Source organism: Saimiri boliviensis, chromosome 17 (genome assembly GCF_048565385.1).
Source record: "Saimiri boliviensis isolate mSaiBol1 chromosome 17, mSaiBol1.pri, whole genome shotgun sequence".
NCBI lineage: Eukaryota > Metazoa > Chordata > Mammalia > Primates > Cebidae > Saimiri > Saimiri boliviensis.
The window spans coordinates 64829783-64967718 of NC_133465.1; the positions used below are offsets into that span (position 1 = coordinate 64829783).

At 49.5% G+C, this 137936-nt stretch overlaps 6 protein-coding genes, 1 long non-coding RNA gene and 1 pseudogene across 18 annotated transcripts in view; 3 read left to right on the forward strand and 5 right to left on the reverse strand.

Moving 5' to 3' along the window:
• The window catches only part of SUMO2 (small ubiquitin like modifier 2), a 15667-nt gene extending 6632 nt beyond the window's left edge, over window positions 1-9035 (reverse strand). Inside the window, exons 1-3 of one of the 2 annotated variants that reach the window (XM_039476581.2) lie at window positions 8857-9034; window positions 7133-7264; window positions 615-686 (exon numbers count right to left, since the gene is read on the reverse strand). In XM_039476581.2, the coding sequence (XP_039332515.1) occupies window positions 615-686; window positions 7133-7264; window positions 8857-8877 (225 nt within the window). In that variant the 5' untranslated portion in view covers window positions 8878-9034. Of the gene's footprint in view, window positions 1-614; window positions 687-7132; window positions 7265-8856 lie in introns of both variants that reach the window. The other variant, XM_074388963.1, reaches the window with a different exon arrangement.
• LOC141581902 (uncharacterized) lies at window positions 1859-7126 on the reverse strand. The gene is made up of 2 exons (XR_012514717.1): window positions 6386-7126; window positions 1859-4927 (listed from the first exon to the last, which is right to left on the reverse strand). It is a non-coding gene; the product is annotated as an uncharacterized LOC141581902 (long non-coding RNA).
• Window positions 9036-21119: 12084 nt separating the features above from the next.
• NUP85 (nucleoporin 85) lies at window positions 21120-64956 on the forward strand. Of its 2 annotated transcripts, XM_039476675.2 has the most exons (19): window positions 21120-21236; window positions 29511-29604; window positions 36067-36229; window positions 38920-38990; window positions 41294-41337; window positions 44350-44419; window positions 46686-46807; window positions 56378-56512; window positions 56619-56741; window positions 56976-57107; window positions 57333-57439; window positions 60655-60738; window positions 60867-60932; window positions 61130-61281; window positions 62121-62238; window positions 62328-62428; window positions 63870-64021; window positions 64314-64415; window positions 64777-64956. In XM_039476675.2, exons 1-19 carry the CDS (start codon window positions 21204-21206, stop codon window positions 64876-64878), a joined length of 1971 nt encoding a protein of 656 aa, XP_039332609.1. In that variant the 5' UTR covers window positions 21120-21203; the 3' UTR covers window positions 64879-64956. The 2 variants fall into 2 exon arrangements, with proteins under 2 accessions (XP_039332609.1, XP_039332611.1); XM_039476677.2 differs by lacking the exon at window positions 29511-29604.
• Window positions 64957-65564: 608 nt separating this feature from the next.
• On the reverse strand, window positions 65565-85526 carry GGA3 (golgi associated, gamma adaptin ear containing, ARF binding protein 3). 3 transcript variants are annotated; one of them, XM_003931738.4, is made up of 17 exons: window positions 85417-85526; window positions 75303-75387; window positions 75109-75184; window positions 73252-73350; window positions 72376-72499; window positions 71993-72096; window positions 71763-71843; window positions 71310-71447; window positions 70605-70686; window positions 70393-70509; window positions 69810-70055; window positions 69366-69436; window positions 68826-69133; window positions 68409-68605; window positions 67951-68120; window positions 67565-67675; window positions 65565-67322 (listed from the first exon to the last, which is right to left on the reverse strand). In XM_003931738.4, exons 1-17 carry the CDS (start codon window positions 85454-85456, stop codon window positions 67212-67214), a joined length of 2160 nt encoding a protein of 719 aa, XP_003931787.2. In that variant the 5' UTR covers window positions 85457-85526; the 3' UTR covers window positions 65565-67211. The 3 variants fall into 3 exon arrangements, with proteins under 3 accessions (XP_003931787.2, XP_010340737.2, XP_010340738.2); XM_010342435.3 differs by having other exon boundaries at window positions 67231-67675; XM_010342436.3 differs by lacking the exons at window positions 75109-75184; window positions 75303-75387; window positions 85417-85526 and adding an exon at window positions 73848-74987 and having other exon boundaries at window positions 67231-67675.
• A 94-nt stretch (window positions 85527-85620) lies between these two features.
• On the forward strand, window positions 85621-90617 carry MRPS7 (mitochondrial ribosomal protein S7). Its single transcript, XM_003931742.4, has 5 exons — window positions 85621-85855; window positions 86394-86585; window positions 86701-86764; window positions 87268-87435; window positions 89946-90617. The coding sequence occupies exons 1-5, from the start codon at window positions 85773-85775 to the stop codon at window positions 90165-90167; spliced, it is 729 nt and encodes a 242-aa protein (XP_003931791.1). The 5' UTR covers window positions 85621-85772; the 3' UTR covers window positions 90168-90617.
• On the reverse strand, window positions 90463-97223 carry MIF4GD (MIF4G domain containing). 6 transcript variants are annotated; one of them, XM_074388968.1, is made up of 6 exons: window positions 97081-97223; window positions 95007-95138; window positions 92274-92383; window positions 91962-92117; window positions 91755-91847; window positions 90463-91191 (listed from the first exon to the last, which is right to left on the reverse strand). In XM_074388968.1, exons 2-6 carry the CDS (start codon window positions 95086-95088, stop codon window positions 90964-90966), a joined length of 669 nt encoding a protein of 222 aa, XP_074245069.1. In that variant the 5' UTR covers window positions 95089-95138; window positions 97081-97223; the 3' UTR covers window positions 90463-90963. The 6 variants fall into 6 exon arrangements, with proteins under 6 accessions (XP_074245069.1, XP_039332614.1, XP_039332612.1 ...); XM_039476680.2 differs by lacking the exon at window positions 97081-97223 and adding an exon at window positions 96292-96312; XM_039476678.2 differs by lacking the exon at window positions 97081-97223 and adding an exon at window positions 96007-96104.
• On the forward strand, window positions 97222-98042 carry LOC141581760 (uncharacterized; annotated as a pseudogene).
• A 69-nt stretch (window positions 98043-98111) lies between these two features.
• Window positions 98112-114878, reverse strand: SLC25A19 (solute carrier family 25 member 19). Of its 3 annotated transcripts, XM_003931737.4 has the most exons (8): window positions 114550-114876; window positions 113545-113619; window positions 112096-112265; window positions 111767-111922; window positions 107566-107736; window positions 102964-103147; window positions 102159-102289; window positions 98112-98761 (listed from the first exon to the last, which is right to left on the reverse strand). In XM_003931737.4, the coding sequence occupies exons 3-8, from the start codon at window positions 112225-112227 to the stop codon at window positions 98573-98575; spliced, it is 963 nt and encodes a 320-aa protein (XP_003931786.2). In that variant the 5' UTR covers window positions 112228-112265; window positions 113545-113619; window positions 114550-114876; the 3' UTR covers window positions 98112-98572. The 3 variants fall into 3 exon arrangements, with proteins under 3 accessions (XP_003931786.2, XP_074245066.1, XP_074245065.1); XM_074388965.1 differs by lacking the exon at window positions 107566-107736 and having other exon boundaries at window positions 114550-114878; XM_074388964.1 differs by lacking the exon at window positions 114550-114876 and having other exon boundaries at window positions 113545-114542.
• Window positions 114879-137936: the final 23058 nt, after the last annotated feature.

Sequence of the window (137936 nt, forward strand, 5' to 3'; positions counted from 1 at the left end):
GCACAAACCAATGGTGGGTTGGGCACATTGACACCTGCCTATAATCCCATCACTTTGGGAGGCTAAGGCGGCAATGAACTATAATGAGACCACTGCACTTCAACCTGGGCAAAAGAGAGAGACCCTGTCACTAAAAACATAATTAAATGAAAATTAAAAATAAATAAAACCCACTGGCATTTCCCGAGCCTACTGCTTTGAACTCTACAAGAATTATATTACAATGTTCAAATGTTCAAATTCATAAACAAAGCTGTTCAAAAAATTGCAAACAGTAGGCCAGGTGCAGTGGCTCACGCCTGTAATCCCAGCACTTTGGGAAGCCGAGGTGGCAGCTCACAAGGTCAAGAGTTTGAGACCAGCCTAGCCAACACAGTGAAACCCAGACTACTAAAAATACAAAAAATTAGCCAGGTGTGGTGGCGGGCGCCTGTAATCCCAGCTGTTCGGGAGGCTGAGGCAGGAGAATCGCCTGAACCCAGGAGGTAGAGGCTGCAGTGAGCCCAGATTGCGCCACTGCATTCCATCCCGGGCAACAGTGAGAGACTCTGTCTCAAAAGAAAGAAGAAAAAAATTACAAACACTAGTTTTTCTAATTAGGAGAGAATTTTTACCTGTGCAGGTGTGTCTGTTTCATTGATTGGTTGCCCGTCAAATCGGAATCTGATCTGCCTCATTGACAATCCCTGAACAAGAGAATTTAAAAGCAATCAACAGCATTAAAAGAAACAATTATACTTAGATACAACTACATGCATATTTAGCCATGAATATATTAAAAGAGATACCTAAATAAATAAGCAACACATGGTAACATATGCTGTAGGTAAAAAGATTTGGGGTGATTCTCATGTTCTTATTGAGATGGGAGTTTTGCTCTGCTGTCAAGGCTGAAGTACAGTGGCATGATCTCTGCTCACTGCAACCTTCACCTTAAGTTTCAAGTGATTCTCCTGCCTTAGCCTCCCAAGTAGGTAGGATTAGAGGCCCCTGCCACCACCACCAGCAAATTATTGTAGTTTTAGAAGAGACTGGGTTTCACCATGGTTAGGCTGGTCTCTGACTCCTGACCTCAGGTGATCAGTCCACCTCGGCCTCCCAAAGTGCTAGTATTACAGGCGTGAGCCACCACACCCAGCCTTTCATTTTCCTTTAACTCTCAGATATAGTATGTTTAAATTTTTGAAAATCAGTAAATCATTTTTTTTTGAAGACAGAGCTTTGCTCTGTTGCCCAGGCTGGAGTGCAATGGCCCAATCTTGGCTCACTGCAACCTCCACCTCCTGGGTTCAAGCAATTCTGCCTCCACCTCTCGGGTAGCTAGGATTATAAGCACCTGCCACTACGCCTGGCTAATTTTAGTATTTTTTTTTAGTAGAGACAGTTTTGCCACCTGACCTCAGGTGATCCACCCACCTTGGCCTCCCAGAGTTTTTTTTTTTTTTTTTTTTTTTTTTTTGGAGACGGAGTTTCGCTCTTGTTACCCAGGCTGGAGTGCAATGGCACGATCTCGGCTCACCGCAACCTCCGCCTCCTGGGTTCAAGCAATTCTCCTGTCTCAGCCTCCTGAATAGCTGGGATTACAGGCACACACCACCATGCCCAGCTAATTTTTTGTATTTTTAGTAGAGACGGGGTTTCACCTTGTTGACCAGGATGGTCTCGATCTCTCAACCTCGTGATCCACCCGCCTCGGCCTCCCAAAGTGCTGGGATTACAGGCTTGAGCCACCGCGCCCGGCTTGTTTTTTTTTTTTTTAAGAGAGTTTCACTCTGTCATCCAGGCCGGAGTATAGTGATGAGATCTCAGCTCACTGCAACCTCCACCTGTAATCCCAGCTACTTGGGAAACTGAGGCAGGAGAATTGCTTGAACCTGAGAGACAGAGGTTGCAGTATGAGCCGAGATTGCACCATTGCACTCCAGCCTGGGCAACAGGGCAAGACTCTATCTCAAAAAAAAAAAAAAAAAAAGGGCCGGGCACGGTGGCTCAAGCCTGTAATCCCACCAATTCGGGAGGCTGAGGCGGGTGGATCAAGAGGTTGAGAGATAGAGACCATCCTGGTCAACATGGTGAAACCCCGTCTCTACTAAAAATACTAAAAATTAGCTGGGCATGGTGGCGTCTGCCTGTAATCCCAGCTACTCAGGAGACTGAGGCAGGAGAATTGCCTGAACCCAGGAGGCGGAGGTTGCATTGAGCCAAGATCACGCCATTGCACTCCAGCCTGGGCAACAAGAGCGAAACTCCATCTCAAAAAAAAAAAAAAAGGAAGAAGAAGAAAATCTCTCCAGGCCAAGTGAGGTTACTCATGCCTGTAATCCCAGCACTTTGAGAAGCTGAGAGGCAGACAGATCACCTGAGGTCAGGAGTTCGAGACTAGCTAACCTGATCAACATGGTGAAACCCTGTCTCCACTAAAAATACAAAATTAGCCAGGTTTGGTGGCATATGCCTGTATTCCCAGCTACTTGTGAGGCTGAGGCAGGAAAATCACTTGAACCTGGTAAGCAGAGGTTGCAGTAAACTGAGATTAAGACCAAAAAAAAAAAAAAAAAGGCCAGGTGCTATAGCTCACACCAGTAATCCCAGTACTTTCAGATCCCAGGCAGGCAGATCACCTGAGGACAGGAGTTTAAGGCCAGTCTGGCCAACATGGTGAAACCCCATCTCTACTAAAGATACAAAAATTAGTTGGGCGTGGTGGTGGGCATCTGTAATTCAAGCTACTTAGAGGCAGGAGAACTGCTTGAACCGAGGAGGCAGAGGTTGCAGTGGACTGAAGTCATGCCACTGCACTCCAGCCTGGGTAACAGACAGCACTAGACCCCCTCTCAAAAAAAAAAAAGGCCGGGTGCGGTGGTAATCCTAGCACTTTGGGAGGCCGAGGCAGGTGGATCACCAGGTCAAGAGATCGAGACCATCCTAGTCAACATGGTGAAACCCTGTCTCTACCAAAAATACAAAACATTAGCTGGGCGTGGTGGCACATGCCTGTAATCCCAGCTACTCAGGAGGAGGAGGTTGCTGTAAGCCAAGATCGCGCCATTGCACTCCAGCCTGGGTAACAAGAGTAAACTCCATCTCAAAAAAAAAAAAAAAAAAAAAAAAAATTCACATGGTAGCACAAGCCTATAGTTCCAACCATCTGAGAGCCTGAGGAGAGCAGACTGCTAGAGCCTGGGAGGCAGAGGCTGCAGTGAGCCATGATCAGAATCCTGCCACTGTACTCCAGAGTAAGGGCAACAGGGCAAAACCCTGTCTTAAAAGAAAAAGAGCGCCGGGCGCGGTGGCTCACAAGGTCAAGAGATCGAGATCATCCTGGTCAACATAGTGAAACTCCGTCTCTACTAAAAATACAAAAAATTAGCTGGGCATGGTGGCGCGTGCCTGTAATCCCAGCTACTCAGGAGGCTGAGGCAGGAGAATTGCCTGAGCCCAGGAGGCGGAGGTTGTGGTGAGCCGAGATCGCGCCATTGCACTCCAGCCTGGGTAACACGAGCGAAACTCTGTCTCAAAAAAAAAGAAAAAGAAAAAAGGGCAAAATTTTGTAATTGCAGAGAAGTTAAATAAGACATTCATAAGAATACTGTTCAAGATGTCTGTAATCCCAGCTACTCAGGAGTCTGAGGCAGGAGAATCGCTTGAACCTGGAAGGCAGAGGTTGCAGTGAGCCAAGATGGAGCCATTGGACTCCAGCCTGGGTGACAGGGCGACTGTCTCAAAAAAAAAAAAAAAAAAAAAAAAGGGGAGAATCCTGTTCAAAACCACCAAACTGAGGCTGAAGCATGATTCTGCTTGTGGTTTTGAGACAGGGTCTTACTCTGTTGCCTATATTGGAGTGCAGTGATGTGATCACAGCTCACTGCAGCCTACACCTCCCAGGCTCAAGCAATCCTCCCAATTCTGCCTCTGAAATAGCCTGGACAACAGGCATGTACCACCACACCCAGATAATGTTTTTTTAAGAGATCAGGTCTTACTATGTTGTCCAGACAAGACTTCCAGCCCTGGCCCCCCAAAATGCTGGATTACGGAATCCAGACTATGATTTTCTATTTTCTATGCAGATTTGCTACATAAGTTCTCCAAAATGATTACCTTTTAAAATTTCCCTGTATTCTGAAGGGGCACTAGTGTTCAAATATAGTAGATGTCAGTATATAAATTATTTAGCACAATCAGTAAGTTCATGTAGGGTAATTTCAGCAAAAACTTTTTTTTTTTTTTTTTTTTTGAGACGGAGTTTCGCTCTTGTTACCCAGGCTGGAGTGCAATGGCGCGATCTCGGCTCACCGCAACCTCCGCCTCCTGGGTTCAGGCAATTCTCCTGCCTCAGCCTCCTGAGTAGCTGGGATTACAGGCACGTGCCACCATGCCCAGCTAATTTTTTGTATTTTTAGTAGAGACAGGGTTTCACTATGTTGACCAGGATGGTCTCGATCTCTCAACCTCGTGATCCACCCGCCTCAGCCTCCCAAAGTGCTAGGATTATAGGCTTGAGCCACCGCGCCCGGCTGAAAACTTTTAACTAAGAATATATTAAAGGTAAGATGTTGTATTGCTAGGCGTGGTGGCTCATGCCTGGTCATGAGTTTGAGACCAGACAGGAGAATCACTTCAACCTGGGAGTCAGAGGTTGCAATGAGCCAAGATCACACCACCTCACTCCAGCCTGGATGACAGCTAGACTCTATGTCAAAAAAAAAAAAACAAAAAAATGCTATCTTTATAAGGAGCTATAAGAAAGTTTACATATAATGATAAAGAATTAGGAGCACAGTATTTTTTTTTCTTTTTTACTTTTTACTTCCACTATCAGAGGAATTTTTCTTTTTGAGACGGAATCTTGGTCTGTTGCCCAGACTAGAGTGGAGTGGCATCTCGGCTCATTGTAAACTGTGCCTCCTGGGTTGAAGCGATTCTCCTGCCTCAGCCTCCTGAGTAGCTGGGATTACAGGTGCCCACCACCAGGCCCAGCTCTTTTTTCTATTTTTAGTAGAGACAGGGTTTCACCATCTTGGCAAGGCTGGTCTCAAACTCCTGACCTTGTGATCCTCCCAACTTGGCCTCCCAAAGGTATTCTCTTATTACATTGTAAATATACGAGGCATAAAAACACTTTAAACATTCTAATGGAAGTTTCTTTTTTTTCCTCCCTGCTTTGAAATGGTTCCGCTTTGTCACCCAGGCTAGAGTGCAGTGGCATGATCTTGGCTCACTGTAGCCTGCACCTCCCAGGTTCAAGCAATTCTCAGCTTCCGCATCTGCCGTAGCTGGGATTATGGACATGTACCACCACAACTGGATACTTTTTTTGTATTTTTAGTAGAGATGGGATTTTGCCACAGTGTCCAGGCTGGTCTTAACTGATTCAACCGCCTCAGCCTCCCAAAGTGCTGGGATTACAGGCATGAGCCACTGTAGCCAGCCTAAATGAAGTTTTTAATTTCACTAATCTTTTAAGTATCAACTCAAACTACATTTCCCAATTTACATAGTTAAAGTTTAAGCCTTATTCTGTTTAAAACAATCTCAAGGGGCCAGGCCTGGTGCCCCATGGCGTAATCTCAGCACTTTGAGAGGCCAAGGTGAGCAGATCACTTGAGGTCAGGAGTTCAAGACCATCCTGACAAACACGGCAAAACCCTGTCTCTATTAAAAACACAAAATTAGCCGGGCGCGGTGGCTCAAGCCTGTAATCCCAGCACTTTGGGAGGCCAAGGCGGATGGATCACAAGGTCAAAAGATCGAGACCATCCTGGTCAACATGGTGAAATCCCGTCTCTACTAAAATTAAAAAAAAAAAAATCAGCTGGGCATGGTAGCGTGTGCCTGTAATCCCAGCTACTCAGGAGGCTGAGGCAGGAGAACTGCCTGAACCCAGGAGGTGGAGGTTGCGGTGAGCCGAGATCACGCCATTGCACTCCAGCCTGGGTAACAAGAGTGAAACTCCGTCTCAAAAAAAAAAAAAAACCACAAAATTAGCCCCGCGTGCACGCCTGTAATCCCAGCTACTCAGGAGGCTGAAGAGCGAGAATCACTTGAACTCAGGAGGCAGAGGCTGCAGCGAGCCAAGATCGCACCAAAGCACTCCAGCCTGGGGGACAGAGCAAGACTCCTGTCTAAAAAAAAAAATTTTTTTTTAAATTACACAACAGATAAATTCTAGCTTAAAAAAATGACTTCGGGGCTGGGCGCGGTGGCTCAAGCCTGTAATTCCAGCACCTTGGGAGGCTGAGGCAGGTGGATGAGGTCACGAGTTTGAGACCAGTCTGGCCAACATGGTGAAAATCAGTTTCTACTAAAAATACAAAAAAAATGAGCTGGGCATAATGGCGGGCACCTGTAATCCCAGCTTGGGAGGCTGAGGCAGGAGAATCACCTGAACCCAGGAGGCGAAGGTTGCAGTGAGCTGAGATTGTGCCATTGTACTCCAGCCTGGGCAACAAGAATCAAACTCCATCTCAAAAACATAAGATAAGGTAATAGACTGGATGCGGTAGCTCACGCCTGTAATCTCAGCACTTTGGGAGGCCGAGGCGGGTGGATCACAAGATCGAGAGATCGAGACTGTCCTGGTCAACATGGTGAAAGCCCGTCTCTACTAAAAATACAAAAAATCAGTTGGGCATGGTGGCACGTGCCTGTAATCCCAGCTACTCAGGAGGCTGAGGCAGGAGAATCGCCTGAACCCAGAAGGAGGTTGCAGTGAGCCGAGATCATGCCATTGCACTCCAGCCTGGGTAACAAGAGCGAAACTCCACCTCGAGAAAAAAAAAAAAAAAAAAAAAAAAAAGATAATAAAAGCCTGATAAGTAATTTTACCAAGTTCATTCCTATTTTCTTATAAATACATTTCCTTGGTAAAAAACCAAGTATTGTAAATATAATTTGATGCATTTCTGGCACTGGACCGGAGCCACATATAATACTAACCAAATCATCCTAAGGGTTTTCATGAGTAATTGATATACCAAGTGTGCAAGAAAACTGATATGCCAAGTACAAGTGCATATTCATCCCATCAGAAAATCATTGTAGTAGTATGCTAATCTAGTTTTTGTTTCCATGAAAGTAAGATTTTTAAAAATAGTTTTATTCAGTGGAAATACACATATGAATTCCTCACCTGTCGTTCACAATAGGCTTTCATTAGTTTACTAAGTGGTGTATGCCTCTTAATCTTAAACTGCACCACAGAACCATCCTGCCCCGCCACTTTCAAATTAATATGATCGTTGTTCTCAGTCTTGACTCCTTCCTGTTGAAAGAAAAATAAAAGTATAATTTGGGAAATGTGATCAACAAGCCTCTTTTATAAAGCAGCAGCAGCCCTAGTTGCTCCAAAAATCAACAGGTTTCTCATACCGTATGCTAAAACAGCATACAGCTGTTTTCAGCTGCTGAAATCAATGTGAAAGAGGAAAAATCCTACAGCAAAAGTATCAGATAGCTGTCACAGATACAGAAAAGCCTACATGCAATATTATCAGTAGCAACAACATACGTTTAAAGTTGGGTCCTATTCAGGGTATTGCAACGTTTTCTTAAAGCTAAATTTTCTAAAAAGACATACTTTATATCACTCCCAAAATATGTATCTCCTCCCCAAAAAAGTCAAAAATAAGAGTCCTTTCTCTTTTCTAAGCACTTTGTACAACTGCAAGAAACAAAACAATAAATCTAGAGCCTGCGACTTAAAACTCATTACCGTTCAAGTTACCAAACTCAGTTTAATAACCTAAATCCACACACAAACAAACAACCGAAGAAGAGCCTCATTTCCCCCGGACCACGGTGAACATTCTCCTCTATTAGCAGCTTCATTTTTATTTTCGGTTAAGAGCACTTATTCTTCCCTCCCCTTTGTTGTCATGGGGCAAACACACAGTTTTATTCTAAGTGTTTCTTGCAGATTTCGACCAAACATGAAGTTGTCCAAAATCAAGTGTAGAAGGAATTCTGTAGCCCTAAATCGCTCCAGAAAATAAAGGCGCTGGAGGCCGGGGGTGTCACCAACTAAAAACAGCAAGTCCCGCGTGCCCCGATGATGGGTCTCCTCCGTCCTCCCCGGAAGTCTCCGGGTGCCTCAAAAGCCGCGTTCAAAAGTTAAGCCCCACAAAGTCTCTCTGCTCGTACCTGTGCCTCCAACTTCATGAAGCCACATGGTCTTCGCGGATTAGGGGTTCGCTGGCACCGAGGGAAAAGCCGCTCCCCCTCCCCCCTCGGGCCCCTGATGCCGTTAAAGTGGGAAATACTCCACGGGAATCCCCCAATCCCCAGGTCCAGGACGGCGGCCAGCGGGCATCCAGGATCCTGCCCATCAGCAGCCCATTGATTCGCCCAGAACTCCCGCCCCGCCGCCGCCGCCGCCGCCGCACCACCGGGCAGGGGTCCCCAGATGCCCGCGGCCCCCACCTCTAAGAGGTGAAGCCCCGAGCCCAGAGGACTCTCCGCCGCCTCGGAGACTGCAACACCCGACGCGAGGTCCGCGGAGGGTGGAGACCCCGCGCGACCTAACGCCCCTCCTAACGCGCGCCAGCTAGCCAGGCCGAGAAGCCCGGCTCCGAGCTGGCGGGCCCGCGGGCGTCCGCGATCTGCCCGCCCAACTCGCGCCCCGCGCGCACTCGGAGGCCGCCGGGGGCGGGGGAGGGCGGTGGGGCCTCCTCCAGCGCGGGAGGGAGGAAGAGAGGGAGGGAGGAAAATGGCGCGGAGCGCCGGGGCCTGAGCCGCGGCCGGCCCCGTGGGGGGTCCGGGAAGGCACTGGGAACCAGCGGCGGGCTCCTGCTGGACCCCGGCCCGCGCCGTAACCCCGACCGCGCGTCGAGAAGAAGAGGCCGGCGCCGAGCTCACCTTGGGCTTTTCGTCGGCCATGGCGAGCGCCGGAGTCTCCTCAGCTGCCGCTTCACAAAAGAGGTACCAGGTCCGCACCGAACGAGCACACAAGCAGCACCAGGAGCGGCAGAAGAAGGAGGCGGCAGCGGTGGACGAGGGAGAGGGTGCGCGCACGTCCTGCGCTCCCTCCCCCCACCCTACGTGCGCGAGCACGAGCCGCCGGGGCCTCCTATTGGCTGCCGCCTCGCGGGAGCGCGCAACGCTTACATAACCACCCCCACCCCCCGCCCCGCGCCGCCGCGTCCTGGGCCAGGCGCCCGCCCGGCCGGCGGGAAGAGACGCGGACACGCGCACCCGGGCCGCCGCGGGGGCGCGCCTCGCTCTGGGCGGGGCTGTATTGTCCTCCTTCGTGGTGGAGCATAATCAAAATGGCTTCCAGCTGGTCCTCGGTGGGAACGAGTAGGCTCTAGGCCTTAGACGTGAGCCATAGGCCCGGGAAGGCAGAGTGACTAGAGGAGGAAGGGGGATCCTAAATCCAAGCCCCAGCATGCGGTTTTGGAAAAATCTCTCTCCTTCAGTGGACCAGCAGCCCTCCCATGGTTAGAGGAACATCGTACTTCCTCTCAGTCAGCCTCAACCTGCTTCCAACCCGATTCTTGCCTCGAGTACAGTGTCTTACTTTTTTTATTTTTATTTTTATTTTTATTTTTTTTTTTTGAGACGGAGTTTCGCTCTTGCTACCCAGGCTGGAGTGCAATGGCGCGATCTCGGCTCACCGCAACCTCCGCCTCCTGGGTTCAGGCAATTCTCCTGCCTCAGCCTCCTTAGTAGCTGGGATTACAGGCACGCGCCACCATGCCCAGCTAATTTTTGTATTTTTAGTAGAGACGGGGTTTCACCATGTTGACCAGGATGGTCTCGAGCTCTTGACCTCGTGATCCACCCGCCTCGGCCTCCCAAAGTGCTGGGATTACAGGCTTGAGCCACCGCGCCCGGCCACTTTTTTTATTTTTTATTTCGTTTGACAGAGTCTCGCTCTGTCGCCCACGCTGGAGTGTAGTGGCCTGATCTCAGCTCACTGCAACCTCCACCTCCTGAGTTCAAGTGATTCTCCTGCCTCAGCCTCCCCAAGTAGCTGGGACTACATGGGTGCGCCACCACGCCCGGCTAATTTTTTGTACTTTTAGTAGAGATAGGGTTTCATCGTGTTAGCCAGGATGGTTTCGATCTCCTTTACCTTATGATCTGCCCGCCTCAGTCTCCCAAAGTGCTGGGATTACAGGTGTGAGCCACCGCGCCCGGCCTGCGGTGTCTTCTTCTCTCCTGCTGGTAACCCTAGACTTTTTGACTAGCTGGGAGAAAATATGCACGTGTTCATTGAACGAACTCCTTACTCATGGCCTGTCTTCCAAGAGGAAACAATCCATAAGCAAGAACTAGCCAACGATTGAGCTTCCAGCCAATTCATCTTTTCCTTCGTTCATGCAGCTAAAACTTAAGACATGCGTCCCTCCTGTCTGAAGAACAATCGCTATGCGTGTGCACTGGTTTCTGCCTTGTTCCTTCCCGTGGGCTTTATAATTTCCTTTTGTCCCTGAATTTTCTTCCTCTCCTCTGTTAGCATAGAAAAAAAAAAAAAAAAAGCTTTCAATTCTATTAAGTCACCATCCTATCTCTCTCCATTCTTGGCCAAACAGCTTGAAAAAATGTCCCTGCCAGCTGTCTCCAACCCTCCCCTCCCACTCACTCCTCAACCCACTGCAATCTGGTGCTGTCCCCAAAGTTGCACTAAAACTACTCTCCACAAGGTCACCGCAGACTTCTTTGCTGAATCCAGTATGTTTCCCAGTTTGTCACTCCTTCTCTTGAACTTTGCAGGAGGTTAAGTTTTCCTCTCACTAGCCTGTCTCCTTTGTTCTTTCTGTAATTTTTTTTTCTTTTTCTTCTTTTTTTTTTTTTTTTTTTTTTGACAGAGTTTTGCTCTTGTTACCCAGGCTGGAGTCCAATGGCGCGATCTCGGCTCACCGCAACCTCCGCCTCCCGGGTTCAGGCAATTCTTCTGCCTCAGCCTCCTGAGTAGCTGGGATTACAGGCACGTGCCACCATGCCCAGCTAATTTTTTTTTGTATTTTTAGTAGAGACGGGGTTTCAGCATGTTGACCAGGATGGTCTTGATTTTTTTTTTTTTTTTTTTTTGAGACGGAGTTTCACTCTTGTTACCCGGGCTGGAGTGCAATGGCACGATTTCGGCTCACCACAACCTCCGCCTCCTGGGTTCAGGCAATTCTCCTGCCTCAGCCTCCTGAGTAGCTGGGATTACAGGCGTGCGCCACCACGCCGAGCTAATGTTTTGTATTTTTAGTAGAGACGGGGTTTCACCATGATGACCAGGATGGTCTCGATCTCTTGACCTCGTGATCCACCCACCTCGGCCTCCCAAAGTGCTGGGATTACAGGCTTGAGCCACCGCGCCCGGCAATTTTTTTTTTCTTACTCAATCCTTCCCTTGACTATTCCTTCGGGTTTTCTTCAAGATCCTTTTACCACTCTATTCCTTTTCTGAGGATAATTTCACCCACTTTTGTTACTGTCTATTTGCTATTGATCCTCCAATCTATTCTTTCTAGTCCCTATCTTTCTTCTGAGTTTTCAGTTGATTTCTGAACATCTCCACTTGGATGTCTCAGAGGCACATCAAACTCAGCAGCTCTCAACTAAAACTCCTCACTTTACCTTTCTCAGGGGTCCTTCTTCCTGAAACTACCGCTCTTTTTTTTTTTTTTTTTTTTTGAGACAGAGTCTTGCTCTGTAGCCCAGGCTGGAGTGCAGTGGTGCGATCTCGGCTCACTGCAACCTCCGCCTCCCAGGTACTGATTCAAGCAATTCTCCTGCCTCAGCCTCCCGATGAGCTGGGATTACAGGTGCGTGCCACCATGCCCAGCTAATTTTTGTGTTTTTAGTAGAGACAGGGTTTCACCATGTTGGCCAGGCTGGTTTTGAACACCTGACCTTGTGATCCACCTGCCTCAGCCTCCCAAAGTGCTGGGATTACAGGCATGAGCCACTGTACCTGGCCTTTTTTATTTATTTATTTATTTTTTTCTGAAACAGAGCCTTGCTCTGTTGCCCAGGTTGGAGTGCAGTGGTGCGATCTTGGCTCACAACAACCTCCGCCTTCTGAGTTCAAGTGATTCTTCTGCCTCAGCCTCCTGAGTCGCTGGGACTGTAGGGGTGCACCACCATCCCTGGCTAATTTTTGTATTTTTAGTAGAGACAGGATTTCACCATATTAGCCAAGCCGGTCTCGAACTCCTGACCTCATGATCCCTTCCCCTCCAGCCCCCCTACCCCCACCTCAGCTTCCCAAAGTGCTTGGGATTACAGAGGCATGAGCCGCTGTACCTGGCCAACCTACCACTCTTAGACTGAGTGACACACCACTATAGCAGCTGCCCCAAGGTAGAAAGGCCGGGGACATTCCACTTCCTCTTCTCCTTCACACACTCCCCATCCAATCAGTCGCCAAGTCTTGTGTATTTCACCTTCTAAATGCCTACCACATCTACTTTTTTTGGCCTCTGGATGGAGCTGGATTTGTTGGACTTCTATAGGTCCTCTTTGGGAGGAAGAGGCTTAAGTCCTTAGATGTGTGATAGGGCAAAGTAGGAAGACTAACTCTATCTAGTTCAGATGAACACTCTCTGAAGATACTGCAATATCAGCCAGGCACAGTGGCTCACGCCTGTAATCTCAGCACTTTGAGAGGCTGAGGCAGGCAGATATCTGAGGTCAGGAGTTTTAGACCAGCCGGTCCAATATGGTGAAACCCTGTGGTAGCGCATGCCTGTAATCCTATCACTTTGGGAGGCTGAGGTGGGTGGATTACCTGAGGTCAGGAGTTCGAGACCAGCCTGACTAACATGGTAAAATGCCATCTCTACTTAAAATACAAAAATTAGCTGGGCGTGGTGGCGGGTGCTTGTAGTCTCAGCTACTTAGGAGGCTGAGGCAAGAGAACCCACGAAGTAACCGTTGCAGTGAGCCAAGATCACACCACTCACTGTACTCCAGCCTAGGCAACAGAGCAAGATTCTATCTCGAAAACAAAAACAAAAAAACACAATGATACTGCAATATGAAAATACCCTCCTAACCCATCTGGCTTTTGTATGTGTGTGGGTTTTTTTGTTTTTGTGTTTTTTGGTTTTTTTTTTTGTTGTTTGTTTGTTTTTTTTTTTTTTTTGAGATGGAGTTTCGCTCTTGTTACCCAGGCTGGAGTGCAATGGCGCCATCTCGGCTCACCGCAACCTCCGCCTCCTGGGTTCAGGCAATTCTCCTGCCTCAGCCTCCCGAGTAGCTGGGATTACAGGCACGTGCCACCATGCCCAGCTAATTTTTTGTATCTTTACTAGAGACGGGGTTTCACCATGTTGACCAGGATGGTCTCGATCTCTTGACCTCGTGATCCACCCGCCTCGGCCTCCCAAAGTGCTGGGATTATAGGCTTGAGCCACCGTGCCCGGCTTTTTTTTTTTTTTTGAGACGGAGTTTCACTCTTGTTACCCAGGCTGGAGTGCAATGGCGCGATCTCGGCTCACCGCAACCTCCGCCTCCTGGGTTCAGGCAATTCTCCTGCCTCAGCCTCCTGAGTACCTGGGATTATAGGCACGCGCCACCATGCCCAGCTGATTTTTTGTATCTTTAGTAGAGATGGGGTTTCACCATGTTGACCAGGATGGTCTCGATCTCTCGACCTCGTGATCCGCCCGCCTCAGCCTCCCAAAGTGCTGGGATTACAGGCTTGAGCCACCACGCCCGGCCTGGTGATTCTTAAACACACTAAAGTTTGAGGCTGAGCATGGTAGCTCATGCCTGTAGTCCCAGCACTTTGGGAGGCCAAGGCTAGTGGATCACTTGAGCTCAAGAGTTCAAGAGCAGCCTGGGTGACATGGTGAAACCCCATGTCTATTAAAACCCCATGTCTTAACCAGGCGTGGTGGCACGTTGAGGCAGAATTGCTTGAACCCAGGAGACACAGTTGCAGTGAGCTGAGATTGCGCCATTGCATTCCAGCGTAAGTGACAGAATAAGACTCTGTCTCAAAAAAAAAGTAATAAATAATAAAAGTTTGAGAAACACAAGCCATTGTAAAATAAATATAAACCAAAAGAGTCGGGCACTGTGGCTTATGCTTGGAATTCCAGCACTTTGGAAGGCTGAGGCAGGTGGATCACTTGAAGCCAGGACTTTGAGATCAGCCTGGCCAACATAGTAAAATCCCATGTCTACTAAAAATATTAAAATTAGGCAGGCATGGTGGCAGACACCTTTAATCCCGCTACTCGGGAGGCTGAGGCAGGAGAATCACTTGAACCCAGGCGGCAGAGGTTGCAGTGAGACAAGATCCAGCCACCGAACTCCAGCCTAGGCAACAGAGCGAGACTCCATCTCTAAACAAATAAATAAATAAATAAATATAAATAAATAACATAAAAGTAAAAATACAAAAATTAGCCAGGTGTGGCGGCAGCCTACCTGTAGTCCTAGCTACTCAGGAGGCTAAGGCAAGAGAATCCCTTGAACCTGAGAGGCAGAGGTTGCAGTGAGCCAAGATTGTGCCACTGCACTCCAGCCTGGACAACAAAGCAAGACAGTGTCTCAAAAGAAAATAAAATATAATTTTAAAAAATAAGCCAAAAGAAGTTCCTGGTCAGGTTCGGCCTCATACCTGTAATCCCAGCACTTTAGGAGGCCAAGGCAGATGGATCACAAGGTCAAGGGATCAAAACCATCCTGGCCAATGTGGTGAAACACTTCTCTACTAAAAATACCAAAATTAGCTGAGTGTGGTGGCACATGCCTATATTTCCAGCTACTCAGGAGGCTGAGGTGGAAGAGTTGCTCAGACCCAAGAGGTGAAGATTGTAGTGAGCCAAGATCATGCCACTGCATTCCAGCCTGAGTGACAAAGTGAGATTCTGTCTCAAAAAAACAAAAGTTCCTGACACTCCATGGTTCCTCACTAATCATCTGCTTCACAGGATAAGACCTATATGCCCGGTGGCTCAAGCCTGTAATCCCAGCACTTTGGGAGGCCGAGGCGGGTGGATCATGAGGTCGAGAGATCGAGACCATCCTGGTCAACATGGTGAAAGCCCGTCTCTACTAAAAATACAAAAAACTAGCTGGGCATGGTGGCACGTGCCTGTAATCCCAGCTACTCAGGAGGCTGAGGCAGGAGAATTGCCTGAACCGAGGAGGCGGAGGTTGTGGTGAGCCGAGATCGCGCCATTGCACTCCAGCCTGGGTAACAAGAGCGAAACTCCGTCTCAAAAAAAAAAAAAAAAAAAAAAAAGACCTATATGCCCTTTGAGAACTAATCTAAACTAACCACTCTAGCCTTGTTTCTCATCTTGAAGCCTCTGCTTTAGTCATATTCAATTACTTGGGGTTCCTGAATGCTCTCTCTCAACTTTAAGCTTTTGTACATTGTAGGCATTCGAGGATTCACTGAATGAATGAATTGAAACTATCAGCTGGACGCAGTAGCTGATGTCTGTCATTCCAACACTTTGGGAGGCCAAGGTGGGAGAACTGATTGAACCCAGGAGATCATGGCTGTAATAAGCTAGGATCCTGCCCCTGTACTCCAGCCTGGGTGACAGAGCAAGACCCTATCTCAAAAAAAAGATTAAAAAACTATTACTAGGACAGGTGCAATGGCTCATGCCTGTAATCCCAACACTTTTTTTTTTTTCCTGGGTGGCTGGCATCCAAGTCCCAACACTTTGGAGGGCTGAGGAGGGTGGAATACCTGAGGTCAGGAATTTGAGACCAGCCTGGTCAACATGGTGAAACCTCATCTCTACTAAAAATACAAAAATTGGGCCGGGCGCGGTGGCTCAAGCCTGTAATCCCAGCACTTTAGGAGGCTGAGGTGGGTGGATCACAAGGTCAAGATATTAAGACCATCCTGGTCAACATGGTGAAACCCCGTCTCTACTAAAAATACAAAAAATTAGCTGGGCATGGTGGGGCGTGCCTGTAATCCCAGCTACTCAGGAGGCTGAGGCAGGAGAATTGCTTGAACCTGGGAAGCAGAGGTTGCAGTGAGCCCGTATCATGCCATTGCACTCCAGCCTAGGCAACAAGAGTAAAACTCCACCATCTAAAAAAAAGGCCAGGCGCAGTGGCTCACACCTCTAATCCCAGCACTTTGAGAGGCCAGGGCGGGTGGATCACTTGAGGTCAGGAGTTCAAGACCAGCTTGGCCAATACGGTGAAACCCCATCTGTACTAAAAACACAAAAATTATCTGGGTATGGTAATGCATGCCTGTAATCCCAGCTACTCAGGAGGCTGAGGCAGGAGGATTGCTTGAACCTGGGAGGTGGAGGTTGCAGTGAGTCCGTATCACGCCATTGCATTACAGCCTAGGCAACAAGAGTAGAACTCCACCATTAAAAAAAAAAAAAAAATAGGGGCCGGGCGCGGTGGCTCAAGCCTGTAATCCCAGCACTTTGGGAGGCCGAGGCGGGCGGATCACGAGGTCAAGAGATCGAGACCATCCTGGTCAACATGGTGAAACCCCGTCTCTACTAAAAATACAAAAAATTAGCTGGGCATGGTGGCGCGTGCCTGTAATCCCAGCTACTCAGGAGGCTGAGGCAGGAGAATTGCCTGAACCCAGGAGGCGGAGGTTGCGGTGAGCCGAGATCGCGCCATTGCACTCCAGCCTGGGTAACAAGAGCGAAACTCCGTCTCAAAAAAAAAAAAAAAAAAAAAAATAGGACTGGGCATGGTGGCTCACACCTGTAATCTCAGCACGTAGGGAGCCCGACACAGGTGGATCATAAGGTCAGGAGTTCGAGACCAGCCTGACCAACGAATTAGTAGCTGTAATCCCAGTTACTCATGAGGCTGAAGAAGGAGAATTGCTTGAACTGAGGAGGCAGACGTTGCAGTGAACTCAGATTGTGCCATTGCACTCCAGCCTGGGTGACAGAGCAAGACTTTGTCTCAGAAAAAAGTAAATGAGAGAAAAAAAAATTTCTTTTGAGACAGAATCTTGATCTGTCGCCGAGGCTGGAGTGCAATGGTGCAATCTTGGCTCACTGCAACCTCCACCTCTTGGGTTCAAGTGATTCTCTCAACTCAGCCTCCTGAGTAGCTGGGATTACAGGAGTATGCCACCATGACCAGCTAATTTTTTTTTCTTGAGATGGCATCTTGCACTGTTGCCTGGGCTGGAGTGCAAAGGCGTGATCTCGGTCACTGGAACCTCCCCTCCCAGGTTCAAATCATTCTCCTACCACAGCCTTCCAGGTAGCTGGGATTACAGGTGCCTGCCACCACGCCTGACTAATTTTTTGTATTTTTAGTAGAAACAGGGTTTCACTGTGTTAGCCAGGCTGGTCTTGAACGCCTTACCTTGTGATCCACCTGCCTCAGCCTCCCAAAGTGCTGGGATTACAGATGTGAGCCACCGTGCCCAGCTTTTTTTTTTTTTTTTAGAGAGACGGGGTTTCACCATGTTGGCCAGGCTGGTCTCAAACTCCTGACTTAGGTGATCTGCCCGCCTCGGCCTCCCAAAATGCTAGGATTACAAGTGTGAGCCACCGTGCCCAGCATTTTTTTTTTTTTTTTTTTTTTTTTTTGAGATGGAGTTTCGCTCCTGTTACCCAGGCTGGAGTGCAATGGCGCAATCTTGGCTCACTGCAACCTCCGCCTCCTGGGTTCAGGCAATTCTCCTGCCTCAGCCTCCTGAGTAGCTGGAATTACAGGCACGCGCCACCATGCCCAGCTAATGTTTTGTATTTTTAGTGGAGACAGAGTTTCTCCATGTTGGTTAGGCTAGTCTTCAACTCCTGTCCTCGGGTGATCTGCCTGCCTCTGCCTCCTAAAGTGCTGGGATTACAGTCATGAGCCACTGCGCCCGGCGATAATTTTTTTCTTTTTTTTTTTTTTGAGATGGCATTTCACTCTTGTTACCCAGGCTGGAGTGCAATGGCGTGATCTCGGCTCACCATAACCTCCGCCTCCTGGGCTCAGGTGATTCTCCTGCCTCAGAGGCGATTCTCCTGCCTCAGCCTCCTGAGTAGCTGGGATTACAGGCACCTGCCACCATGCCCAGCTAATTTTTTGTATTTTTAGTAGAGACGGGGTTTCACCATGTTGACCAGGATGGTCTCGATCTCTTGACCTCGTGATCCACCCACCTCAGCCTCCCAAAGTGCTGGGATTACAGGCTTGAGCCACCGCACCCGGCCGCGTATTTTGAATTATTTGAAATAAATGTTCAAAAGAGGACTTCATGGGTCAAAGTACATATTTGTGTGACTGCTGATAATAGATATCTACTTTGTTTTCCAAAATAATTATGTGTCTTGAAATGATTGTGTATTTATTTCTTTGCAGACTAAGGAGCATTAGTTTTATTAGGATGCATTAAAATGTATACACTTAAGACTTTACCAGCCTGGGTGTGGTGGCTCATACCTGTAATGCCAGCACTTTGGGAGGCTGAGGTGGGTGGATCACCTGAAGTCAGGAGTTCAAGTCCAGCCTGACCAATGTGGTGAAACCCTGTCTCTACTAAAAAATAAAAAAGTAGCCAGGTGTACCGGTGTGTGCCTGTAGTCCCAGCTACTTGGGAGGCTGAGGCAGTAGAATCACTTGAACTCAGGAGGCGGAGGTTGCAGTGAACCAACATCGCCTCACTGTACTCCAGCCTGGGCAGCAGAGTGAGAATGTCTCAAGGAAAAAAAAAAAAGGCCTGGAACCATGGCTCATGCCTGTAATCCCAGCACTTTGGGAGGCCAAGGTGTGCTGACCACAAGGTCAGGAGTTTGAGACCAGCCTGGCCAATATGGTAAAACCCCGGTCGCTACTAAAAAGTCAAAAATTGGCCGGGCGCGGTGGCTCAAGCCTGTAATCCCAGCACTTTGGGAGGCCGAGGCGGGTAGATCACGAGGTCGAGAGATCGAGACCATCCTGGTCAACATGGTGAAACCCCGTCTCTACTAAAAATACAAAAAACTAGCTGGGCATGGTGGTGCGTGCCTGTAATCCCAGCTACTCGGGAGGCTGAGGCAGGAGAATTGCTTGAGCCCAGGAGGCGGAGGTTGCGGTGAGCCGAGATGGCGCCATTGCACTCCAGCCTGGGTAACAAGAGCGAAACTCCGTCTCAAAAAAAAAAAAAAAAAAAAAAAAAAAAAAAAAATTAGCTGGGCATGGTGGCACGTGCCTGTAATCCCAGCTACTCAGGAGGCTGAGGCAGGAGAATTGCCTGAACCCAGGAGGCGGAGGTTGCGGTGAGCCGAGATCGCGCCATTGCACTCCAGCCTGGGTAATGAGTGAAACTCCGCCTCAAAAAAAAAAATAAATAAATAAATAAAATGATTTCTGGTTTGATTCTTGTGCAACAGATATGCTTTGTTTTAGATGATTTTTAATTCTAGAAATACTTTGCTCTTTATCTCTTAATAAGTTTCTATTATACCTCACGTTGGAGTATCGCCTGCATAATTGAAGACTTTTCCAGAGTTAAATACAATTTGAGAGTTAAATCAACCACTCTAGAGAGAGGAGGAGGAAAAGAGGGGAAGAAGCCACTGGTGGAGGAGCAGAAAGAGAAAAATAATTTGTAAGGGAATTGTTTTTCCAATGGTGTTCCATTAGGATTATCTGAAAAAGGACACATAAACGATTTCATCAAAACCTTATTCTTAGGCCGGGCGCGGTGGCTCATGCCTGTAATCCCAGCACTTTGGGAGGCCGAGGCGGGTGGATCACGAGGTCAAGAGATCGAGACCATCCTGGTCAACATGGTGAAACCCCGTCTCTACTAAAAAAAAATACAAAAAATTAGCTGGGCATGGTGGCGCGTGCCTGTAATCCCAGCTACTGAGGAGGCTGAGGCAGGAGAATTGCCTGAACCCAGAAGACGGAGGTTGCGGTGAGCCAAGATCGCGCCATTGCACTCCAGCCTGGGTAACAAGAGCGAAACTCCATCTCAAAAAACAACAACAACAACAAAAAAAACCTTTTTCTTATAAATCTATAGAGAGTTTGAGGAAGGAAAAGGTCCGTATATAGTATATGTAGTCAATATATAGAACAAGCATAGCTCTGTTAGCTGTAGTTTTCCTTTTTCACCATTCTATTAATAAGCCTATTTGAATGATTGGGTAAAATGATTGGTATACATCAGTCTTAGACCAAAAAGAATATTGCCAATACATTTTCCTCAATGCTACCTAGCTCTTGGTCAGACAATCTTAAGTACTTTTATTATCTTGAAATGGCATTTTGTCAGCCTTAAAAGAAAAATAATCAAGGAAGTTTAGAACTAAGATTTGTTTTTTTTGAGACGGAGTCTCACTGTTTTGTCCAGGCTGGAGTGCAGTGTCGAGATCTTGGCTCACTGCAACCTCCACCTCCCGAGTTCAAGCGATTCTCAGCCTCCCTAGTAGCTGGGATTACAGGCATCCGCCACCATGCCCGGCTAATTTGTATTTTTAGTAGAGACAGGGTTTCTTGATGTTGGTCAGGCTGGTCTCGAAGTCCCAGACCTCACGTAATCCGCCCGCCTAGACCTCCCAAACTGTTGGGAGTACAGGCGTGAGCCACTGTGCCCGGCCTGTATTCTAAGTAGAGAAGAGGTTTCCTCATGTTGGCCAGGCTGGTCTCGAACCCCTGACCTCCAGTGATCCGTCCACCTCGGCCTGCCAAAGTGCTGAGATTAGAGGAGTGAGCCACCGCAACCGACCTTCAGTGGTATCGATTTTGTCCGGGTGCTTCTTGTGTGTGTTCTAGTGTGGGAGTGGCGGCGATTGCTTTCCAGCACAAATCCGTTTGACTGCCGGGGTTTGAACAAGCAGCTTAGACGACACTAAAGTGGAGACCAGGATGGGGCGAGGACTCCCAGAGTTGGTAGAGGTTGCACGCTCACCGGGGGTCAAGCACCGCACGAGTTCCCACAAGTGCCGCAGCCCCAGCTCACGCACGCGCAGTCGCACCAGGGTCCTCCCGCCCCTCCCGCCGTCTCCGGGGGCCTTCTTTCCGCCCGGCGCGGGGCTGTCCGCGGTGCCGCCTGATCCTGTGCGCTGGTACCGTGAATGCAGTCTGCCCTTGGCACTCTTTTCCCTGAAGTGTTGTCGAGGCCAGGAAGGAAGGATGCACTCAGAGGACCGCAGACAGGTGGCCGTGGCTGAGAGGAGAGGCCCCCGCAGCACTGAGGGTTTGGGCTTGCAGGCGCTGCAGGAGGCGCCCTGCGGGGTCCTGTCTCAGCCATCTCTGAGCGGGAGGCCTGAGCGGGAAGCATTGGCGGTCGGGCGACTTCCAGGAAGCTAGAGTGTAGCGCTATGGAGGAGCTTGATGGCGAGCCAACAGTCACTGTAAGGGCGCCCCGAAAAGGCTTGTTCGTCCTTGCGGCTTCAGAACTGCGTCTGCTTCGTTAGTTCAGGCTTGTTTGCTTCCCTCCTGGCCGTGAGGCGCTCGTCCCCTATCCTCGACTCAGATGCCACTGTCCGAAGGTTGCAGAGTTAACGAGGTGCCCGCCCTCGAGTTGCAGTGGTCGCAGGGTTTCTGCCACCAGTCACAAGCCCTGGCCCCGAAGGTCCCACTCCATCCCTTTCCCTCCTTTGTCTTCGTGGCCTTTCTACTTCCCTCGCTTTTCCTCTTGGGCATTAGAGTGGGTTCAGCCCAAGCAGAATTGATGTTTTTTTACTAGCTATGTTCAGCTTTGCATGTTGAGCTTCGGCACATTGAGTTTCTGCCTGTGTGGTCTAAGGTTTATTGAACGTATTTATTCTCTGGGGGGACTTAAAACGGGCGCTTTGAATGAAGATACACCCAAACAGACTTTGTGTGAGCAACATGGCTGTTTATTCACCTGGGTGCGGGCTTGTTGAATCTGAAAAGAAAGTCAGCGAAGGGCAGTGAGATAGGAGTTGGTTTTATAGGTTTGGGGTGGGCAGTGGAAAGTTAGAGTGACTTGCAGCAACGGATGGGGAGGTGGTGTCCTGCACCCTAGGGTTAAGGTAGGGGGACATAAGCGGAGTTATTCAGGAGGTATGGGTTTGGGGAGGAGGGCGCCAGTGAGGTGTGGCTGTAGCCCAGGAATAGTTAAGGAGGCAGACAATTTTGCTAGGATATCTTGACCTAACAGGGGAACTGGGCAAGTGGGAATGATTAGGAAAGGGTTGCTGGCCTAATTGACACCAGACTTGGGGAGTTTTGAGAGGCCTGGAGACCTTACCGTCAATTCCCACAACAGTTATGGAGGCCAAGGAGACAGGTCCTTGAAAAGAAGGCAGTGTGGAGTGGGTGGCTCTGGGTTGATTAAGAAGGGGATGGACTTACCCACCACCAGTTACTCAAAGCGCGGTGTTTGTGATGGTCCAGGGAGCCTCTGAGATGTTCAGGCAGCAGTCTTCAGCCACCAAGCCAAAGAGATCAGGGAAAGAGTCAGCCTGAGCGCTACCGGGTTGGGCTCCTGGAGCCTTAAAGACAGCAGTTTGAGTCCGGCAGTCCCACCTCCATTGGGGTCCCACACAGACGGGACATGGTTTAGGAAGAATCCCAGTTGGGAGGCCGAGGCGGGTGGATCACGAGGTCAGGAGACCCAGACCATCCTGGCCAACATGGTGAAACTCTGTCTCTACTTATTATTTTTTTTTTTTTTTGAGACGGAGTTTCACTCTTGTTACCCAGGCTGGAGTGCAATGGTGCGATCTCGGCTCACCGCAACCTCCGCCTCCTGGGTTCAGGCAATTCTCCTGCCTCAGCCTCCTGAGTAGCTGGGATTAGAGGCACGCGCCACCATGCCCAGCTAATTTCTTGTATTTTTAGTAGAGACGGGGTTTCACCATGTTGACCAGGATGGTCTCGATCTCTTGACCTCGTGATCCACCCACCTCGGCCTCCCAAAGTGCTGGGATTACAGGCTTGAGCCACCACGCCCGGCCCGTCTCTACTTATATCCAAAAATTAGCTGGGCATGGTGGCTCGTGCCTGTAGTCCCAGCTGCTTGGGAGGCTGAGGCAGGAGAATTGCTTGAACCCAGGAGGTGGAAGTTGCAGTGAGCCGAGATCCCGCCACTGCACTCCAGACTGGCGACAGAGCAAGACTATCTCAAAAAAAAAAAAAAAAAAAAAAAAAAAAATTCCTGGGCTGCTTGGCTCAGTGGCCAGGTTCTCCGCATTTGAAGCAAGGCTTTGGGGAAGGAGGTCCTGAAGAGAAGTCTGGACGCTGTGGGTTTGGCGGTCTGAAACTTCTGTGAGCCAAGGAAGTGGCTGCAGTCTGTCTTACAGTGGAGGCAAGCATTTGTAATTCCGAAATACGCTGCCGCTGGGTAGCTTTTTCCTTATTATTGAACACCTTAAAGGTGAGGTTGATTAATTCCTGTTGTGGGGTTTGAGGGCCAGATTCTAATTTCTGTGGCTTTTTGTAATGTCAGGGACTCATTGGGTGATAAAATGCACATCAAGCATTCTTCAGGGGTGAGAGTAGAAGTAAGGATGATATTTAAGTTACTCCAGGTGAGATTATAGGCCTGGGTTAAGTATTGAAGGACCTGATGTAAAAGAGCCTAACCATTGGCTGATTTGGGAAAGGTCGGATAAAGAGGAAGGAATGTGCACCCTAACTATGCCTTTGGCTCCAGCCACCTCTCAAAGAGGGAATTGTCAGGCAGGGGTGGAGGAGGTAGCCACAGGACTAAACTGCAAGCTGGAGCACTTATGAGGTGGGGAGGTGACAGGAGGGGCATAAGGAAATGGGTTGTGGGCAGAAGAAGAGGAGAAAGGCTCTGGGGGTTGGGCTTAGGTCCTGGATAAGGGCCTGGTTCCGACAGGCAGGGAGGACAAAGGTTGGATGGGTCGATGGACAAGGAGGATTCTAGGTTGCTGGCAGAGGCAGGAGGGGCAGATGGAAGGGAGAGAAGGAAAATTTGGGATGGGTTGCATTGAGAACAGAGATTAGGGAGAGATTGGTGTGTAAAAAAGAATGCCTGGACGTAGGGAATTTGCCCATTTTACTCCAAAAGTTGTCTAGATCCTGTAGGATAGGGAAATTGTAGGTACCATTTTTTGGCCATTTAGAGCCATTGTCCAATTTATATTGTGGTCAAGCAGTATTGCAGAAGAAAATAAGATGCTGAGGTTTTAGGTCAGGTGATAGCTAGAGAAGTTTGAGGTTTTTTAGCACGTAGGCTAAGGGAGAGGAGGGAGGAATGGAGGGTAGGAGGTTGCCCATAGTTGAAGAAGAGCGGCGGAAAAAATATAAAAAAAGCAACAACAAAAAAAGACAAGAGCGGTGGAGACAAGGAAAGTGAATGCGTGACCAGCAGGTGTCCCAGACTAAATCTTGGTCTTAACCTGGGGTGAATCAGTCAAAGGGGGTGTCACCCATGTTGATCCATCACCTGTGAGTGTGAGGAGTGACCAGAGCAGATGTCTCTGCAATGATCAGTCACTGATAGAAGACTGTCTTCCCAGTTCCGTGACCTACGTAGGATTTTTTTCTGGTCATGAACGTCACAGAAAGTCCTGTCTTTCTTGTCTCCACTGAAAGGGAGAGAAAAATGAAACAGGAGACGAAGCTTGACAGGTAGCGAGAAGGGCTAAAGAGAAAAGTTGAGGCAAACCACTTACCTGAGCCGAGGATGGTGAGTAGATCTGTGGGCTGGTCTGATGAACCTAGGTCATAGATAGGTCTCTCCATGGAGGGAGCACAAGAACAGGACAGGGGTTTGGTCTCCTGTAGGAGTTCCCCCAGCCCAGGTTTCTGGCACGAAATGTTAAAACGTGCACTCTGAATGAAGAGACTGCTACCCCCCCCCCCCACAGCCCCCTAGACTTAGTGTGTGAGCAACATGGCTGTTTATTCACCTGGGTGTGGGCAGGCTGAGTCCGAAAAGAGAGTCAGTGAAAGGCCATGGGAAAGGAGTAGGTTTTATAGGTTTGGGGTCAGCAATGGAAAGTTACAGAAGTTATAGTTTAGGGCAGGGTTTTTGCAAGCTGAGATGGGGGTCATAGGTTTTCAAGCTGGGAGGAGTTTGTAGGGTACGGAGTCCAGGTTGACCTAGACCAGGTTGACCAAGGTTGGTTACAAAGTCCAATGGCCTTTTCAGTTGGGGCGGGAATAAAGAACAATAGAGAATGTCTCAAAGTGGTTGATCATTTCTTCCTCTTTTCATGGTCTTCCAGTTATTTCTGATTTTCTAGGAACTCATCTGGAGTCACAGAGGTTAACATGGCATTCATGGGGCCGTCAGTCAGCCTAAAAGAACTTACAGAGACTATTCCTATTTTATTGCTGTGCATTCAATTCCGTTTGAACTTTGAAGAGAGTATGTCAAATGTGGATAATCTGTGATGTGTATACAGAAATTCATGGGCTTTATGTAGGAGATACCTACTGTTTCTGCTGCTTGGAATGTTCTTCTCTTCCCTCTTTTTCTCGTTAACTGAAAAGTGACTGAGGCAAGTCTCAATCAGTAAAGGTTTATTTAGCTAAGGTTGAGAATCCAACCAGGAAAAGACACAGGTCACAGGAGAATGTGTGACTTGTGGGTTTTTTTTTTTTTTTTTTTTTTTTTTTTTTTGTGACTTGTGTTTTTACCAAAGATAGTTTTGGGAACATCATTAGTTAAAGAGGAAGGAGCTGCTGGGCGTGGTGGCTCACGCCTGTAATTCTTTGAGAGGCCTAGATGGGTGGATCACAAGGTCAGGAGTTCAAGACCAGCCTGGCCAACATGGTGAAACCCCATCTCTCTCTTTTTTTTTTTCTTTTTTTTATTTTGAGACGGAATTTCATTCTTGTTACCCAGGCTGGAGTGCAATGGTGCGATCTCGGCTCACCGCAACCTCCGCCTCCTGGGTTCAGGCAATTCTCCTGCCTCAGCCTCCTGAGTAGCTGGGATTACAGGCACGCGCCACCACGCCCAGCTAATTTTTTGTATTTTTAGTAGAGACGGGGTTTCACCATGTTGACCAGTATGGTCTCCATCTCTTGACCTCGTGATCTACCCGCCTCGGCCTCCCAAAGTGCTGGGATTACAGGCTTGAGCAACCGCGCCTGGCTATTTTTTTAAATTTATTTATTTTTCCTTCCTTTCTTTCTTTCTTTCTTTCTTTTTCTTTTTCTTTCTTTCTTTCTTTCTTTTTATTTTTTTAAAGATGGGGTTTCACCATGATGGCCAGGCTGGTCTTGAACTGCTGGCCTCAGGTGATCCACCCACCTCGGCCTCCCAAAGTGCTAGGAATACAGGTGTGAGCCACCGTGCCCGCTCAAAACTTTTATTTATTTATTTATATTTTTCTTTCCTTTCTTTATTTTTAAATTTTTTTTGGTTTATTTATTTATTTATATTTTTAAAAAGCCTGCAGCACCAGCATTCCCAGGTGGTCTCTCATTCGAGTACTAACCAGGCCCTACCCTGCTGACCCTGTCTTAAAAAAAAGAGTTGATTAAGCCAGATCCTTTTCTGTGTATACACATTTGGCTTAGCATTTCCTCACTTTTCTGGCTTCACTTTTCTTCAGAAAAGTGAAGAAATGCTAAGCCAAATGTGCGTTCTAGAACCCAGCACAGAAAAATGGTCCTATAAGCATTACTTTGTTGGCAAATGACATCGGTAGGCCTTCTTTGTTTTTTTGTTTTTTGTTTTTTTGAGACAGAGTTTCGCTCTTGTTACCCAGGCTGGAGTGCAATGGCATGATCTCGGCTCACCGCAACCTCCGCCTCCCGGGTTCAGGCAATTCTCCTGTCTCAGCCGCCTGAGTAGGTGGGATTACAGGCACACACCACCATGCCCAGCTAACTTTTTGTATTTTTAGTAGAGACGGGGTTTCACCTTGTTGACCAGGATGGTCTCGATCTCTTGACCTCGTGATCCACCCGCCTCGGCCTCCCAAAGTGCCGGGATTACAGGCTTGAGCCACTGCACCCGGCCCGGTAGGCCTTCTTAAGAACTGAATACAGTTGGCCGGGCACAGTGGCTCACACCTGTAATCCTGGCACTTTAGGAGGCCGAGGTGGGCGTATCACGAGGTCAGGAGATGGAGACCATCCTGGCTAACATGGTGAAACCCTGTCTGTACTAAAGATATAAAAATTAGCTGGGCACAGTGGCGTGTGCCCATAGTCCTAGCTACTTGGGTGGCTGAGGCAGGAGAATTTGCTTGAACCCGGGAGGTGGAGGTTGCAGTGAGTCCAGATTGCACCATTGCACTCCAGCCTGGGCAACAGAGTGAGACTCCGTCTCAAAGAAAAAACAAAACAAAACAAAACAAAACTGAATGCACTTAAGCACTTGTCTTGAGACCACACTAGTGCCATGGAAATTTATTATCTGCCAAAATATTAATAGATTGCCAGCTGTGTACTGGAGTCTCCTGCCCTTGTGAGCGTTCATCTGTTGACAGGGCAGATGATACCCATGTGCTAGAGTCATGCTGTTGTTGTGGTCCAGAGAAGAGTTGATGATGGTGGGTTGGATTATATTGGTAGAACAGGATTTACTAGATTAGTTGGGGGTGGTGAAGAAAAGGAAGAGTGAAGGATTGCTGCTAACCGTTGGGGAAGGCTTTGTCTCAGTACCAGTGTGGGCTGAAGTTTGAGGATGAGGATGGGCATCAAGAGTTTTGTTTTGGCTGTTGATGTTATAGATATAACTCTGTAGGTTGGGTAGCCTACAGCAGTGAGCATTAGGCTGTTGGATGTGTGAAGCTGGGGTTCAAAGGATTGAGAGTTAGAGAGAAAAATTTATCACCATTATATAGATGGCACAGAAGCTGTAGGATTCAAGGCCCCTGCCTTTTTTCAGTGATTAATGGTTCAGTTATTATTTTTTATATTTTGACTTATTTTTCTGAACCACAGATCACTAAATTATAAGGATTAGGGTGTATATTGCCTGTTCATCAGTACTTGAGAGACGACAGGCTGGGTTGAGGAGCCTAGCAAAGCTCACTTGCTTATTCAGAGATTGTTAGTGGTCCAACAGTCTGGGCTGATCGCAACCACACACAACTGTGCACATAGATCAGTATATTCACTTATGAATGAATCAGTGAATAAGTGAATGACGGGGTTTTGCTCTGTTTACCAGGCTGGAATGCAGTGGCACCATCATGGTTTACTGCAGCCTTGACCTGGGAGGCTCATGCCATCCTCCTGTCTCAGCCACTGAAGTAGCTGGGACCACAGGTATGCCTGGCTAATTTTTGTATTTTTTTGTAGAGGTGGGTTCTCCCTATGTTGCCCAGGCAGGTCTGGGATATTACAGATATGAGACACAGATCAGTACTTTTTTTTTTTTTTCTTTTTTTTTTTTTTTGAGATGGAGTTTCGCTCTTGTTACCCAGGCTGGAGTGCAATGGCGCGATCTCGGCTCACCGCAACCTTCGCTTCCTGGATTCAAGCAATTCTCCTGCCTCAGCCTCCTGAGTAGCTGGGATTACAGGCACACGCTACCATGCCCAGCTAATTTTTTTTTTGTATTTTTAGTAGAGACGGGGTTTCACCATGTTGACCAGGATGGTCTCGATCTCTCGACCTCGTGATCCACCCACCTCAGCCTCCCAAAGTGCTGGGATTACAGGCTTGAGCCACCGCGCCCGGCCCCCCAGATCACTACTTAATAACTTTCATGACTACTTATTTCCAGGATTACATCAAGTCCTTACATAAAGTTATGGATAGTTCAGGCCGGGCGCGGTGGCTTAGGCCTGTAATCCCAGCACTTTGGAAGGCCGAGGCGGGTGGATCACAAGGTCAAGAGATCTGAGACCATCCTGGTCAATATGGTGAAACCCTGTCTCTACTAAAAATAGAAAATATTAGCTGGGCATGGTGGCACGTGCCCGTAATCCCAGCTACTCAGGAGGCTGAGGCAGGAGAATTGCCTGAACCCAGGAGACAGAGGTTGCTGTGAGCCGAGATCGCGCCATTGCACTCCAGCCTGGGTAACAAGAGCGAAACTCCGTCTCAAAAAAAGAAAAAAAAGTTGACCCAGCGTGGTGGCTCAAGCCTGTAATCCCAGCACTTTGGGAGGCCGAGGCAGGTGGATCACGAGGTCGAGAGATTGAGACCATCCTGGTCAACATGATGAAACCCCGTCTCTACTAAAAATACAAAAAACTAGCTGGGCGTGGTGGCGTGTGCCTGTAGTCTCAGCTACTTAGGAGGCTGAGGCAGGAGAATTGCCTGAGCCCAGGAGGCGGAGGTTGCGGTGAGCCGAGATCGCGCCATTGCACTCCAGCCTGGGTAACAAGAGCGAAACTCCATCTCAAAAAAAAAAAAAAAAAAAGTTATGGATAGTTCTTGGAAACGGTGACTTTAAGTCAAATGATGTATAAAAAATGAATTTTTCTTTTCTTTTTTTTTTTTTTTGGGCAATATGGTGAAACTCCATCTCTACTACAAGTACAAAAAAATAGCCAGGTGTGGTGACACATGCCTATAGTTTTGGGAACTTTGGAGGTTGAGGCAGGAAAATCCCTTGAACTCAGGAAGTAGAGACTGTAGCAGGCAAGCCGAGGTTGTGCCGCCGTACTCCAGGCTGGGAGACACAGTGAGACGTTGTCTCAAAAAAAAAAGAATAGAATGACTTCAGTCAGAAGAACGTTGTTCATTTTAGATTTCTTTGTCTTATTTTTTAATAGTTGATTCCAGGTGTGAATTCCAAGAAGCACCAAATGTGTTTTGACTGGGGCCCAGGGGAAATGCTGGTGTGTGAAACCTCCTTCAACAAAAAAGGTAGGGTTTTTTTTTTTTCTTCCAAATTATCCGTCTTGAGACATTAGGTGGTTTTTCTGTTTATTACCCCAGATTTGACTAGTTGTGGACTGAAATGGTTGAATTTATTTTGTGCTGTTTTTTCTTTCCTTTGACACAACAGGGTTTTGTTGTGTCACCCAGGCTGGAGTACAGTGCGATCATGGCTCACTGCAGCCTCTACCTCTTGGGCTCAAGCGATCTCCTGCCTCGGTTGTCTTAGTAGCTGGGACTACAGGTCACCATGCCACCACATCTGGCTAATTTTTTTTTCTTTGTAGAGACGGGAGTCTCGTTTTGTTGTCTAGGCTTGTCTCACACACCTGGCCTCAAGCAATCCTGCTGCATTTCAGCATTTTTATTTTTGACATGTTAGCTATTTTAGATTTTCATTAATTTTTGAAATCTTGAAGATGTTGAATCCTGGAAAAAATTAACAATAGTCTTCATGAAAAATTTTCTTCACATTTAAAATGTCAAGCTTTTTATCCCTTTTTCCTTGTCCAAAGTGACCAAATTCCTGTCAGTAGCTCCCTTTTTTTTTTTTTTTTTTTTGAGATGGAGTTTCGCTCTTGTTACCCAGGCTGGAGTGCAATGGCGCGATCTCGGCTCACCGCAACCTCCGCCTCCTGGGCTCAGGCAATTCTCCTGCCTCAGCCTCCTAAGTAGCTGGGATTACAGGCCCGCGCCACTACGTCCAGCTAGTTTTTTTGTATTTTTAGTAGAGACAGGGTTTCACATGTTGGCCAGGATGGTCTCGATCTCTTCACCTTGTGATCCACCCGCCTCGGCCTCCCAAAGTGCTGGGATTACAGGCTTGAGCCACCGCGCCCGGCCTAGTAGCTCCCTTATTGTGAAACCTAGCAGATGTTTGGGCGTCACTTTTGTGTCCACAGCATGGATTTAACGGAATAATAATTCTGTAGGCTGAGCTGAACTGTAGCATCCAAGGTACAGATAGAGCTGGAGACTGACATGGCTTGTCCGTGGCTTGTTTTCCTAAGTTCTATCAGCTATTGGATATGAATCTTTTTCTTTTCCTGATTCAGCCTCTCTCCAGTCAAAAGATAAAACAGGCTGGAGTGCAGTGATGTGATCATGGCTCACTGCAGGCTAGACTGGGTGAGCTCAAGAGATCTTCCCATTTCGGCCTACCTACTAGCTGGGAGTATAGGCAAGTACTACCATACCTGTCTAATTCTTTTTTTTTTTTTTTTTTTTTTTTGTTAGAGATGGGGTTTCACTGTGTGTTGTCCAGGCTGGCCTCAAATTCCTGGGTTCAAACGATCTTCCTACTTCAACCTCCCGAAGTGCTGGGATTACAGGCGTGAGTCACTGAGCCTGGTCCAGTTTATATAATGTTTTGTTTGTTTGAGATGGAGTCTTGCTCTGTAACCAGGCTGGAGTGCAGTGACATAATCTTGGCTCACTGCAGACTCCGCCTCCTGGGTTCAAGTGATTTTTCCGCCTCAGCCTCCCGAGTAGCTGGGACCACAGGTGTGCGCCACCAAGCCCGGCCAATTTTTTTGTATTTTTAATAGACGGGTTTCACTGTGTTGGCCAGGATGGTCTCCATCTCTTGACCTTGTGATCTGCCCGCCTCGGCCCCCCAAAGTAGTGCAGTTTATATAATTTTTAAGTGATGCAGTTTTCTTTTTTTTTTTTTTTGAGATGGAGTTGCACTCTTGTTACCCAGGCTGGAGTGCAATGGCGCAATCTCAGCTCACCGCAATCTCCGCCTCCTGGGTTCAGGCAATTCTCCTGCTTCAGCCTCCTGAGTAGCTGGGATTACAGACATGCGCCAGCATACCCAGCTAATTTTTTCTATTTTTTTAGTAGAGATGGGGTTTCACCATGTTGATGAGGATGGTCTCGATCTCTTGACCTCGTGATCCACCCGCCTCAGCCTCCCAGAGTGCTGGGATTATAGGCTTCAGCCACCGCGCCCGGCCTGTTTTCTTGATTTTATAGTTGATTTTATGTCTCTTCTGTTGCTAAATTATTCTGTGATATGTGGATATTAAAGAGCCCAAGCTTCGCAGAGAAATAGAATCTGCCAAAGGGGTGTTGCTCAGAAGAGCATATTCTGTGAATATGTTCAAATGGCCTCTTTCCATCTTGAATGAGAAAGTCAATCAGCATTTCTAGTTTGACCTACATTGTTGGAAGCACAAGGAAAGTTTTCTTCTGTTTTTCTTTTTTTAAAAAAAGATGTGAGGTTGGCCGGGCGCAGTGGCTCACGCCTGTAATCCCAGTACTTTGGGAGGCTGAGGTGGGTGGATCACCTGAGGTTGGGAGTTCAAGACCAGCCTGACCAACATGGAGAAACCCCATCTCTACTAAAAATACAAAATTAGCCTTGGTAGCACATGCCTGTAATCTTAGTTACTCCAAAGGCTGAGGCAGGAGAATTGCTTGAACCCGGGTGGCAGAGTTTGCTGTGAACAGAGATTGCCCATTGCACTCCAGCCTGGGCAACAAGAGCAAATCTTGATCTAAAAAAAAAGAAGAAATTCCCATGAGTTGGTGGTTTATAATTTGTCTTAGTAGAGCCTTTCATTGTGTTTGCAAAATAATTTAGTCAACTTTTTTCATATATATATACAATTTATTTTTATAAGTTTTTTTGAGATGGGCTCTCACTTTGTCACCCAGGCCTGAGTGCAGTGGTAGGATCATGACTCATTGTAGCCTCAAACTCCTGAGGCTCAAATGATCCTCCTTCCTCAGTCTCCCAAGTAGCAATGTCTACAGGCATGGGCCACCATGCCTGCTAAGTCAGTTTTTTTTTTCTTTAATATTTAGGGACAGTGGCCGGGCACGGTGGCTCACACCTGTAATCCCAGCACTTCGGAGGGCAAGGCAGGCAGATCATAAGGTCAAGAGATCGAGACCATCCTGGCCAATATGGTGAAACCCCATCTCTACTAAAAATACAAAAATTAGTTGGGTGTGGTGGTGCATGCCTGTAGTCCCAGCTACTCAAGAGGCTCAGGCAGGAGAATAGCTTGAACCTGGGAGGTAGACATTGCAATGAGTGAGATCCCGCCACTGCACTCCAGTCTGGCGACACAGCGAGACTCCATCTCAAAAAAAAAAAAAAAAAAAAAAAAAAAAAAATGCCGGGCGCAGTGGCTCAAGCCTATAATCCCAGCACTTTGGGAGGCCGAGGCGGGTGGATCACGAGGTCAAGAGATCGAGACCATCCTGGTCAACATGGTGAAACCCCGTCTCTACTAAAAATACAAAAAATTAGCTGGGTATGGTGGTGCGTGCCTGTAATCCCAGCTACTGAGGAGGCTGAGGCAGGAGAATTGCCTGAACCCAGGAGGCGGAGGTTGCGGTGAGCCGAGATCGCGCCATTGCACAAGAGCGAAACTCTGTCTCAAAAAAAAAAAAAAAAAAATTTATGGACAGGATATTGCCATGTTGGCCAAGGTAGTCTTGAACAATCTTGGCCTCAAGCGATCTTACCCTGCCATGGCCTTGCAAAGTGTTGGGATTACAGGTATGAGCCATGGCACCTGGCCGGCTTAGTCAATTTTATTTATTTATTTATGTATTTATTTATTTATTTGAGACGGAGTTTCGCTCTTGTTACCCAGGCTGGAGTGTGATGGCACGATCTCGGCTCACTGCAACCTCTGCCTCCTGGGTTCAGGCAATTCTCCTGCCTCAGCCTTCTGAGTAGCTGGGATTACAGGCACGCACCACTATGCCCAGCTAATTTTTTGTATTTTTAGTAGAGACGGGGTTTCACCATGTTGACCAGGAGATCTCTTGACCTCGTGATCCAACCGCCTCAGCCTCCCAAAGTGCTGGGATTACAGGCTTGAGCCACCGTGCCCGGCTTATTTATTTACTTATTTATTTATTTGATGAGATGGAGTTTCGCTCTTGTTACCCAGGCTGGAGTGCAATGGCGCGATCTCGGCTCACCGCAACCTTCGCTTCCTGGATTCAAGCAATTCTCCTGCCTCAGCCTCCTGAGTAGCTGGGATTACAGGCATGTGCCACCATGCCCAGCTAATTTTTTGTATTTTTAGTAGAGACGGGGTTTCACCATGTTGACCAGGATGGTCTCGATCTCTTGACCTTGTGATCCGCCTGCCTCAGCCTCCCAAAGTGCTGGGATTACAGGCTTGAGCCACAGCGCCCGGCCTATTTATTTATTTTTTGAGATGGAGTCTTGCTCTGTTGCCCAGGCTGAAGTGCAGTGGTGTGACTTGTCTCACTGCAAACTCCACCTCTTGGGTTCAAGTGATTCTCATGCATTAGCCTCCAAGTAGCTGGGACTATAGGCATTTGCCACCATGCCTGGCTAATTTTTTTATTTTTATTTTTATTTATTTATTTTTTTTTGAGACGGAGTTTCACCCTTGTTACCCAGGCTGGAGTGCAATGGCACGATCTCGGCTCACCGCAACCTCCGCCTCCTGGGGTCAGGCAATTCTCCTGCCTCAGCCTCCTGAGTAGCTGGGATTACAGGCACGCGCCACCATGCCCAGCTAATGTTTTGCACTTTAAGTAGAGACGGGGTTTCACTATGTTGACCAGGATGGTCTCGATCTCTCGACCTCGTGATCCACCCGCCTCGGCCTCCCAAAGTGCTGGGATTACAGGCTTGAGCCACCGCGCCCGGCGCTAATTTTTTTATTTTTAATAGAGACAGGGTTTCACCATGTAGGCCAGGCTGGTCTCGAACTCCTGATCTCAGGTGATCCACTGGCCTCAGACTCCCACCACTCCCATCCCTTAGTCAATTTTTGACTTTTTGCTTTGGAGTAATGATACTATAAAAGTAATATGAAAAACATGCATGCTTGAATATGCCTGAAAAAAAGAAAAAAGAAAAAAAAACAATTCAGGCATGGTGGCTCACACTTGTAATTCCAGCACTTTGGGAGGCCAAGGCAGGCGGATCATGAGGTCAGGAGATCGGGACCATCCTGGCTAATATGGTGAAACCCTAAGTTACTAAAAAGACAAAAAATTAGTCTGGCATGGTAGTGCGTGCCTGTAATCCCAGCTACTCAGGAGGGTGAGGCAGGAGAATTGCTTGAACCCATGAAGCAGAGGTTGCAATGAGCCAAGATTGCACCACTGCAGTTCAGCGTAGGCGGCAGAGAGAGACTCCATTTTAAAAAATAAAATAAATAAGTAAATAAATAAATAACAATATTTGCTTTGCGGCCAGGCGAGGTGGCTTACATCTGTAATCGCAGCACTTTGGGAGGCTGAGGCAGCCGGATCACCTGAGGTCAGGAGTTTGAGACCAGCCTGGCCAACATGGTGAAACTCCATCTTTACTAAAAATACAAAAATTCCAGTACTTCGCTAGGCTGAGGTAGATGGATCACGAGGTCAGGAGTTCAAGACCAGCCTGGCCAACATAGTGAAATCCTGTCTCTACCAAAAATACAAAAATTAGCCAGGTATGGTGTCATGCACCTGTAGTTTCCAGCTATTTGGGAGGCTGAGACAGGAGTATCACTTCAACACAGGAGGTGGAGGTTATAGTGAGCCAGACAGCACCATTGCACTCCAGCCTGGGCGACAGAGGGAGACTTCATCTCAAAAAGAGAAAAAAAATAACAAAATTATCTAGATGTGGTAGCATATGCCTGGTAGTCTCAGTTACTCAGGAGGCTGAGGCAGGAGAGTCACTTGAACCCAGGAGGTGGAGGTGGCAGTGAGCCGAGATTGTGGCACTGCACTCCAGTCTGGGTGACAGAGTGAGACTCAATCTCCAAAAAAAAAAAAAAAAAGTTTTGGCTAGCTTTGGTGGCTTCACGCCTGTAATCTCAGCACTTTGGGAGACCAAGGAGGGCGGATCACCTGAGGTCAGAAGTTTGAGTCCAGCCTGGCCAAAATCCTATCCCTACTAAAAATACAGAAATTAGTCGGGCGTGGTGGCGAGCATTTGTAATCCCAGCTACTCCAGAGGCTGAGGCTGGAGAATTACTTGAACCCAGTTGGTGAAGGGTGCAGTCAGTGGAGATTTTGCCATTGCACTCCAGCCTGGGCAGTAAGAGTGAAGCTTCCTTCAAAAAAAAAAAAAAGATTTTTTTTTTTTTTTTTAGGTGGAGTTTCGCTCTTGTTACCCAGGCTGGAGTGCGATGGCGCAATCTCGGCTCACCGCAACCTCCGCCTCCTGGGTTCAGGCAATTCTCCTGCCTCAGCCTCCTGAGTAGCTGGGATTACAGGCACGCACCACCATGCCCAGCTAATTTTTATATTTTTAGTAGAGACGGGGTTTCACCATGTTGACCAGGATGGTCTCAATCTGTCGACCTCGTGATCCACCCGCCTCAGCCTCCCAAAGTGCTGGGATTACAGGCTTTAGCCACCGCGCCCGGCCAAAGATGTTTTTTTTTTAGAGTCGATTTACTCTTGGGGATGATCATAATAAATGTTAAATTTTTTGTTTCTGTTTTGTTTCAGAAAAATCAGAGATGGTGCCAAGTTGCCCCTTTATCTATATCATCCGGAAGGATATAGATGTTTACTCTCAAGTATTGAGAAAACTCTTCAATGAATCTCATGGAATCTTTGTGGGCCTCCAGAGAATTGAAGAAGAATTGACTGGAAAATCCAGAAAATCTCAGTAAGTTGGTTGCTGTTTGGTGTTGAAGCCCAGGCTACCTTGTGAAAAGCCAAATAAAGTACATTGTTGTCTTTTTGTGTGTTTTATGAGTTGCCTTAAGAGACTCCTAATTGTAGTGTGAGGCCATAGTACTGGACAGTGTACATCAGCAGTGATGGGAAGTCTTAGCGGAAATGTACAAATGCTGTTGATTGGCTGGCTTGACAAGCTTTTATATTCCTGTTTTACTTACTCTCTAAAGAAGAAAATTTAGGCCACTGAAGCATGTGAGAGTCATTCAATGAGGTCCCATTGTCGGGAGATTTGAAAATTAACATAAACATAATAGTTTTGTCTCTAAAAAATTACAGTTGAGACGTTATTTGACAATAGACCAGAAAACTCTTGTACTATTTATAGATTAGGATTTTCTTGAATTGTCATTCAAAACCTCATCATTTTTAGCGTGGTACTTGTTTTTTTTTTTTTTTTTTTTTTTTTTTGAGACAGAGTTTCGCTCTTGTTATCCAGGCTGGAGTGCAATGGCGCGATCTCGGCTCACCGCAATCTCCGCCTCCTGGGTTCAGGCAATTCTCCTGCCTCAGCCTCCTGAGTAGCTGGGATTACAGGCACGCGCCACCATGCCCAGCTAATTTTTTTAGATTTTTAGTAGAGACGGGGTTTCACCGTGTTGACCAGGATGGTCTCGATCTCTCGACCTAGTGATCCACCCGCCTCCGCCTCCCAAAGTGCTCGGATTACAGGCTTGAGCCACCGCGCCCAGCTGAGTGGTACTTGTTAATTGTAAACTTTTGGGACCCACTTCAGATTATTAAAATCAAAATCTCTAGTCAGATCTTAAAATCTCCAGCACACTGGAGCTTGAGAACTCCTGTGTTAGATTTTTATCAGTGTCCCTTCACGTGGCTGGCACATGGCAGTGTTGGTATATTACTTCCTTGATAAGCTTTTCACAAATGAATCATTCTGGACAGTACCCAGGTCAGGTCAGCTTCTGTGTGAGTGTGTGTGAGAGTGATTATTGTTTTGTTTTGTTTTTTTATTGAACAGATGTTCAACATTCAAAACATACTGTTTTTCTTTGTTTTGTTTTGTTTTTGTTTTTTGAGACAGAGTCTCACTCTGTTACCTAGGCTGGAGTGCAGTGGTACAGTCTCGGCTCACTGCAGCCTCTGCCTCCCAGGTTCAAGTCATTCTACCTCAGCCTGCCGAGTAGCTGGGATTACAGGTGTGTGCCACCACATCTGGCTAATTTTTGCATTTTTAATAGGGATGGGATTTCATCATGTTGGCCAGGCTGGTCTGGTCTTGAACTCCTGACCTCAAGTGATGTGTGCCTGCCTCAGCCTCCCAAAGTGCTGGGATTATAGGTGTGAGCCACTGCACCTGGCCTGATTATTGGTTTTAAGGGACTCTGGTGGAAAATACTGGTGAGTCTGAGAAATCTATTGTCACTTCTAGAAAAAAAATGTCCAAAAGTCCTGTAATGCCTTGAAGGCAGGAGATCCTGTCTTGTTTTTTTTCGTTTTTTTTTTTTTGAGACGGAGTCTCGCTCTGTCACCCAGGTGTAGTGCAATGGCACTATCTCAGCTCACTGCAACCACCACTTCCCAGGTTCAGGTGATTCACCTGCCTCAACTCTCCTGAATAGCTGGGATTACAGGTGCCCTCCACCATACCCAGCTAACTTTTTTTTTTTGAGACAAAGTCTCACTCTGTTTCCCAGGCTAGAGTGCTGTGGCATGATCTCGGCTCACTGAAACCTCTGCCTCCTGGGTTCAAGCAATTCTTCTGTCTCCGCCTCCGGAGTAGCTGGGATTACAGACACATGCCACCACACCCAGCTAATTGGGTTTCACCATGTTGGCCAGGATGGTCTCTATCTCTTGACTTTTTGATCCACCCGCCTCAGCCTTCCGAAGTGCTGGAATTACAGGCATGAGCTACTGCTCCTCGCCAATTTCTGTATTTTTTTTTTTTTTGAGACGGAGTTTCGCTCTTGTTACCCAGGCTGGAGTGCAATGGCACGATCTCGGCTCACCACAACTTCTGCTTCCTGGGTTCAAGCAATTCTCCTGCCTCAGCCTCCTAAGTAGCTGGGATTACAGGCACGCGCCACCATGCCCAGCTAATGATTGTATTTTTAGTAGAGACGGGGTTTCACCATGTTGACCAGAATGGTCTCGATCTCTTGACCTCGTGATCCACCCGCCTCGGCCTCCCAAAGTGCTGGGATTACAGGCTTGAGCCACTGCGCCCGGCCCAATTTTTATATTTTTAGTAGAGACGGAGTTTCAGCAGGTTGGTCAGGCTGGTCTGGAACTCCTAACCTCAGGTGATCCACCTTGCTCCACCTCCCAAAGTTCTGGGATTACAGGCATGAGCCAGTAGACCCAGCCAGTAAATATCTTTATGCATCTTTTTTATTTTTTTGAGACAAGATGTAACCAGTCGATTTCATCTGCAATAGTTAATGTCCGTATGGATTTGTGGATGTTAACTTTAGTCCAGGGGTTGTTTCGTGGTGTTTTATTTTGTTGCTTCAGTTGTTCCAGCTTCGGAAAGGGGCTCCTACACAATGGCTCCCTTCTTTCTTTCAGCAAATTCCTACATTTATTTGAGTGTTTCCTTCCTTTGTGGCACCACAAGATGTTCCGGGCTCATCTTGTGTGTCATTTCATTTTTTGTAGGTTGGTTCGAGTGAGTAAAAACTACCGATCAGTCATAAGAGCGTGTATGGAGGAAATGCACCAGGTTGCAAGTAAGGATTTTGTGTGTGTATGTGTGTGTGCATGTATGTGTATGTGTGTGCAAATGTATATGTGTGTGTGCGGCAGTATTTTAAGTAAATATAAGTAGTGTGAGGTAACGTTGGATTGATCTTCCAGTCCACAATTTACATTTCTGTCTTTCACAATCCTTACTCTTTTGGTAATAATGTTTTGTTTTGTTTTGCTTTGACACAGTTTCACTCTTTTTGTCCAGGCTGGAGTGCAGTGGCATTTCAGCTCACCGCAATCTCTGCCTCCCTGGTTCAAGCGATTCTTCTGCCTCAGCCTCCCGAGTAACTGGGATTACAGGCATGCGCCCCCACACTCAGCTAATTTTGTATTTTTAGTAGAGATGTGATTCCTCCATATTGTTCAGACTGGTCTCAAACTCCTGACCTCAGGTGATCCACCTGCTTTGGCCTCCCCAAAGTGCTGGGATAATAGGCATGAGCCACCACACCCAGCCTTGTTTTTTTCTTTCTTTTCAGATGGAGTCTCACTCTGTCTCCCAGGCTGGAGTGCAGAGGCGCGATCTAGGCTCACTGCCACCTCCACCTTCTGGGTTCAAGCGATTAGCCTCCCAAGTAGCCTTGACCTTCCAAGTAGCTTGGGACTACAGGCACGTGCCACCATGCCCAGCTAATTTTTTGTATTTTTAGTAGAGACTGGGTTTCACCATGTTAGCCAGAATGGTCTTGATCTCCTGACTTTGTGATCTGCCTGGCTTGACCTCCCAAAGTGCTGGGATTACAGTGAGTCACTGCGTTCGGCCTGGTAATCATTTTGAAATTTTTTTTTTTTTTTTTTTGTCTTGAGTCTTGAGTGTCATTGTCGTCCTGGCTAGAGTACTGAGGGGTGATCTCAGCTCACTGCAACCTCCACCTCGCAGGTTCAAATGATTCTCCAGCCTCCTGAATAGCTGGGATTACAGGTGCATACCACCAAACCCAGCTAAGTTTTGTATTTTTAGTAGAGATGGGGTTTCACCATTTTGGCCAGGTGGTCTTGAACTCCTGGCCTCAAGTGATCCGCCTGCCTTGGCCTCCCAGAGTGCTGGGATTACAGGCATGAGCCACAGTGCCTGGACTTTATTTTTTTTTTTGAGACAAGATTGCCCTGGCTGGAGTGCAAAGACACAATTATGGCTCACTGCAGCCGTGGCCACCTGTCCTCATGTGATCTTCCCACCTAAGCCTCCCAAGTAGTTGGGACTACAGGTGTGCACCACCATGCCCGGCTAATTAAAGAAAAATGTTTTCCCTCTTTTCCTCAGAGATTTTGTTCTGATAATTTTTTTTTTTTTTTTTTTTTGAGACGGAGGTTTGCTCTTGTTACCCAGGCTGGAGTGCAATGGCGTGATCTCGGCTCACCGCAACCTCTGCCTCCTGGGTTCAGGCAATTCTCCTGCCTCAGCCTCCTGAGTAGCTGGGATTACAGGCACACGCCACCATGCCCAGCTAATTTTTAGTATTTTTAGTAGAGACGGGGTTTCACTATGTTGACCAGGATGGTCTCGATCTCTTGACCTCGTGATCCACCCGCCTCGGCCTCACAAAGTGCTGGGATTACAGGCTTGAGCCACCGTGCCCGGCCTGTTCTGATAATTTTTAATTTTTTTTGTAGAGACGTGGTTTACTTAATTTTGCCCAGGCTAGTCTTGAACTCCTGGGCTCAAGCAGTCCTTTCACATGAGCCTCCCAAATGTTGGGATTATAGCTGTGATCCACTGTACTTGGCATGTGAGAGACCTTTATGTTGTCTATGTTACAGTTGAAAGTGCCAGTTGTGCCAGGTGTGGTAGCTCACACCTGTAATCCCAGCATTTTGGGAGGCTGAGGTGGGCAGATCACAAGGTCAGGAGTTTGAGACCAGCCTGACAAACATGGTGAAACCCCGTCTCTACTAAATATAGAAAAATTAGCTGGGCATGTTGGTGTGTTCCTGTAATCACAGCTGCTCAGGAGGCTGAGGCAGGAGAATCCCTTGAACCTGGAAGGTGGAGGTTGCAGTGAGGCAAGACAGGATCACTGCACGCCAGCCTGAGACAGAGGGAGACTCCTTCTTAAAAAAAAATGAAGGAAGTGCCACTTGTAACTTGAGGGCCTTTGGTTTGAGAATTGAAAGGATATGAAGCATCAACAAAAAAAAATGCATGATTAGAAGAAATTATAATTTCTTTTAATTTTTATCATTAAAAGAAACAAAGGTTCAAGCCCTAGATCCTGGAATATTCAGCTGTGACAATAAGCCTGTGCATTCCATTGCTCACTTAAAATGTTTTGTGTTTTGTTAGTTGCTGCTAAAGATCCAGCCAGTGGCCGCCAGTACAGCAGCCAGGTAAGGGGAGTCACTACTGTTGTTTTAGCACCACTGTTTCCTGTGTCTTGGGCACTCACCTGGGGTGGCTTTACAGTTCCTGTTATGGTAGAAGTCTCTTCAGGTAGACGAGCAGCTCCTTTGGGTGACAGTGATCGTCTTGTCCTCTTCAAGGTCTAGCCCACAAGGAAATGCTTGTTAAATACTTGAGTGAATTTTTGGTTCCTTTTTTTTTTCTTTTTTTTTTTTTTGAGACAGAGAGTCTCGCTCTGTCACCCAAGCTGGAGTGCAGTGGCACGAACTCTGCTGACTGCAGCCTCCGCCTCCTAAGTTCAAGCAATTCTCCTGCCTCAACCACCCAAGTAGCTGGGATTACAGGTGTGCGCCACCAAGCCCAGCTAATTTTTGTATTTTTAGTGGAGATGGAGTTTCACCGTTGGCCAGGTTGGTCTTGAACTCCTGACCTCAGATGATCCACCCGCCTTGACCTCCCATAGTGCTGGGATTACAGACATGAGCCACCATGCCAGCCCTGAACGTTCAGTTCTTAGGGAACCTATATGTCCTGACCACATTGTGTTGAGGGGTCGTCACCCGAAATGCAGAGCTAATGTTGTGATATTACTGTTCGGTCTCATAAACACTACTGACTTCTTGAACTCAACTTTTTTTTTTTTTTTTTGAGACAGAGTTTCACTCTTGTTACCCAGGCTGGAGTGCAATGGCGCGATCTCGGCTCACCGCAACCTCCACCTCCTGGGTTCAGGCAATTCTCCTGCTTCAGCCTCCTGAGTAGCTGCGATTACAGGCACGCGCCACCATGCCCAGCTAATTTTTTGTATTTTTAGTAGAGACAGGGTTTCACCATGTTGACCAGGATGGTCTCTATCTCTTGTCCTAGTGATCCACCCGCCTTGGCCTCCCAAAGTGCTGGGATTACAGGCTTGAGCCACCGCACCCGGCAACATTTTTTTTTTTTTAAAGACAGTGTTTTTCTGTGTTGTCAAAGCTGGTCTTGAACTCCTGGACTCAAGTGATCCTCCTGCCTTTGTCTCCCAAAGTGTGGGGATTATAGGTGTGGGCTGCCACACCTGGCCAAACTCAACATTTTTACTGACTTGCAAGTTTCTCTACTTTAGTTGGAAGATGACTACAGTATCTTTTTCCTTAGTAGATGCTTTATGTTAAATACTTTAAAAAGTCAGTAGTGACTAGGCAGTAATTTACTGTCTCTGAAGTATTTTCCCCTTATGAACAAGTCATCATGGTGTCTCTGGACTGAAGGATGGTGGGGAAGGGAAGCCTGCATATTCTAAGGGCAAGGTCCAAGTCTGATTTATTTTGGGGTCTTGTATTGGGCTTTCCCATTAATAGATTATTTCCTAAACTTCAGTACTTGGAATACTAACTTCACAATTCTTGCTCTGCTACATGTTTCGTGTCATCCTCTGAATATTTTTCTAAATCTTGTCTCTTCCTTTTACTCAAATGAAGCCCCTTCCTAAACCATCAATTCATCAAGATTGGCTGGGCGCAGTGGCTCACGCCTGTAATCCCAGCACTTTGGGTGACCAAGGTGGGCAGATCACTTGAAGTAAGGAGTTCGAGACCAGCCTGGCCAATGTGGTGAAACTCTCCTTTTTTTTTTTTTTTTTTTTTTTTTTTTTTTGAGACGGAGTTTCGCTCTTGTTACCCAGGCTGGAGTGCAATGGCGCGATCTCAGCACACCGCAACCTCCGCCTCCTGGGTTCAGGCAATTCTCCTGCCTCAGCCTCCTGAGTAGCTGGGATTACAGGCACGCACCACCATGCCCAGCTAATTTTTTTGTATTTTTAGTAGAGACGGGGTTTCACCATGTTGACCAGGATGGTCTCGATCTCTTGACCTCGTGATCCACCCACCTCGGCCTCCCAAAGTGCTGGGATTACAGGCTTGAGCCACCGCGCCCAGCCTGAAACTCTCCTAAAAATACAAAATTTAGCCAGGTGTGTTGGCGTGTGCCTGTAATCCCAGCTACTTGGGAGACTGAGCCAGGAGAACTGCTTGAATCCTGGAGGCAGAGGTGGTAGTGAGTCATCACACCATGCACTCCAGCCTAGGTGACAGAGCGAGACTCAGTCTTTAAAAAAAAAAAAAAAGAAAGAAAAAAGCTGGGCGGGGTGGCTTACCCTTATAATCCCAGCACTTTGGGAGGCTGAGGAGGATGGATCACCTGAGGTCAGGAGTTCAAGACCAGCCTGGCCAACATGGTGAAACCCCATCTCTACTGAAAATACATACAAAAAATTAGCCAAGTATTGTGGTGGATACCTGTAATCCCAGTTATTCAGGAGGCTGTGGCAGGAGAATCGCTAGAACCCAGGAGGCGAAGGTTGCAGTGAGCCGAGATTGCACCATTGCATTCTTGCCTGGGCAACAAGAGCGAAACTCTGTCTCCCAGCAAAAAAAAAAAAAAAAAAAAAATCATTGGTGACATGTGAGTTATATTTTTTTTCTCTTTTTAAATTTTGAGACAGGATCTCACTCTTGCCCAGGCTGGAATGCAGTGGCATGATTACGGCTCACTGCAGACTTAACTTCCTGGACTGAAGTTATCTCCCACCTCAGCCTCCTGAGGAGTTGAGATTACAGAGATATGCCGCTACACTTGGCCAATGTTTGTATTTTTTGTTGTGACAAGATCTTGCCCTGTTGCTCAGGCTGGTCTTGAACTCTTAGACTTTAGTATTCCACCTTCCTTGGCCACCCAAAGTGCTGGGATTACAGGCCTGAGCCACTGTACCTGGCCAAGTTATTTTTGTAATGCATAGTAAAATACAATCACAGCCACTAAAACAAAATGTTAGTTTCCATCCCACCACCTAACATCCTTGCACTGGCTTCCCTGTGGGAAATCCTCCTGGAGGATTTCAGTAACTGTAGGGTGAAGGAATAACTGTCAGCAGAGTCAAGGCCTGCTTCATCCCTTGGCTCTGAGAGCAAAGCTCAGGAATGATTTCAGGTGAAACCTGTCTCCATTTCTTCCGTACTTAGGTCTCCATTTTGTCAGCAATGGAGCTCATCTGGAACCTATGTGAGATTCTTTTTATTGAAGTGGCCCCAGGTAAGCATAAAATAATCTTGCCATAACATCAAAGGTGTCCCCTGCCATCTTCTGCTCTTTCCTCACCTTTCCTGTGCATGGTGATGAGTGTTTTATTCCTGAGAATGTTTTTTCCAGTGCTTTTCATCATTATGACCACCTGAAATCGTCAGAAAACTCCCAAAGAAACCCGACATTTTGTCCAAGCAGTATGCAGAGTGCCTCCTAGAAACCTAAAACACTAGGCAGATTACCCCTGACAAGTACTGAGAAATACTAAACTAGTGTGTGAAAGGAGTGGTCAGTGCATCATGGACTGGCCAAGCTTAAGAAAGTTTTATGGGCCGGGCGCGGTGGCTCAAGCCTGTAATCCCAGCACTTTGGGAGGCCGAGGTGGGTGGATCACGAGGTCAAGAGATCGAGACCATCCTGGTCAACATGGTGAAACCCCATCTCTACTAAAAATACAAAAAATCAGCTGGGCATGGTGGTGTGTGCCTGTAATCCCAGGTACTCAGGAGGCTGAGGCAGGAGAATTGCCTGAACCCAGGAGGCGGAGGTTGCGGTGAGCCGAGATCGCACCATTGCACTCCAGCCTGGGTAACAAGAGCGAAACTCTGTCTCAAAAAAAAAAAAAAAAAAAAAAAAGAAAGTTTTATGGATGTGGGATGGGATTAGGTTGTGGGGTGCAAAGTTATGTTGGGAATTCCGTCACTAATAATTGGGATAGGGTAACTCTGTATGTTAACTCTTGACAATGGGAATTTTTCTGTTGATCTTTTTTTTTTTTTTCTTTTGAGATGGAGTCTTGTTCTGTTGCCCTTGCTGGAGTGCAGTGGCTTGATCTCAGCTCACTGCAACCTCTGCCTCCTGGGTTTAAGCCATTTTGCTGGCTCAGCCTCCCAAGTAGCCAGGATTACAGGCACACCCCACCACACCCGGCTAATTTTTTTTGTACTTTTAGTAGAGATGGGGTTTCACCATGTTGGTCAGGCTGGTCTTGAACTCCTGACTTCAGACGATCTGCCTACCTTGGCCTCCCAAAGGACTGGGATTACAGGCGTGAGCCACCGAGCCCCGCCTTCTGTTGATCTTGAATTTAATTTTGGTCAGTATAGTGTTGTGGCCTGAATGAGGTTTCTGTGAATCTGCTGCAGCTTTTTTTGCATTTCTTTTAAGGATTTAATTTTGCTCTTTTCCATAAATGAGTAGTAATCCCAGTGCAGCCCTAGTATTTTACTCATACTCTTGCTAAAGAACTGAGGAACTTAAGGCTGGGCACGGTGGCTCACGCCTCTAATCCCAGCACTTTGGGAGGCTGAGGCGGGTGGATCACGAGATCGGGAGATCAACACTGACCTTGTAGAGAGGAAATTTTGCCATGTTGCCCAGGCTGTTGAACTCTTGAGCAGTCTGCCCACCTTGGCCTTCAAAAATGCTGGGATTATAGGCATGACTCACCATGCCTGGTTTGGCCAATTTTTAAGTTTTTTTGTAGAGATGGGGTCTCCCTGTGTTGCCCAGGCTAGTCTAAAACTCCTGGGCTCAAGCCATCTGCCTGCCTCAGCCTCCCAAAGTGTTGGGATTATAGACAAGAGCCACCTTGCCCGGCCATATGTTTTTTGTTTGTTTTGTGTTTTGAGACAGAGTCTCACTTGTCTCCCAGGCTGGAGTGCAGTGGTGCAATCTCTGCTCACTGCAACCTCTGCCTCACTGGTTCAAGCAATTCTGCTTCAGCCTCCTGAGTAACTTTAATTATAGGCATGCAGCATGACACTCGGCTAATTTTTATATTTTTAGTAGAGACGGTTTCACCATGTTGGCCAGGCTGATCTCGAACTCCTCAGCTCAAATGATCCACCCGCCTTAGCCTCCCAAGTGCTAGCATTACAGGTGTGTGCCCCCAGGCCCCCGGCCATATGTTTTTATCATCATTGTATACCTAGCTGTTTGCTAGTCAGTATTAGTTCCTAAACAGCCTTTACTTGTGTAGCCATTGAGTATTTGGGAAGAATCTGGAGTGTGGGGTGGTGAGGTCTGCATTCCATGTTCACCCCTTTCTGGGGTCAAAGTTTGAGCTGCCTGGCACAGAGGGAGTATTTGGTGAAAGTGCATTTGCTTTTTTCTAGCATAGTCCTTCATTCAGGACCACGTGTGTGACTGCTTAAAGGGGATAAACCTATGTAGTCAGCTTGTCTGCCTTAACGTTCTCTGTTCTTTGGATAAAGTGGAACTTGCTGCAGATGAAGCTGAGGCTTTTGTGTGTGATGAGAGTCTCTCCTCCCAGCTGGCCCTCTCCTCCTCCACCTCCTTGACTGGGTCCGGCTCCACGTGTGCGAGGTGGACAGTTTGTCGGCGGATGTTCTGGGCAGTGAGAATCCAAGCAAACACGAGAGCTTCTGGAACTTGGTAAGGCAGGCTGAGCCGCCACCTCCCACCGTGTGTCCTCCTGTCCCTGGTCCTGTTGGGTGGGTCTGAGGACACCCACCGAGCCTCCAACAGTAGGCTGGCTTTTGGAGTCTGTTACTATGGAGACTCTCTAAAATTTTTTCTTCCCTGCTCTATGGGAGAGTCTAAAACTGAGGTACCGTATAAGAAAAATAAGGCTTTGAAGACTTTCCAGGGTAAAAGGAAATTTGATTTATTTGTGGATCTAAGAGAACACACAAAAAGTAATACAAAAGTTTTTTTTTTTTTTGGAAACAGGATCTTGGCTGGGTGCAGTGGCTCATGCCTGTAATTGCAGCCAGCACTTTGGGAGGCCAAGTCAGGAATCACATGAGCCCAAGAGTTTGAATTAGCCTGGGTAGTAAAGTGAGACCCCCATCTCAAAATAAATAACAGTATGAAAGAAAAAACAGTCTCTGTTGCCCAGGCTGTTGTGTAGTGCTGTGATCTTTCTCACTGCAACCTCTGCCTCCTGTGTGGTCCTACCACCTCAGCTTCCCAAGTAGCTGGGACCACAGGTGCAAGCCATCATGCCTGGCTAATCATAGAAAACCAGTTGATAGGGGCTGGGGTGCATGGCGGGGGCGGGGGGGGGGGGCTTTTGATGTAAATGAGCTTGCAGGTTACTTTGGATTGTCAGTTTGGAAGTCGCCATGTGGTATATGTGTATATGGATATATTATCTATGTGTTAGTTATTTCCATTCATCTTTGCTTACTTACCCAATTGGAAGGTAGCAAGGAGGAGATTACTAGTTGACTGGGTAATGGAAGATTGACTAAACTTAGAAAACCTGAAATTGGGGACCAGGCGTGGTGGCTCATGCCTCTAATCCCAGCACTTTGGGAGGCTGAGGCGGGTGGATCACCTGAGATCGGGAGTTCCAGACCAGCCTGACCAACATGGTGAAACCCTGTCTCTACCAAATTCAAAAAATTAGCCGGGTGTGGTGGCGCATGCCTGTAATTCCAGCTACTCGGGAGGCTGAGGCAAAAGAATCACTTGAATCCCGGATGGGGAGGTTGCGGTGAGCTGAGATCATGCCATTGCACTCCAGATTGGGCAACAAGAATGAAACTCTGTCTCCAAAAAAAAAAAAAAAATTAGCTGGGCATGGTGGCACATGCCTGTAGTCCCAGCTCCTTGGGAGGCTGAGGCAGGAGAATCACTTGAATCTGGGAGGGGTATGTTGCAGTGAGCTGAGGTCATGCCATTGCACTCCAGCCGGGTGTCAGAGCGAGACTCCATCTCAAGAAAAACAAAACAAAAAAAAACCCTGAAATCGAGAACGGATTGTGAGGACGAAAAGAAAAGAAAACCTGGAATTCAAGTAAGGAGTTGTTACCTTTGGGGCTGTTTCTAGGCCTTATAATGCTGGGAGATAAGTGCAGGTAAGGGGAGTGCCTTCATTCAGGAAGTATTGGGCCAAATGTTTGACTTTGATTGGTTTGCTAAGGTTTGTTGTTGTTTAGAGACAGGGTCTCACTTGTGCCCTGGGCTGGAGTGCAGTGGTTTGATCACAGCACATTGCAGCTTTGATTTCCTGGGCTCAAGTGATCCTCACACCTCAGCCTCCTGAGTGGTTGGGAGTACAGGCACACACCACCATGCCTGGCTAGTTTTATTTTTTGTAGAGATGAGGTCTCACTATATTACCCAGCCTGGTCTTGAACTCCTAGGCTCAAGCAGTCCTCCCACCTTGGCCTCCCTAAGTGTTGGGATTGTAAGTGTGAGCCACCATGCTTGGTCATTCACTGAGTATTTATTGAGTCCTTGACAAGGCACCAAGGAGACAACCATGACTAAAACAGACAAAGATTCCTGCCTTTATGGAGTTTATATCCTGTGTCTGGAGACAGAACAGCAACATATAGGCCAGTACTATGCATCCTGGCACATAGTGAAGTACTCTGGCAAGGAGCCAAGAAGGGAGGGGAGGCTTCGAGTGCTGGAGGGGCATCAAAGAAGGCTTCCCTCATGAGGGATTTGAGGTGAGACCTGAAGGAGGTGAGGAGAACTAGGCTGAAGAAAGCATTCCAGGCCAGGCGTGGTGGCTCACACCTGTAATCCAAGCACTTTGGAAGCCAAGACAGGTGGATCCACCTGAGGTTGGAAGTTTAAGACCAGACTGACGTACATGGTGAAATTCTGTCTTTATATTAAAAAAAAAAAAAAAAAAAAAGGGCCGGGCGCGGTGGCTCAAGCCTGTAATCTCAGCACTTTGGGAGGCCGAGGTGAGTGGATCATGAGGTCGAGAGATCGAGACCATCCTGGTCAACATGGTGAAACCCCATCTCTACTAAAAAAAAATACAAAAGATTAGCTGGGCATGGTGGTGCATGCCTGTAATCCCGGCTACTCAGGAGGCTGAGGCAGGAGAATTGCCTGAACCCAGGAGGCGGAGGTTGCAGTGAGCCGAGATCGCACCATTGCACTCCAGCCTGGGTAACAAGAGTGAAACTCCGTCTCAAAAAAAAAAAAAAGAGGCCGGGCGCGGTGGCTCAAGCCTGTAATCCCAGCACTTTGGGAGGCTGAGGCGGGTGGATCACGAAGTCAAGAGATCGAGACCATCCTGGTCAACATGGTGAAACCCCGTCGCTACTAAAAATACAAAAAATTAGCTGGGCATGGTGGCGTGTGCCTGTAATCCTAGCTACTCAGGAGGCTGAGGCAGGAGAATTGCCTGAACCCAGGAGGCGGAGGTTGCGGTGAGCCGAGATCGCGCCGTTGCACTCCAGCCTGGGTAACAAGCGAAACTCCGTCTCAAAAAAAAAAAAAAAAAAAAAAAAAAGAAAGCATTCCAGTTAGCAAGGCCTGCAGATGCTGTGTTGTAGAGGCAGGGTGGAGCAGGGAGGCTGTGCTGGGTCCTATGAGCTGGGTAGGAGGTAGTAGGGATGAGTTGAGGAGATAAAGACAGAGAGATATCTGGCCAGGTGTGAGAGAGCCCCCTGGGCTGTCACCGAGACTTTAGCTTTTTGCAGCCTGCATAGCAGGGTGGCTAACATGGTCTGTGGTGCCACACCGCCTGGGTTAACATTCCAGCTCTGCCTTTTACTAGCTGTAAAGTTTGTTTGTTTTTTTTGGGCACAGAGTCCACTTTGTTGCCCAGGCTGGAGTGCAGTGGCATGGTCTTGGCTGACAGCAACCTCTGCCTCCAGGGTTCAAACAATTCTGCCTCAGCCTCCCAAGTAGCTGGGACTACAGGCACAGCACTCCATGACCAACTAATTTTTTTTATTTTTAGTAGAGACAGGGTTTCACCATGTTGGCCAGACTGGTCTTTAACTCCTGAACTCAAGTGATCTTCCTGCCTTGGCCACACCCCCAAATTATTTTTATTTTTATTTATTTAATTTGTGAGGTAGAGTCTCACTTTGTTGCCCAGGCTGGAGTGCCGTGGCACAATCTTGGCTCACTGCAACCTCTGCCTCTCAGGTTCAAGTGATTCTCCATCTCAGCCTCCCGAGTAGCTGGGATAACAGGTGCCTGCCATCTTGCCTGGCTAATTTTTGTATTTTTAGCAGAGATAGGGTTTTGTCATGTTGGCCAGGCTAGTCTGGAACTCCTGACCTCAGGAGATTCGCCTGCTTCGGCCTCCCAAAGTGCTGGGATTACAAGCCTGAGCCACTACACCCAACCTAATTTTTTTATTTTTTGAACTCCTGGGTTCAAGCAGTCCTCCTGCCTTGGCGTTCCAATGTGTTGGAACACTGTGCCCGGCCACTAACTGTGAGATATTGAGTGAGCTACTTAAGGGCTTTAAGTGTCCTTATCTGTCCAGTGGAGATAATACCCGTCCCATGGGGCTGTTGTGATCATTAGTTAAGGGACATAAATGTGGGTGAAGTAGTTAACATGGTTGATACACAGTAAAAGCTAGTCTTTTACTTCTTTTTTTTTTTTTTGAGATGGAGTCTAGCTCTGGCTAGACTGCATGGCTGGCGTGCAGTGGTGCCATTTTGGCTCACTGCAACCTCTACCTCCCAGGCTTAAGTGATTCTCCCGCCTAAGCTTCCTGAGTAGATGGGATTACAGGCGCCTGCCACCATGCCCAGCTAATTTTTGTGTAGAGAGGGGGTTTCACTGTGTTGGCCAGGCTGGTCTCAAACTCCTGACCTCGTGATCTGCACGCGTAGGCCTCCCAAAGTGCTGGGATTACAAGCATGAGCCCCCGAGCCGGGCCTTTTTTTTTTTTCTTTTCTCGCCATATTGGCCAGGCGGGTCTCGAACTCCTGACCTCGTTTTTTTTTTTTTTTTTTTAAAGATGGGGTTTCTTTTTTTCTTTTTTCTTTTTTTTTTTTTTGAGACGGAGTTTCGCTCTTGTTACCCAGGCTGGAGTGCAATGGCGCAATCTCGGCTCACCGCAAACTCCTCCACCTGGGCTCAGGCAATTCTCCTGCCTCAGCTTCCTGAGTAGCTGGGATTACAGGCACGTGCCACCATGCCCAGCTAATTTTTTGCACTTTTAGTAGAGACGGGGTTTCACCATGTTGACCAGGGTGGTCTCGATCTCTCGACCTCGTGATCCACCCGCCTCGGCCTCCCAAAGTGCTGGTATTACAGGCTTGAGCCACCACGCCCGGCTAAAGACGGGGTTTCACCAAGTTGGTCAGGCTGGTTTTGAACTCCCAACCTCGGGTGATCTGCCTGCCTTTGCCTCCAAAGTACTTGGATTACAGGCGTGAGCCACTACGCCTGGCCCTCTTTTTTTTTTTTTTTTTTTTTGACAGTTTTGCTCTTGTTGCCCAGGCTGGAGTACAATGGCGTGATCTTGGCTCACTGCAACCTCCACCTCCTGGGTTCGAGCGATTCTTCTGCCTCAGCCTTTCAAGTTGCTGGAATTACAGGCACGCGCCACTATGCCGCATATTTTGTATTTTTAGTAGAGATGGGGTTTCTCCATGTCGGTCAGGCTGGTCTCGAACTCCTGACCTCAGGTGATCCACCCGCCGCTGCCTCCCAGAGTGCGGGGATTACAGGTGTCAGCCACCATGCCAGGCTGCTAATCTTTTACTTCTAAACCAGATGGGTGAGGGGACATTGGAGAGCTGAACAAAGGAATTCCGGGATGTTACTTAGGTTCCCAAAGGCTGTCCTGGCTGCCGTGTTGAGAATATAGTGAGGATGGGAACAGGCCAGTCTGGATACTGCTGTACTAAGCCAGGCAAAAGATGTTGGTGGTGGAGGGTAGATAAGTTTGAAGAGAGTTTATGGTTTGCTGATGGATTGATTTGATGTGGGCATGCAAGAAATAGACGAATGTGGGAAGATGAGGTTGGTGAGTTGGAGGCAAACTGGTGTTTAATTTTAGACATGTTAATGTTTCTCTGTCGTGTGTTTATTTTTTTGAGACAGAGCCTCTTGCCCAGGCTGGAATGCAGTGGTTGGATCACAGCCCAGTGCAGCCTTGACCTTCTAGGCTCAGGTGATCCCTCCAACTCAGCCTTCCAAGTCACTAGGACTACAAAGGCGTGCCATCATGCCTGGCTTTTTTTTTTTTTTTTTTTTTTTTTTTTGAGATGGAGTTTCGCTCTTGTTACCCAGGCTGGAGTGCAATGGCGCGATCTCGGCTCACCGCAACCTCTGCCTCCTGGGTTCAGGCAATTCTCCTGCCTCAGCCTCTTGAGTAGCTGGGATTACAGACACGTGCCACCATGCCCAGCTAATTTTTTTTTGTATTTTTAGTAGAGACTGGGTTTCACCATGTTGACCAGGATGGTCTCGATCTCTTGACCTCGTGATCCACCCGCCCTGGCCTCCCAAAGTGCTGGGATTACAGGCTTGAGCCACCGCGCCCGGCCCCTTAATTTTTGTATTTTTAATGAGACAGGGTTTTGCCATGTTGTTCAGGCTGGTCCCAAACTCTTAAGCTCAAGCTACTTGGGAAGCTGAGGCAGGAAGATCACTTGAACCCAGGACACAGAGGTTGCAGTGGATGAAGATCATGCCAATGCACTAGAGCCTGGCAACAGAGTAAGACTCCATCTCAAAAAAAAAAAAAAAGCCTATTTGAGATCCAAGTGGAGATGTTGACTAAGTACATGGATATATAAGGCTGGAATTCAGAGAAGGAAGTTTGGGCTAGAGAGGAAAAGTTGGGAGTTACCAGTATGTGTATGTATATATACTTGTGATTTTTTTTTTTTTTTTGGAACAGACTTTTGCTGTTGCCCAGGCTGGAGTGCAGTGGCACAGCCTCAGCTTACTGCAACTGATACCTCCTGGGTTCAAGTGATTCTCCTGCCTCAACTTCCCAAGTAGCTAGGATTACAGGTTCCCACCACCATGTCCAGCTAAATTTTTTTGTAGTATTGGTAGAGACAGGGTTTCACGATGTTGGCCAGGGTGGTCTCAAACTGCTGATTTTAGGTGATCTGCCTGCCTTGGCTTCCCAGAGTGCTGGGATTATAGGCGTGAGCCACTATGCCTGGCCTATTTGTGATTTTTTTTTTTTCTTTTTTTTTTAGTGTGGTTTGTAGTAAAAATTGTACTTTGTATATTTTACATATATATGTGTATAAATATATATGTATATATTTATACATATATATGTATACATATGTATATGTGTATATACACACACATATGTAAAAATATACAAAGTATAATAGATATAGCCTGTACAACTATATATATATATATAGTTGTATAGGTGATTGTTTTATTTGTGGTAGTTACGGCTTATGAAGTTGCCTTAAATACTGAATTATAGAACATTGAACTATCGTTCCTAGGAGAATACAGGATTAGGTTTCTGCAAGCCTCTGGTCACATTTTGTTCCACCAGTCAACATATAACCGATCACTTGTTTTATGTGTGTATCTGTTCAGAGACAACTTATTTGACATGTATTGTTGATTCATTAACAATGAACTCAGGGCCAACAGCACTATAATTAGTGCTTGAATGAAGCTTACATAACACCTCCCATAGTTCTTGCACTTAGCAACACTAGAAAGCACTTCGGTATTACATTTGGGGGTCCAACAATATGTGCAGAAATGAAAAAAATGGGCCGGGCGCGGTGGCTCAAGCCTGTAATCCCAGCACTTTGGGAGGCCGAGGCGGGTGGATCACAAGGTCAAGAGATCAAGACCATCCTGGTCAACATGGTGAAACCCCGTCTCTACTAAAAATACTAAAAATTAGCTGGGCATGGTGGCGTGTGCCTGTAATCCCAGCTACTCAGGAGGCTGAGGCAGGAGAATTGCCTGAACCCAGGAGGCGGAGGTTGCGGTGAGCCGAGATCACGCCATTGCACTCCAGCCTGGGCAACAAGAGCGAAACTCCGTCTCAAAAAAAAAAAAAAAAAAAAAAAAGAAATGAAAAAAATGTGGCACTAACTGCATCACGATAAAGCTTTGTTTAGTGTGTATCAAGCAACTCAAAATTCTTGCAACTCTACATGTCTGCAAATTTTTATTTGAAAGTACCCACAAATATTGATTTGGGGGTTACAAATAAAAGAGGCAAATTTATAGATAAAGACTCAATAGTGCTGGGTGTGTTGGCTCATCCCTATAATCCCAGCACTTTGGGAGGCCAAGGTGGGTGGATCACCTCAGGTCGGGAATTCGAGACCAGCCTGACCAACATGGAGAAAAGCACAAAATTAACTGGGCGTGGTGGCACATGCCTGTAATCTCAGCTTCTTGGGAGGCTGAGGTAGGAGAATCACTTGAACCCTGGAGGCGGAGGTGTCCGTGAGCTAAGATCATGCCATTGCACTCCAGCCTGGGCAACAAGAGCTAAACTCCATCTCAAAAACAAAAACAAAAACAAAAACCCGACTGAACAATGAGGACTGTTTGCATTGAGTGTATTTATTTAGTCATACATATTTATATTTGAACTGAAACTTTTATGAACCATTTTATTTAATGCATTGATTTTTTTACTTCATTTTAATTTTTTTCAAACAAAACTTGTCACATATTTATTATCGAACCAACCTGGCAGTGCAGAGCTTGTAATCGAGAAAAACCACTTTTTCAACAAAATATGTCCACCTCTCCAAATAGTGGTGACAGTTTCAGTTTGCTGTGATGATAGTCTTATGTGCCGAATCTCATGTGTAATTCCTGATGGACCCAGCTTGGTTCTTCTTCAGTCTCTCCTCTTGGAGTTGTAGCTAATTGTATTACCCGTTTTTTTTTTGCTTTGTTTTGTTTTGAGACGGAGTCTCATTCTGTTGCCCAGGCTGGAGTGCAGTGGCTTTATCTCTGCCTCCTGGGTTCAAATGATTCTCCTGCCTCAGCCTCCCGAGTAGCTGAGACTATGGACAGGCAAGTGCCACCATGCCTGGCTAATTTTTTTGTATTTTTAGTAGAGATGGGGTTTCACCATATTAACCAGGATAGTCTCAACTTCTTACCTCGTGATCTACCCGCCTCAGCCTCCCAAAGTGCTGGGATTACAGGTGTGAGCCACCGTGCCTCGCCCTGTATTATCAGTTTTAATCTGACTTCACTGGATAATGGGACGATTTTGCTGTTGTTTCTTGGCCAGGAATTGCATGATCCTGAAAGTTTTTTGAGAAGACTGTGGGAGAAATAATCAACAGTACACACCATGATAATGGAGAAGGGGTGAGGGGAAGCGAATAGAGGAACATGTTTTTCTGTTTTGTTTTGTGGGTTTTTTGTTTTGTTTTGTTTTGAGACGGAGTTTCGCTCTTGTTACCCAGGCTGGAGTGCAATGGCGCGATCTCGGCTGACTGCAACCTCTGCCTCCTGGGTTCAGGCAATTCTCCTGCCTCAGCCTCCTGAGAAGCTGGGATTATAGGCATGCGCCACCATGCCCAGCTGATTTTTTGTATTTTTTTTTTTTTTTTTTCAGTAGAGACGGGGTTTCACCATGTTGACCAGGATGGTCTCGATCTCTTGACCTCATGATCCACCCGCCTCGGCCTCCCAAAGTGCTGGGATTACAGGCTTGAGCCACCGCGCCCGGCCGTTTTTTTTTTTTTTTTTTTTTTTTGAGACAGAGTCTTGCTCTGTTGCCCAGGCTAGAGCACAGGGGTGCAATCTCGGCTCACTACAACCTCCGCCTCCCAGGTTCAAGCAGTTCTCTGCCTCAGCCTCCCAAGTAGGTGGGACAACAGGTGCCCATCACCAGACCAGTCTAATTTTTTTGTATTTTTAGTAGAGACAGAGTTTTACCATATTGGCCAGGTTGGTCTCAAACTCCTGACTTTGTGATCTGCCCACCTCAGCCTCCCAAAATGCTGGGATTACCGGCATGAGCTGCCACACCTGGCCTGTTTTATTTATTTTTAAAAAGCTGGTCACAGAGTATAATGGACTACTGCTGGCTGTTTGAAAAACGTGGTGAAGGTGGTAAAGCCATGAAATTGGATGTGATAGATTACTTCTAGAAAGAAAGAGCCTCATTCTTTCCAGGGCAGACTCAGGCACAAAGAAGCTTATGTCAGGAGTTAGACAGCCAAAGTGTGGAGTGAAGGGACTGGCCTCATGCCTCGGCAGGGCCAGGCCTCATGCCAGTGCTCATGGGCCCTGATCTCCTCCCAGGTGACCATCTTGGTGCTGCAGGGCCGGCTGGATGAGGCCCGACAGATGCTCTCCAAGGAAGCCGACACCAGCCCCGCCTCTGCAGGCATGTGCCGGATCATGGGGGAACTGATGAGGACAATGCCCATTCTCAGCGTACGTGGGGGCACTCTGCTGTTCTGGGTCCCAGGAGATGGGTGAGTCACTATAAATGTAAAGGGTTTGAGTGAGATGACGCCTCATGGCTGGTCTCTCTCCTTAGCCTGGGAACACCCAGACACTGACGGAGCTGGAGCTGAAGTGGCAGCACTGGCACGAGGAGTGTGAGCGGTACCTCCAGGACTGCACATTTGCCAGCAACCCTCACCTAGAGTCGCTCTGCAAGGTATGGGAGGCAGTTCAGGTTGCATCCACATTGGCTTTTTGTGGGGGCTGTGGCATCCAGTGCTGCAATGGCAAGAGCTTGGTCCTCCTTGGATAGGGCTGTCCATCGCTCTGCCATGATGGCGAGAGCTTTCAGACTAGTTAAAATCCAGTACCTTAGCTGAGAGCAGGAACATTATGAATAAGTTGCCCCTGAGAGCAGGACAGAGTTCAGCACAAATGTCTCTCTCCTCAGATCATGCTGGGAGATGAAGCTGCCTTGTTAGAGCAGAAGGAGCTTCTGAGTAACTGGTACCATTTCCTAGTGACTCGGCTCTTGTACTCTAATCCCACAGTAAAACCCATTGATCTGCAGTACTACGCCCAGGTGAGTGAGCTCTGAGTGGGCAAGGGGGGTGGGTAGGAGTCCTGGTGGCACCCTGATGGGTCATTCTCTTTTAATTCCTCTCTGAGGAACAGGAAGACCCTTTCCTTTGGCCCTTAATGAAAGAACACGGCACTGTTCTCTAGGTTTTCTTATACAGAAGCCCTACCTATTCCCTGAGTCTGTGTTTCCATCCTCGGGACTGAGTGTCTCATCACCTTTCCACAGTCCAGCCTAGACCTGTTTCTGGGAGGCGAGAGCAGCCCAGAACCCCTGGACAACATCTTGATGGCGGCCTTTGAGTTTGACATCCATCAAGTGATAAAAGAATGCAGGTAGGGTCTCCCCGCTACACTGTAACCATTTTTAGTTGTACACATATATATCACCACTATCTATTTCTAGAGTGGCCTGTTCCTTCCTTACCTTTTTTCCCTCAGACCTGCTATCTTAGTCCATCTCACGTTGCTCTTGAAGAATACCTGAGACCAGGTCATTTATAAAGAAAAAGATTATTTTCTCACAGTTCTGGAGGCTTGAAGTCCAAGGTCAAGGCATTGGCACTGTTGCTTGCTGGTGAGGGCTGCTCTCTGTTTCCAAGACGGCACCTGGAACACTGTGTTCTCTGTCATGTGGTGTTAGGACAAAAAGGGAACAAACTCCCTTCATCAAGTCCCTTTGTAAGGGCACCCAATCTCATTCATGAGGGAGGAGTCCTCCTGGCCTAATTACTTCTTAGAGTTCCTCCCTCTTAACAGTATCACATTGGCAAAACGGGTTTTAGACGGGATCCCTTCAAACCATAGAACCTGCTCCCTTGCTTGGCCTGACACAGGTAGATAATGGCTTCTCTCTGGATGAGCTTGGGGACTTTCTGGAGGCTTGAGGGCTACCATATATGTAACTGTTCCATTTCAGGGATGTTTATTTAAAGTAACATTGCAGGAGGGCCGGGCGTGGTGGCTCAAGCCTGTAATCCCAGCACTTTAGGAGGCTGAGGCGGGTGGATCACGAGGTCAAGAGATCGAGACCATCCTGGTCAACATGGTGAAACCCCGTCTCTACTAAAAATACAAAAAAATTAGCTGGGCATGGTGGCGCATGCCTGTAATCCCAGCTACTCAGGAGGCTGAGGCAGGAGAATTGCCTGAACCCAGGAGGCGGAGGTTGTGGTGAGCCGAGATCGCGCCATTGCACTCCAGCCTGGTAACAAGAGCGAAACTCCATCTCAAAAAAAAAAAAAAAAAAAAAAAAAAATTGCAGGAAATTACTTTGACATTTAAAATCTAGAAAAAGCCAGCAAGCCTGTTTCTTGACGACTAATGGACACATAGTCACCTTATGGGATGGCATGTTCCAACAGTCTCACTCCAGTGATGTGAGCTACCCGAACCATCAGGCTTGAGGATAGGTATCATTCAGAATTTCCAGCCCTCTCTCCAAAAGAGGGTGTTCTATCATTGCACTGAATCTTAAACAAGGCAGGAAAGGGTGTGTCAAACATAATGAATTAAAGGTAGAGCTTTCCAGAACTCTCCATATATGGTAAGTCAGAAAGAATATCTCCTTCCTTCTTGTGTACCCTGGATGGTGGGCAGTGCACTGAAGACTGCTGGGAAGGAGGGAAGTGGGTAATGCAGAAGACAGCCTTGATCAGATGTCAGATTCACCGACCTCAACTGGCTCTTTGTAAATCTGGGCATGGAAAGAGTTTCCTTCGCCCTATCTGGTCTTCTTGTTTTATGCAAAAGAAAGCCAGGACTTTGAGAAAATGATATTAGATTTGGGGAATAAAAAACAAGTTTTTTGTGTGTGTTTCTGGGGTTTTTTTGTTGTTTTTTTGAGATGGAGTTTTGTTCTTTTCACCCAGGCTGGAGTGCAATGGCGCAATCTTGGCTTACTGCAACCTCTGCCTCCTGGGTTCGGCCTCAGCCTTCCAAGTAGCTGGGATTACAGGTGTCCATCACCATGCCCAGTTATAATTTGCATTTTTCAATAGAGACAGGGTTTCACCATGTTGGCCAGGCTGGTCTGCAACTCCTGACCTCAGGTGATCTGTCCACCTTGGCCTCCCAAAGTGCTGGGTTAACAGGTGTAAGCCATCACGTCCTGCCAAGTTTTTTGTTTTGTTTGAGAAAGAGTCACTTTGTCACCCAGGCTGGAGAGCAGTGGAGTGATCTTGGCTCCACTGGATCTGCAGCCTCGACCTCCTGGGTTCAAGCGATCCTCTTGCCTCACCCTCCCATGTAGCTGGGACTATAGGCTGCTGGATACTGGATCCCTTTGGGAAGACAGCGGGTGCTGTCTCAGGCCTGCCTTCCACTTGCAGGTAGCTTTTGTGCAGGCTGAGGCTTTGGCTCCCTTAGCTTGAGTCCCCTATAGCCTTTTCACGGGCTTTTCTAATAGTTTCCCCGTTAGAAATTTGGGTCGCAACAGCTGTTTTGGGAAGCTGAGGTGTCCTTTTCCCTGACCCAGCTGACTCCTTCCCATTTTTTCCTGGCTTTATTGAGGTGTGATTAACAAATAAAGTATTATATATTTAAGGTGTACAACTTTTTTTCAGACAGCCTCGCCCTGTCACTTGGGCTGGAGTGCAGTGATGTAATCTTGGCTCATTGCAACCTCTGCCTCCTGAGCTCAAGCAATCCTTCAGCCTCAGCCTCCTGAGTAGCTGGAACCATAGGCACGCACCACCATGCCCAGCTAATTTTTGTATTTTTGGTGGAGACAGGGTTTTGCCATGTTGGCCAGGTTGGTCTCAAACTCCTAAGCCAAGTGATCCACCTGCCTCAGTCTCCCAAAGTGTTAGGAGTACAGGCAGGAGCCACCCGGTGCCTGGGCAAGGTTTACAACATGTTTTGATAGACATGTTTGATAGACACTGTGAAATTAAGCTAGTGAGCACACCTGTCACCTCATAAATTGACCCTTTTCATGTGGTGAGAACATTTAAAAGCTATTTTCTAGCTGGGTGTGGCAGCGCATGCCTGTAATCTCATCTACTCGCAAGGCAGAGGCATGAGAATTACTTGAAACTGGGAGGCAGAAGTTGCAGTAAGCCGAGATCTCGCCACTGCACTCCAGCCTAGGTGACAGAGCAAGATTCTGTCTCAAAAAATTAAAGAAACCAAACTACTTTCTGAGCATTTTTATTTTTGGAGATATGTTTGTTCTCTCTAACCCAATTTGGAGTGCAGTGGTGTGATCTCGGCTCACTGTAGCCTCTGCTTCCCAGGCTCAAGCAGTCCTCCCATCTCAGCTTCTCAAGTAGCTGGGAGTGCAGGTATGTGCCACCACACCTGGCTAACTTTTATATTTTTTGTAGAGATGGGGGTTTTGCCATGTTCCCCAGATTGATCTTGATCTCCTGGGCTCAAGTGATCTGCCTGCCTTGGCCTCCCAAAGTACTAGGATCATAGGCATGAGCTACCATCACGCCTGGCCCCATCTCTTTGAGGGACAGGACATGTGGGGTTATTCTCACCCCAACTCTTTTGAGATGCCACCTCTGGCCTGACTTTCCTTCTTGCCTTGGTGTCTGAATCTGCAGCATCGCCCTGAGCAACTGGTGGTTTGTGGCCCACCTGACAGACCTGCTGGACCACTGCAAGCTCCTCCAGTCACACAACCTCTAGTAAGTGGACTGGAGGCGCCAATCCTCCTTTTCTCATCACCAGTGCCTAGAAGGGAGGTTGGGCTGAGGAAGGGGGCCCTGAACAGGGCAGGCCAGGAGTCTTGGTCTTTTGTTACATTTTATTCCAGTTTTGGTTCCAACATGAGAGAGTTCCTCCTGCTGGAGTACGCCTCGGGGCTATTCGCTCATCCCAGGTAGGAAGGAACCCAGGTAGGAAGGGTGTGTGCTGTGCTGGGTGCTCTTCAGCATGTGGGTGTCATTGGAGCTTGGACTATTCTCTCTTAGTTGGCTCCCTAAAGGCTCTGGAAGGGTCAGTGGAGGGGAGCCTCAGGTGCCAGTCCCCAGAGCCACAAAGCAGCACCTCATGTCTGTCCTCCTTGGATCTCTGCAGCCTGTGGCAGCTGGGGGTGGATTACTTTGATTACTGCCCTGAGCTGGGCCGAGTCTCCCTGGAGTTACACATTGAGCGGATACCTCTGAACACTGAGCAGAAAGCCCTGAAGGTGCTGCGGATCTGTGAGCAGCGGCAGATGACTGAACAAGGTGAGCTGGCCCCACTCCCAGCCTAGTGTGTGGGACACAGAAGTCAGGAGACCCTGAGGTCATACTTTGTGCCTACCCTGCCTACCCCACGCCATCCCCGTCTTCCCCAGCCACATGGGAGAGGTGGAGCTATGGATGCCAAGAGGTAAGCTGAGAGATGGGATCATTATTTGGGAAGGACAAGAAAGCTAGGGATCCACTGGAACCCAGACAAAATCTACATGCCACCTGCAAAGGCCTGAGCTGCCTCTTCTCTCACACACTTGATTCCACGACGTCAAGGCTGGGGTTGGGGGCTGTTTCCCCGTCCAGGTGGGTTGCTATTGCTAGCTCAGCCTGACTCATTGGGGAAGCAGTGCTGGAGGTGGCTTCAGAAAAGCAGAGAGAGTGGAATGAGGATGACCAAGTCTGTCTCTTCCTTTCTCCCCTCACTTTTGATAAAAACATGAGTTATTACCCTACAGTTATTACCCAACTGCCTAGAGAGGCAGTTGCATGTTCACGACGATTTCTGAAAGCATATGGTATTCATGACCCACAGGAAGATGGGATTTGAGGCATTTGGAGAGGTAACGGAAGAGCTGACTTGTAGAGAGAAACAGAAATCCTCCTTTGCTGCCCCTGAAGCCACACACACTCACAGAGCCAGTCCTGCCATGATGGCCACTGACACTATTAATCAGCCCCAAAGTTTCCAGCTCTGCTGACTCAGCTGTGTTTAGAGCCCATAGAGAGGCTTTGGGGTGGAGTGAGGCTGTGAGGCCACTCCAGTTCCCACAGGGCTCAGGAATGGATTTGTGGGGTGAAAGTATTCACCGTTTCTCTTTTCCCCTGCAAAGTTCGCAGCATTTGTAAGATCTTAGCCATGAAAGCCGTCCGCAACAATCGCCTGGGTTCTGCCCTCTCTTGGAGCATCCGTGCTAAGGATGCCGCCTTTGCCACGCTTGTGTCAGACCGGTGGGTGCCACTGGTGTTGGCTTCCCAGGGACTGGGCGGATGAGGTAGGCTTGAGACTACTGCTCTGATCTCTGGGCCGGGTCTTGCAGGTTCCTCAGGGATTACTGTGAGCGAGGCTGCTTTTCTGATTTGGATCTCATCGACAACCTGGGGCCAGCCATGATGCTCAGTGACCGACTGACATTCCTGGGTGAGTCTCTGGGTTTTGTGGGCACAAGTGGGTAGTTGAGGAGATTGGAGGGATCACACCAGACTTCTCCCAGCACTTTCTTCCTATATTCCCATTGCATCAGTGGTCTCAGAAATGTCCTTGGTCATGCCTAGGATCATGAGTTTGGCTGTAACATCTCCTTAGTGCCTTTTTTCTTTTCCCCTTCCTCCCCCCCCTTCTCCCCTTTCTTCCTTTCTTTTCTGGTATCTTTCCTTCCTTTCTTTCCTTTTTTTCTGTCTTACACTGTGACCCAGGCTGCCAGGCTGGAGTACGGTGGTGTGATCTCAGCTCACTGCAACCTCCACCTCCCAACTTCAAGCAATTCTTGTGCCTCAGCCCCCCTCCTCCCCCACTAGCTGGGACTACAGGCATGTGGCATCACACCTGGCTAGTTTTTGTATTTTAGTAGAGACGGGGTTTCACCATGTTGGTCAGGCTGATCTCAAACTCTGGATCTCAGCTGATCTGCCCACCTTGGCCTCCCAAAGTGCTAGGATTACAGGCATGAGCCACTGTGCCTGGCCTAGTCAATCCCCCTTTTTGTTTTTGAGATGGAGTCTTGCTCTGTTGCCCAGGCTGGAGTGCAGTAGCATGATCTTGGCTCACCATGACTTCTGCTTCCCAGGTTCAAGTGATTCTCCTGCCTCAGCCTCCCAGGTAGCTGGGACTACAGGCACGTGCCACCATGCTCGGCTAATTTTTGTATTTTTAGTAGCAACGAGGTTTCACTATGTTGGCCAGGCTGGTCTCAGAACTCCTGACCTCGTGATCTGCCCACCTCGACCTCCCAGTGTGCTGGGATTACAGGCGTCAGCCATTGCGCCCGGTCGTCAGTCTCTTAACCCATGACTCTTTTTATGTATTTTGATGCTGACGTTTCCCCATATTTGACTCTTTGGAGTTCCTTCAAAGTCTGTTTTTTTTTTTTTTTTTTTTTTTTTTTTTGAGACGGAGTTTCGCTCTTGTTACCCAGGCTGGAGTGCAATGGCGCAATCTCGGCTCACCGCAACCTCCGCCTCCTGGGTTCAGGCAATTCTCCTGCCTCAGCCTCCTGAGTAGCTGGGATTACAGGCACGCGCCACCATGCCCAGCTAATTTTTTGTATTTTTAGTAGAGATGGGGTTTCACCATGTTGACCAAGATGGTCTCGATCTCTTGACCTTGTGATCCGCCTGCCTCAGCCTCCCAAAGTGCTGGGATTACAGGCGTGAGCCACCGTGCCCGGCTCAAAGTCTGTTTTGAACACTCTTGGTCTGCATCTCATTGGCCTGTTTGGAAACAGCTCTGGAAATATCTCCTGCTCGCTGGAGTGACTTGTCTGGGGTTTTTCATCTCGTTAGGGCCAGGGCGACTTTTGTAGGTGTCACTTGAACGATTTGGGGGAATATGCAGGTGACCTAGTGCTCTCGTTTTGCCATAGGAAAGTATCGCGAGTTCCACCGTGTGTATGGTGAGAAACGTTTTGCCGACGCAGCTTCTCTCCTTCTGTCCTTGATGACGTCTCAGATTGCCCCTCGGTCTTTCTGGATGACTCTGCTGACAGATGCGCTGCCCCTTTTGGAACAGAAACAGGTGAGGGTTGCAGCAGCGGTGGTTTGCTTTGCTTGTCAGTCCCTGCTGGAGCTTAGGTGTGTAGCTGTTGCCGATACACAGGTTTTCTCCCAGCTGTTCTGCCTGCGGGGATGTATTCCCCTCAGCACCCTCTCTGGAATTCCACACTCAAATGGGAAATATCGCTTAGTTTGAAATGAGGTCTTCTATACAAAGCACACTTTTTCCAGAGGGCATGAAAGGAAGAACGTCTGAACATGCGAACATGGGCCCTTGGCTGGGGAGCAGCCAAGCAAGGCAGTCTCTTTCCTAGGTGATTTTCTCAGCAGAACAGACGTATGAGCTGATGCAGTGTCTGGAGGACTTGACTTCAGGAAGACCCGTGCATAGAGGACCCGACACCCAGCAGTGCCAGGTCATTTTAACTTTTGGGTTGATGGTTCCACATGGAGGTGGGAAAAGGCTCCCTCTATCTTAGGCTCCCCTTCCCTCCAGAAACACTGGCTTCTATGTATACATGTGCTCGTTTCCCTTAACCTGTGTAATTCACACACCAACTTTTAGGAGAAAACGAGGGTTTCCAGTGTTCTTATCTCTACATTTTGTTCTTTCCTGTTCATTTCCAGTGTGGCCCTTTGGTACTGTTTTTATATTGATAATTTTCTGAAAGCTACTATGAATGTTAAAATGCCCTCCACCTGTGGATTAGCTAGAACCTTCGGGAGTGTGACAGGGCTCCTTCCTGCTGTATCTCACGCTGGCACTCTGCTTTGCAGGATGATGACATAGAGACCACCAAGGTGGAAATGCTGAGACTTGCTCTTGCACGAAATCTTGCTCGGGCAATTGTAAGAGAAGGCTCACTGGAAGGCTCCTGAGAGCTGCTTCAATGTGGTAACTTTGTATTACAATGTATATAATTTTTTAAAAAGAATAAATGTTCTTTTGCAAATGTAGGTTCTTAGAGTCTACCCAGGGAGGTTTTTTTTAGATGGAGTTTTGCTCTTGTTGCCCAGGCTAGAGTGCAATGGTGTGAAATGCATGTAATCCTAGCACTTTGGGAGGCCGAGGTAGGTGGATCACAAGGTCAGGAGTTCAAGACCAGCCTGACCAACATGGTGAAACCCCCATCTCTACTAAAATTACAAAAATTAGCTAGGCATGATGTTGTGCACCTGTAATCCTAGCTACTCAGAGGCTGAGGCAAGAACCCAGGAGGTGGAGGGTTGCAATGAGCTGAGGTTGCACCATTGTACTCTAGCCTGCAATAGAGTGAGACTGTCTCAAAAAAAAAAAAAAGTTATGGTGACTGCAGTGTCTTGAAAATTTGAACAAGACCCTTGGTGGTAGACTTGTGCTTCTGAACTCTTGCCTCACCTCAATCTTCTGGAACACTTAACAATTTTGTTATTTCCCTTAAAATACAAGTGTTCAGAAACCTGTACTTTTAACAAAAACCTGAGGCAGTTCTGTCACAGGCTATTCACTCACCTACGTCTGGAATTCACAGGTGGTACCTTTCCTCCATCAGGGTGAATGGCGTCTGTATTAAGAAGATTCCGAGTACAGTGAAAATGGTTTTATTTAACATGCAGCAAACAAGGGCAGCAGAGTTCGTATATCCAGTACAGCTATTTGCCATGAAGCATTGACCTCAATAGTAACGAGTAACACTCAATTGAGCTTAATAGAAAGTTACATTTCCAGAGTCATTTTATAGACATTCCCAGGGCTGCAGCAGCCAGTCTCTGGAAAGCTCTTGGATTTACTCCTTAAGTTGTGAAAAATGATTCACTTTTGACCTGTCCTAATGAAGCAGTGAAACCTGCTTGCTAAAGACAGCGAGGGCTAGGGAAGGGCTATGACCTCTTGATCTATAGTACGGAATCAGGAAGCCTGGCAAGGGACAGGGAGGAACCAGGGAACATGGTCTGTGCTGCCTTCCTTTTCTAGAGATGTCCAGTTGCTGAGACTGTTCGCCTGAGCTCTGCACGCCTCCCCTGCATCTATGGCTGCTGGTGATTGTTTCCTTTTGCTTTTTGAGGGAGGCTTGGAGTCCCTGTCCCAAGATCACATCCAGCAGCTAGAGTGACCAGGACAAGCTGGCTGGGGCCAAGCACTGTTGAAGCAATAGGGTCTGGTGACTTAGCTTAAGAGTGGCCCCTGATCTCATCACTCCCAGACCCAGCATCTCGCTGACAGTGCCCCTCAGTAGCTGGAGAACAGTCGAGGTTTCTGGGCAGCACATTAGGACATATGTTTAGTGCAACATTTGTGATCCTGAGGCCGCCTGTGTCCAGCCACAGGTGCCACACGACATGCCATCTGGTGAGAGGAGAGGGAGGCCAAAGCAGGAGGACACCGAGTGGTGGGAGATTCTAAGGGGAAGATAGCAGTTTATTTCATGCCAAGCAAGAGGTAGTCAATAGGATGGCCTGTCCCCACTGCTGGAGGCAGGCTTTTCCCAGAAAGCTGAGTACCTGCTTCTGGAGAAGGGGAGACACGGGCTGTCTTCATTTTCTTTCCTATTTCTAGTTGGGCCTGTCATAGAGGCCAAAGTCTATGTCCTGCCAAGATGTCCACAGGACACAGCCTGCCACTGCTGGGGACAAGCAAACAACTCACCACTCAGTGGCCATTCCATGATGCTGCTGCCCACCAGAGGCAGGGCTGGGGACTCTGCAGTATGCCAGTTCCTTATTCTGGGCCAGGCACCTCCCTGGGGGTAGTAGCAGGAGCTGGCCAGCAGGGGGAGCATGAGATCGCAACGGGGCTGTGGCCTCCTGGGCTGCAGGGTGTGAGGATGCGGCTCTTTTGTAGGGAGTGAGACGTGACAGTCTCTCTTTAGAGACTCCCACCCCCCCACCCCTGGTGGCTTCAGTAAATGCCAGTAGAAAGAAGAAAAACTACACCAAGCCTGGGGTCCAGGTTCCCAGAATCCAGAACATCAGTGACATTAGGGGCCACTTCCCACCCCTGACAGAATATGGCCACTTCAAGTCACACAGGTAGATAAAACAGGTCCTTTTAGGGGCCAGAGGAGAGGTTATACAGCAGCAGTTTGGTTCCCAGCAGAAATGCCCAGGGCCCCTGTTCCACATCAAACCTATAAGCACTGTCGTCAGGGCGTGGAGAGTGACGGGACCAGAGCCCTCCCTGGCTCAGGGCAGCCTGCCTGGCTTCAAAGTGGAGATCACAGCGTCCTCTGGGGTCATAGGTTCCCCCACTGCTCCACAGGAGGGAACTGGTCCACCTCGCCCACCTCTGTGCTCAGCTGCTCCCCCAGGGCGAAGGTCAGCTTATACCGAAGCCGTACCTTCTCCTGTGACAGAGGGCAGCAAGTGAGATCCACCCCTCGGCAAGACACCCTCTTTTCTGCTACTCTCTGTGTTAGAGGTATGGTCCCTTTTCCCCAAAACCCCCAACCATGCTAAGCCGCTTAACCTAAGACAGCAAAGGGATGTGTTGATCGTATAGGTCACAAGACTTCCAGCTGGGAGTTGGTGGTCCTGAGGTCCTAATCTGGGGCCTCAGGCTGGGACCCTTGGATTCTGTGATGCTCACCTTCAGCGGATTGGCCAGCAACATGACCTGGGTGATGGCTGCAGGTGGCTGGATGGGGCTAAATGGAGAGAGTTCTGTCCCAGAAGGTGGCTGCAACTTCACTTTCATTGACTAAAGAGAGAGAGACAGAGAGAGGAGTTCCTTTTAAGGCAGCTGAGAGCTGGCAGGTGTCCCAGATGGAACCTGCAGTGTGCGCGCACGCACACACACACTCTCTGTAACACACAAACACACACACACACACACTCTCTCTCTCTCTCTCTCTCTCTCTCTGTCTCTCTCTCTCCCCCCTCTCTCTTTCCTGTCTCTGCCACCTGTTGGCTGCAAAGGCCTCCACACAATAGGGTCAAGATAAGGCCATTTTGGCCCCAGGGAGACACTGGTACCTTGGGCACTGCAGCTTGCAGCACGATGCTCTTGACAGGTAAGGGAGCCGTGTTCAGCATGGACACCACCACCACCAGCACGTCAGGCCGTCCTGGGGGACACTCCTTGGCAAAGTGGAAGAGGATGCGGAAGCCATTTTTATCATAGGCTGTCACGGGAAGGGCATTACCTACAAGAAAGCAGAACGTGGGTTTGGGAGCACCAGCACCAGAGACACCCAAAAAAGCCCCAGTGGTGAGGAGAAAAGGAGTACACCGAGGCTGTGACAAGTCCAGTGCTTTATGGACTCTGGGACAGGCACTGGTGAGGAGCTTAAGGCTGAGAACTCGGCAGGCAGGCCTGCTCGGCTCTAATGGACCACCTACAAGGAGGCCTGGATCGTCCCATGTCGCGTGTCCTACAGCTCTGTGGCTGTGAGCCCTATCACCCCATCCCACCTCAAGCCTCCAACACTTACTAGGCTTGATCGATTCCAGAGGCACGTGGACGCTGGCCAGGGAGAGCTCAGGCCCCTTCACAGGACTGCCCTGGGACTGGAAAGTAAGTGGCTGGAAGAGTGGGCTGCCAGGCCCCGAGGAGAAGGGCAGGAGAGGCCTGGCTGGGGTGGTGGTGGGGATGAGAGGGGAGGCGGCGGGTTTCACCAAGCCTGAGGTCCTGCGAGGCAGGAAGGATGGAAGGCACATCAGAGCCGGCCAGAGCTGCAGGGCTAACTCTCACCTAAAGCCCCTGGCCATGTTCTTACCCAGGGCCACCCCTCACCTCCCAGTCTGACTGATGGGACTGCAAGGCCCCCCCCATCCCTTCCAAGTTAGCTCTGGTTCTGACACATTCAGGCCCAACCCTCAGCAACTCCCCATCTCTTCCCACTCATTACACTTTGGCCTCTTCTAGAAGCTGATCGAGGGCATCCAGGTGGTACAGTGTGCTGTCGCCCAACGCCAAGCCATGGTGCCCAGGGACTGTGGGCTCAACTTTTGGGGCCACTCCAGTAGAGAACAAGAAGGAGCCCACACTGGGGGCAGGAACACTGGCTGGGACCACAGGAGCTGGGAAGGGAGGCGGCAGTGGAGCTTGGGAGCTGCTTGAGGAGGGGGCTGAGGGCTGGAGCAGAGGAGTGTCGGAAGTACCGCAGGCAGCAGTCCCCGGCCTGGGGCTGAAGAAGGCCAGGTCAGACTGTTCCCTCTATGAGCAATGGAAAGGGTGGTGAGCCGAGGGCGGGGTGGGAGGACCTGCCACTGGGGCAGGGTGCAGCCCTCCAAGGACCACACAGAAGACAGCTCCAGAGGCACTCATCGTTTCCCACTGCAGCTGGCACGCTCTGGAGGGGACAGCTAACTGCAGCCCAGGAGAGATGACTCTGGAAAGTATGGAGGTGCTCAGCACAGTAGTGCTGTCACTGTTCCTGTGCCCCTACCTGGAGCAGGTGCCACTGGCTGTTCCCAGCTGACTCTTTGGGAGGAACATTAGGGGCTGGGTCGGCGAGGCCTGACAACAGAGGAGAAAACCTGATGAGAAGAGGACTGAGGTGGGGCAGCCCTAGTTCTGCCTTGCGAGGAAGGGTCAGGTGACAAGTGACATGAGTGAACGTGCAGGGAGAAGCTGTCCTGCAGGCAGCCTCCAGAGGGGAGCTCTCCAGTCCATACATGCAGAAGTGGGGGGCTTGTGGGGAGGGGTGCAGGGCAGGAGGCACAATCCACCAAGAGGATGCCCCTGGGGGCACCAAGGGTTGCTGAGCTTCACTGACTACCTACAATTCCAGACTGGGGTCCCGCTCAAGGTTCCTCCTGATTCTGTGTACCCGTCTCCCTCCAAGAGCCCTACCAGGGGACGCCGCTGACAGCCCCCCTGTGGGCCGTACCCAAACAGAGCAGCTCCTCATCCAGCAAGGAGAGGGCGTTGCTTGTGCTGTTGGGCCCGGAGGTGGCCTCGGCCTGGCTGGATGAGCGGCTGCGTGGAGGTCCTGAGGCCTGGGGTGGTGGAGGGAGGATTGGGATGCCTGATGAGGGTGGGGTGGGTGCTGGGGCCGACACGGGGGATGAACTGTTCGTCATGTCCAGCTCGGCAAGGTCGATAAGCGTGCCTTGGTTATTGCAGTGACTGTTTCCTGGATGGTCAAGAGAGCAGGACAGGAATAATTAGGGGTCTTCTAGTGGCTGTGTGGCAGGAGACAACGCCCTAGGCACAGTGGTTACTGCTGCAGTTTCTGGCCTAATCCACTGGCATCTCTGCCAGAGGGTGCTGCAAAGCAAGCCTGAGAAGGCAGGCTGGGAAATTCCCACCCACATCTTCAGGCCTCTGGGAAGCTGGAGGACTGCTTGGAATGGCAGAGAACCCCTCAGGTCCTGTGCAGCACCATGCTGTCCAGCCTGCACTCACAGCTTCATGGTAGGGACCTAAGGCTGGTCTGGAGAAGTCCAGAGCTGGGGACCAGAGCATCTCACCTTCTGAGTCAGGCAGGGTTAAGGTGGCCACCTCACCATTGATGACCTGCCCTTCAATAATTGTTTTGTAAGAGTTGATGACACGGGAGAGATTGTCACTGGCCTGCAGGATGTCCCCTAGAGCAGGAAAGAGAGATTTCTGACTCCTGTTATGATAGTTCCCACCCACATATCCAAACTGGCTCATCTCTGCCAATCGCTCTTTCACTTACCCAGACTGTTATCATTGTCCTCAGTCTCGCTGGCAAGTTTAAATAATGTCCGCCTCTTGTTCTCACACCGATCAAACAGCTCCTGAAAGAGACTCAGACATAAAAATTGCAACCACAAAGGCCCTTAGAGACCATCTGATTCATTCAGGGTTCACGGCCAGAAAATGTCAAGGATCCACCAGTTGCCACGGGCAGTTACCAACAAAACTGGGACCACAGTACACATCTTCTTGCCACCACCACACCACGTCACCCAGGATGTTTGTTTAGGTAGCAGTGACCAGGATGGATGACCAGTTCATTCCTGCCTTCCAGGCTGGCATGTGCCTCTGAACTCACTATCCACCCAACCATGGCCTGGACCAGAAGGCCATCAGGGTCACAAGGAAGCCTCTCGGTCCCAGTGTCCCCAAGGCAGTAAGAAAAGGCAGAGAGCAGGGTGAGCACCAAGGGCATGGTCTCTGGAGTCCAACCCAGGTTTCCATCCAGCCCTTACACCCTGGGCAAGTCAGCTGATCCCGATGGCAAATGGGGATGCCACCCTCTACTGATGTGGCTGCTGTGCAGATGCTTAAGGTCGTGAATATGCTGCCAAGGGTGTGCGCAGCCTGTGTCTTTGACAAGGCAGGTATGCAGCACATGCTGGCTGATCTCCTGCAGGGCAGCATGGCCCCAGGAGGCAGCCTTTACTGCCAGCAGGCCCACCTTCATCAGCTCTCTGTCCCCATCCGAAGAGTCTTCCTGGCTGTAATGAAGCAGCATCTCATTGAGCAGTCTCACGTTGTTGTTAACTTCCTCTAACGTGTGCAAACGCTTGGTCACCTTCTGGATTCGTGCCTCATCCTGCTCCAATGATCGGGAGAAAGAGCACTTAACTCGAATGTCTTCCCACTTCGGCCATGACATGAGCGCAGAGGCTGTGCCTCAGAAGCTCCTTTCAGTGCAGGGTGCCTGGTGCGCAGTCTATACTTCTGCTTTCATATACCCGTCCCGACCCAGTTGTGCTCCTCCCTTCCATGCTCCCTCCCCTGGAAGCTACTGTGCTCCTCCTACTACTCTCAGCCTCTGGAGCAGAGGCAGGGCAGCTGGCAGCAGAGGCTTCTGCTGTGTGGTCATGGGCTCCTCCCCGCTGTGCCCGAAGGACCAGGGCCCACTCACTTCCTTCACCATGGACTTGATGAGCTTGTTGGCCTCTTGCAAGTCATCTGGGTTTTTGCTTTTCAGCAGCTTGGCTAAAAGCTGAGAGAGGAGGAAATCGGAGGTGAAGGAAAGAGGTAGTGCCCCTACCCCAGGGAGACTGTAGAGAGCTCCCCACACTGTGCAAACCATATTCCCCTGCTGCCACCACCTCTCATCCGAGAAAATCCCAGGCCTGGGGCATCCTTTACCTTGGACTTCTCTTCATCATCAAAAACGGGGTTTTTGGGACGAGGTGGTGGAGAGGGGATCAGCGTCCTGTCCACAGGGATGGGTGGGTCAGACTGCACTATGCCTAAAAGGGGACATGGCAGCACGTGCACTCAGGCTGTGGTCACCTTGTCACCCCTCCTCACATACCAAGGGCCACATCCCTGTGATCAAGGCCTGGAAAGGGTAGCAGGGTGGAGGGCAGGCTAATCACACCTTATTCCATCCAGCCTCCACTCAGCCTTGCCTGGGGACAAATGCTGTTCTCTTCAGGAGGGACTCAGGACCCCAAACCTTCCCTTCTCTCCTTGCCTGGGCCAACCTTCCAGAGCTGCCGGGAGACTGCAGGCAGGCAGACACGTACCCTGTCTCTTCAGCATGTGGTAGGCATCTTTGATCTTTGCTTCTTCTGGCAGGGCCATGGTCCAGCTGTACAGCAGCTCAATAACCTTGGTCTTCACTTTCTCAGACACCCTGTCCCCCAGGTACTATGTGGCAAAATAAAATGAGAGGATCTAGTAACTGCAGTTTGGAGGCAAAGATAGTGTAAGGCTCCCTTCACAGCAATGGTGTGGCTGCTTAGCAGCTACAGTCCTCAAGCCTACTCAAAATCTGCAGGTGTCCAAATGTGTATGAAGACAGTGTGGGGAGAGAAGGACCTCCCTGTGGTGTGGCTGTGTCCACCTGGATATAGTCTGTGGATAGGCAGGTCATCACTGTATTTTCACACACAGGCCGCCATAAACAAAACTGCATCTTGAGGGTGTTCATGAGAATGTCCTTAGCATGAAAAAGTATTCCCTCTGCTTTAAGTGGGGGCCCAGAGCTATGCAACACCAGTGTGCAGCAGAACCTGACCAGGTGAGCATCAGAGCAAATGACAGAGGCCAGCTCCCTGTAACCATGTAAGACAGGCCAAGAAAACCCACAAAACCCACAACTGCCGTATGCCAGGAGCCTAGAGTCCCACACTCCATGGGCCCTCACCCTGAACACATACACAGCCACTGCTACATCACCTGGCACATTTAGGCTGACGTGGCACTTTCCAGAGAAAGCTGCCAGTCTTGTGGCCTGTTTGGTCATCCCATTACCTCCAAGGCCCTAGCTCTTTAAGGACAAGACACGGAGAACTTCAGCTCCCTGGAGATGCTTGATGGGCAGTGAAAGCCAGCACAATGGGAGATAGGAATAAAAGCAAAAGAGGTCCCTAGAAGCGAGGATTCTGTCGCTGACTGACCTTTGGAGAGACGACTTTGATTAACTCATTCAGAAAGCGGAACTTCCCCACTTCGTTATGAAATCTCCTCCCACAGTTCTTCATGCACGCCTCCAGCACCTGCACCCGCACAGAGGAGACACGCTCAGTGAGGGCACGCTCCAGGCTGGGACCTGACACTGGAAAGACCCCTGGCACCCAGGGAATGCTGAATAAACATGCCCACAGGAAGGAGCTCGTCAGAAAAAGCGGTGTGCACTGCCTGGGCACAGTGCAGTTAAGCAACAGGATCACTCACAGACCATGTCCCTCCAACCGCAAACCTCTGTTGGGGAAGCTGGACAGGGACTAAAGCGAGAAACTCTGAGATCCCGACCCCAAGATGGCCTGGATGCCAGTCCTGGAAGGTGCCTTCCTTAAAGATCCTGGCCTCATGTTTTACAGATGAGGGAAGTGAGGTCCAGGGACAAAGTTTCTCTGACTCAATGTCCAGGGTTCTTTCCATAAGCTCACCAACAGTTGTGCAGAGGGTGGGAAGGATGCTTAACCTGTTATCTTTGATGAAGATGACAGGATATTTCTCCTCCCTCCTCCCTCCGTTGATCTCCCTAACTTACGCTTTTGCTTTCCTGTGCTGCCTGTGGTCCCTGGCACTGCAGTTTCTAAGGAGTGCACCGTCCAGGCTCTCTTTCTTGGCTTCTGCATTTTAAAGCAGGGTTTCTCAAATGAGGCCTGGCTGACATTTTGGGCCAGGCACTCTTTGTTGCAGGGGGGCCATTCTGCACTTTATAGGGTGTTGACCAGCATCCCTGGCCTCTGCCTACTAGATGCCAGGAGGATCGCCACCCTGATGTGTGACAACTAAAAATGTTTCCAGACATTGCCAAATGTTCCCTGGAGGGTCAAATCATACCCTGTTGGGAATCACTGGGTTATTATTATTTTTTTTTTTTGGAGACAGAGTCTCACTATGTCACTCAGGCTAGAGTCCAGTGGTGTGATCACCATTCACTTTAGCCTCAACTTCCTGGGCTCGAGCCATCCTCCAACCTCAGCCTCCTGAGAAGCGGGGACCACAGATATGTGCCACCATGCCTGGCTACTTTTTACAATTTTTGTAGAGGCAGGGTCTCACTTATGTTGCCTAGGCTGGACTTGAATTCCCAGGCTTAAGTGATTCTCCCGGCCTAGGTGCCCCCCAAATTGACTATAGGTACAAGCCACCATGCCCTGCTGAGAACCACTTGCACATAAGCTAAATGATATTTCCTCTTTTCTCTTTCTAGGACCTGAGTCACGCTATAGCCCTGGATTCCTGAGATCTTGGCTGCTCTTTGGTTTAGGAGCATGTGGAGACATCGAGGACCAGGCACCATTCCATGCCTTAAATTCTCTCAGTCTGAATAGACACCAGGTTCTGCCCCAGGGGCCTCAGCTGCCAGCACCACTCCTTCGCTAGTGACCAGCATTATGTTTAAATACAGAATGAACTGGACTCACCTCTCTCTTCTTCAGCTGGCCAACTCTGAACTGTCAACACAACCCTGTCAGCATCTCTTCACGAAGCCTTCCCTTGCCCTACGTGGGCTCAGGGCCCTAACTCTAGGCTGCTTTCCTTAGCCTCTCTGCCTCGCACACTAACCACGTGGCTGTGCTGGCAGGGATGGCACTGTAGTCACCTCTGAGGCCTCAGGGCCTGGCACAATGCACACACATTTGTGGAACGGCTGGCTGAAGAGATTCAAGATCTATCTAAGTTTGTATCAAGGACTTTCTGCTGGCTTTTGGCATGAGCCCTGAGAACCACCAGGGGACATGAGGGATGGCCTGGGCAGGTGAAGAGCCATGGCTTCCATCTCCAGAGGGTGAAGAACCTACCGTCAGGGCCTGAAGTGCCTCCCATTCCTGTGGGGACTGGATCTTGTGGGCCAGCAGTCGGACAGCGATCTGTGGCCTAGGAACAAGCAGAGCACACTTCAGCGCATTGAGCCTGGGGCTGGCCCTCCTTGGCCACGGTTGTTCCCCTTCCCAGTCCGCTGCCTCTCAGCTGCCCCTGCAGTGCTGAGACTCACCCTTCCAGCTCCTTGTTGATCTGATCACAGAAGCCAATTATGTATTCCCAGTCCTCCTGGCGGTTGGAAGGATTGGTGGCTTTATCTTGGGACAGAACAAAAAAAGAGAACAATTGTTACAAAGAGCAAGGAGGATGCAATGGAAGGTTTTCTTCACAAGTTTTAGGCACTAAGAGTTTGCTTCCAATTTTACTCTCTAATAGAGAAGTCTCAATAGCTCAGTCAAGTAGCAAGGAGACAAAAAAAAAAAAAAGTTCAGAGAGCGACTACAAACACTACTTCCTGTCCAGTATTTTTAAAAGTCACAAATAAAAGAGAAAACAAATTCTTAGTCTCGTGGAGCTTAGAGTGGATCAAGGTCAAAACGACAAACACAAGTAATTAAAATATTCCCGGGCCGGGCGCGGTGGCTCAAGCCTGTAATCCCAGCACTTTGGGAGGCTGAGGCGGGTGGATCACGAGGTCAAGAGATCGAGACCATCCTGGTCAACATGGTGAAACCCCGTCTCTACTAAATATACAAAAAATTAGCTGGGCATGGTGTTGCCTGCCTGTAATCCCAGCTACTCAGGAGGCTGAGTCAGGAGAATTGCCTGAACTCAGGAAGGTGGAGGTTGCAGTGAGCCAAGATTGCGCCATTGCACTCCAGCCTGGGTAACAAGAGCGAAACTCTGTCTCAAAAAAAAAAAAAAAATCCCAAATAAATACATAAATAAAACATGTAAATGTAACAAGTAAAGGGAACCCAGCTATATAAAAATGAGCTCCGTGTTAAGTAGAGATGGTTGAGAAAGTTTTTTTGGAGAAACATACCAGATTGAACTAGATAACAAATATACATATTTACAAACCATGAATATTTTCTACATACCTCTCAAAAGATTTTTCCAGACCTAGCCTTCCATAATGCTTTAAGTGTTTTTGAAATTGCACATAATGCTCATCATTGTCAAGCCAACAATATTCACTTAGCCCCTACTGAGCCCTACTCACTATGCAATCTACCTGAGACTGCAGCTTGAGTATCCAGCACCCTCAGGCTTTAATGGCTTCTGTGACCAATCACAAACCCAAGCACTAGAGTTCTCAGAGGGCCACTGGGATTGAAAATCCAGGCACTCAATGCAAAGTTCAGATGTTTGGTATGGGCTATCCTCTGTTTCCTTCCCAAACCTGTGATTACAGCAAAAAGCCCAGCTGAGGGAGGTTAAACTGGTTCCCATCTCTGATTCAGATCCAGAGGCTACCTCTTGCAGAAAGCACTCTCAAGCTGTTTGCTAAATTTAGGGCTTTGGTTCCGAAGACAAATGGAACCAAAATGGAAGGCTGAAGATGCACACCCTTTAAAACATTCTTGCTTCCTCCCCAGAGCTCCAAGAAGGCCCAAAGCAGAGTGTCAGAGCCCCTCCCAACAAGGGATCCTGTCAGAAGTTTCTGAATTCTAGGCCGGGCGCGGTGGCTCAAGCCTGTAATCCCAGCACTTTGGGAGGCCGAGGCGGGTGGATCACAAGGTCAAGAGATCGAGACCATCCTGGTCAACACGGTGAAACCCTGTATCTACTAAAAATACAAAAAAGTAGCTGGGCATGGTGGCACATGCCTGTAATCCAAGCTACTCAGGAGGCTGAGGCAGGAGAATTGCCTGAACCCAGGAGGCGGAGGTTGCGGTGAGCCGAGATTGTGCCATTGCACTCCAGCCTGGGTAACAAGAGCGAAACTCCGTCTCAAAAAAAAAAAAAAAAAAAAAAAAAAAAGAAGTTTCTGAATTCCGATTTCTCATAATTTTATTTTGTTAACTCTAAAAATCACTAGCTGGGCTGGGCACAGTGGCTCACACCTGTAATCCCAGCAGTTTGGGAGGCCAAGGCAAGTGGATCCCCTGAGGTTGAGAGTTCAAGACTAGCCTGACCAACAGGGAGAAACCCCATATCTACTAAAAATACAAAATTAGTCAGGCATAATGGCGCATGCCTGTAATCCCAGCTACTCGGGAGGCTGAGGCAAAAGAATCACTTGAACCCGGGAGACGGAGGTTGTAGTGGGCAGAGATTGCGCCATTGCACTCTGGCCTGGGCAACAAGAGCAAAAATCCTGTCTCAAAAAGAAAAAAAAAACCATCAACTGGATGAGCAAATCCTAACAGAGACTCCAGTCCCTTCACTGGTAACAGGGTTCCAGGGCTCTGAGTAGAGACAACTGGCAGGCAGAGGGAAGGCCCATGGCACCCAGTGCAGCACCCTGCTTCCCAGGTTTGGGCTTGGCCTCCACGGCAGTGTTTCTATTTTTTTTTTTTTTTTTTTTTTTTTTTGAGACGGAGTTTCGCTCTTGTTACCCAGGCTGGAGCTCAATGGCACGATCTCGGCTCACCGCAACCTCCGCCTCCTGGGTTCAGGCAATTCTCCTGCCTCAGCCTCCTGAGTAGCTGGGATTACAGGCATGCGCCACCATGCCCAAATAATTTTTTGTATTTTTAGTAGAGACGGGGTTTCACCATGTTGACCAGGATGGTCTTGATTTCTTGACCCTCGTGATCCACCCGCCTCAGCCTCCCAAAGTGCTGGGATTAAGGCTTGAGCCACTGCGCCCGGCTGGCAGTGTTTCTCTTCTAACTGCAAGGGGAAGATGCTGACGGTTTAGGTTCGTATTTATTTTTTTTTTTTTTTTTTGAGACGGAGTCTTGCTCTGTCACCCAGGCTGGAGTGCAGTGGCACAATCTGGGCTCACTGCAACCTCCACCTCCTGGGTTCAAGTGATTCTCTTGCCTCAGCATACTGAGTAGCTGGGATTACAGGCATGTACCACTGCACCTGGCTAATTTTTGTATTTTTAGTAGATACGGGGTTTCACCATGTTGGCCAGGATGGTCTTGATCTCTTGACCTCAAGTTAGGAGGTCAAGACCAGTGTTGGCCTCCCAAGGTGCTGGGATTATAGGCATGAGCCACCACAACCAACCTAGGTTCCTGTTTAGATGAAAAGAAGGTGTCTGTCTTCAATCTTGAAAGAGAATTAGCAGGTCCTTAAAAATGTCGAGCTTGAAACACAGCTGAATCTAATCAAGGGTGGCCATCTGGAAAGAAACACTTGACAATCCTGCATCACTGCTACAGTAACCTACCAGCTATCATCCTCCAAATGCCGAGTCTCTCCCATCAACTGTCTGAAACCTTCTCAGGTGTCAGTGGGGCTGTTACTAATTCCTATCATTTGAGATGCTTAAAATTCTCACATAACACCAAAAGGCTGCAGGAAACAAAAATTATAATGGTCTCAGGAGCCATTCCCATCCCCCAGTGCTATTATCATTTTGGGAACAGTCATATACCTTGTGACAGAAGAAAAACTGGCCCACTCACTTCCACTTTTTGCTGGGGAAAAGCATCTTCCAAGTGCAGAGTAAAATACGACTCCTCCACCCTGGAAGCAAAGGGCATTCACCACACAATCTATTCTTCCCAAGCCTATTAGAGTTCCAGTAGCACTTCTACTTCCAAGAACATTCCTGCCCACTTTTCACTTGTATTAACTTCTCTGAAATCTCACTTTCTTCCACCTTGATAGAACTTTTTACTGCAAATCAACAGGGAACTCTTTACCTACTCAGGGCACAAAAAGCCCTAGTTTCTGCAACGGTCAGTTCCATGTCCGAGTATCTCCTCCAGCTCTCTGAGCGGCTCAGAAAGCAGAGCTCCCCCACCCACAGGAATGGGAAGGAACCTCTGGGGATAATTCTGGGTGACTTGATCTCTCCATCTGCCTACTGCGTCCCCCAGCAGATGCACACAGCCTTCCACCCACTCAACATTCTCCTTCACCTGGCACAAAGGTGACACCCGAGTTCTCCTACAGACCCTGCCTTCCTGAACCACCCCTCCAGGCTCTGCTCTGACTCATGGTTTCTGTCTATTTTCGGGTCTCTGCTGAAAGCTTCATCTGTTTCTGTGTCTCTGGATTTCCTGCTCTCATTTTCAGCTTCACTCCATCACTAGCCTAGACTCTCGTAGGACTTAAAACATTATGTGGGAATGGAAACAGCAGCACTGGCTACCGGATTCCAACACAGCTCAGACATTCCAGAGAAAACAAGATTTACATAGCAGGCTGGACACTGTGGCTCACACCTATAATGCCAGCACTCTGGGAGGCCGAGTCAGGTGGATCACCTAAGGTTGGGAGTTTGAGACCAGCCTGACCAAAATGGTGAAACCCCATATCTACTAAAAATACAAAATTAGTTGGGTGTGGTTGCACGTGCCTACAATCCCAGCTACTTGGAAGGCTGGGGCAGGAAAATCACTAGAACCCGGGAGGCAGAGGTTGCGGTGAGCTGAGATCGCACCATTGCACTTCAGCCTGGGCCACAGAGTGAGACACCCTCTCCAAAAGAAAAAAAAAAAAATCTATGTAACAAATGACTTACAAATAAGCAGAGGCAAGAACATGGGTTGGAAAGGGAGTAAAGGTCAACCTTCAATGCTAGGGTCCTGCATCGAAACAGAAACTTAGTCAATCACCAAGTCTTTGTTAGGCACCCACAATGAAGGAAACAGCATGTCAGCATGCCAGACCCTGGAAGGACTACAGAAAAAGTTCAAACACAGATTCTACCCTCGAGGAGCCTGTGCTCTCCTAGCTCAACACATGAAAAAAAAAATTAGTTCATAAAACATGACAGTAGATAATTGGGCTAATTCGGTATAGAAATGAGTGTCAAAACAAATGCATTGGCTGGGCATGGTGACTCACACCCATAATCCCAGCACTTTGGGAGTCAAGGAGGGCAGATCATGAGGTCAGGAGTTCAACACCAGCCTGGCCAAGATGGTGAAACCCTTTATCTATTAAAACTACAAAAATTAGCCAGGTGCAGTGGCAGGCCAGCTACTCGAGAGGCTGAGGCAGGAGAATCACTTGAACCTGGAAGGTCAAGGTTGCAGTGCGCTGAGATTGCGCCACTGCACTCCAGCCTGGGTGACAGAGTGAGACTCCATCTGCGGGGCAGGCGGTGGGGGTGGGGGAGTGGGGCAGACGGGAGAAATATCACTTTTCTTTCCTTACTTCCCTATTTTTATTTTTGAGACAGGTCTCACTCTGTCACTCAGACGAGAATGCGGTGGTGCAATCATGGCTTACTGCAGCCTCAACTTCCTAGGCTCAGATGATTCTCCTACCCCAGCATAGCTAGGACCACAGGCACTCACACCATGCCCAGCTGATTTTTTTGTATTTTTGGTAGAGACAGAATTTTGCCATGTTGCTTAGGCTGGTCTTAAACTCCTAGGCTCAAGCAATCTGCCTGCCTCGAACTCCCAAGGTGCTGGGATTACAGGTGTGAGCCCTGGTGCCTGGCCTCTTTTTTTTTAAATTTTTTGTTGTTTGAGATAGGGTCTCATTCTGTTACCCAGGTTGGAGTGCAGTAGCTCGGTCATGGCTCACTGCAGCCTCTGCCTCCCAGGCTCAAGTGATCCTCCCACCTCAGCTTCCTGAGTAGCTGGTACCACAGGTGTGCACTCGTTCCTATTTTTAGAGATGGAGGTCTCGCTTCATTGCCCAGGCTGGAGTAGGTGATCATGGCTCACCACAGCCTCCAACTCCTGGATTCAAGCAATCCTCCCGCCTCAGCCTCCTGAGTAGCTGGGACCACAGGAATGAGCCACCGTATGTGGCCTATTAAGTCACTATTTCTATAAACGGTGCCACCTTCCAAAAGTGTCCTTTGCTCCCTTAACCATTCCTCTCAGTCCTGTGATCCTTTCTCAATGTCTTCTTTTTTTTTTTGAGACGGAGTTTCGCTCTTGTTACCCAGGCTGGAGTGCAATGGCGCGATCTCGGCTCACCGCAACCTCCGCCTCCTGGGTTCAGGCAATTCTCTTGCCTCAGCCTCCTGAGTAGCTGGGATTACAGGCACGCGCCACCGTGCCCAGCTAATTTTTTTGTATTTTTAGTAGAGATGGGGTTTCACCATGTTGACCAGGATGGTCTCCATCTCTTGACCTCATGATCCACCGGCCTCTGCCTCCCAAAGTGCTGGGATTACAGGCGTGAGCCACCGTGCCCGGCCTCTCAATGTCATTTTAAATCCCTCCCTTCCTTTCTTTTTTTTCTTTTTTTTTTTTTTTTTTTTTGAGACGGAGTTTCGCTCTTGTTACCCAGGCTGGAGTGCAATGGCGTGATCTTGGCTCACCGCAACCTCCGCCTCCTGGGTTCAGACAATTCTCCTGCCTCAGCCTCCTGAGTAGCTGGGATTACAGGCACGCGCCATCATGCCCAGCTAATGTTTTGTATTTTTAGTAGAGGCGGGGTTTCACCATGTTGACCAGGATGGTCTCCATCTCTTGACCTTGTGATCCACTCGCCTTGGCCTCCCAAAGTGCTGGGATTACAGGCTTGAGCCACCGTGCCCGGCCCCCTCCCTTCCTTTCTTATCCCTACCCTTCACTCCTTCTCACCTGCTTTTAGAACTTCTGTTCTAATCCATCCTAATTCTACGTAAAGTCTCTATATCAAATCAAGCCTTTTTTTGGAGACTGAGTCTCGCTCTGTTCCCCATGCTGGTGGTACAATGGCACGATCTTGGCTCACTGCAACCTCCACCTCCTGGGTTCAAGCAATTCTCTTGTCTCAGCCTCCTCAGGAGCTGGGATTACAGGTACCTGCCATCATGCCTGGCTAAATTTTGTATTTTTGTAGAGACAGGGTTTCATGTGTCGGCCAGGCTGGTCTTGAACTCCTGACCTCAAAGTGATCCACCCACCTTGGCCTCCTAAAGTGCTGGGATTACAAGCGTAAGCCACAGTGCCTAGCCTCAAATTAAGCTTCTTAAAACACCAATTCCATCTAGTACACGAGAAATGAGGACCTAATAATGGCAGAAGTGGGCATGGTGGCTCATGCCTATAATCTCAGCACTTTGGGAAGCTGAGGCGGGTGGATCACTTGAGGTCAGGAGTTCAACAGCAGCCTGGCCAACGTGGTGAAACCCCGTCTCTACTAAAAATACAAAAATTAGCTGGGCATAGTGGCACACACCAGTAGTCTCAGCTACTTGGGAGGCTGAGGCTGGAGAATCACTTGAACCCAAGCAACGGAGGTTGCAGTGCGTCGATATTGCACCACTGCACTCCAGCCTGGGTGACAGAGTGAGACTCTGTTTTAAAAAGATAAATAAATAAATTAAATTAACTTATTGGGCTGGAAATTGGAAACCTTGTAGAATTTGGTCTTAAATTTCCCAGCCTTACCTTCCCTCACTCCCAAACACCTCTGTTACTGTGTGCCCCAGGCAGGTTTGCTTTCTCCACATCACCACCTCATGTTTTTTCAGCCAATTTTTCCCATTCTTTAATGGCTGGTTCAAATGCAGTATCCTCACTGAATCATCTCTTCCCCCATCCCTAGTTCCTTAAAGAGAATGTCTGCATTTTAGTACTGCCTTGTATCTTTATCTTTTAAGAGTTCTTAATCTACTCCAGCATCACCTCCATCCAACTAAAGGCAAAATCTTCTTGAACTTTCTAATTGCTTTAATGCCTCACACAGCAGGTACTCATTAACACTAACTGATTGATCATGGCGGGACCTGAGAGAAGACTGAAGTCATCAAGAGATGGTTTGTGAGGAAAGAGAATCTGAGATGAGTTTTCAAGCATTTAGTTGAGGAAAAGGAATTAGGGCTTCCAGGTAAGAACAGCAACGTGTATTGGTGAGCCAAGAACATCAGACTGAGAAGAACACAAAAACGTATGTGGAAGCCACAGGAAAAAAAGGCCTGGAACAACCAAGGCGACAGTGGAATGACTTGATTCAACAGAAGTACGCTTCTGAGAGGAGAATGGACTGAGGAGAGGCGAGGACGGGAGAGACCTGAGACCCTGGGCCAAGCAGAGGCCTCTGCAACAATTCAGGCAAACATGGGGTGACCAGGACCCTAAGATGATGATGAACCCCACCTGCTGCTTTGTTCAACTGGTACAGTTCACATCATTAAGTCATGACAACTGTGAAGCTTGTGTGTCTACAGTTATCATGTGACGCCCCCCACCAACCTTCTCCACTCTCCCTCAAAAACTCTCCCTCTCATTTCATAACATGACTCTAGGCGGGGTGCAGTGCTTCATGTGGCTCATGAGTGTAATCCCAGCACTTTGGAAGGTCAAGGTGGGAGGATCGTTCGTTCGAGACCAGCCTGGGCAACATAGCAAGACCTCATCTCTTTGTAAAATTTGGTCTTAATTTCCAAGACCTCCTCTCTACTAAAAATCAAAATAGGGCCGGGCGCGGTGGCTCAAGCCTGTAATCCCAGCACTTTGGGAGGCCGAGGCGGGTGGATCACGAGGTCGAGAGATCGAGACCATCCTGGTCAACATGGTGAAACCCCGTCTCTACTAAAAAAGTACAAAAAACTAGCTGGGCGTGGTGGCGCGTTCCTGTAGTCCCCGCTACTTAGGAGGCTGAGACAGGAGAATTGCCTGAGCCCAGGAGGCGGAGGTTGCGGTGAGCCAAGATCGCGCCATTGCACTCCAGCCTGGGTAACAAGAGCGAAACTCCGTCTCAAAAAAAAAAAAAAAAAAAAAATCAAAATAATTGGCCAAGCATGGTAGTATGTGTCTATAGTTCTAGCTACTTGGGAGGCTGAGGCAGGAGACTCACTTGAGCACAGGGGTTCAAGGCTACAGTGAGCTATAATCATGCCCCTGCACTGCAGCCTAGACAACAGAGTGAGATTGTCTCAAAAACAAATAACAAACAAAATGTAACTCTAAATCTAGCCTATTAAACTCAGCTGAGGTCATTTAAGTTATTCAATATCCATATTAATATCTTCAAAGCAAACTAATTTGACCTTGGTTATAGCAAGTGAGGCATTTCTGGGCAAGTGGTTTGATTGGAATCAGGATGTCCTCTTTTTGTGAAATTATGGCAGTAGTACCTGCTTTGCTAGGATACTTGGTAAATGAATTTAATGAATATCTGTAGAGTACTCTGAGCTCCTTGGAGAACAGTTCCATATATAAAGAAACCTTTATGACCTGCCTGCAACTGCAGATTTTGCAAACATAATTTCTCTTTTGGGAAATGCTCCTCCCCTTTAAATTGAAACTCAACATCCTGAAGGGGGTTTCTTCATAAGAAAAATCAGACAATTTGAGGAAATAGCTATCACATGAAACACCCCGGAAGCAATACTAAATAAGAGCCCTCAGAACAAGGCAGACTAGGTATCTCACCTGTCCTATCACCAGTCCAATTTCCCCTCTACTTAAAAGAGGCTTCCAGGTTTAGCCTATAATAAAGTTCACCTATTAACCCTCAGGCAGAGTACTATCTGCTAACCAGGTTAACACACATTTCCTTCGTAGCACTGTAATTCACAGTGGAATGACAGCAATATGCCTCTATAACTACAGCTTCAGACTGTGCTTCTCAGCCTTACTCAGAATAGAATGTCAACAGTGACTCGTTAGGATGTTCAAGGGGGGTGTCTGTATGTGTAGGGGGAGTCCCCGACACCGATTTCACCATGCTGCTCTGGTCACTGGAAGAAAAAGGTAGAGCTCTCTGTTCTCTATTGTCGCTCTCTTTGGAAAATTATTCTCACTTCAAGCATTCTGCCTGAGCGAAGCGGTCACTTCTCGAACACATGGTCACAATTCTGAAGCTGCCAAGCGAGTGAACGCAGTCGGCAGCACCCACCACTCCCGGAATTCAGCCCCAATCCGAAGCTTTTTTCCCTTAGTCAGGGATTGGGGTGCCAGGGTCTCAGAGTCACCGCCGGGCGGCCGCCCCACCACAATCTCCCCAAACAATCGATGCATGTCAGCCCAAAGATCTTGGCTGTCGCCTGTTCCGAGCCTGCGGGGCCCTATGGGACCCCGAGTTCAGGCCGCCGCACGCGATAGCAGTAAGACGCGCCGCAGCGAGGGAAGCGGTGGCCGGGCTTGGGCCCGGGCGCCCTGCTCGGGAAGGGGCGTGATCGCGGGCTGCTCGCGGCAAGGGCGAGCCCGGGCATGGGCTGCGAAGAAGCGACGCCTTGGAGCCCGGGCAGGGGAGGTGGGGGTGAAGAAATGGGCATCCCAGCGGCTCGAGGGCAGGTAAAAGCGGCCGCGGCTACTCACTCAGCCAAGACTCCAGGGTCTCCCCTTCCGTCTCCGCCATATTGCAACCTCCCGGGCCGGCCCAGCGGCCTCAAAAGTCGCGAGAGTCTCACGAGCAGAGGCGGGGCGGTGCCTGCATGGGGGCCTGAGGGAAGCAAGTGCCGTCACCGAGTGCCGCGCCAGACTGCGACGGATATTGGAGGGCAAGTATTTCCTTTTGGCTCTTCCCTTTGGACCCTGGAGTGAGGAACTCTGACGCCCAGATCAGTGGAGTGAAACGCAGACTTAGGACCCCTCGGAGTTTTTGTCACCCGTTTCCCGTCACTTGCTTAGGCGCGCCGAGGGCAGTCTCTGTGGGGTCCTCGTAGCCAGCCAAGATGGCTGCCTCCGCAGTGAAGGTTTCCCGAGGTTGGTCGGGCCTGGCGCTGGTCGTGCGGCGGGCTGTGTTGCAGCATCCAGGGTGAGAGGGCAGCAGGGCAGGGTGAGAAGGTTCTACACGGAGGGACCTCCGTGGAAGGTGGGGAACCACAAGCAGGCCACGTGGGGCCCTGGAGAGAGCATTGCCCTGGGGGCCGGAGTATCTGGATTCAAGCTTCTAAACTAGCTACGTGACTTTGGGCTGATCCGAAGGCTTAGTGACTACCTCTCGCCTAAGGGGTCTGGCTGATCTCGGCTTCTAACGCAGAGCTGAAAGTGCGGTTCAACGGAAGAGCTCAGAGCTGGGATCACCTATGAATTGGGAGGGGTTGGAGGAGGGCCGCAGGTGCAGAGCCATCGTTGCCGTTAGCACTTGACCAGGAGGACACTTTACCCGCCTGCTTGGGAGATGTCCTCCTACTTCTTGGGACAAGGGCCTAAATTGTTGTGGCTCAGGTTTAGCTCGCCGTCTCCGCGCCGCTCTCCCTCGTCGGCGCGTTGGCAATCATGCCTATTGTTAAGTCAAACTTACTCGCTTATGGAGTCAGCTTTTGCTTGCCTCCTTCTCTTCCCTCTCCCAGGCTAACTCAGGTGAGGTGGAGCCGCTATAGTGCTGAATTCAAGGATCCCCTGATTGACAAGGAACATTATCGCAAGCCTGTGGAGAAGCTAACTGAGGAGGAGAAGCATGATCGGGAGCTCAAGAAGACTCAGCTCATCAAAGCTGCTCCAGCAGCGAAAACAAGTTCTGTGTTTGAAGACCCAGTCGTCAGGTTAGATGGAAACAAACACTTGTTCCATGGACTGGGACTATCCCAGGGAGGGCCTCTGGTGAGGATTCCGTGATACAGCCTTGGAGAGCTAAACATGTTGCTTTTCTCTTTGAAGTAAATTCACCAACATGATGATGAAAGGAGGAAACAAAATACTGGCCAGATCCCTCATGACTCAGGTAAACAACACCTCCCTCCTCAGTCATCTTTCTGTTCTCCCCATGGCCTTGTACTTGGTACTTCCAATGTAGCTTAACAGCAAATGATTCATATACCTATTATTAAGATTAACTTCCCTGCATGTGTAGGGGCTTTAACGAAGGCCTGTAGGAGTCAACAACTACCATTCCTTGGTGTTTCAGAAATAAACACACGATTTTTTTTTTTTTTTTTTTTAACTAGAAAGAAATCCCTGAGACACACAGTTTAAAAAAAAAAAAGGAAAAAATAGAACAACTGCCATTCCCCACCCCACCTCCCGTGCCACAAATCTCAATCCACTGTTTTTGTCCTAGTCTAGCAAAGGGAGAGGCACTTAAAAACTTCGTTTTGGATGTGCTGTGAGAGGAGCTGCTTTGCCATAGCAGAACCAGAGGATGGGAGTAAAAGGCAAGGTACTAGCTTGGCTAGGTAAACCTTTTAGGGAGCCTGGGGCAGCCTCTTCCACTGTATTCCTTTGCAGACTCTGGAAGCTGTGAAAAGGAAGCAGTTTGAGAAGTACCATACCGCTTCTGCAGAGGAACAGGCAACCATTGAACGGAACCCTTATACCATCTTCCACCAAGCACTGAAAAACTGTGAACCTATGATTGGGCTGGTACCTATCCTCAGAGGAGGCCGTATATATCAGGTGAATGAACGGACGGGGCAAGAAAGCAGGACTACCCACAGGCCAGCTGCGGTGGTGCACACCAGTAGTCCCAGCACTTTGGGAGGCCAGGGAGGGTAGATCACCTGAGGTCAGGAGTTTGAGACCAGCCTGGCCAACATGGTTAAACCCTGTCTCTACTAAAAGTATAAAAATTAGCCAGACTTGGTGGCACATGCCTGTAATCCCAGATACTTAGGAGACTGAGACAGAATTGCTTGAACATGGGAGGCAGAGGTTGCAGTGAGCTGAGATCATTCTACTGTACTCCAGCCTGGGCGACAGAGTGAGACTTTGTCTCCAAAAAAAAAAAAAGAGGACTCTCCTCACATAGGTGGTACTTGGGAGTTGGATCAAGATTGATAGCTCACTAGCTGGTACAGTGGGATTACACTTTGGGAGCCTAATGCAGGATAGCTTGAGCTGAAGAGCTAGAGACCAGTAGAACAACATATGGAGACCCAGTCTCTACAAAAAAATTAGCCAGATGTGGTGGTGTGCACCTGTGGTCCCAATTACTCAGGAGGCTGAGGTGGGAGGATCACTTTAGTCCAGGAGGTCAAGGCTGCAGTGAGTTGTGATTGTGCTACTGCATTCCAGCCTGGGCGAGAGATCGATCTTGTCTCCAAAAAAAAAAAAAAGGTTGAGGCTGTCATGGTCCACTCCTCTGAGTCCTGCAGTATAAAAATTATACGCAGTAGGCAGAAGTTGGAAGAGAGCAAAAAAGTTTCTAAATGAATGACATCTGGGAGCCCACCACCTGGCCTTTCTCTGTCAAGCCTTCTGTGTGTCCTAACCTGTAAAATTCTCGCCGGGCGCGGTGGCTCAAGCCTGTAATCCCAGCACTTTGGGAGGCCGAGGCGGGTGGATCACAAGGTCGAGAGATCGAGACCATCCTGGTGAACATGGTGAAACCCCGTCTCTACTAAAAACACAAAAAAGTAGCTGGGCATGGTGGCGCTTGCCTGTAATCCCAGCTAGTCAGGAGGCTGAGGCAGGAGAATTGCTTGAACCCAGGAGGCGGAGGTTGCGGTGAGCCGAGATCGCGCCATTGCACTCCAGCCTGGGTAACAAGAGCGAAACTCCGTCTCAAAAAAAAAAAAAAAATTCTCATGGTGAGGGACTATTCATATCCTTTCTTTCTATACCAGTGCTTAGCATAGTGCTTGACCCATAACTGATGCTTCATCACTGTTTGCTGAATGGTACTAGGTATCTCTTTCATAGCATTTCATTTTATTTTATTGTCGTGAGTTTTCCTGTGTTCTTTTTCAATATAAACTCCATAGGGAACAGGCCTGGTGGCTGACACCTGTAATCCCAGCACTTTGGGAGGCTGAGGGGCAGATCACCTGAGGTGGGGAGTTCGAGACTGGCCTGGCCAACATGGAAAAACCCCATTTTTACTAAAAACACAAAAAAATTAGCTGGGTGTTGTGGCACATGCCTGTAATCCTAGCTACTTGGGAGGCTGAGGCAGGAGAATCACTTGAACCCGGGAGGCAGAGGTTGCACTCCAACCTGGGCAACATGAGCGAAACTCGGGAGAAAACAAACAAAAACTCCTTATGGATAGGGACTTCCTCATTATTTGTCTGCCCTCTAGTGTCTGGCGTGGTACCTGACACATAGTGAGGGCCTGGCAAGTAATTTTTGGACACAGGGGCTTGTTTTTCTTTAAGCGTTCTTACAGGGTCTTGCTTCTTGTCCTTTTTTCAATTTTTTTTTTTTTTTTTTTTTTTTGAGGTGGAGTACTCTTGTTGTCCGGGCTGGAGTGCAGTGGTGTGATCTCAGCTCTCAGCAGCCTCCACCTCCCGGGTTCAAGTGATTCTCCTGCCTCAGCCTCCAACTTCCCCCACCCAGTAGCTGGGATTACAGGTGTCCACCATCACGCCTGGCTAATTTTTTAGTATTTCTAATAGAGATGGGGTTTTGCCTTGTTGGCCAGCCTGGTCTGGAACTCCTGGCCTCTGGCGATCCACCTGCCTTGGCCTTCTTTAACTGTTCTCATAGATACTGAAGGAGTCTTGTCTTTAAGTACCTATGGTATGAGGTGGGTAAGTCACCCCAGCTAATGGGGCTTTTCCCATTTGGTTCTTATAACAACTTGGCAGGACTACCGTTTAGGAGAGGAAAAGGCCAGGGCTTTTTTTTTTTTTTTTTTTTTTTTTTCTTTTTAATATATATGGAGACAGGGTCTTGTTATTCTGACCAGGCTGATCTTGAACTCCTGGGCTCAAGCCATCCTCCTTCCTCAGCCTCCTAAAGTTCTGGGATTATAGGTGTGAGCCACTGTGCCTGGAGAAGCCAGTGCTTAATGAGTGTTTGCTGAATGAATGCCTCTTGTGTCTGCTACATTGAGCTCACTTGAAGGTGAGGGAAGCTCAGAGAAGAAAAGACAGGCCCTTCTCCCCAGGCCTGACCCAAAGGCACCGTGTAAGCCCCAAGCCTGGCAGATTCTTGGATGAACTTGCCTATGACCTCTCACCCAGGTCCCTACATCCCTACCCGACCGACGTCGCCGCTTCCTGGCCATGAAGTGGATGATCACTGAGTGCCGGGAGAACAAGCATCGGCGAACAATGTTGCCGGAGAAGCTGTCACACGAGCTGCTGGAGGCTTTTCATAACCAGGGCCCCGTCGTCAAGAGGAAGCATGACATGCACAAGATGGCTGAGGCCAACCGTGCCCTGGCTCACTACCGCTGGTGGTAGAGGCTCCAGGAGCCCAGAGCCCTCTGCCGCAAGAAACAGTGTGAGCCACTGCACACTGAAAAATACCTTTGATTAAGGATGTAGCTGCTTTGTAAGGGTGGGCAAGCCTCAGAAGAAAGATGCAGTAGCACATTTACTGTCCAGGAATCCTTTCTTTGAGGCTAGAACTTGCTCTCTCTGCCCCCATTGCCTTGTAAAGACCCCACATTGACTTGGGGATTTCCTGCAGGAAACTCAGGTCCCAGTCTTCTCTTCCCTCAGCTTGGGGTGGACCTTTGGATATAAAAGGAAGCAGTTTTAGTATCAGAAAAGATTTATTGGAAAATTCTGACGCTGACCTGGTATAGCATGTGGTGCAGTGCCACCATTCACTGAAACTCCCTGGAGGAAATAGGCTTGTTTCCCAAGTTGTCTTTGTACAAAATGTATAAAAAGTAGTTTCTGGTGTGACTTGTGCTCTGCCTCTGCCCCTTGATATCCCAAAGCATCCTACCAATGGCTATGCTTACCCGATTTACAGATGGGGAAACTGAGGCACCAAGGTAGCAGTTACAGTAATGGTTACACAGTGTAGTGGCTCTTAGGAGCTGCCCTTCTCTGCCTGGCCTTGGTGGGAGGTGGTGGGGGAAGGGGCTCAGGGCAGGACCATGGCGTAAGTGGGAAACATCTCACCAGGAGATGAGAAAGTCTAGAAGGGAAGACGCTCAAAGTCTGGGAGGGGCAGAGACTCCACTGCCAGCTTCAGAGGTGGATAGAAGAAAGGCTGGTGCTGGCAAGTTAGCCCTGATCTGGAGGCCTAGTCAGAGACTTCGCTGTAGTAATACTTGTGGGCAGCTGGTGTCGTCTTCCAGCCGGCTGCCCGGAACTCAATGATCTCCAGCAGCAGCAGCTGGGCCAGGGAGCTGAGGCCGGTTGGGAGCAGGAAGCCATCCCGGATCAGCACAAAGAGCTCATCCATGCGCTGCCCGTTCATTTTCTCCAGCTGCTCCCCAACTCGGTGCAGCTGCAACACCAAACAGTCCACCTGCAGGGGACAGTGGGAGTGACACGAGTGAACCAGGGCAGGGCCAGCTTCTCACAGCATTTGCTGAGTGCCGGGCGCTGTGCTTTGCGTTTACACTTGTTCTCTTGCTCCCTCTTCATCCAGTGGGTATTTCCACATCTTACAGAGGAAGAAACGAGTTCAGGGACTTGACTGAGTTCCCTCATCTAGCCAGGCTCCACTCAATGCCTGTCTCCAAACCACTTCATACCACTCTCCTGCCTCCCCACATTGCCTGACCCTGGTTTGGCCTCAGGGCCATCTGTACCCACAGCTGGCCATGGCTCGCATGGCCACCATCATAGGTTGGCTTTCTAACTGGGAAGGAAGCTGCTGAAACAGTAGGTTTTGGCTGCTATCTGTTCTGGATAAATTCCAGACCTGACAGCTGGTCATGTAACTCTGACAGGCCTTAAACACCCCCACACTCCTGCCCCAGAAGTGATGTCCTCAAAGTCCTCACTGAGCAGTGGACTGGCAGTCGGCTGAGCCAGACTGTTCATCCCGCAGGCTTCTGTGCCTATGCTGGGACTGGGGCCACCCACCTCCTCCTCCTTGTTCAAACTGTCTGGCTGGGCTAGCCGGAAGAGGCAGTCATAGACGGGGTTCACCAGGGCCATCATGGGCATGTTGTTCACCTGTGAGAGGGAGGAGGGGCCAGAGCACCGGGCTTAGTGACCAAGGGGAGCAGTCCAACCTAGGCCTCAGGAGACGGCCATGTCTGCCTCCCAGGGTGGCTGCCCGGGCCTCACCCTCAGGTAGTCAAAGATGTTGCAGATAAAGGTGACATAGCAGACCCAGCCCTGCAGGGAGCGTGCGCGCAGCTGCTCCCGAGCCTGGAACTCCTGCTGCAGTCGGTTGAGGAGTCCGCGCCGGAAGACACTCTGGCCTGCTTGTTTACTCTCTGCCTGTGAGCCAGGGAGAGGAAGGTGAAGGGTGTGGGGGGGGGTGGTGCCCCTGCAACCCCACCCATCCTATGCCTGTCTGTCCTGCAGGCCAGGCCTTCTGCCCACTCCTGAAGCACCTTTCTCAAAGCAGCTTCCTTTACTCTCCCAACCCCCAACCTGAATGATGGCGTAGCACATGCGTCCTGCTTCCTTGCTGAACACACAGTCCTGCAGAGAATGGTCCACAATCACATTGGCTACTTTCTCCAAGTCCACAGCACCTGGATCTAAGGGTAGAGATAGGAGGGGAGTCTAGAGCTGCTGCTTTATCACATTTGCCTCCACCCACTTCTAAGAAGTTGTTGATATTTACAGTAGAGCACTCTCATACGCTTGAAGTGAAAGAGATCAGAAATCATACAGAGGACAGTGGCTCCAGTAGTGCGATCGGTTAGTGCATGGTACTTAGAAATCATGGCCAGGTGCGATGACTCACGCCTGTAATTCTAGCAATTTTGAGAGGCCGAGGTGGGTGGATTACCTGGGGTCAGGAGTTTGATACCAGCTTGGCCGACATGGTGAAACACCATCTCTACTAAAACTACAAAAATTAGCTGGGGATGGTGGCTCACACCTGTCATCTCATGTTATCTCAGCTATTCAGGAGGCTGGGGCAGGAGAATCGCTTGAACCCAGGAGACGGAGGTTGCAGTGAGCCGAGATAGCACCATTGCCCTCCAGCCTTGGTGACAAAGCAAGACTCTGTCTCAAAAAAAAAAAAAAAAAAAAAAAAAAAAAGGAATTTCATACAGAGGGCTGGGAGCAGTGGCTCACGCCGTTAATCCCAGCACTTTGGGAGGCTGAGGCGGGTGGATCACAAGGTCAGGAGTTCAAGATCAGCCTGGCCAATGTGGGCCAGGCATGGTGGCAGGGGCCTGTGTCCCAGCTACTTGGGAGGCTGAGGAAGGAGAATCACTTAAACCTGGGAGGCAGAGGTTGCAGGGAACTGAGATCGTGCTATTGCACTCCAGCCTGGGCAACAAGGGCGAAACTGTCTCAAAAGAAAAAAAAGAGGACAGTAACCTTACAAATGAACAGCTTTAGCTGTCTGTCTTCTGGTTTCCCAGTCAGAGAAAATGAGGGTACGTGGCTGAAACGGACCAATCAAAATAAGAATATCGTTTTTCAGGAAACGCATCTTTTCCTGGCACTAGGTCAGGGAAGGAATACTGACCAGGACACGTCTCCAACAGCAATTTCACAAGAAAAAGTGTTCTTTTTTTTGAGACGGAGTTTCGCTCTTGTTACCCAGGCTGGAGTGCAATGGCGAGATCTCGGCTCACCGCAACCTCCACCTCCTGGGTTCAGGCAATTCTCCTGCCTCAGCCTCCTGAGTAGCTGGGATTACAGGCACGCGCCACCACGCCCAGCTAATTTTTGTATTTTTAGTAGAGACAGGGTTTCACCATGTTGACCAGGATGGTCTCGATCTCTTGACCTCATGATCCACCGGCCTCGGCCTCCCAAAGTGCTGGGATTACAGGCTTGAGCCACTGTGCCCAGCCGAAAAAGTGTTTTTTTGTTTGTTTGTTTTTGTTTGTTTGTTTTTGAGACAGGGTTTCACCATGTTAGTCAGGCTGGTCTTGAGCTCCTGACTTCAGGTGATCCGCCTGCCTTGGCCTCCCAAAGTGCTGGGATTACAGGCGTGAGCTACCGCACCCGGCCAGCGAAAAAGTGTTCTTATACTACACATATACAAATCCCCAACAAGAGAGGGCCACACAGGGCCTCCCAACAGGCTTGGCTTGGCACATGATGGGTCTTGCTAATTGTTAAAGACAAACTTCTGTCCCACCTGTTACAGCAGGAAGGCATTAGGCCAGGGGAATAACTATAGCTCCTCTGGCAAATGGAATATTCTCCATCTTCTGTCTCAAAGCAGGCAGCTGTGCATTCAAGAGGGAGGGCCATCGCAATGCAGAAACGGGCAATTCAAATGTGAGCACTTCAAGGGTATGAGCTGTGTTCTTTTTTTATGGTTAAACTTTTTTTTTTCTTTTTTTGAGACGGAGTTTCACTCTTGTCACCCAGGCTGGAGTGCAATGGTGCGATCTCGGCTCACCGCAACCTCTGCCTCCTGGGTTCAGGCCATTCTCCTGCCTTAGCCTCCTGAATAGCTGGGATTACAGGCACGCGCCACCATGCCCAGCTAATTTTTTGTATTTTTAGTAGAGACGGGGTTTCACCATGTTGACCAGGATGGTCTCGATCTCTTGACCTCGTGATCCACCCGCCTCGGCATCCCAAAGTGTTGGGATTACAGGCGTGAGCCACCGCGCCCGGCATATGGTTAAACTTTTTAAAATCTGAGACAGGGTCTCGCTCTCTTACCCAGGCTGGAGTGCAGTGGCAGGCTCATGGAACCTGCACCCTCACCTTCCCAGGCTCAATCAGTCCTCCTACCTCAGCATCTTAAGTAGCTGGGACACAGTTACGCCCCACCATGCTGGCCTAATTTTTCAATTTCTTTCTTTCTTTCTTTTTTTTTTGTAGAGATGGGGTTTGCCCCATATTTCCCAGACTGCTCTTGAACTCCTGGACTCAAGCAATCCATCGACATTGGCCTTCCAAAGTGCTGGAACATGAGCCACTGCGCCTGGCATGAGCCACTGCGCCTGGCCCTATGGTTAAGCTTTTTAAAAAGTCTTTACAGTCTGAAAGGTGACTGTGACTCATACTCCAGAATAATGACCTAACATGTAGCTTGTCTTCCAGTTCAAGAATTACACTGCCGACACCTATCATCACAGAATGATGGAGGCATTCGCCAGGCTCAGCCCTCTGGTGCTGCCCACAGGGGCCCTTCTCTGTGGCTCCTGATCCCAGCTCAGGAAGGGCTCCCGTGCTCACCTTTGAGTGCTGTCTTCAGCAGCTGCTGGGTCTCTGCATCAAAGGACTGGATTTTATACTCCTCTCTACTGGGCTCCCCCATGACCAGCCAGTCCCGGTAGCTCTTGACTGGGCTGGGACTAAGGACAGCACCTGGGGAGAAGAGGCGAAGGGAACGGCCTCAGGTGTGGAGCCCAGGGTGGGTTCTGTCCTGCAGGCCCTGGGCGGGGCTGACGGCGCTCGGGACAGGGGCTCCTGTGCAGTCCGTGGCGTGCAACGGTTGTAGTTGGCTGAGGGCCCGCCAGGCTTGGCTTCTGGCGGGGACTGGGCATCAGCCAGGCACCTGCTGCTCGGTTTAGAAACCCCACGCTTGCGGGATTACACAAGAGCGAGAAGCTGAAGCAGGAAAGCGCCCACCCTCTACTCCCAGCAGGAGGCAGGGGTGGACTGGGGCAGGGTGTGTGCGGGCGGACGTTAGAGTTGCTTAAAGAAACCGGCCTGACGCTGCTGGCCCGGCATGATGCCGTGTGAGGGTCAGGCTGGGAACTCTAAGCGGCGCGGCTCTGTCCCCAGCAGGGCTCCGAACCTCTGTCTCAAACCCTCTCTTCCCAGCTTTCGCCGAGTCCTTCGGTCTAAGCACCCGCTGCTGCATCCCCCGGGTGGGGCCGGCCTGTGCGGATGGGGACTCCCCGGCCCGGCCAGCTTCTCCCCGGGACAGACTGGTCGAACCGGCCCCAAAGTGGCGGCAACCCGGCCCTACCCACTCGAGACTCCTAATTCCTGAGCTCCATTCTGGATCCTTCCTCTTACGGGGGGTGGGGGGGACAGGATGATGCGCCCTCGAGAGGTGGCTTCCGCCGGCGGCTCCCCGCTGGCCATAGGAGGCGCCTTTGGAGTCTCCAGCCCTCGGCCGCTCCCCACCGAGCCCGGAACGCCCCTCCCGGCGGCACAGGGCGGACTGCGGACCCCAAGGTCCAGCGTCCCCGCAGGCTGGAGAGGCGGCGTGGGCAGCGGGACCCACCTGCCGGACCGGCGGCGCGCGCGCGTGCCCGGGGCCGCCTGTCGGCTGGGAGCGCGCAACCCGCGTCAGGCGCTGCGGGGGCCGCTGTGAGCTCATCTCCTCGCGCGGCGCCGGGGAAGGGCCGGCTCGCCCGCGCCACCTGCCGGCCCCCCGCGGCACTGCCCTGGCCGACGGGCAGCCCCGGAAGCCAAGTCGACCGCGTGGGGCCCAGTCGGAGACCCGGGGGACCCTGCGACGCTGCCACCCCCAGCCAGGTGTAGCTCGCTCGGCCCGTCCCCTCCTCACCCGCTGCGCCCCGGCCCTCTCCGGGCCCACGCCGGACCCGCCAGCTCCTCGGTCTTGCGCCTGGCCCCGCACCCGGCCCTCCCCGAGCTCAGGTGCACCGGGGTGAGGGGGCGGGAGACACCGCTGGGCCGCGCGGCGTGGAAGAAGCCTGCACAGGGTGTGGTGGGGACCCGGTGGCAGGAGAGACGGTATCTGTCCTGGTCACACCACGTTCCCCGCTCCTCCAACCAAGGTAGAGAAGGCGGGGGCTGCAGGGCCGGGGCCAGCCACGACCCCCTCCCGCTCCAAGGACGTGGGCGTAGCGAGTTTCAGGTCAGAGGTGCAGCCCGGAGAAAGGGGCCCCGTGGGCAACTCGCGGCCGTCGGGTGTTACGAGTGCCCCTGAAGGGGCGCGGACGCCACCGCCCGGCGTCTGCCCTGAGTGACAGGAGGGCACCTAGAAGGCGGGAAGAACTGTCGCCGCTCCTGCCGCGGGACCGCGAGAAGCGCTGCCCGGGTTGCGGCCTCCTGTTAAAAGAACCGCCAAAGTGGTCACCGAAAACGGACGAGGAAAAGAACGCTCAGCTGCAGCAAAAGAAACTAATGGGCAGGAGAAAGGAAGAGAAGACAGTTTAACGGAATTTCATAAAAAATACATTCAGACCGGGCGCGGTGGCTTACACCTGTAATCCCAGCACTTTGGGAGGCCGAGGCGGGCAGATCAGCTGAGGTTGAGACCAACCTGACCAACATGGAGAAACCCCGTCTCTACTAAAAATATTTTTAAAAAATTGGCCGTAGTAGCGCATACCTGCAATCCCAGCTACTCAGGAGACCGAGGCCGGAGAATCGCTTGAACCTGGGAGGAGGAGGTTTCGGTGAGCCGAGGTTGCGCTATTGCACTCCAGCCTGGGCAGCAAGAAGGAGACTCCGTCTCAAAAAATGAAAATAAAAAACACATCCAGGTAGCTGCATCCCCGCGGGCTCCGCCGCAGCCTGGACCTTGGGAACCAGCAGCCCAGAGCCAAGAAGCCCCAGGATTCAGGGCCCAGACAGACCCCCAAATCCCGGACCAGAGGCAAGGAAGGATGGTGCGAGGAGCCCAGGACCCACACACCAGGGCCAGGGCTGGAGAGGGAGGCATAATGGAGAGCTCCCCCCAGGTGAAAGCAACCCCACAGGCCAAGCAGGTGGAGGGAAGGGTGAAGGTCGTATTCTGGAGCCCTCCCCTCAGCCTGGAACTGGTTTCTCCTCTGCCTCTCCACCTGTGGGTGTCCCTGTGCTTTGGTAACACCCTAGGTACCAGCTGTGCCCTCACCAGGCTGCCCGCCCGCCCCTTCCTTCTCCCATCCCCATCAGGGGGCTGCTTCAGAGCCCCCACCCTTGTGGGGCTACAAGGGAGGATACACCCAAGCAGGCAGTGAGTACTGATGCCACCTGTCCTGCCAACAGCTCCTCACCCAACAAGGCTGACCCAGCCCAGGGTGAAAGAGGAGCCTGTAGACTGGGGAAAGGCTGCACCTTCACCCATGCCTGCCTATGGCATGGCCTCTGCTTCCTGCACAGGCGCTGAGATCTACTTCCCATGGAGTCCCACTGAGCCCCATAGCCATGGCCAGCCTGGTCCTGGGAGAGGACAGCGCGGGTGGTGGTGTGTCTGCAGACACCAAGATCTGGGCATGGGGCCCAGGAAGTGACTGGCTTCAGCCTGGAGTCTCCACCAGCACCAGCAGATGTGCCAAGGGCCGCAGCTATGGAGAACAAAGGATTTGAGGAAGGCAGGAGTCCCTTCCCTCAAACTGAACAGGAAGGAGATGGGCCAGAGGAGATGGAGGAATAAGATAAGGAATGTACGTTTAGCTTTAATGTCTATTAAATAGGTTGGGAAAAACAGGCCAAGTGTGAGGCCCTGACTCCTGCAGAGGCCCTAGCACAGCCCTCTGCACTCCAGCTGCAGCCCCATCCAGACCAGGAGTGTTGCGTTCTGGCTGACGGGTGTAGGATGGTGTCTGTTTCCTTTGGAGTGTGGGCTGGTCAGAGGAGAAACGGCAACTTCATGCTCCTTCTCACGACATCGTTGGATCGTTGGTTCACCACAGCCCACGTCCTGCATTCCCTCTGATTCTCTCACTGGGAATGCCCTGGACCTTCTGGTCGTGTCCCAGCTGGATGGGTTCAAGGTCGCCACGCTGCTCAGGGCAGCTAGGCGGCAGGGAAAGGCCAAGGTGGCACCTCTCAGTGGAGACTGAGTCTTCCTTCCTTTAGGAGGCTGCCTCCAGGGAGACCTGGGGTCCTTCCTGCCCTTAGTGCTGGCTGGTTGTCTTGTTCATGCAGTGGAAGACGTTACAGAAGAATTCATACCAGAAGAACATGAAGCCCGTGGAGAGGGCAGCCTTGAGCAGGCTGGGGGACAGGCCCTTGAAGAAGCCCAGGGTACCTTCCTCTTGCAGCACCTGCTTGGTACAGTCCACGAGGCCCTTGTATTTCCGCACCTGGGGATAGGAAAGGGGCGAGAGATGGATGTCCACTCTGCTGCCGTCAACACAGGCCTTGGCACGCCACAGCTCTCAAGAAGTACTTGGACAAAGCAATGAATGCAAAATAGCAAATATTTTTATTTTTATTTTTTGTTGAGGCAGAGTCTCACTCTGTTGCCCAGGTTGGAGTGCAGTGGCACAATCTTGGCTCACTACAGCCTCTGCCTCCTGGGTTCAAGCGATTCTCCTGCCTCTTCCTTCCAAGTAGCTGGGATTACAGGCACACACCACCATGCCTGGCTGATTTTTTGTATTTTTAGTAGAGACAGAGTTTCACCATGTTGTCCAGGCTGGTCTTGAACTCCAGACCTCAGGTGATCCACCTGCCTCAGCCTCCCAAAGTACTGGGATTACAGGTGTGGGCAACCACACCTGGCTCAAAATAGCAAATAAATTAACCTCATTCTTTCTACTGCAATTGGGTTAAGACTGAACAGATGATAGGCCAAGAAGTCAGCAGCTAGACAGAACTTCTTCATGCCCAGGAAGAACGGCTGCCTATGGCTCCAGAGGATCCAGCAACAGCTCAGAAACCTCTTCCCAGAGGTGTCTCTGACCCTTCATCTCAGCCGGGCCTCCCTGCCTTCAGCCTCACCCTCTCCAGCTAACTTCACACACTGCTGCCAGCCTTTCGTCCCCAGGCACAGTCCTCAGGCCTGGCTTCCCCTCCAAAAGCTGCAATAATCCTAGTGACAAGGACATAATGAGAAATCAGGTCCAAACCCCAAGACCTGCTGTTCAAGTCACTCCACCGTTTGGCCTTCGAGTCACTCCAGCCTAAGTGACAGTGAGACTCAGTCTTGAAAAAAAATTTTTAGTAGACTCATCTCAACTATATATTTTTAGTAGAGATGGAGTTTCACCATGTGAGACATGGTTTTACCATGTTGGCCAGGGTGGTCTTGAACTCTTCTTTTTTTTTTTTTTTTTTGAGACGGGGTTTCGCTCTTGTTGCCCAGGCTGGAGTGCAATGGCGCGATCTCGGCTCACCGCAACCTCCGCCTCCTGGGTTCAGGCAATTCTCCTGCCTCAGCCTCCCGAGTAGCTGGGATTACAGGCATGCGCCACCATGCCCAGCTAATTTTTTGTATTTTTAGTAGAGACGGGGTTTCACCATGTTGACCAGGATGGTCTCGATCTCTTGACCTCGTGATCCACCCGCCTCAGCCTCCCAAAGTGCTGGGATTACAGGCTTGAGCCACCGCGCCCAGCTTTGAACTCTTGACCTCAAGTGAACCGCCTACCTTGGCCTCCCAAAGTGCTGGGATTATGCCTGGCCCTCAGTTGTACTTTCTGTGTACTAGGAATGTTGACCATCCAGAAAAAAAAATACATACATACATACATATATATATATATGCTGCTCAAATTCAATTCACCCCATTCCAGAACAGCTACAGCAAAACTCCTGTTTTTTAATATTTGGGGACCTTCCTCATGTGAATGTATTCTTTTTTTTTTTTTTTTTTTTTTGAGACGGAGTTTCATTCTTGTTACCCAGGCTGGAGTGCAATGGCGCGATCTCGGCTCACCGCAACCTCCGCCTCCTGGGTTCAGGCAATTCTCCTGCCTCAGCCTCCTGAGTAGCTGGGATTACAGGCATGTGCCACCATGCCCAGCTAATTTTTTTTGTATTTTTAGTAGAGACGGGGTTTCACCACGTTGACCAGGATGGTCTCGATCTCTTGACCTTGTGATCCACCCGCCTCAGCCTCCCAAAGTGCTGGGATTACAGGCTTGAGCCACCGCGCCCGGCCATGTGAATGTATTCTATGTCGACACTGTACGGACATGTTTGTTTGTTCGTTTTGAGATGGCGTCTTGCTCTGTTGCCCAGGCTGGAGTGCAGTGGTGCTATCTCAGCTCACTGCAACCTCCGCCTCCTGGGTTCAAGCAAATCTCTTGTCTCAGCCTCCTGAGTAGCTGTAACTATAGGCGCCTGCCACCACTCCTGGCTAATTTTTATATTTTTGTAGAGACGGGGTTTTACCATGTTGATCAGGCTGGTCTTGAACGCCTGACCTCAGGAGATCCACCTGCCTCGGCTTCCCAAAGTGCTGGGATTATAGGCGTGAGTCACTACATCCAGCCTCTGGACATTTTTTTTTTTTTTTTTTTTTTTTTGAGACAGAGTTTCGCTCTTGTTACCCAGGCTGGAGTGCAATGGCACGATCTCGGCTCACCGCAACCTCCGCCTCCTGGGTTCAGGCAATTCTCCTGCCTCAGCCTCCTGTCTGGACATGTTTTAAGAGCAGAAACTGGGCTAGGTGCAGTGGCTCATGCCTGTAATTCCAGCACTTTGGGAGGTGGAGTCAGGAGTGTTCAAGACCAGCCTAGGAAACAGTGAGCCCCTGCTTCTATCTTTTTTTTTTTTTTTGAGGCGGAGTCCTGTTCTGTCACCAGGCTGGAGTGCAGTGGCGCAATCTTGGCTCACTGCAACCTTCACCTCCCAGGTTCAAGTGATTCTCCTGCCTCAGCCTACTGAGTAGCTGGGTCTACAGGCGTGTGCCACCATGCTCAGCTAATTTTTTTTTTTTAAAAGACGGGGTTTCACCATGTTGGTCAGGCTGGTCTTGAACTCCCAACCTCAGGTGATCCGCCTACCTTGGCCTCCAAAGTGCCTGGATTACAGGCATGAGCCACCACACCCGGCCCCCAGCTAATGTTTGTATTTTTAGTAGAGACAGGTTTTGTTTGTTTGTTTGTTTGTTTTGAGACAGAGTTTCACTCTTGTTACCCAGGCTGGAGTGCAATGGCGCGATCTCGGCTCACCGCAACCTCCGCCTCCTGGGTTCAGGCAATTCTCCTGCCTCAGCCTCCCGAGTAGCTGGGATTACAGGCACACACCACCATGCCCAGCTAATTTTTTGTATTTTTAGTAGAGACGGGGTTTCACCATGTTGACCAGGATGGTCTCGATCTCTTGACCTCATGATCCACCCGCCTCGGCCTCCCAAAGTGCTGGGATTAACAGGCGTGAGCCACCGCGCCCGGCCCTGAGACGGGGTTTTACCACATTGGCCAGGATGACCTTGTGATCTGCCCGCCTCGGCCTCCCAAAGTGCTGGGATTACAGGCATGAGCCACCCCTCCCGGCCGACCCTGCCTCTATTTTAAAGAAGAAAAAAGAGCAGACACTGTATATCCTTGGCCCAGATCCCTCCACAGTGCACAGGACCCAGGGCTTGTGTGCAGCTTTTCCATATACTTGGGGATCTCCAGGGATGAACTGGAGGTGAAGGGGCCATGGCCAGGGGCCAAGCTGCCCAATGGGTAGAGCTGACTACTGGTTCCCTCATGTGCCCAGTGATGGCAAGGGTCAGAGCTGTCTGCCCGGGAATGAATGGCTCACCTGGCCAAAGGCAGCTCTGGCGTGCTCAAACCCTCCAACCTGTAGCCGCTTCTTGAAGAGGTCCAGGGGATATGTCAGGGTCTTGCTGATGACACCAGCTCCACTGCCACAAAGCAGATTTTTGAGGTTCTCTGAACCAGAAAAGTGGGGTGGGGAGAACAGATGAGAGAAATGCAGTCTGTGAGGCACGATTTGAAAGGTGCCAGGGCTGAGCCCCCACCACCAACCAAACCCAAGGCCAGCACTTCAGCCTGACCTCTGCTGGTCCTCCCATTCCAAAGAGGAATGTAATCTACGCGGAGGACAGCCACACAGCCACTTCCGGCGGAGTGATCCAGGCTGGATGGGCTGGTGGTGGCAGTCCCTCAGCTGGAGGCAATGTGGGCCTCAGCTTCTGCAGTGTGACTCAGTTCAGGGCTGGAGAGGGACCAGGATGCCCCACCCCTCCGCAGCCTCCCCCCACCGCCACCCCTCGACTCCCCCTGCCCAGAAAAAGCAACCGAAGAACCTCAACCAAAAAACAAGCAGTTTGCAATTTGGACTTCTGATAAAAATAAAAACCACGACCAGTCACTGGAAGTAAATTTCAGTCATGCCAGTGATAGGTGTGGCAGGAGCTGGAAGAAATCAAGTCCTCTGCAAGCAGTTGCAGTTGTTTTGTTTGCCACATTACAGAGGCAGGCATAGGGACCCGCAGGGTCTTCCCTTCGGACAGGAGAATTTTAGCTCCTTCATGATGTGGATGGAAGGGGGCGTTCTGGCAGCTAGGGTGGGAAGGTTCCCTCTCATGTGAGGGCCGCCTCACCATTTTTCTTTCCTTCGGCTGGCATGGCCCACTCATACATGTGCTTCAAGGAACTGTAGCAGGAGAACTGCAGCCCGGCGTAGGGGAAGATGGCGATCAAGGTGGGGGTCAAGCCTTTGTAGAAGACCAAGGGGCCCTCGTTCCTATACATGGTCCCCACGGCGTGGCGCAGTGTGTTATAAACCTGGACACACACACATGCACCGTGAATGAGCTCAGTGAGGTGGTTTTAGCCCTGGAACAGCCCATCAGAGCTATGTCCCCTCGCCTAAAAACTCAGCTACCAGGAGCGTAACTCCTCCTGCGAGAAAGACAGTCAAAGGAAACGCTGGACAGAGATTCAAAGGGTGGCATTTTCCAGAAACTCCCCCTTCTACATATGTATACCGCTGTTGTATCCACAGGTGTGCACAAAAGTATGTGTCCAAGAGTCACTGCAGCGTCCTGGGGAAGGGCTAAAGGTTTGATGTCCATCTGTGGGTGATGGTTACATAAATTACGGACACCAGCTCACAAGAATATAGTGCAGCTGTTCAGATAGCAAGGTGTGGCCGAGCGCAGTGGCTCACGCCTGTAATATCAGCACTTTTGGAGAGGCCAAGTTGGGTGGATCACTTGAGGCCAGGAGTTTGAGACCAGCCTGGCCAACATGGTGAAACCCTGTCTCTACTAAAAATACAAAAATTAACTGGGCCTGGTGGTTCATGCCTGTAACCCTAGCTTCTTGGGAGGCTAAGGCACAGGAATTGCTTGAACCTGGGAGGCAGAGGTTGTGGTAAGCTGAGATTGCACCATGGTACTCCAACCTGGGTGACAGGTGGAGACTCTGTCTCAAAAACAAAAACAAATAAATAATAAAAATAAAGTAGAGAAGAGGTCTTGCTTGAGCCACTGCACACAGCCAGCATGTTACTTAGAATTGTGGAAGGAAATAAACAGCTCTAAGTATTAAAAATGGTAACCTCTGGGGATTGGAATCAGGAAGCAGCTGATATTTTTTTAAATTATAATTCATGAAGAACTGTCTTTGCAACCTTGATACACCTTATATGTTATAAAACGTTTTATTGTTCAAGGTGAGGTTTACAATGTGGTTGTGACTAGCCTAAGGCAGGTGGAGAGTTCTGCAGGTTTTAACCAGGTCTCTTCCCCTCAATTTCATGACTAGATATTCTCTGATCATTCTAGACTCTAAAATCCAACATGCCAGTAGTTTAAGCTAGACGTAATATGCTGTTGACTTTTTTTTTTTTTCTTAGACTGAGTCTCGCTGTGTCACAAGGCTGGAGTGCAGTGGCATGAGCTCAGCTCACTGCAACCTCTGCTTCCCAGGTTCAAATGAATCTCCTGCCTCAGCCTCCCAAGTAGCTGGGACTACAAGCGCGTGCCACCACACTTGGCTGATTTTTATATTTTTAGTAGAGACATGGTTTCACCATTGTTGGCCAGGATGGTCTGGATCTCTTGACCTTGCTATGTTGCCTACACACACGTACCGTGAATGAGCTCAGTGAGGTGGTTTTAGCCCTGGAACAGCCCATCACAGCTATATCCCCTTGCCTAAAAACCCAGCTACCAGGAGCGAAACTCCTCCTGCGAGAAAGACAGTCAAAAGAAACACTGGGAGAGAAGCATTGGTGGCCCAGTGGTAGAATTCTTGCCGGGCGCGGTGGCTCAAGCCTGTAATCCCAGCACTTTGGGAGGCCAAGATGGGTGGATCACGAGGTCGACAGATCGAGACTATCCTGGTCAACATGGTGAAACCCCGTCTCTACTAAAAATACAAAAAAAAAATTAGCTGGGCATGGTGGCACGTGCCTGTAATCCCAGCTACTGAGGAGGCTGAGGCAGGAGAATTGCTTGAACCCAGGAGGCGGAGGTTGCGGTGAGCTGAGATCGTGCCATTGCACTCCAGCCTGGGTAACAAGAACAAAAACTCCGTCTCAAAAAAAAAAAAAAAAAAAAGAAACACTGGACAGAGATTCAAAGGGTGGCATTTTCCAGAAACTCTCCCTTCTACATATGTATAATGCTGTTATATCCACAGATGTGTGGAGTGATCTGGGGACGAGCTGGTCCAGCCTCCCAAAATATTAGGATTACAGGCATGCGCCACCACGCCCGGCCCCCAGTGCTTAAATCTGGGAGCCAGAGGTTGAAGTGAGCTGAGATTTCACCATTGCACTCCAGCCTGGGTGACAGAGCGAGTCTCTGTCTCAAACAAACAAAAAACCAAAAAAACAACCGGAAGTTCAGGACCAGCCTGAACCTGAGCAACATAACGAGACCTTGCCCCTACAAAAATAAAAAAATAAAAAATTAGGTATGATGGCACAGCCTGTGGTCTTAGCTACTTGAGAGGTTGAGGGAGGAAGATTGCTTGAGCTTAGGAGTTCGAAGCTATAGTGAGCTATTGTAGCCACTGTACTCCAGCCTGGGTGACAAGACCCTGTCTCAAAAAATATATATAAATAATAACAGTGGGGTGTGGTGGCTCACACCTGTAATCCCAGCACTTTCGGAGGCCAAGGCGGGTGGATCATGAGGTCAGGAGTTCAAGACCAGCCTGATCACCACGGTGAAACCCCATCTCTACTAAAAATACAAAAAAAATTAGCCAGGCATGGTGGTGTGCACCTGTAATCCCAACTACTCAGGAGGCTGAGGCAGGAGAATTGCTTGAACCCAAGAGCTGGTGGTTACAGTGAGCTGAGATTGCACCACTGCACTCCAGCCTGGGCGACAGAGCAAGATCTGTCTCAAAAAAATAATAACAACAATAAAATTATTCTTTCTTGGTTGAGGACACACACACACACACACGATGCTATTCTTAAATATGTCCAGGAAACAGAGATTATGGTGGGGGAAGTTCATTTCAGGATTTAATCCCTTGCTTTCACTCAGTAAATTCTTCCTTGATTCTAACTATCCCATTTCCACCACCCCATTCTTTGTGGAAACCAAAGACACTCTGGCAATTGGCTGGGTGCAGTGGCTCACACCAGTAATCCCAGCACTTTGGGAGGCCAAGGCGGGTGGATCACCTGAGATCAAGAGTTTGTGACCAGCCTTGGTGACATGGTGAAACCCCATCTCTATTAAAAATATAGCCGGGCGCGGTGGCTCAAGCCTGTGATCCCAGCACTTTGGGAGGCCGAGGCGGGTAGATCACGAGGTCGAGAGATCGAGACCATCCTGGTCAACAAGGTGAAACCCCGTCTCTACTAAAAATACAAAAAAGTTAGCTGGGCATGGTGGTGCGTGCCTGTAATCCCAGCTACTTAGGAGGCTGAGGCAGGAGAATTGCCTGAGCCCAGGAGGCGGAGGTTGCGGTGAGCTGAGATCGCGCCATTGCACTCCAGCCTGGGTAACAAGAGCGAAACTCCGACTCAAAAAAAAAAAAAAAAAAAAAAAAAAATATATATATATATATATATATATATATATATAAATAAGCTGGGTGCAGTGGCACATGCCTATAATTCCAGCTATTCAGAAGGCTGAGGGAAGAGAATCACTTGAACCCAGGAGGCAGAGGTTGCAGTGAGCTGAGATTGCTCCACTACACTCCAGCCTGGGCAACAAAGTGAGACTCTGTCTCAAACAAACAAACAAAAAACCAAAGACACTCTCATAATAATCCAGCAGTAAGTTATTGGGTCTCACTTTCCCAGATGCAGTCCTTGATCCAGCCCACTGCTGGGTATTCATTTGTTCTGTTTCACACTGGTAGGTTCTGTCTCCCCAGGGAGGCTGTGAGCTCTTTCGAGGCAGGGACACAGGGCACCCTGCACAGTGCTGCCCATGGTCATGGGTTTTATAGACTGACTGCTACAAACTGAAAACCCAAACCTCTCCCAGCTTTGCCTTCTGCAAGGACAAGAACTCATCCTTTACCGAGTGCGGTGACTCACGCTTGTATCCCAGCATTTTGGGAGGCTGAGGTGGGCAGACTGCTTGAGCTCAAGAGTTTGAGACCAGTCTGGGCAACACGACGAAACCCTGTCTCTAAAAAAATACAAAACTTAGCCAGATTTAGTCTCAGCTACTGGGGAGGCTGAGGCAGGAGGATCACTTGACCCCAGGAGGTCGAGGCTGCAGTGAGCAGTGATTATATCACTGCACTCTAGCCTGAGCAATAAAACAAGACCCTGTCTCAAAAAATATATATATAGGCTGGGTGCGGTGGCTCACACCTGTAATCCTGGCACTTTGAGAGGCCAAGGTGGGCAAATTGCCTAAGGCCAGAAGTTTGAAACCAGCCTGGCCAACATGGTGAAACCTGTCTCTACTAAAAATACAAAAAATTAGCTGGGTGTAGTGGTGGGCACCTGTAATCCCAGCTACTTGGGAGGCTGAGGTAGGAGGATCGCTTGAACCCAGGAGGTGGAGGTTAAAGTGAGCCAAGATCATGCCTCTGCACTCCAGCCTGGGTGACAGTGAGATTCCATCGCAAAAAAAAAAAAGAAAAAAAATGTATATCTGTATATAAAATATCAACAACAAAAAAAATATGCTTATCAAATAAAAGATAAAAAATAACACAACCCCTGTGACACCTTCCTATATGGGCTCCCCGGTCAGGCCCTGGCCACTCACCTTGGGCTCACCCTGAGCTGCAAAGCGGGTACGCAGAACATCCACAGGGTGCACAGTGAGGGTGGCCATACAGGCAGACAGGCCACCACACACAAAGTGCACTGAGAACTCCCGGGCGTCATACACGCTGCCTCTGTGAACCAGCTCCGTCAGCATTTCAAATGACAAGAACTGCAACAGCAAATGAAGTCACTGATAGCCAAAAGGATGAGGGCAAGGACCAAATACTCCCCAAATGCATCACCTGTGACCTGGCTGGGGCCCAGGTGTAGGGGCGAGGGAAAGGTCAGGAAATGTTCTTCCTGAGCAGCGACAGCATGTGATAAATATAAAACTCTATGCAAAACTCAGATGCCATTTGATACTCTGATTAGAACCAGATTCCCAAAGGGTTAAGAAGATATATGGGGGCTGGGCACAGTGGCTCATGCCTGTAATCCCAGCACTTTGGGAGGCTGAGGTGGGCGGATCACAAGGTCAGAAGTTCAAGACTAGCCTGGCCAACATAGTGAAACCCCATCTCTACTGGAAATGCAAAAATTAGCTGGGCGTGGTGGTGGGCGCCTGTAGTCCCAGCTACTCGGGAGGCTGAGGCAGGAGAATCGCTTGAACCCAGGAGGTGGGGGTTACACTGAGCCAAGATCACACTACAGCTTGACAGAGCGAGACTCCATCTCAAAAAAAAAAAGCCGGGCGCGGTGGCTCACGCCTGTAATCCCAGCACTTTGGGAGGCCGAGGCGGGTGGATCACGAGGACAACAGATCGAGACCATCCTGGTCAACGTGGTGAAACCCCATCTTTACTAAAAATACAAAAAATTAGCTGGGCATGGTGGCACGTTCCTGCAGTCCCAGTTACTCAGGAGGCTGAGGCAGGAGAATTGCTTGAACCCAGGAGGCGGAGGTTGTGGTGAGCCGAGATCATGCCATTGCACTCCTGCCTGGGTAACAAGCGCGAAACTCCGTCTCAAAAAAAAAAAAAAAAAAAAGATACATGATGGAAAAATGTACATCAGGAAATGTCACTGGCTAACTTAAGTTTTCTGAGAACTGGGAAAGATGACCATGTTCTGATTCCTGCAGGAACCCCCTTCAGTGCAGCTTGCAGTGGCACTGTCTGAGAAGCACTCTTTTCTGGGGCAGGTTCTGTAAGGAGCAGGTTCCTCAGGGTGACTCCCTTATATTCAGATCTTTCTTTGTGTGTGTGTGTTTTTTTTTTTTTTTTTTTGAGACGGAGTTTCGCTCTTGTTACCCAGGCTGGAGTGCAATGGCGTGATCTTGGCTCACCGCAACCTCCGTCTCCTGGGTTCAGGCAGTTCTCCTGCCTCAGCCTCCTGAGTAGCTGGGATTACAGGCACGCGCCACCATGCCCAGCTGATTTTTTGTATTTTTAGTAGAGACGGGGTTTCACCTTGTTGACCAGGATGGTCTCAATCTCTTGACGTCGTGATCCACCCGCCTCGGCCTCCCAAAGTGCTGGGATTACAGGCTTGAGCCACCGCGCCCGGCCTTTTGTTTTGTTTTGTTTTGTTTTGTTTTTTGAGACGGAGTTTCGCTCTTGTTACCCAGGCTGGAGTGCAATGGCGCGATCTCGGCTCACCGCAACCTCCGCCTCCTGGGTTCAAGCAATTCTCCTGCCTCAGCCTCCTGAGTAGCTGGGATTACAGGCACGTGCCACCATGCCCAGCTAATTTTTTTGTATTTTTAGTAGAGACGGGGTTTCACCATGTTGACCAGGATGGTCTTGATCTCTTGACCTGGTGATCCACCCGCCTCAGCCTCCCAAAGTGCTGGGATTACAGGCTTGAGCCACCGCGCCCGGCCCTTTTGTTTTGTTTTTTGAGACAGAGTGTTGCTCTGTCGCCCAGGCTGGAGTGCAGTGGCACAATCTCAGCTCACTGCAACCTCTGCCTCTTGGGTTCAAGTGATTCTCCTGCCTCAGCTTCCTGAGTAGCTGGGATTACAGGTGCCTGCCACCACACCCAGCTAATTTTTTTTTTTTTTTTTTTTGAGACGGAGTTTTGCTCTTGTTGCCCAGGCTGGAGTGCAATGGTGTGATCTCAGCTCACTGCAACCTCTGCCTCCTGGGCTCAAGCGATTCTCCTGCCTCGGCCTCCCGAGTAGCTGTGATTATAGGTATGTGCCACCATGCCCAGCTAATTTTGTATTTTTAGTAGATATGGGGTTTCTCCATGTTGGTTAGGCTGGTCTTGAATTCCCGACCTCAGGTGATTGACCCACCTCAGCCTCCCAAAGTGCTGGAATTACATGTGTGAGCCAATGTGCCCGGCTTAATTTTTGTATTTTTTAGTAGAGATAGGGTTTCACTATGTTGGCCAGGCTGGTCTTGAACTCTCGACTTGGTGATCCGCCCACCTCGGCCTCCCAAAGTGCTGGGATTACAGGTGTGAGCTGCTGCGCCTGGCATTTTTTTTTTTTTAGAGACAAGTATTGTGGCTGGGCGTAGTGGCTCACGCCTGTAATCCAAGCACTTTGGAGGCCAAGGCAGGCAGATCACTTGAGGTCGGGAGTTCAAGACCATACTGACCAACATGGTGAAACCCCGTCTTTAAAAGAAAAAAAGGAGGGACAGGTATCGCTCTGTTACCTAGGCTGTGGAGTACAGTGGCATGAACACGGCTCACTGCAGCCTCAACCTACCTGGGCTCAAGCAATCCTACTACCTCACCCCCCAAGTAGCTGGGACTCCAGGCTCATGCCACCATGTCCATGTAATTTTGGTATTTTTTGGTAGAGTAAGGGTTTCACTATGTTGCCAAGGCTGATCTCAAACTCCTGAGCTCAAGCGATCTGCCCACCTTGGCCTCCCAAAGTGCTGCGATTACACGCGTGAATCACTGCGCTTGGCCCTGTTTTGTTTTTTGAGGCAAGGTCTTGCTCAGTTGCCCAGGCTGGAGTCCAGTGGCACGATCATAGTTCATAGCAGCCTTGACTTCTCTAGCTCAAATGATTCTCCTGCCTCTGGAATAGCTGGGACTACAGGCATGTATCACCACACCTGGCTTTTTAAAAAAAATTTTTTAGTAGAGAGGAGGTCGTGCTATGTTGCCCAGGCTGGTCTCAAACTCCTGAGCTCAAGCCATCCTCCCACCTCAGCCTCCCAAAGTGATGGGATTACAGGCCTGAGCCACTGCACCAGGGCTATGCTCAGATCTTCCTTCAGCCAAGTGAAGATGGCCTAGCTTCTTTTTTTGTTGTTGTTGAGACAGGGTATGGCTCTGTCTACCTCAGTCTTCTCATGCGTGAAATGGGAGTGACACAGCCCCTGCCTTAAGGACTGCTGTGACAGAGTGTATGTGAAGTGCTTCCAAAAGGGGCCTGGGCCATGGCTGGCACTGTTCAGGGCTGGTTCTTTTTTTTTTTTTTTTTTTGAGAATGGAGTTTCTCTCTTGTTACCCAGGCTGGAGTGCAATGGCGCGATCTCGGCTCACTGCAACCTCCACCTCCTGGGTTCAAGCAATTCTCCTGCCTCAGCCTCCTGAGTAGCTGGGATTACAGGCACATGCCACCATGCCCAGCTAATTTTTTGTATTTTTAGTAGAGACGGGGTTTCACCATGTTGACCAGGATGGTCTTGATCTCTCGACCTCATGATCTGCCTGCCTCGGCCTCCCAAAGTGCTGGGATTACAGGCTTGAGCCACCCCGCCCAGCCTCAGGGCTGGTTCTTATGTCTACTGCATAAAACCACACTCTGTGCACTATGACTATACCGGTGCTCCACTGAGTGAAGCCGGAGTTCTAACCCTAGCCCTGCCATGTGCAGGCTGTGTGGTCTCAGACAGCTGATTTCACCTCCCTGAGACCCACATGACACCTGCTCTGCCCTCCTCATGACACTGTGGTGAAGTTCAGATGAACCACAAGTGTGAAGGTGGTACTTCAAAAACCGAAATACATTAATGCTGTCCGAAGCCCCACAGAAGGCATGACATCAGATCAGTCTCCAAGATGCAACACCTAAGTCATGCAGGATAGACGAGGGGATGTGGGGGAGGGGAATGCCTAAGGCATAGCAGCTCACTCTGACATTTTCCACTGGTCAGGAGAGGCCCGTGGGACGTGTGGGGCCCGCCTCTCCCGTCCTGCCCTACACGCCATTCCTGCGTGCTTCACCCTCCCTCTGCTCCTCCATTGAGCAACGAGATCCCAGAGGCCTGGCCAGGTCCCCTGCCACCTACTTGGACAGCTCCATAGCCTATGGAGAGAATCTGGGCTGGGATGTGTCCTTTCCAGAAAGCTGTTGGCCCCTCCTCCTGCAGAATCTGCCTAATGGCCTGGAGGATGCCATGGTACTTTGCGTTGGGGTCTCTTCGAGACAGGCGCTCATGCTGAAGCTAGGAATCAAAATTGAAAAGGTCAGGACAGCAGGGTGGGCTGGAATGTGAAGGGGAACTTTCAGAAAAAGTGAGGCCTTCATGTGGATAGAATTCCAAGTTTTAGAAACTGCTTTGGCAAGGAAGACTGAACTTGTCCTCCAGTCCACTGCATGGAAAAAGGGGAAGAGTACCTGGAAACGGATCTTGATGACGTCGAAGGGACTGATCAGCGCCCGAGTGACAAATCCAGACACAGACCCGGCCACTGCCACCTGGAACCTGGTGTTATTCCTGCCATCTGGTTTGGGATCATAGCCAACCATCCCTGCCTCTGGCCCACACAATGTCCATCAGTATCAAGCTAAATGCAAGAGACACGAAGTAAACACCAGGCAAGTTTCTTAGGGTCTCTACTCAAATATTACCTCCTCAGAGCAGCCTTCCCTGACTAGAGTGTCTAAAATAGCACTCACTTTTGGACTGAGCTCAGCAGCTCATGTCTGTAATCCCAGCACTTTGGGAGGCAGAGGTGGGTGGATTGCTTGAGCTCAGGAGTTCAAGACCAGCCTGGGCAACAGAGCAAAATCCCAACTCTACAAAAAATACAAAAATTTAAACATGCTGAAACCCCGTCTGTAGTAAAAATACAAAAATTAGCTGGGCGTGGTGGTGGGCGCCTGTAGTTCCAGCTACCTGGGAGGCTGAGGCAGGAGAACTGCTTGAACCCAGGAGGTGGAGGTTGCAGTGAGCCAAAATCATGCCATTGTACTCTAGCCTGGGAGAAAAGAGCAAGACTCCGTCTTTTTTTTTTTTTTTTTTTTTTTGAGACGGAGTTTCACTCTTGTTACCCAGGCTGGAGTGCAATGGCGCGATCTCGGCTCACCGTAACCTCCGCCTCCTGGGTTCAGGCAATTCTCCTGCCTCAGCCTCCTGAGTAGCTGGGATTATAGGCACGCGCCACCATGCCCAGCTAATTTTTTGTATTTTGAGTAGAGACGGGGTTTCACCATGTTGACCAGGTTGGTCTCGATCTCTCGACCTTGTGATCCACCCGCCTCGGCCTCCCAAAGTGCTGGGATTACAGGCTTGAGCCACCGCGCCCGGCAAGACTCCGTCTTTATTAAAAAAAGAAAGAAAGAAAGAAAGAAAGGCCAGGCGTGGTGGCTCACGCCTGTAATCCCAGCACTTTGAGAGGCCAAGGTGGGCAGATCACGAAGTCAAGAGATCAAGACCATCTTGGCCAACATGGTGAAACCCCATCTCTACTAAAATACAAAAATTAGCTGGGTGTGGTGGTGTGCACCTGTAGTCCCAGCTACTCGGGATGCTGAGGCAGGAAAATAGCTTGAACCTGGGAGGCAGAGGTTGCAGTGAGCCGAGATCGCGCCACGGCACTCCAGTCTAGCGCCTGGGATCTCAAAAAAAGGAAAATTATGCTCCTGGGCCCCCTCAACCCAGACCTACTGACCTCTTCAGCCTCACTCTGGACCATTCTTCCCCTTTCCTCATTTAACCAGGGTGGTCTGAGTGCTTTTGCCCAGTTCCCGGAAAACTCGGCGAGTGCTCGCATCTACTGCCTTGCCGCCACTCCTCCAGCTCCCCGCATCTGAAATGCAGCCCCACTCCCAGCCCCTACTCACTTTTCCAAGGCTAGCTCCTCTCATCCACCAGAGCTCAGCTAAGAAGCATTCCTTCCAGGAGATGTACTTTTTTCCCTTTTTGTAAAAACAAAAAACAAAACAACAACAACAAAAAACCCAGTAATACCTATATACGCTGTTGAGTTGTACAATGCATAGAAAGAAGTGTATAACCACACATGCATCAACAGGTAGTTGGTAACTGATCACTGGGAGAAGGGTTGGGAAGGGAAGAAGGAAGGGAGACCTGCTTATGTAATTCTATAATGTTTTAATTTGTTACGGCAAAAAAAAAAAAAAAAAAAAAAAAAAAAAAAAAAAAAAAAAATCCCTAAAATAAAACTTAGAATTACCCTAGTTCTTGAATACTTGTGGTAACGGGGCCAGGGAGTGGGGGTGAGGGGGTGAGAGACTTCTTACAGGATGACAGTCTCCACCACAGACATTCCTTTTCTCCTCTCACCCACCCTGGAACTCCTCCCCAGGAGCCCAGGAGCAGTTTAAACATTCGGCAAGCGACTGAGAGGCAAAACCTCTCCAGGGGCTACCCAGGGACCGCTCAGGTCACACTGAGCAGTCAGTTTCCCGCCCAGATGGCTGGGAAGGAGAAGCAAGCCCGAGTGGCAGGTGTCCTGGATCGGTGTCAGGAGAAGACCGGAGAATAGGAGGCTTTTCCCGGTGTTCGGGTACCCTGTGCCCAAGGGTTCAGCTGAGCAGCTCTGCAGATGTCCCCGCGTTAGTACACAGATGTCACGTGTGCCTCGGAGTCTGTTTTTTCTCCCCGAGTCCCAGGGGACGCCCTGGAGCTCAGGTGCTCAGGGGCGTGCGCGGGGCTCTGCCGCCGGTGTCCCAGGAGATGCTTCTCAGGTCAGGTGTGACACGTGTGCGCACAATCCCCGCCCCTAGTGAGCGCCTGCTGCGTGTGCTCCCTCCCGACCGCCCTGGGGAGCCAGGGTGCAGGTCCCCGGGAGGACTGCGAGAAGGACGGAGGTAGAGGTTACTTACATGGCTCGGCGGGTGCTGCCCGGCTCGGCGCACTCTGCTCTCTCTACCTCCTCGCGCAGTCTTAACAGCAAAACTCCACTGAGCTTAGCCGAAACTGGCGGGCTCCTGGGCCAATCACTGCGCAGTTCTCCCTCCAGACGCTGAACCAATGGTTCTGCTCTTGAGGTCCAGCCACCGCCTCCCGCAAGGTATCAGTGGGTAATGTAGTCCTTTGCGACCAAGGGCACGTCCGCTGGTCGGCGCACAACCTCCTGGGAGATGTAGTCCCACTGCTCGAGCGCGCACGCGCAAGGGCTACCCACGCGTCCGTAGGAGGCTGCTTGCGAAGCCGGACTGCGACCTTAGGGGTCGCCGTGCTCTGGCGAGTGGCTGGGAAATCAGCCCGCAGGCAGGGTCCAAGGTTTGGGGTTCAGGGAATTGACCCGCTTTCCTCAAACCCTGTTAATGCCAGAACCCGGATAATCTCAACTTGGTAAGAAGACAGGGAGCCTAACAAAAACCTCGAGGACGAGGGGGAGAGAATCGATGAGAACAGTCCCTTCAGGGACAGGGAGGGCAAAAACACGAGGGTTCCCCCTCTCACCCCGAGTTTTGGAGGAAATGACTCATCCTTACCGCCCTCACACAACTAGCGTCATGGTTTTGCATGACAGTATTGCCTCCTGACTTTTTAATTGTATTTTTTTGTATTCGTATTATTTTGACGCACAATTTTAAGACATTTTTATTGTAGAAAATTTCAAGATACTGGCCGGGCGTGGTGGCTCACGCCTATAATCCCAACACTTTGGGAAGCCAAGGCGGGCGGATCACCTGAGGTCAGCAGTTCGAGACCAGCCTGGCCAACATGGCAAAACACCGTCTCTATTAACAAATGAATAAAATAGGCCGGGCGCGGTGGCTCAAGCCTATAATCCCAGCACTTTGGGAGGCCGAGGCGGGTGGATCACGAGGTCAAGAGATCGAGACCATCCTGGTCAACATGGTGAAACCCGTCTCTACTAAAAAATCCAAAAAAATTAGCTGGGCATGGTGGCACGTGCCTGTAATCCCAGCTACTCAGGAGGCTGAGGCAGGAGAATTGCCTGAGCCCAGGAGGCGGAGGTTGCAGTGAGCCGAGATCGCGCCATTGCACTCCAGCCTGGGTAACAAGAGCAAAACTCCCTCTCAAAAAAAAAAAAAAAAAAAAAAAAAAGGCCGGGCGCGGTGGCTCAAGCCTGTAATCCCAGCACTTTGGGAGGCCGAGGCAGGCGGATCACGAGGTCAAGAGATCGAGACCATCCTGGTCAACATGGTGAAACCCCGTCTCTACTAAAAATACTAAAAATTAGCTGGGGGTGGTGGGCATCTGTAATCCCTACTCAGGAGGCTGAAGCAGGAGAATCACTTGAACCTGGGAGAAGGAGGTTGCAGTGAGCCAAGATCACGCCACTACAGCCTGGGCAACAGAGCGAGAGTCCGTTAAGGTGGGCCATCATGGGCAGAACCTAAAAAAGAAATGTGACTTCCTGTTCTAGTTGAAAGTGTCCCTGCCTGTGGCCTTCGGGGCCGCTTTGTCCTCCCTCTTTTCCTCTGCCTCTTTGCTTAGGGACGGCCTTATTTCCCCATGGAAGTGCAGCCTTCATGTTTGATGTCTGTTGTCCGGGTCAGTCTGTGGACTGATTGCTAACCTCTTTCCAGATCATCTCTTTGGCTCAGGAGATCTTTGGCCCTGCTTTGTTTTCCTGAACTAGAGCAAACCTGCATTTTAGAATGGGCCTCTTCAAAGACCAGTCAGCAGATAAGGCAGGAAGGACCTTTGACTACAGGCTAATCGTAGAGTGACTTAGACGCAGGGCACCACAGATCGTCAGAAGTGGAAAGATTCATGGGGGTCATTTCATCTGGCCGGAGCCCCGAAGGACTAGGAGATGTGCCTGCAGTCCCTCAAGGTCAGATGGCAAATTGTTTTTTTGTTTTTTTTTTTTTTTTTTGAGACGGAGTTTCGCTCTTGTTACCCAGGCTGGAGTGCAATGGCGCGATCTCGGCTCACCACAACCTCCGCCTCCTGGGTTCAGGCAATTCTCCTGCCTCAGCCTCCTGAGTAGCTGGGATTACAGGCACGTGCCACCATGCCCAGCTAATTTTTTGTATTTTTAGTAGAGATGGGGTTTCACCATGTTGACCAGGTTGGTCTTGATCTCTTGACCTCGTGATCCACCCGCCTCAGCCTCCCAAAGTGCTGGGATTATAGGCTTGAGCCACCGTGCCCGGCTAAGATGGCAAATTGGTGGCTGGAATGAGACGAACCTTGTGGTAGATGCTAGTTTTCTGGGGCTTACCCGGAATGTAGTTTTTGCATATTTGAAATTTGGTCATTTCATGTTAAGTTAAATATGGTTAGTAAATGTGAAAAGAGAAACCAGAAAATAATGGTTCCTGTCAGCTTGGGGAAGTGTATCCTTCTGTGACCTCACCAACACTTACCCTAAAGAGGCCTATTAAAAGCTCCTTTGGATTTCCCCCGCCTCCTCAGAAGGAGTAAATATCTCCTTGGCGTTGAGCAGATAGAGCTGATATTTAGCAGCTGCTTGAACTGATGCTTTTGAGGCAAATGAGTCTCTTACTGAGTGAGCTGGTCAGCTCTCTGTGAGACGCCTGAAAGTCAGAAGGCAACTTCCTGTGTGTCTCTAGCAAGTCACTTTCCTTCTCTGGGCTGCAGTTCCTCCATCGGGGCAGAAGAAGGAGTTGGACTACAGGGTAGGTCAAGCCTTGCTGCCTCTGCACCTCCACAGTTGTAAAAAATAATCTGCATTTTTGTTTTTGAGACGGAGTTTCACTCCATCGCCCATGCTGGAGTGCAGTGGCACGATCTCAGCTCACTGCGACCTCCACCTCCCAGGTTCAAGCAATTATCCTGCCTCAGCCTCCTAAGTAGCTGGGACTACAGGCACTCGCTAACATGCCCGACTGATTTTTTTATTTTTAGTAGAGATGGGGTTTCACCATGTTGGCCAGGCTGGTCTTGAACTCCTGATCTCAGGTGATCTGCCTGCCTTGGCATCCCAAAGTGCTGGGATTACAGGCGTGATCCACTGCGCCCGGCCATAATCTGCATTTTTAGTAAACATCTCAAGTGGTTCTCAATTTCAGCTACTACAAGAATCACTAGTATGCTTGTTTTTATTTTATTTTATTTTTTATTTATTTTTTGTTTGAGATGGGGTCTCACTCTGTCACTCAGGCTGCAATACAGTGGCCCAATCTGGGCTCACTGCAAGCTCCACCTTGAAGGCTCGAGCGATCCTCCTACCTCAGCCTCTTGAGTAGCTGGGACCACAGGTATGCGCCACAATGCCCAGCGAATTTTCTGTACTTTTGTAGACATGAGGTTTTGCCATGTTCCCCGGGCTGGTCTCAAACTCCTGGGCTCAAGCAATCTGTCTGGGTCAGCCTCCCAAAATGTTAGGATTGCAGGTGTGAGCCACTGTGTCTGGCAGGATGCTTCTTTTTAAGTGCAGACTACCTCCTACCTAGGGACACTTATCCTGCTCAAGCAGGTCTGGGGTGGCGCCCGAGAAGGCAAAAAGAAGCAAGGGCATCCTGGGATTATCAGCAAGGATCTCTCCAGTTCAGTCTGGTCCCTGAACGTGTGCGGCATCGACCAAGTAGCTGGTATTATAGATGTGCTACCATGCCTGCCTAATTTTTGTATTTTTTTTTTTTTTTTTGAGACGGAGTTTCACTCTTGTTATCCAGGCTGGAGTGCAATGGCGCGATCTCGGCTCACCGCAACCTCCGTCTCCTGGGTTCAGGCAATTCTCCTGCCTCAGCCTCCTGAGTAGCTGGGATTACAGGCACATGCCACCATGCCCAGCTAATTTTTGTATTTTTAGTAGAGACGGGTTTCACCATGTTGACCAGGATGGTCTCGATCTCTTGACCTCGTGATCCACCCGCCTCGGCCTCCCAAAGTGCTGGGATTACAGGCTTGAGCCACCGTGCCTGGCAATTTTTGTATTTTTAGTAGCCTGACCATGTTGGTCAGGCTGTTCTTGAACTCCCGATCTCAGGTGATCTGCCTGCCTCAACCTCCCAAAGTGCTTGGATTATAGGCATGAGCCACTTGCGCCCAGCTCTATTTTTTTTGGGACGGAGTTTCGCTCTTGTTACCCAGGCTGGAGTGCAATGGCGCGATCTCGGCTCACCGCAACTTCCGCCTCCCGGGTTCAGGCAATTCTCCTGCCTCAGCCTCCTGAGTAGCTGGGATTACAGGCACGTGCCACCATGCCCAGCTAATTTTTTGTATTTTTAGTAGAGACGGGGTTTCACCATGTTGACCAGGATGGTCTCAATCTCTCGACCTCGTGATCCACCCGCCTCGGCCTCCCAAAGTGCTGGGATTACAGGCTTGAGCCACCGTGCCTGGCAATTTTTGTATTTTTAGTAGCCTGACCATGTTGGTCAGGCTGTTCTTGAACTCCCGATCTCAGGTGATCTGCCTGCCTCAACCTCCCAAAGTGCTTGGATTATAGGCATGAGCCACTTGCACCCAGCTCTATTTTTTTTTTTTAATTTTTTTTTTTTTTTTTTTTTTTTTTTTTTAGTTTTTTGAGACAGAGTTTCGCTCTTGTTACCCAGGCTTGAGTGCAATGGCGCGATCTCGGCTCACCGCAACCTCCGCCTCCCGGGTTCAAGCAATTCACCTGCCTCAGCCCCCTGAGTAACTGGGATTACAGGCACGCGCCACCATGCCCAGCTGATTTTTTGTATCTTTAGTAGAGACAGGGTTTCACCATGTTGACCAGGTTGGTTTCGATCTCTCGACCTCATGATCCGCCCGCCTCGGCCTCCCAAAGTGCTGGGATTACAGGCTTGAGCCACCACGCCCGGCTATTTTTTTTTTTTAAGTAGAGATGGAATTTCACTATGTTGTCTAGGCTGGTCTCGAACTCCTGGCCTCGAGCAATCATCTCTCTTCAGCCTCCCAAAGTGCTGGGATCAAGGATGTGAGCCACCATACCTGGCCTTTAAAAAAAATGTATTAAATATTGAGGGGGTGTTTTGGCCAGACACTGTTTTAGATGCTGGAGATTCAGCAGTGACCCAATCAGAATTCTTGTCCTCTTGGATGTGACTTTCTTTCACTCAGCAATATGCAGCTAAGGGTTTTCCATGATTTCTCCCGGCCTGATAGTGCCTTTCTTTTTGGTGCTGAATAATATTTCATGGTGTGGAAGCAGCACACAGTTTGCTTATCTAGTCATCTATTATTATTATTATTTTCATTCTTTCCATCACATTCAGGTACACCTATCAAACGTAGCTATTCATCTGTTAAAGGATATCTTAGTTGCTTCCAAGCTTTAGCATTTATGAATAAAGTTGCTATAAGCTTTCATGTGCAAGTTTTTGTATGAAAATAAGTCTCCATGGCCGGGCGCGGTGGCTCAAGCCTGTAATCCCAGCACTTTGGGAGGCCGAGGCGGGTGGATCACGAGGTCGAGAGATCAAGACCATCCTGGTCAACATGGTGAAACCCCGTCTCTACTAAAAATAGAAAAAAACTAGCTGGGCGTGGTGGCACGTGCCTGTAATCCCAGCTACTCAGGAGGCTGAGGCAGGAGAATTGCCTGAACCCAGGAGGCGGAGGTTGCGGTGAGCCGAGATCGCGCCATTGCACTCCACTCCAGCCTGGGCAACAAGAGCGAAACTCCGTCTCAAAAAAAAAAAAAAAAAAAAAAAAAAAAAAAAAAAAAAAAAAAAAAAAAAGAAAATAAGTCTCCATCATTTTAATTAATTTATTTATTCATTTATTTATTTTGAGACGGAGTTTCACTCTTGTTGCCCAGGCCAGAGTGCAATGGCATGATCTTGGCTCACCACAACCTCTACCTCCCAGGTTCAAGCAATTCTCCTGCCTCAGCCTCCTGAGTAGCTGGGATTACAGGCATGTGCCATCACGCCTGCCTAATTTTGTATTTTTAGTAGGTGTATAGTTTCTCCATGTTGGTCAAGCTGATCTTGAACTCCCGACCTCAGGTGATCCACCCGCCTCTGCCTCCCAAAGTGCTGGAATTACAGGCGTGAGCCACCCTCCACCTGGCCATTTTATTTATTTTTAAGTGAGACGGAGTGTGCCCATGCTGGTCTCAAACTCCTGACCTCAAGCAATCCACCCACCTTAGCCTTCCAAAGTGCTGGGATTACAGGCGTGAGCCACCACGCCTGGCCCATTTTATTTTTTTAAATGTGATAGAGATACAAGGCTGAGGAAATCATGAGAAACCAGCCACTGCTGGAGGGTTCTGGAGGAAGTTCTGACAGGCTGCAAGGGCCAGAGATAGGGGTGCCTCTGCAATAGTTCCTTTTTTTTTTTTTTTCTGTTCTTTCAGATTTACTCAGCAAATGACTCAAAACACCAGTAAACAAAAATTAAAAAAAAAAAAAAAAGAGGATTCACTGTCCAGTAACTTTCAATAGCTGATTTCTTTTTTTCTTTTCTTTTCTTTTTTTTTTTTTTTTTTTGAGACAGAGTTTCGCTCTTGTTTCCCAGGCTGAAGTGCAATGGCATGATCTCAGCTCACTGCAACCTCCGCCTCCTGGGTTCAAGCGATTCTCCTGCCTCAGCCTCCTGAGTAGCTGGGATTACAGGTATTCGCCACCACACCCGGCTAATTTTGTATTATTAATAGATAGTTTCTCCATGTTGGTCAGGCTGGTCTTGAACTCCCGACTTCAGGTGATCCACCTGCCTCAGCCTCCCAAAATGCTGGGATTAAAGGAATGAGCCACTGAGCCTGGACCAATAGCTGATTCTTATGCATTTAGACTTTCTTCTGTTGCTCCTCTCAGGGAAGTCAAACATCAAGAGGCTACAGGGAGCCAGCAAAGTGGCTTCCACCTGTAGTCCCAGCACTTTCGGCAGCTAAGGCAGGCAAATCACTTGAGGTCAGGAGATTGAGATCAGCCTTGCCAACATGGTGAAACCCTGTCTCTATTAAAAATATAAAAATTAGCCGGGTGTGGTAGTGCCTGCCTGTAATCCCAGCTACTTGAGGAAGCTAAGGCACAAGAATTGCTTAAACCTGGGAGGTGGAGGTTGCAGTGAGCCAAGATCATGCCACTGCCTTCCAGCCTGGGTGACGCATTGAGATTCTGTTTAAAAAAAAAAAAAAAAAAAAAAAAAGAGGCTACAGCAGATGTCAATATCAGGCCAGGGAAGAAAGGGGAGAAAGGTTCCCAGGTTTGCTGGTGGGTCTCAAAGCTTCCAGCTTTGTGGTTTTCAACATTTGTTTCTCTCTGACCAGCGCATCAACTGTTATGGGTGACCATACCTCCTCACCCGTCACCCATTTTTGAGCTTCTGTGAGAAAGAATTTTCTGGCTGGGCGAGGTGGCTTACTCCTGTAATCCCAGCACTTTGGGAGGCTGGGCTGGTGGATCACCTGAGGTCAGGAGTTCTCGACCAGTCTGGCCAAGCTGGTGAAGCTCCGTCTGTACTAAAAACACAGAAAAAAATTTAGCTAGGCATGGGGGCGGGCATCTGTAATCTCAGCTGCTCAGGAGACTGAGGCAGGAGAATCACTTGAACCTGGGAGGCGGAGGTTGCAGTGAACTGAGATCGTGCTATTGCACTCCAGCCTGGGCAACAAGAATGAAACTCCGTCTCAAAAAAAAAAAAAAAAAAAAAAAAAAATTCTGCTGTGTCTGTGGGAAGCCCATCTTCACCCTGCCATCAAATGCATACAGGAACAGAGTGAGTGCAGCCCCATTACAAAGGCAGAGGTGTCTCTGTGGAAGGGTTGGCGTGTCCCACATCAACCACAGACCGTGTCTTCTTTTTTTTCTTTTTTTTTTTTTTGAGACGGAACCTCACCCTGTAGCCCAGGCTAGAGTGCAGTGGCAGTGATCTCAACTCACGGCAACCTTCACCTCCAGGGCTCAAGCAATTCTCCTGCCTCAGCCTCCTGAGTATCTGGGATTACAGGCATGTGCCACTATGCCTGGCTAATTTTCATATTTTTTAATAGAAATGGGGTTTCGCCATGTTGGCCAGGCTGGTCTCGAACTCCTGACCTCAAGTGATCCGAGCACCTCGGCCTCCCCAGGTGCTGGGATTACAGGTGTGAGACACCGTACCTGGCCAGCAGCATCTTATTAACACATTCCCACAGGCAAGTTCTGCGGTTCCAGCTCCTCTCCATCCCCGCTAACACTCGGTGTTTTCTCTTTGGTGGATGCTCACATGCTTCTCCGTGCGTGATTTTCCCTCCTTGCCCCATGCCTCAGCGCTGGAGTCACCATCTCTCTGTAGTCTCTCCTGTCCCCATGTCTTCGTCCCCTCTGCTCACCTCCCCCCGGCTTCATTCAGGGTGGATTACTACTCAGTATCTGCCATGGTATCTCCGGCTCCCTGAGGGCCAGTGTTTGGTAACGTTCTTTTTCTTTTTTTGAGACGGAGTCTTGCTCTGTTGCCTAGGCTGGAGTGCCGTGGTGAGGTTTTGGCTCACTGCAACCGCCACCTGCTGGGTTCAAGCAATTCTCCTGCCTCAGCCTCCCAAGTAACTGGGATACAGGTGCCTGCCACAACGCCTGGCTAATTTTTTGTATTATTAGTAGAGATGGGGTTTCACCATGTTGGCCAGGCTGGTCTCGAACTCCTGACCTCATGATCCACCCACCTCAGCCTCCCAAAGTGCTGGCATTACAGGTGTGGGCCACCACACCCAGCCTGGTAGCTTTCTTATGCATCTCTGTCTCCAGCACTTGGGCCTGTGTTTGACGGCTCAGGAGACACTAGCGTGCAGGATGGAGATGACACAGCACCCAGAGTGGCTCAGGGTGAAGTGATTTCCCCCTTCCACATCCGCATCTGCTTCCACCCATGAAAGTATTTATAGACAGGGAATCGTGGGAGCGGAGAACTATGTACGTAGCAGGGTTGAGTAGAGGAAGATGGGAGATGTCCACAGACGTCTTTTCTTTGCTTCCCCTCCCTTTTTTTTTTGGCAGAGTCTCTCTCTGTTGCCAGGCTGGAGTGCAGTGGCGTGATCTTGGCTCACTGCAACCTCCACCTCCCAGGTTCAAGCAATCCTCCTCCCTCAGCATGCCTAGCAGCCAGAATTACAGGCATGCACCACCACACCAGGCTAATTTTTGTATTTTTAATAGAGACAGGGGTTTGCCATGTTGGCCAGGCTGGTCTCAAACTCCTGACCTCAGGTGATCCACCCGCCTTGGCCTCCCAAACTGCTGGGATCACAGGCATGAGCCACTGAGCCCAGCCTGCTCCCCTTTGTGGTGGGGACTCTGCAGATGTCGGGGACTGTAGGGAGGGGCGCTTGGTAGGCAGTCATGAATGATGGGGTATCAGGACTAGATTCAGCTGCCCTGAAAGTGACAGAGCCCCACAGCCATAGTTGCTTAAATTCATCAAAGTCCAGAGTAAAGCCACCTAGGGCTGGTTCAGCCAGTCTCCATAAACTCCCCAGGAGCACTGGCCCCTTCCAGCTCACCATGCCACAACGCTAAGGGCGGAGGTCCCCAACCCAGTACAAGTCCGTGGCCTGTTAGCAACTGGGCCCCACAGCAGGAGATGATGGCGGGTGAGCAAGCATTCCCAGCTCCTGTCAGATCAGCAGTGGCATTAGATTCTCACAGGAGCAGGAGCCCTATGTGAACTGCTTATGCAAGGGATCTAGGTAGCCTGCTCCTTATGATAACCTAATACCTGATGATCTGAGGTGAAACAGTTCCGACCATTCCCCTTCCACTGTGGAAACTTGTCTTCCAGGAAACCAGAAACTGGTCCCTGGTGCCAAAAAGGTTGGGGACCGTCACCCTAGGGTGTGGCCCTCAGTGTCAGTAGCCAGAGCTCCAGACACCACATGGGTAGTGAAGCAACAGGACAGAGACGTGATTGCAAAAGAAAGGGATTTCTGCTGGGCACAGTGGCTCACATCTGTCATCCCAGCACTTTGGGAGGCCGAGGCAGTTGGATCACAAGGTCAGGAGTTCAAGACCAGCCTGGCCAAGATAGTGAAACCCCCGTCTCTACTACAAATACCAAAATTAGCTGGGCGTGGTGGCGAGCGCCTGTAATCCCAGCTACTTGGGAGGCAGAGGCAGAGACAGAGAACTGCTTGAACCCAGGAGGTGGAGGTTGCAGTGAGCTGAGATCACGCCACTGCAGGGTCCCAGGGAGGTTATCATGTGAAAATTTTGCTTGGATCCTATTGGCCAGAGCTGAGTCACATGGCTGCACCTAACTATCAGTGGCTGGGACAGGTGGCCTTTACTCTGGGTAGTCACATGCAAGCTAAAAATTGGGTGTTCTCTGGCTGGGCACAGTGACTCACCCCTGTAATCCCAGCACTTTGGGAGGCTGAGGTGGGCAGATCACTTGAGGTCAGGAGTTTGAGACCACCTTGGCCAACACAGTGAAACCCCATCTCTACTAAAAAATATAAAAATTAGCGAGGCATGAAGGCAGGTGTCTGTAATCCCAGCTACCTGGGAGGCTGAGGCATGAGAATTGCTTGAACCTGGGAGGTAGAGGTTGAGGTGAGCTGAGATCGTGCCACTGCACTTTAGCCTGGGCAAAAGAGTGAGACTCTGTCCAAAAAAAAAAAAAAAAAAAAAAAAAAGAGGGGATTTTCCTACTGTGGAGGAGGAGAGGAGAAGGTGGCAGACAGTTAGCATGTCTGCTCAGGTGGACGGAGGAGAAACATCCATTGACGAAGTACGATTCCTCTGGCATTAGACTGGATATTTTATTTTATTTTATTTTTTTCCAGATGGAGTTTCACTCTTGTTGCCCAGGCTGGAGTAGAATGCTGCAATTCAGGTCACTGCAACTTCTGCCTCCCAGATTCAAGCGATTCTCCTGCCTCAGTCTCCTGAGTACCTGGGATTACAAGCATACACCACCATACCTGGCTAATTTTTTTGTAGTTTTAGTAGAGAAGGGGTTTCACTACATTGGTCAGGCTAGTCTCGAACTCCTGACCTCAAGTGATCAACTTGCCTCAGCCTCAAAGTGCTGGGATTATAGGCGTGAGCCACCAGCTTGTCCAGGCTGGATATTTCATGTATTAGTCACATCTCCCAAACACCCTAGGAGGCCAACATCATATGCCACCACAGTGCTGAGGAAACAGGCTCAGAGGCATGAGCAACTCACCCAAGGTCACATAACTAGTAGGATCCGGAGCTAAGACTAAGAACCCAGGTCTGTCGGATTTTGTTATGCACCCTCCAAATTTATACTTTGAGGCCCTAACCCCACAATGCAGTGGTGTTATCAGTTTGTTCTTGTAATGCTATAAAATGCCTGAGTAGTTTATAAAGAAAAGAGGTTTAAATGATCATGGCTCCACTGGCTGTATAGGAAACATGGCTGGGGAGGCCTCGGGAAACTTACAATCGTGGCGGAAGGTGATGAAGCAGCAGCCACATCTTACACGGCCAGAGCGGGAGGAAGAGAGTGAAGGGAGATTGCTATACACTTTTTTTTTTTTTTTTGAGACAGAGTTTCTCTCTGTCACCCAGGCTGGAGTGCAGTGGCGCGATCTCGGCTCACGGCAACCTCTGCCTCCCGGGTTCTCCTGCCGATTCTCCTACTGAATCAAGTGATTCTCCTGCCTCAGCCTTCTGAGTAGCTGGGGCTTCAGGCATGTGCCACCACACCCAGCTAATATTTTTAGTAGAGATGGTATTTTTAGTAGAGGTGGGTTTTCACTGTGTTAACCAGGATGGTCTCGATCTCCTGATCTTGTTATCCGCCCACCTCAGCCTCCCAAAGAGCTGAGATTACAGGCATGAGCCACTGCGCCCGGCCTTTTTTTTTTTTTTTTTTTTTTTTTTGAGACGGAGTTTCGCTCTTGTTACCCAGGCTGGAGTGCAATGGCGAGATCTCGGCTCACCGCAACCTCCGCCTCCTGGGTTCAGGCAATTCTCCTGCCTCAGCCTCCTGAGTAGCTGAGATTACAGGCACGCGCCACCATGCCCAGCTAATGTTTTGTATTTTTAGTAGAGACGGGGTTTCACCATGTTGACCAGGATGGTCTCGATCTCTTGACCTCGTGATCCACCCGCCTCAGCCTCCCAAAGTGCTGGGATTACAGGCTTGAGCCACCGCGCCCGGCCTTTTTTTTTTTTTTTTTTTGACAGAGTCTCGTCACCCAGGCTGGAGTGCAGTGGCATGATCTTGGTTCACTGCAACCTCTGCCTCCCAGGCTCAAGTGATCCTCTCACTTCAGCCTCCCAGGTAGCTGGGAATACAGGCGCCTGCCACCATGCCTGGCAAATTTTTTTTTTTTTTTTTTTTTTTTTTGAGACAGAGTCTTACTGTGTCCCCCAGGCTGGAGTGCAGTGGCACAATCTCAGTTCACTACAACCTCCGCCTCCTGGGTTCAAGCAATTCTCCTGCCTCAGCCTCCTGAGTAGCTGGGATTACAGGCATGCACTCCATGCCTGGCTCATTTTTTGTATTTTTGGTAGAGACGGGGTTTCACCATATTGACCAGGCTGGTCTTGAACTCCTGACCTCAGATAACCCACCTGCCTCAGCCTCCCAAAGTGCTGGAATTACAGGCATGAGCCACTGCACCTGGCCTAATTTTTGTAATTTTAGTAGAGATGGGGTTTCTTCATGTTGGCCAGGCTGGTCTCAAACCCCTGGCCTCAAGTGTTCTGCCCACCTCAGCTTCCCAAAGTGGTGGGATTATAGGCGTGAACCACCATGTCCGGCCTCAACAGGTTTCTTTATATCTTTTTATTACTACTCTGTGCTTAGTATTTGGGTCAGAGGGGCTGGAGGACTGAGTTCGCCTGGTAGTTGGGTGGCTGGCCTACCTTAACCCAGTGCTGCTGCTGGGGCGCCACAGCCTTCTTGCCAGTCTGTCCTCCTTTGCTCTGGACTCCAGCTCTCTTGAGGGCCTTCCAGTGTCGGCCTCCCTGGGCTTCGTCATGAAAGCGCTGTTTGTTGAGTTGACGCTGTTCCAGTTAAAGGGATGGAAGCCCTCGCTGGTCTCTTTGTCCCAGTCTTCAGACTTTGCCGGGTCCTTCTTTCCTTTCTTCATGCAACCTGTGACAATTGTATATATCCATCTAGTAGCCCACAAGGGCCTGTGTTTTGTTTTGTTTTGTTTTCTTTTTTTGAGACAGAGTCTTGCTCTGTCTCCCAGGCTGGAGCGCAGTGGTGTGATCTTGGCTCACTGCAACCTCTGCTTCCTGGGTTTAGGCGATTCTCTTGCCTCCACCTCTGGAGTAGCTGGGACCAGAGATGTCACCACCACACCTGGCTAATTTTTGTTTTGTTTTTAAGACAGAGTCTCATTCTGTCACCCAGGCTGGAGTACAGTGGCATGGTCTCAGCTCACTGTAACCTCCACCTCCTGGGTTCAAGGGACTCTCCTCCCTCAACCTCTTGAGTAGCTGGGGTTACAGGTGTGTGGCACCACACCCAGCTAATTTTTGTATTTTTAGTAGAGACGGGGTTTTGCCATGTTGGCCAGGCTGATCTCGCACTCCTGACCTCAGGTGATCTGCCCACCTCGGCCTCCCAAAGTGCTGGGATTACTGGTGTGAGCCACTGCGCCCGGCCCATTTGCTCCTTTAATGAACTCTCATCTTCACTGTCTCAGGGCAAGCAGAGCTACAAGCAGTGGAAAAGCCTTGGAGCTCGCCTGGCCATAGGCTTCAATGTGCCATTTAGACATGATTTTGAGGCTGGGCGTGGTGGCTCTCACCTGTAGCCCTAGCACTTTGGGAGGCTGAGGCAGGACCATTGCTTGAGGCCAAGAGTTCAAGACAAACCTGGCTAACATACCAAAACCCTGTCTCTAAAAAAAAAAAGATACAGTTTTGTCTGTATGAGATCAAATGCCAAACCACTGTACGCAGACAGATAATTCAGTAGGGAAGTGAGATCAACATTTGTACAGAGAAAGCAATACCTTCCCACAGAGAAATGACAGTTAGTTAGAAAACGGGAGGCGGGGCATAGCGGCTCATGCCTGTAATCCCAGCACTTTGGGAGGCTGGGGTGGGCAGATCACTTGAGCTCAGGAATTCAAGATCGGTCTGGGCAACATGAGAAACCCCATCTCTTCAAAAAGTATAAAAATTAGCTGGCCATGGTGGTACTTGCCTGTAGTCCCAGCTACTCAGGAGGCTGAGGCAGGAAGAGTGCTTGAACCCGAAGAGTTCAGGCTGGGATGAGCTGTGTTCACACCACCGCACTGCAGCCTGGGTAACAAAGTGAGACCAGGTATCAGTAAATAAATCAATTTATAGGTATAAATTTAAAAAAATTATAAATCAGTGGGTGCAGTGGCACATGTGTGTAGTTACACGGGAGGCTGAGGCGGGACAATCGCTTGAGCCCAGGAGGTCGAGGCTTCAGTGAGACATGATTGCACCACTGCACTTCAGCCTGCATGATAGAGCAAGGAGCAAGACCCTGTCTCAAAAAAAAAAGAAGATGGAGGAAGCAAGTTCTGCTTTAAAATATCAACAACGCTGATAAAATATCTGGGAACAGATGTCACAAGAAACATGCAAAATCTCCATGAGGAAAATATTCCCAAAGGACATGAGACCGGAAAGACATGCCAGGTCCCTGGACAGGGAGACTCAACATCAGAAAACGCCAGTTCTTCTTAGTTTACAAATTTAACATGATCCAAATAAAAACACCAAGTGCCTTTTTTCTCTGGAAGGAAACAAGCTGATGCTAAAGTTTACATTGAAAATATAAACAAGGCCAGGCAAGGTGGCTCATCCTTGTAATCCCCGCACTTTGGGAGGCTAAGGCAGGCGGATCACGAGGTCAGGAGTTTGAGACCAGCTTGGCCAACATGGTGAAACCCCGTCTCTAGTAAATATACAAAAATTAGCTGGGCATGGTGGCGTGCTCCTGTAATCCCAGCTACTCAGGATGCTGAGGCAGGAAAATTGCTCGAACTCAGGTGGTGGAGGTTGCAGTGAACCGAGATTGTGCCATTGCACTCCAGTCTGGGCAACAGAGCAAGACCTGGTTTCAAAAAGAAGATAAACAAGAACAGCCAGGACATTCTGAGAAGAGCAGTAAGAAAAGAATGCCGATCTGACATCAGAACCTGACTGTGTGGCAATAGCTTGCGGGTAGGCAGAGGCCCAGAAACAGGACCCCAGCGTAATAGAGAGGGCACGGGCACTCAGCACACAGAACGCATCCTCTCACAGGGGCTGCCCACTGCCCTGGGAGTAAGTATATTTGGACGAGCATGTAGCCAGTTGGAAAAAAAGAGAGCTGAATCCATCTCTAACACCAATGTCAGGATACACGTTTAAACGATCAAAGATTTAAACAGGCCAGGCACAGTGGCTCACGCCTGTAATCCCAACACTTTGTGGGGCCAAGGCAGGTGGATTGCTTGAGCTCAGGAGTTTGAGACCAGCCTGGAGACAAACCCTGTCGTTACTAAAAATATAAAAACTTAGCCGGGCATGGTGGTATGCATCTGTGGTCCCAGCTACTTGGGAGGCTGAGGTGGGAGGATTGCTTGAGCACAGGAGGTGAAGGTTGCAGTGAGCTGAGGTCATGCCACTGCACTCCAGCCTGGGGGACAGAGTGAGACTCCATCTCAAACAAAACAAAACAAAGAAACAAACAAAAAAGGCCAGGCATGGTGGCTCACACTTGTAATCCCAGGGAGGCCAAGGCAGGTGGATCACCAGAGGTCAGGAGTTCAAGACCAGCCTCGGCAAATGATGAAACCCCATCCCTACTAAAAAATACAACAATTAGGCTGGGCGTAGTGGCTCACAACTGTAATCCCAGCACTTTGGGCGGTCAAGGTGGGCAGATCACCTGAGGTCAGGAGTTCAAGACCAGCCTGGCCAACATGGAGAAACCCCATCTCTTTAAAAAAAAAAAAAAAAAAAAAAACACAATCATCCAGGCATGGTGGCGCATACCTGTAGTCCCAGCTACTCAGAAGGCCGAGGCAGGAGAATCGCTTGAACCCAGGAAGCAGAGGTTGCAGAGAGCCAAGATCATATCATTGCCCTCCAGCCTGAGCAATAGAGCGAGATCCATCTCAAAAAAAAAAAAGAAAGAAAAGAAAAAGAAAATACAGCTGGGTGCGGTTGTCATCCTAACACTCTGGGAGGCTGAGGTGAGAGATCACTGGAGCCTAGGAGTCTGAGGCCAGCCTGGGTAACATAATGAGACCTCATGTCAATAAAGAATATAAAAATTAGGTGGGTGTGGGGGCCTGTTCCTGGAGTCTCAGCTACTTGGGAGGCTGAGGTGGGAGGATGACTTGAACCCGGGAAGTTGAGGTTGCATGAGCTGCAATTGTGGCATTGCACTCTAGCGTGGGTAACAGAGGGAGAGCCGTCTAAAAAAAAACAAAACCAAAACTAAAAAAAAAAAACAGATGAATCTTTTTTGTTTGTTTCTTTGTTTTTGAAACAGAGTCTTGCTCTGTTGCCAGGCTAGAGTGCAGGGGCGAGATCTTGGCTAACATCAATCTCCAGCTTCCGTGTTCAAGCAATTCTCCTGCCTCAGCCTCCCAAGTAGATGGGATTACAGGTACTTACCATCACACCCAGCTAATTATTGTATTTTTAGTAGAGATGGGGTTTCACCATGTTGGCCAAGATGGTCTCGATCTCCTGACCTCAAGTGACCTGCCCATCTCAGCCTCCCAAAGTGCCAGGATTACAGGTGTGAGCCACCATGCCCGGCCTCAACCGAAATTCTTTTTTTTTTTTTTTCATCTTTTTATTGTTTTTTAAATTAATTAATTAAATTTTTTTTTTTTTTTTTTTTTTTTTTTTTTTTTTTTATGGAAAGGTAAAGGAGGAGAGAGGGGAGGAGAGGGGAAGGAAAGGAGGGAAGGAGGGAGGGAAAAAACAGTCCAACCTAAATTCTTGACCTGATGTTAAAAAGATAATTTGGGGCCGGGTGCGGTGGCTCAAGCCTGTAATCCCAGCACTTTGGGAGGCCGAGGCGGGTGGATCACGAGGTCAAGAGATCGAGACCATCCTGGTCAACATGGTGAAATCCCGTGTCTACTAAAAATACAAAATATTAGCTGGGCATGGTGGCACGTGCCTGTAATCCCACCTACTCAGGAGGCTGAGGCAGGAGAATTGCCTGAACCCGGAAGGCGGAGGTGGCGGTGAGCCGAGATCGCGCCATTGCACTCCAGCCTGGGTAACAAGAGTGAAACTCCGTCTCAAAAAAAAAAAAAAAAAGATAATTTGGCCAGGCATGGTGGCTCCCACCTGTAATCCCTGCACTTTGGGAGGTCAATGGGGGAAGGGAGCTTGAGCCTGGGAGTTTAAGACCAGCTTGGGCAACATAGTGAGACCCCTGTCGATACAAAAAAAAATTTTTTTTTTTTTTTTGAGACGGAGTTTCACTCTTGTTACCCAGGCTGGAGTGCAATGGCGCGATCTCAGCTCACCGCAACCTCCGCCTCCTGGGCTCAGGCACTTCTCCTGCCTCAGCCTCCTGAGTAGCTGGGATTACAGGCATGCGTCACCACGCCCAGCTAGTTTTTTGTATTTTTAGTAGAGACGGGGTTTCACCATGTTGACCAGGATGGTCTCGATCTCTCGACCTCGTGATCCACCTGCCTCAGCCTCCCAAAGTGCTGGGATTACAGGCTTGAGCCACCGCGCCCGGCCAAAAAAATTTTTAAAAACTTAGTTGGGTGGGTGGCACATGCCTGTAGACCCAGGTACAGGGAGGCTGAAGTGGGAGGATTACTTGAGCCTGGGAGGTGGAGGCTGCAGTGAGTTATGATTGTACCACTGTACTCCAGCCTGGGCAACAGAGTGAGACCCTGTCTCAAAAAAAAAAAAAAAAAGAAAGAAAAGAAAAGAAAAAGGTGGCCAGGGGTGCTGGCTCATACCTGTAATCCCAACACTGTGGGAGACTAAGGTGGGCAGATCACTTGAGATCAGAAGTTCGAGACCAGCCTCACCAACATGGAGAAACCCCGTCTCTACTAAAATTGCAAAAAACTATCTGGATGTGGTGGCGCGAGCCTGTAGTCCCAGCTGCTCTGGAGGCTGAGGCAGGAAAATTGCTTGAACCCGTGAAACAGAGGTTATAGTTAGCCAAGATTGTGCCACTGCACTCTAGCCTATGTGACAGAGAGAGACTCTGACTCAAAAAAAACCAGGTCATTTGTTAAAGGTCACTGACCCAGTTATTCTTAACGCACAGGAGGCAACCTTTCCAAGGCCACCTGGAGCCTGGGAGGCCCAGCACGACTCTACTGTTCCTGGCTGCAGACAGTCAGTGCCACCAGCAATATAGTCGTTGAGGCAGGGCCACTGGCTTGGGGAAGGTAGGAGGTGGGAGGACACAGGACAGGTTAAGGAATGTCCTGCTTGCAGACAGACAAGAGACACATAAAATCTCTTTTTTTTTTTTGAGGCAGAGTTTCGCTCTTGTTACCCAGGCTGGAGTGCAATGGCACAATCTCAGCTCACCGCAACCTCTGCCTCCTGGGTTCAGGCAATTCTCCTGCCTCAGCCTCCTGAGTAGCTGGGATTACAGGCACGCGCCACCACGCCCAGCTAATGTTTTGTATTTTTAGTAGAGACGGGGTTTCACCATGTTGACCAGGATGGTCTCGATCTCTCGACCTCGTGATCCACCCGCCTCGGCCTCCCAAAGTGCTGGGATTACAGGCTTGAGCCACCGTGCCCGGCCTCTTTTTGTTTTTTGACACAGAGTCTCACTCTGTTGCCCTGGCTGGAGTGCAATAGCACGATCTTGGCTCACTGCAACCTTTGTCTTCTTGGTTCAAGTGATTCTACTGCCTCAGCCTCCCGAATAGCTGGGGACTACAGGCACCCGCTACCACACCTGGCTAATTATTTATTTGTGTGTGTGTGTGTGTTTTTAGTAAAGTCGGGATTTCACCATATTGACCAGGCCAGTCTCGAGCTCCTGACCTTGTGATCCTCCCACTTCAGCTTCCCAAAGTGCTGGGATTACAGGCGAGAGCCACTGGGCCTGGCAAAAATGTCTTTTTAAAAAAAATTTTGGCCGGGCGCGGTGGCTCAAGCCTGTAATCCCAGCACTTTGGGAGGCTGAGGCGGGTGGATCACGAGGTCGAGAGATCGAGACCATCCTGGTCAACATGGTGAAACCCCGTCTCTACTAAAAATATAAAACATTAGCTGGGCATGGTGGCGCGTGCCTGTAATCCCAGCTACTCAGGAGGCTGAGGCAGGAGAATTGCCTGAACCCAGGAGGTGGAGGTTGCAGTGAGCCGAGATTGTGCCATTGCACTCCAGCCTGGGTGACAAGAGCGAGACTCCGTCTCAAAAAAAAAAAAAATTTTTAACTGTTTTTTTTTTTTTTTTTTTTGAGACGGAGTCTCACTCTTGTCACCCAGGCTGCAGTGCAGGGGCATGATCTCTGCTCACTGCAACCTCTGCCTCCAGGGTTCAAGCAATTATCCTGCCTCAGCCTCCTGAGTAGCTAACAGGTGCCCACCACCATGCCTGGCTAATTTTTGTATTTTTAGTAGAGATGGTGTTTCACCATGTTGGCCAGGCTGATCTAGAACTCCTGATCTCATAATCTGCCCACCTCGGCCTCCAAAAGTGCTGGGATTATAGGCATGAGCCACATTTCCCAGCCAAAATGTTTTTTTTTTTTGTTTTTTTGTTTGTTTGTTTGTTTGTTTTTGAGATGGAGTTTCGCTCTTGTTACCCAGGCTGGAGTGCAATGGCGCGATCTCGGCTCACCGCAACCTCCGCCTCCTGGGTTCAGGCAATTCTCCTGCCTCAGCCTCCTGAGTAGCTGGGATTATAGGCATGCACCACCATGCCCAGCTAATTTTTTGTCTTTTTAGTAGAGACGGGGTTTCACCATGTTGACCAGGATGGTCTCGATCTCTGGACCTTGTGATCCACCCGCCTCGGCCTCCCAAAGTGCTGGGATTACAGGCTTGAGCCACTGCACCCGGCCCAAAATGTTTTTTATTTTTTAAATTTTAAAATATGTGTGTGTGTGTGTGTGTGTGTGTGTGTGTGTGTATGTATGTGTGCATGTGTACGTATGTATATCTATCTATCTATCTATCTATCTATATAGATATTTAGAAACAAGAGTCTTGCTATGTTGGCCAGGTTGGTCTTGAACTCCTGGACTCAAGCGATCCACCCACCTAGGCCTCCCAAAGTGCTGGGATTATAGAATTGAGCCACTGTGCCCGTAGGATGATGGAGGAAGGGGACAGGCAGTTGGGAATTCGAGACTGCAGGGGAACAAGAGCCCCCTGGGAGCTGGTCAGGAAGAGGTTCTCAGGACATATGGGGTCTGTAGAGCCAGTTCTCATGACAGGCTGCAATAAGCAGAAGAGCATTGAGAAGAGGGTGAAGGTTAGAGAGGAGAGGACACTGGCTGGGACAGCAGTGGCAAGAGAGACCTTTGCCTGCAATCTGGGAGAAAGGTGGATGCTGACTGAAGGCAAGGACTCAGAAGGGACTTGGTTGGCCAAAGGCTTGGAGAATTGGACCAGGTGCAGACTGCACGAGATCTTGAATGCCAAGATCGTGATCAGCGCCTGTCATGACGAACTTACTAGCTGCAGTTGTAAAACACCTATGTATATAATCACACTGGCTCCCCAGAGCAACCTAGCGACATTTTTGTTGGTTTGATTTTTAAATAGATGAAGGAAGGGGGTGAGACGTTAAGGGCCCTGGTCATGGCCGGGCGCCATGGCTCATACCTGTAATCCCAGCACTTTGGGAGGCTGAGGCAGGTGGATCCCTTGAGGCCAAGAGTTCAGGATCAGCTTGGGCAACATAGCGAAACCCCATTTCTATTAAAAATACAAACAGGGGGCGGGACAAACAACCACCCACCCACCCAGGAGTGATGGAATGCGCCTGTAATCCTAACTCGAGAGGCTGAGGTGGGAGAATCTCCTGAACCCGGGAGGTAGAGGTTGCAGAGCCTGGATTGTACCACTGCACTCCGGCTTAGGTGACAGTTTTGCTCTGTTTCAGAAAAAAAAAAAAAAAAAAAAGAACGAAAAAAGGGGGCGATGGTCACTAGGTCAGGAATAAAGGCCCTGGCCTCGGGGCTGCAATCCCATGTCCTTTCTCCTACATCACAGCGCTCCTGAGGGGCAGGGCCTGGACTTTGCCCTCTTTGGACAGGCTGGGGAACGAGGCGGGGTGGAGACACAAGAGGAGGTTTTTATGGCAATGGGGGGAGAGGGGGATGAGAGGCCGGGACCAGGGAGCGGTTCCCCGCGGCCGGCTGTGACCCTGGAGCCCTGTGTGTCCCTAGTGCTGTGGGCTCTGGGCTCACCTCCTGCCCTTCCAGCATCTCTTCTCTGTGCTTCCTGCCTTCCCCTCGCCTGGCCCTTTAGGGGCTGTGCTTCCTTACAGGAACTGGCGTATGTGAGGCCTCACCCATGGCCATGGTTTCAAAGCCACCTCCATGGGGACAGCCCCTGAACCGGGATCCCCTGTCAGATCTGTCTCCTGGGCCTCAGGTGAACACACCCTACTGCTTTCCAGATGTCTGTCCTCAGGCACCTCAAATCCAACCCTCTAGCCTGTCTCCCCGCCTCACGCCACCCTGCCTCTCTTCCCGCAGAGTTCCCCATCTCAACAAATAGCAGCCACAGATCCCCCCTCCTCCACTGCCCTGCAGTCATCTCGACCCGCCTTTCTCTCTACCCCTAGTCTTCCCAGCTCCTCCTAAATATGGCACAAGCCACTAGCTTCTTTGCCCCCTGGACAGCAGCAGTTTCTTTTTTTTTTTTTTGAAATGGAGTCTCGCTCTGTGACCAGGCTGGAGTGCAATGGCTCGATGTCCGCTCACTGCAACCTCTGCCTCCCAGGTTCAAGCAATTCTCCTGTCTCAGCCTCCCAAGTAGCTCGGATTACAGGCACCCACCACCATGTCTGGTGAATTTTTCTTATTTTTAGTAGAGATGGAGTTTCATCATATTGATCAGGCTGGTCTTGAACTCCCGACCTCAGGTGAACCACCCACCTCAGCCTCCCAAAGTGCTGGGATTACAGGCATGAGCCACCATGCCTGGCCTACAGCAGCAGTTTCTTATAGCCCAGCACAATTGTGTCTGCTGCTCTGCTTAAAACCCATTCAGGATATGACCCCATAAAACCTTGTATGACAATGTTCATAGCCGCACTATTCACAACAGCCAAACAGAAACATCCCCAACACCTGTCAGCTGATGAATGGATTAACAAAATGTGGTATATCAGGGCAATGGAATATTAGCATATTATTCCCACATAAGAAGGAGTGCTGGCCAAGTGCGGTGGCTCATGCCTGTAATCTCAGCACTTTGGGAGGCCAATGCAGTTGGATCACCTGAGGTCAGGAGTTCAAGACCAGCCTGGCTAATATGGTAAAACCCTGTCTCTACTAAAAATACAAAAATTAGCCGGGCATGGTGGTGTGTGCCTATAATCTCAGGTACTCAGGAGGCTGAGGCAGAATTGCTTAAACCCGGGAGGCGGAGGTTGCAGTAAGCCGAGATGATGCCACTGTACTCCAGCCTGGGTGACAGAGTGAGACTCCATCTCAAAAAAAAAAAGTAAAGTACTGACTAATCCATGCTGCCATGTGGGTGAATGAGCCTTGGAAATGTTATACTAAATAAAAGAAGCCAGATCCATAAGCCACATATTGGGATTCCTTTGTAATGAAATGTCCAGAATAAGGCCGGGTGCGATGGCTCACGCCTGTAATCCCAGCATTTTGGGAGTCTGAAGTGGGCGGATCATGAGGTTAGGAGTTCAAGACCAGCCTGGCCAACATGATGAAACCCCATCTCAACTAAAAATACAAAATTAGCTGGGCGTGGTGGCAGGCACCTGTAATCCCAGCTATTTAGGAGGCTGACACAGGAGAATCACTTGAACCCAGGACAGAGGTTGCAGCGAGCTGAGATCATGCCACTGGACTCCAGCCTGGGTGACAAAGCAAGACTCTGTCCCTCCCCACCCCCCCCACGAAAAAGACATTCAGAGAGAAATGGGCAATATTGGCTTATCCTATGCTGCTAGGTCTGGCGAGTGGGGTTCGTGCCAGAGCCAGCCAAGTCTGTGAGGAGATGGTGCGGGTGCTGGGTTTGTGAGCGCTTTGGTTTGGCTATTACTGCTTCCTTCTATTTTAGATGACAAGCAATTCTACTTCCTCTTCCAAAACCTCCTATTTTTCACTGGGCCTCTCAAGTTTCTCCCCAGCTCCTACCCCCAGTGTGGTCCCCAGATAGGGCGTGTGGCTGCTGTTAACAACCAACCTTCCTCCTCCCCGTCAATGGTGCAACACAGCTGATTTTTGTTCTGTTTTTTTGAGATGAGGTCTCGGTCTCTCTCTGCTGCCCAGGCTG

What these genes read in the sequence shown, in the direction of transcription:
- NUP85 (XM_039476675.2), top strand. Translation starts at nt 21,204, where the DNA reads ATGGAGGAGCTTGATGGCGAGCCAACAGTCACT. An exon ending in ACGAGAGCTTCTGGAACTTG is followed by an intron (nt 46,808 to 56,377) that starts GTAAGGCAGGCT and finishes ATCTCCTCCCAG; the next exon opens with GTGACCATCTTGGTGCTGCA. An exon ending in ATCTGCAGTACTACGCCCAG is followed by an intron (nt 57,108 to 57,332) that starts GTGAGTGAGCTC and finishes ACCTTTCCACAG; the next exon opens with TCCAGCCTAGACCTGTTTCT.
- GGA3 (XM_010342435.3), bottom strand. Translation starts at nt 85,456, where the DNA reads ATGGCGGAGACGGAAGGGGAGACCCTGGAGTCTTGGCTGA. An exon ending in GACCCTGGAGTCTTGGCTGA is followed by an intron (nt 75,388 to 85,416) that starts GTGAGTAGCCGC and finishes TTCTGTCCCAAG; the next exon opens with ATAAAGCCACCAATCCTTCC. An exon ending in ATCAACAAGGAGCTGGAAGG is followed by an intron (nt 75,185 to 75,302) that starts GTGAGTCTCAGC and finishes GCTTGTTCCTAG; the next exon opens with GCCACAGATCGCTGTCCGAC.
- MRPS7 (XM_003931742.4), top strand. Translation starts at nt 85,773, where the DNA reads ATGGCTGCCTCCGCAGTGAAGGTTTCCCGAGGTTGGTCGGGCCTGGCG. An exon ending in GCTGTGTTGCAGCATCCAGG is followed by an intron (nt 85,856 to 86,393) that starts GTGAGAGGGCAG and finishes TCCCTCTCCCAG; the next exon opens with GCTAACTCAGGTGAGGTGGA. An exon ending in GAGGAGGCCGTATATATCAG is followed by an intron (nt 87,436 to 89,945) that starts GTGAATGAACGG and finishes CCTCTCACCCAG; the next exon opens with GTCCCTACATCCCTACCCGA.
- MIF4GD (XM_074388966.1), bottom strand. Translation starts at nt 95,864, where the DNA reads ATGGCCAGCGGGGAGCCGCCGGCGGAAGCCACCTCTCGAGGGCGCATC. An exon ending in ACATCTTTGACTACCTGAGG is followed by an intron (nt 91,848 to 91,961) that starts GTGAGGCCCGGG and finishes TCCCTCTCACAG; the next exon opens with GTGAACAACATGCCCATGAT. An exon ending in GTTTGAACAAGGAGGAGGAG is followed by an intron (nt 91,192 to 91,754) that starts GTGGGTGGCCCC and finishes TGTCCCCTGCAG; the next exon opens with GTGGACTGTTTGGTGTTGCA.
- SLC25A19 (XM_003931737.4), bottom strand. Translation starts at nt 112,227, where the DNA reads ATGGTTGGCTATGATCCCAAACCAGATGGCAGGAATAACACCAGGTTC. An exon ending in TAGGCTATGGAGCTGTCCAA is followed by an intron (nt 107,737 to 111,766) that starts GTAGGTGGCAGG and finishes TTGCTGTTGCAG; the next exon opens with TTCTTGTCATTTGAAATGCT. An exon ending in CAGCTCAGGGTGAGCCCAAG is followed by an intron (nt 103,148 to 107,565) that starts GTGAGTGGCCAG and finishes GTGTGTGTCCAG; the next exon opens with GTTTATAACACACTGCGCCA.